At 42.1% G+C, this 142,875-nt stretch overlaps 10 protein-coding genes and 1 pseudogene across 15 annotated transcripts in view; 8 read left to right on the top strand and 3 right to left on the bottom strand.

Annotated features, from left to right (window-relative positions):
- Positions 1–7,091, top strand: part of LOC118401328 (charged multivesicular body protein 1a) — an 8,419-nt gene extending 1,328 nt beyond the window's left edge. The window contains exons 4-7 of the mRNA XM_035798738.2: positions 373–519; positions 701–829; positions 4,007–4,203; positions 4,451–7,091. Of these exons, the coding sequence (XP_035654631.1) occupies positions 373–519; positions 701–829; positions 4,007–4,203; positions 4,451–4,472 (495 nt within the window). The 3' untranslated portion in view covers positions 4,473–7,091. The remainder of the gene's footprint in view (positions 1–372; positions 520–700; positions 830–4,006; positions 4,204–4,450) is intronic.
- Positions 7,092–9,981: 2,890 nt separating this feature from the next.
- LOC118401327 (P3 protein-like) lies at positions 9,982–12,436 on the top strand. Its single transcript, XM_035798737.2, has one exon. It carries the CDS (start codon positions 10,537–10,539, stop codon positions 11,935–11,937), a length of 1,401 nt encoding a protein of 466 aa, XP_035654630.1. The 5' UTR covers positions 9,982–10,536; the 3' UTR covers positions 11,938–12,436.
- Positions 12,437–29,966: 17,530 nt separating this feature from the next.
- Positions 29,967–44,240, bottom strand: znf276 (zinc finger protein 276). Its single transcript, XM_035798736.2, has 11 exons — positions 43,633–44,240; positions 43,183–43,498; positions 43,020–43,066; positions 42,563–42,913; positions 42,321–42,402; positions 42,141–42,224; positions 41,826–41,942; positions 41,616–41,691; positions 41,399–41,516; positions 40,753–40,852; positions 29,967–30,690 (listed from the first exon to the last, which is right to left on the bottom strand). Exons 1-11 carry the CDS (start codon positions 43,901–43,903, stop codon positions 30,423–30,425), a joined length of 1,830 nt encoding a protein of 609 aa, XP_035654629.1. The 5' UTR covers positions 43,904–44,240; the 3' UTR covers positions 29,967–30,422.
- Positions 44,241–44,639: 399 nt separating this feature from the next.
- LOC118401324 (VPS9 domain-containing protein 1-like) lies at positions 44,640–78,225 on the top strand. 4 transcript variants are annotated; one of them, XM_035798734.2, is made up of 16 exons: positions 44,640–44,914; positions 45,319–45,391; positions 46,100–46,279; positions 46,362–46,506; positions 46,848–46,962; positions 49,157–49,219; positions 49,566–49,618; positions 50,146–50,233; positions 50,338–50,423; positions 50,531–50,997; positions 51,095–51,224; positions 52,521–52,726; positions 54,369–54,447; positions 68,373–68,477; positions 70,836–70,952; positions 74,531–78,225. In XM_035798734.2, exons 1-15 carry the CDS (start codon positions 44,777–44,779, stop codon positions 70,945–70,947), a joined length of 2,040 nt encoding a protein of 679 aa, XP_035654627.1. In that variant the 5' UTR covers positions 44,640–44,776; the 3' UTR covers positions 70,948–70,952; positions 74,531–78,225. The 4 variants fall into 4 exon arrangements, with proteins under 4 accessions (XP_035654627.1, XP_035654626.1, XP_035654625.1 ...); XM_035798733.2 differs by lacking the exon at positions 74,531–78,225 and adding an exon at positions 72,602–74,161; XM_035798732.2 differs by lacking the exon at positions 74,531–78,225 and adding an exon at positions 72,388–74,161.
- Positions 78,226–78,603: 378 nt separating this feature from the next.
- Positions 78,604–85,303, bottom strand: LOC118401323 (uncharacterized). The gene is made up of 6 exons (XM_035798730.2): positions 85,114–85,303; positions 84,109–84,216; positions 83,839–83,978; positions 83,513–83,609; positions 79,387–79,511; positions 78,604–79,162 (listed from the first exon to the last, which is right to left on the bottom strand). The coding sequence occupies exons 1-6, from the start codon at positions 85,196–85,198 to the stop codon at positions 78,965–78,967; spliced, it is 753 nt and encodes a 250-aa protein (XP_035654623.1). The 5' UTR covers positions 85,199–85,303; the 3' UTR covers positions 78,604–78,964.
- A 1,346-nt stretch (positions 85,304–86,649) lies between these two features.
- On the top strand, positions 86,650–90,255 carry spata2l (spermatogenesis associated 2-like). 2 transcript variants are annotated; one of them, XM_035798727.2, is made up of 3 exons: positions 86,650–86,972; positions 87,614–87,936; positions 88,574–90,255. In XM_035798727.2, exons 2-3 carry the CDS (start codon positions 87,619–87,621, stop codon positions 89,804–89,806), a joined length of 1,551 nt encoding a protein of 516 aa, XP_035654620.1. In that variant the 5' UTR covers positions 86,650–86,972; positions 87,614–87,618; the 3' UTR covers positions 89,807–90,255. The 2 variants fall into 2 exon arrangements, with proteins under 2 accessions (XP_035654620.1, XP_035654621.1); XM_035798728.1 differs by lacking the exon at positions 86,650–86,972 and adding an exon at positions 87,041–87,216.
- A 3,375-nt stretch (positions 90,256–93,630) lies between these two features.
- LOC118401319 (uncharacterized) lies at positions 93,631–101,684 on the top strand. Its single transcript, XM_035798723.2, has 7 exons — positions 93,631–94,016; positions 97,010–97,233; positions 97,451–97,549; positions 97,706–97,807; positions 99,797–99,910; positions 100,031–100,139; positions 100,255–101,684. The coding sequence occupies exons 1-7, from the start codon at positions 93,890–93,892 to the stop codon at positions 101,301–101,303; spliced, it is 1,824 nt and encodes a 607-aa protein (XP_035654616.1). The 5' UTR covers positions 93,631–93,889; the 3' UTR covers positions 101,304–101,684.
- A 3,453-nt stretch (positions 101,685–105,137) lies between these two features.
- On the top strand, positions 105,138–115,623 carry LOC118401321 (tyrosine aminotransferase-like). The gene is made up of 12 exons (XM_052475008.1): positions 105,138–105,291; positions 106,153–106,442; positions 106,555–106,659; positions 107,060–107,127; positions 107,285–107,443; positions 108,256–108,394; positions 108,511–108,563; positions 110,941–111,093; positions 111,253–111,381; positions 111,517–111,600; positions 113,242–113,340; positions 114,811–115,623. Exons 2-12 carry the CDS (start codon positions 106,166–106,168, stop codon positions 114,949–114,951), a joined length of 1,407 nt encoding a protein of 468 aa, XP_052330968.1. The 5' UTR covers positions 105,138–105,291; positions 106,153–106,165; the 3' UTR covers positions 114,952–115,623.
- A 4,072-nt stretch (positions 115,624–119,695) lies between these two features.
- On the top strand, positions 119,696–128,739 carry zgc:56622 (uncharacterized protein LOC326033 homolog). Of its 2 annotated transcripts, none has more exons than XM_035798725.2 (10): positions 119,696–119,923; positions 120,142–120,315; positions 121,182–121,298; positions 126,629–126,706; positions 126,860–126,976; positions 127,429–127,541; positions 127,693–127,780; positions 127,871–127,954; positions 128,235–128,326; positions 128,417–128,565. In XM_035798725.2, exons 1-9 carry the CDS (start codon positions 119,840–119,842, stop codon positions 128,319–128,321), a joined length of 942 nt encoding a protein of 313 aa, XP_035654618.1. In that variant the 5' UTR covers positions 119,696–119,839; the 3' UTR covers positions 128,322–128,326; positions 128,417–128,565. The 2 variants fall into 2 exon arrangements, with proteins under 2 accessions (XP_035654618.1, XP_035654617.1); XM_035798724.2 differs by having other exon boundaries at positions 119,708–119,923; positions 128,235–128,317; positions 128,417–128,739.
- A 2,087-nt stretch (positions 128,740–130,826) lies between these two features.
- On the bottom strand, positions 130,827–131,706 carry LOC118400771 (kelch-like protein 36; annotated as a pseudogene).
- Positions 131,707–136,483: 4,777 nt separating this feature from the next.
- On the top strand, positions 136,484–142,431 carry cotl1 (coactosin-like F-actin binding protein 1). The gene is made up of 4 exons (XM_035798722.2): positions 136,484–136,913; positions 137,370–137,452; positions 141,022–141,179; positions 141,357–142,431. The coding sequence occupies exons 1-4, from the start codon at positions 136,837–136,839 to the stop codon at positions 141,465–141,467; spliced, it is 429 nt and encodes a 142-aa protein (XP_035654615.1). The 5' UTR covers positions 136,484–136,836; the 3' UTR covers positions 141,468–142,431.
- The last annotated feature ends 444 nt before the right edge of the window (positions 142,432–142,875 follow it).

Genomic DNA, 142,875 nt, shown 5'->3' with positions numbered 1-142,875 from the left:
CATTAAATAGTTAATTTAACTGAATAATTATTAGTTACATGTTCAGTTGGACTGGTCGACTAAAGATGTGTGCAGCACATTAACCAGCAGGTGGCAGTGGAAGATCATGGTTGAGGCTCCACCAGTCCATTACTGTCCTAAGGATTTAAACAGAGGACCAGGGGCCATATGTATCAAACGTCTCAGAGCAGAGATTGCATATTTAGGATCAGTTTTGCCTTTTAGATCACTATGAATAAGATTACATGGACAGGGGGGGGCCTGATCCTAGATCAGTATTCCTACTGTAAGATGATTGTTACACATGCAGCCCCTGAACTTGTTTTCATAGGCAACTGAACAGACTTTTAGTGTGTATGTTTGTCTCACCAGGCTCTTCAGCAGAAGAATGTGGAAGTTGCCAGAGTATATGCAGAGAATGCCATCCGTAAGAAGAACGAGGGCCTTAATTGTCTGCGCATGGCATCCCGTGTTGATGCTGTTGCCTCCAAGGTCCAGACTGCTGTCACTATGAAAGCGGTAAGTCTATTCCCTCTGCCTAATCATATGTTAATATCATCCAATTGTGTGTCTCACATTAGTCATTGTCATCTTTTCTCTTGACCCCCAATCTCAGCCATCCTCGCTACTGGCTACTTTCATAGAGATGTACTCTCTGTCCTACCTTTGTGTGTAGCACTCTTGTGTTTTATATCCCTAGGTCACAAAGAATATGACGCAGGTCACCAAGGCACTGGACAAAGCGCTGGGTTCCATGGACCTGCAGAAGGTGTCTGCTGTTATGGACAAGTTTGAGACGCAGGTCCAGAACCTGGATGTTCACACCTCGGTGAGTGGCACAAGTTTATAAAAAATGTTCCTCATCAATACTAAACAAAAATATAAACGCAACATGCAACAATTTCAAAGATTTTACTAGTTACGGTTCATAGAAGGAAATGAGTAAATTGAAATAAATTAATCCGGCCCTAATCTATGGGTTTCACAAATAGACAGGGGCGCATTCATGGATGGGCCTGGGAGGGCATACGCCCACCCACTTGAGAGAATTAGTTCTTCCCCACAGAAGAGCTTTATTACAGACAGAACCCACAGGTGAAGAAGCCAGATGTGGAGGTCCTGGGCTGGTGTGGTTACACATGGTCTGCGGTTGTGTACTCCACACACAGAGACGCGTATAAAGCTCTCCCTCGCCCTCCATTTCGTAAATCCGACCACAACTCTATCCTCCTGATTCCTGCTTACAAGCACAAATTAAAGCAGGAAGCACCAGTGACTGTCTATAAAAAAGTGGTCAGATGATGCAGATGCTAAACTACCGGACTGTTTGCTATCATAGACTGGAACAGGTTCTGCGATTCTTCCGATGGCATTGAGGAGTACACCACATCAGTCACTGGCTTTATCAATAAGTGCATCGAGGATGTCATCCCCACAGTGACTGTACGTACATACCCCAACCAGAAGCCATGGATTACAGGCAACATTCGCACTGAGCTAAAGGAAAGAGCTGCCGCTTTCAAGGTGCGGGACTCTAACCCGGAAGTTTACAAGAAATCCTGCTATGCCCTGCGACGAACCATCAAACAGGCAAAGCGTCAATACAGGGCTAAGATTGAATCATACTACACCGGCTCTGATGCTCGTCTTATGTGGCAGGGCTTGCAAACTATTACAGACTACAAAGGGAAGCACAGCTGCGAGCTGCCCAGTGACACGAGCCTACCAGACGAGCTAAATAAGTTATATTCTCGCTTCGAGGCAAGCAACGCTGAGACAATCACGAGAGCATCAGCTGTTCCGGTTTGACTGTGTGATCACGCTCTCCATAGCCGACGTGAGGAAGACCTTTAAACAGGTCAACATACCCAAGGCTGCGGAGCCAGACGGATTACATGTTTCAAGCAGACCACCATAGTCCCTGTGCCCAAGAACACAAAGGCAACCTGCCTAAATGATACAGACCCGTAGCACTCACGGCCGTAGCCATGAAGTGCTTTGAAAGGTTGGTAATGGCTCACATCAACACCATTATCCCAGAAACCCTAGACCCACTCCAATTTGCATACAGACCAAACAGATCCACAGATGATGCAATCTCTATTGCACTCCACACTGCCCTTTCCCACCTGAACAAAAGGAACACTTATGTGAAAATGCTATTCATTGACTACAGCTCAACACCATAGTACAACTAAGCACCTCCCTCTGTTGTGTCGTTTGCACAACAGTGGTAGGCCTGATCACAAACAACGACGAGACAGCCTATCGGGAGGAGGTCAGAGACCTGGCTGTGTGGTGCCAGAATAACAACCTATCCCTCAACGTAGCCAAGGCTAAGGAGATGCTTGTGGACTACAGGAAAAGGAGGACCGAGCACGCCCCCATTCTCATCGACGGGGCTGTAGTGGAGCAGGTTGAGAGCTTCAAGTTGACGTGGACACCGAGGAACAACAAACTAGAATGATCGAAACACACCAAGACAGTCGTGAAGAGGGCACGACAAAGCCTATTCCCCCTTAGGAAACTAAAAAGATTTGGCATGGGTCCTGAGATCCTCAAAAGGTTCTACAGCTGCAACATCGAGAGCATTGCATCACTGCCTGGTACGGCAATTACTCGGCCTCTGACCGCAATGCACTACGGAGGGTAATGTGTACGGCCCAGTACATCACTGGGGCTAAGCTGCCTGCCATCCAGGACCTCTACACCAGGCGGTGTCAGAGGAAGGCCCTAAAAATTGTCAAAGATCCCAGCCACCGCCGTCATAGACTGTTCTCTCTACTATCGCATGGCAATCGGTACCGGAGTGCCAAATCTAGGACAAAAAGGCTTCTCAACACTTTTTACTCCCAAGCTATAAGACTCCTGAACAGGTAATCAAATGGCTACCGGGACTATTTGCATTGTGTGCCTCCCCCCAAACCCTCTTTTTTTTTTTTTAGGCTGCTGCTACTCTGTTTATCATGTATGCATAGTCACTTTAACTATACATTCATGTACATACTACCTCAATTAGGCCGACCAACCAGTGCCCCCACCCATTGGCTAACCGGGCTATCTGCATTGTGTACCACCCGCCACCCCCTCTTTTTACGCTATTGCTACTCTCTGATCATCATATATGCATAGTCACTTTAACCATATCTACATATCCATATCTACATGTACATACTACCTGAATCAGCCTAACTAACCGGTGTCTGTATGTAGCCTCGCTACTTTTATAGCCTCGCTGCTGTATATAGCCTGTCTTTTTACTGTTGTTTTATTTCTTTACTTACCTATTGTTCACCTAATACCTTTTTTGCGCTATTGGTTAGAGCCTGTAAGTATTTCAATGTTGTATTTGGCGAACGTGACAAATAAACGTTGATTTGATTTGAGGCCGGTTGGACGTACTGCCGAATTCTCTAAAACAACTTTGGAGGTGGCTTATGGTAGAGAAATGAACAACAGCTCTGGTGGACATTCCCGCAGTCAGCATGCCAACTGCACACTCCCTCAACTTGAGACATCTGTGGCATTATGTTGTGTGGCAAAACTGCACATTTTGGAGTGGCCTTTTATTGTCCCCAGCACAATGTGCGCGCCCCTGTGTAATGATCATGCTGTTTAATCAGTTTATTAATATGCCACACCTTTCAAGTGGATGGATTATCTTGGCAAAGGATAAATGCTCACTAACAGGGATGTACAAGATTTTGTGCATAAATCATTTAGAGAAAAAAAGCTTTTTGTGCGTATGAAACCAACACTTTACATGTTGCATTTACATTTTTGTTCAGTATACATAATGGTTGTACTCCTAATCAATTTAATTTATTGAAGTCATTCGTTTTCAAGCCTCTTGTTAACGTGTCCCCTTCTTCCCTAAGACCTCTAGCTCACTCGGCCTCCTCGACCATTTTCCTATTTCACTAAACCCTTTATCTCAACATGCATTACTGGACCCTTCTGGATAATTGCATTAATTGTGAAACAACATAAACCCACTCACCTATAGGTGATGGAGGACTCTATGAGCTCGGCCACCACACTGACCACGCCCCAGGACCAGGTGGATGACCTCATCGTCCAGATAGCAGAAGAGAGTGGTCTGGAGGTGATGGACCAGCTCAGCCAGCTGCCTGCAGGAGCCACCTCATTGGGAGAGAGCTCCTCACGCTCACAACAGGAGAAGGAGGACCAGCTGTCTCGCAGGTACCCTAACAATGCAGCATTCACTGGTTACTGTGGGACATTTGGCTTGTTTTCTAAATGAAGGAAATGTGTTGACAAACTATTCTCAAATTATTTGACTGTAAAGTAGTGTAGATTCTGGCTAGATGTGTTGGTGCTATGATAGCTCCCCTCTTTAATTGTGCATAGTGATATTCCAATGATCAACATGCACATAGACCAAAGATTTTCATATAAATCAACAATTACACTTTCATTTACATTGCAGGTTGGCTGCTTTGCGGAACTGAACATCTCTCAACTATTCGCGAGACAGGAGGCGGCTAGACAACCGCTTGGAAACAAACAGCTGGGAGCTGTGTGATTCTATCAAACTGTTCATACCGTGAGGACCTAATGAGCCTATTGATTTCCATCCTCACGTCTATTTATATACACACTCACACTGTGGTGCTGAAAATACCACCTGAGAAGGCATGGGTCTCTCTCTTCCTCTCTCTCTTCCCCCTCTGTCTCTGTCTGTCTGTCTTTTTCTGTTGCACATCTTTTTTTCCCCCACCTTTCATTTTCCTTTTCCCATATCAGTCTTTCTATTCTCACTCATTGTCTTATATTAATTAGGGATCCCTCAAATCAAAATAAAGTGTTATTTGTCACATCCTTCGTAAAACAACGGGTGTAGACCAACAGTGAAATTCTTAATTACGGGCCCTTCCCAACAATGCAGAGAGAAAAAATATCCCCCTTGGTTAGTTGTACTTGTGAATTTCAGTACATTGTCACATGACATATTTTTGGATTTATATTTGAATTGAGGGTTTTCCTGAGAACATGAAGAGTTTTGCAAAATGTCCAAATAGTATATTGGAAAAGGGTGTTTTAAAACACACATTTGTGTGATATATTGAAGCTTGGACCCCCAAAAGTTATTTATCTGGATTGTACCTATCAGATAAGATTAAATGAATATACATAGAATGAATAGAACGGACAAATCATTGACTTGAATGGATAATATTATTTAGTGCTCTGATGTTTCCCAGTTTGCACTCTGTTTAGCACTAAACCACAGTCATCTCTTGACACACTGTATTGACAACACTAACAAACAAAATTAAGACACTCTATTGTCTACTGCTTTCTCCTAACTCTTAAAAGAAATAATCATCTGACATATTGTCATTATTTCTATATAGAGGGAGGACAATTCTCAGTCATATTTTTTGTTTTCCTGATTATTTCTGTTAAAATATATTACTAATTCATGCCTATGTTATTTTACTTTGAATATGTGTGCCTTATTGGGATGCAGGAGTATGCATAGGTCTTCTTCTCAGTGCCTGGATGTATGTAGTTAGACATATAGTGATTGATCCTATGTAAGGTTTTAATATTGAGGTTTTGGGACTATAAAGTTCTATCTGCCAAAATAATATTCTGAGATAATTTGCTTTAAAATTCTGAACCCTCTTTGGTTTGAAGTGTGTTAGAATTGTTTTATCTTGTATTCTTTTGAATTTAAAAACATGAATTGTGGTATATAGAGTAGAGAACATTGAACCGAACAAGGCTATGTCAATAACATTTTGACAAGTGCAGATATAGAGCCTTATAGTCCTGAACTCTTGAATTATGTTGCCATATAACAAGGATGTCCCCTTTCTGTCCACATCACATACAAACCAGAGATTTGGCTTCTGTAGCTAAGACATTTTGGGAATACATTCCTTTCTTTTATTTTACATGGGAATAGTTATTAATACTCAAAGTTATGCAAGTTTAGCAGTATTTTGGTATATTTAGCCATCTGATATGAACATTTTGTTATTTCAACACTCAGGAAATGACAGCAGCATATGGCACCACAAGCAAACTGATAGACTTCTGGATTATCCTATGGTTGCAGCATTTGTAACCAGGAAACCATGTAACCATGAGTTCAACCATCAGACTGTGGGTGCTGTTTCAACACATCCTCAAATGCATGTTTTACTTTTTGCCAAAATAAGCTCACATACTGAAGAGTTCATGCTGTTAAAAAATGATCTGTGATGCTGTGAACATTTCTCTTTAGTGCTGCTTCACACAATTATTTTGCTTCCTTTTCTGTGGGGAGGGATGTCATTATTATTAGCCTTTCAGATTATATAACATACTTGCCGTCAGTAAAGATTGTTTATGTTATGCATTCATCTGATGTAAACAGGTCATGTAGGTAACTGTTGATGTCAGAGAGACAGACTTCTTATACTGTACATGCCTACTGTATAGCTTCAAAGTAAACCTCATTTCTCCCCATGGTCATACTGAAACAAGGGTCTAAATTGTCTACAATGGCTTCAGAAAGTATTCATACCCCATGACTTATTCCACACTTTTATGTTATAGCCTGAATCCACTCAGGAACATTCAATGTCGTCTTGGTAAGCAACTAAGGTGTATATTTGACCTTCTGTTTTAAGTTATTGTCCTGCTAAAAGGTGAATTTGTCTCCCAGTGTCTGTTGGAAAGCAGACTGAACCAGGTTTTCCTCTATGATTTTGCCTGTGCTTAGCTCTCCTGTTTCATTTTAGTCCTTGCCAATGACAAGCATACCCATAACATGATGCAGCCACCACCATGCTTGAAAATAGGAAGAGTGGTACTCTGTGATATGTTGGATTTGCCCCAAACATAACACTTTTTGTTCTGGACATAAAGTTAATTTCTTTGTCACATTTTTTTCCCCAGGTTTACATTACTGCCTTATAGCAAACCGGATGCATGTTTTGGAATATTTGTATTCTGTACAGGCTTCCTTCTTTTCACTTTACCAATTTGGTAAGTATTGTGGAGTAACTACAATGTTGTTGATCCATCTTCAGTTTTCTCCTATCACAGCCATTAAACTAACTGTTTTAAACAAGTCACATTGGCCTCATGGTGAAATCCCTGAGTGGTTTCCTTCCTCTCCGGCAACTGAGTTAGGAAGGATGCCTATCTTTGTAGTGATATACCATGTAAGGTGTAATTAATAACTTCACCATGCTCTAAGAGAAATTCGATATCTGCTTATTTTTTATATTGACCCATCCACCAATAGGTGCCCTTCTTTGTGAGGCATTTGAAAACCTTCCTGGTCTTTGAGGTTGAATCTGTTTGAAATTCATTGCTCGACTCGGGGACATTACCAATAATTTATATGTGTGGAGTACAGAGATGAGGTAGTCAATCAAAAATCACGTTAAACATTATTATTGCACACAGAGTGAGTCCCTGCAACTTCCTATGTGACTTGTTATGCACATTTTTACCCCTGAACTTATTTAGGCTTGCCATTGCAAAGGGTCTGAATACTTATTGACTCAAGACATTTCAGATTTTCATTTCTAATTCAATTGTAAACATTTCTAAAAGTATAGTTATATTTTTGACATGGGCTATTGTGTGTAGGTCAATGACAAATCTAAATTTAATCCATTTTAAATTCAGGCTGTGAAACAATAAAAACGTGGGAAAAAATAAAGGGTGGTGTTACTTTCTGAAGGCACTAGGCGTGTATGGAATCATAAGAGGCTTTTTTCCTGTGTCTTTTGTGAGGTATATTATCTGCCCTGTGGCTCTTAACTATCACTCTGCAAAATGTCTGGAGAGCTCTCCAGTTCAGCAGGTTGTTGGCTTAAATGCTTTCACAGAAGACCAGACCTCTCCCTTTTTTCTTGAAACCTCTGAGTCATGAGTCAAAGTAGGCCACATACTGCACAATAGATAACTGCACTCTTTTATCAATACTATGAAAGTAGCTACACTCACTATCTATGATCGATTAAATAGCTTTCTCGGAAAAAATGCTGACTGGACTCACTTAACCTATTAAAACGTCAGGTAAGACACTTCATGCTATGAATCCATTAATCTTATGTGATGTGCCCTTGCTGTTCAGAGAGCACAGGGGGTTCCCTTACATCATGCGAATGGTGGTATCAAATTTCACAATTGCATTTGTTGTGTATGAACGTCTTAGCAGCGACCTGCCTGGAACTGGATACCGTGCAATGTGTGTGTTCATGGTCACTCTGTTTTTGCTCAGTGATCAAATATGCAGCGGTCCAAAGATCAAGAGAATTTGATAGTGAAACATGTTCCTGTAGTGGCAAATCAAGCTTCCGTTGCAGCATGGTCTCATAGACTTGACAAGTTTCTCCATAGATAAAACCATAAAGGTTACAAAATCTCAAGTTGCCTACTACGTTTAACCTAGATTTCCTATAGCACACAGAGGATGTGTTATTCAAGAGCTTACCAGACATCAAATATCTGGTACTAGAACAGACTAGCTTGAACACCTTAAATCCACCCTTCTGCTCGACAAACATACCAGGTGCTCCCCCTCACACACTGCTGAACAAAAATATAAACGCAACATGTAAAGTTTTAGTGTCATGTTTTATGAGCTGAAATAAAAGATCCCAGAAATGTTCTGTATGCAGAGGAAGCTTATTTCTCTGAAATTTTGTGCACACATTCTTTTACATCACTGGTAGTGAGCATTTATCCTTTGCCAAGAAAATCCATCCACCTGACAGATTAAACAGCATGATCATTACACCGGTGCACCTTGTGCTGGGAACAATAAAAGGCCACTCTAAAATGTGCAGTTTTGTCACACAACACAGTGCCACAGATGTCTAACATTTTGAGGGAGTGTGCAATTGGCATACTGACTGCAGGAATGACAACCAGAGCTGTTGCCAGATAATTTATTGTTAATTTCTCAACCGTAACATTGTTTTAGAGAATTTGGCAGTACGTCCAACCGGCCTCATAACCGCAGACCACGTGTATGGCATTGTGTGGTTGAGCAGTTTGATGATGTCAACTTAGTGAACAGAGTGTCCCATGGTGTGCACCATGGTGGTGGAGTTATGGTATGAGCAGGCATAAACTACGGACAACGAACACAATTGCATTTGTTGATGGCAATTTGAATGCATAGAGATACTGTGACGAGATCCTGAGGCCCATTGTCATGCCATTCATCCGCCGCCATCATGATAATGCATGGCCCCATGTCGCAAGAATCTGTACACAATTCCCTGGAAGCTGAAAATGTCCCAGTTCTGGATTGCATACTCACCAGAGCATTGAGCATGTTTGGGATGCTCTGGATCGATACATACGACAGCGTGTGGTCACGCTAGATACTGACTGGTTTTCTGATCCACGCCCCTACTTTTTTTTTTAAAGGTATCTGAACAACAGATGCATATTAGTATTTTCAGTCATATAAAATCCATAGATTAGGGCCTAATCAATATATTTCAATTGACTGATTTCTTTATGTGAACTGTAACTCAGTAAAATATTTGACATTGTTGCATATTTTTGTTCAGTATAAGAAAACAAGCTCCCTTGCCCTGCTTGAATGCATTATTTATTGCATAAATCATGTGTGTGATGCCACCCTTACAAAAAAAGATTGCAGTAATGTTGAAGTCTAACTACAGTTACAGTGCAATTCCTTGGAATTGCTGAGTTATTCAGCAATTACTGCTTCCAAAATACCACAATTGGCTAGTTACTGGACTTTAACTGCAGTTTCAAAACTGCAATCTTTTTTTGTAAGGGCAAAATAACTAAATAAAGGAAAATATCTCCAGCCACAATGAACTGCAGTTTATATGTTTTGGACTATGTTTATCTTATTCCACCATTTTCCTTTAGTCAACATAACATGACCACAGCATTTTGCAGTGGGTCCTCCCCCATAAATAAACGGTGTATCCTCTATGATGATGAGAATGCAGCCCACGCATGGAAGAAAGAACACCCCCACAATTAGATTTTTCTCAAGTGACGTTGGTGCTTATTTTGGTAAGGGACCTAGAGAGTCAACGCAAAAAAAGAGAGTTAACGCTAGGGGCTTCTCTGATTGGATTAAAATAAGTCTTAGCGAGGGAGTGAAATAAGAGAAGAAATCAGGGGAAAACGGCGGTGGTGACAGTTGGCATAGAGACAATAAAAACCGGAATTCGAGGCGACGGTTCGCCGAGGCAGATATTTCTTCTTAGCACGAAAAAACGATTCGTGTATCGTCTGATATCGGTCAAATATGACAGCAATTTTTTTTATTGGAATTTAAGCAGCGTTCAAGTCGAATGGGGCGGGGTGATGTTTAAATTCCGGTAGAAAGAGAGCAAGAACACGGGTGAAGCTAAATGGGTACCAGAAGGAATGTAGACCCCGCTACATACGTAGCTGTTGTATCAGGGGATCTGAGAAGTTTTTATCGCGTTCTGTAAAAGGGAGGCGGTTTAAGACGGACTGGGGACGTCGCAGGCTGGGGAGCAGCGTGTATTTGCGGCGCACCTAACAATGAGGACGCTATTTGCATTCTGTTGTCTCTTCTTGATAACGAGAGGAACAGATCCGCCAACGGAGGGCAGGTCCCTGACAGACAACAACAACATGAACGTGACGGCCGACAGTAACAGAAGGTATATACAAATCGGGGACGGGACCTCCCAAGAATTTGAGTTTCCCGAAAACACTAAGGGCGTGATTGTAATCTCCAGTCAATACCGAAGCGCCGTAAGTACGAAGGGCCGCGAGAGCTGGAAGCAGACGGTCAATGTAAGCTCCTTGGATTCGGAGGTTCTTTCCATCCTGAATGTAAGTAACAGTCATGCGGGGCCCGTGAAGAGTTTCATTATCAGCATAAAGTCTGGGTTACCGGGTCGGGCACAACTGCTCATCCAGCTATTGGAGTTGGACCAGGATTCTTTCCCTGTTGTAATTGAAGAAAGGACAGACTACTGCATCAGGGTGGCGCCTGGCAGGGATGACCCAGCTGCCGGGCTCATACAGTCAGGCGTGCTGTCCCACTTTTCTGAGAACCCTGTCCTATTTGCCTTGCTGCCGCTCATCTTCATCAACAAGTGTGCCTTCGGGTGCAAGGTAGAGGTAGAGGTGCTGAGGGGTCTCCTGCGGAAGCCTGTGCCCCTCCTCTTGGGGGTTGCAGGGCAGTTCCTGGTCATGCCACTGTATGCCTATGGTCTGTCCAGGCTATGTTCCCTGCCAAAGGCCCTCTCCCTGGGCCTGGTCATCACATGCTCTGCCCCGGGCGGCGGCGGAGGCTACCTCTACAGCCTGCTACTGGGCGGGGACGTCACCCTGGCCATCTCCATGACCCTGGTGTCCACAGTTGTAGCTGCAGCAGCCATGCCCCTGTGCTCTGCCCTGTACGGCAGGCTACTGGGTGTCCACGCTGCCCTCCACGTGCCCTTTATCAAGATCCTGGGCACCCTTCTCTTCATTGCCATCCCCATCTCACTGGGCATGCTGGTGAAGCTACGTCTGCCCAAACTGACCCGCGTGCTGCTGGCACTGATCCGGCCCTTCAGCTTCGTGCTCATCGTGGGTGGCATCTTCATGGCCTACCAGATGGGGGCGTCTATCCTGGCCAACGTGAGACCTCAGATAGTGGTCGCGGGGGTGACCGTGCCCCTGTTTGGGCTGCTCCTAGGGTTTGGGATGGGGAAGCTGGCAGGGCTGGCAGTGCCACAGAGGAAGACGGTCAGTATTGAGGTGGGGGTGCAGAACAGTCTCTTGGCGCTGGCGGTTATGCAGCTGTCGTTCCGGCGGGCGGAGGCTGACTTTGCGTCCCAAGCGCCCTTCATAGTGGCGCTCAGCAGCACCTCTGAGATGCTCCTCATCGTCCTCGGTCACTTTGCCCATCGAAAGTTCTGTACCCCCACCACCCGGACTGAAACCTGATTGTAGACAAAGTTTCTGTTCTTAACCAAACCTGTGGAGGTCCCAGAGTGTTGGCTACAAATCACACACAACAATATGAAAACAATCATTGACATTGACACTGTGTACACAGGACAGCGAATGGACATTTTAAATAATGTATTTTTTCTTGAAACCAAAGGCCTTTTCCCGCTAACCCCCTTTTTTCTTCATTTTTTTTAATGAGATTGTACTGAAGAGTACCTCATGTAAATAGACCGAAAGAGAAATACCTATTAAAGAAAATATATTTTTCTATAAAACATTTTTTGTAATTGAAATTATTGATTTGTTTACAAGAGGTCTATGTGTCAAAGGAATGGGAATGGTTTTGAAAACAGATTGTTTGTCAGATGGAAAAGTATGGTGTTTGAAAACTACTGTTACTAATTTTGTTGTTCTGGATTCAAATATGGTTTTCTAAGAGTCCATGTACTTTATAAAGAGGAGACGTAAAGAAATAAAAGCATTCATAAAAGCAGTCTTGAGTTTGTCCAAGGAGGATCTTTATTTAAACAAGGAATCTTAACACTGAGACGTACTAAAGTAACAATTGTGCTGCAGCACAGCTGAGCAATATAGCCAGTACCTTTGTTTCTTAGGGTGTTTCCGTGACAATATTTGCCTGTGCATAATATTTGTGGACTGATTAACAGGTTTCTTTGTGTGTGCCAATGCGAGGACATTTGCATGTGTCTTTGCATTGTGTATTTGCATTTGTATTATAACAATCTCATAACACATCTATGTTTGCATGTTATGTTAATGTTTCTAAGCCTTTTTACTCCTGAAATGGAGGTTGTAGTTTTCAATATACATTTTTTTTTGTGTAGTACATAGGTCTTTGTGAGAGGGCATGTTATGACTGGAATGAACGTGATTTTTCGGCAGGTGAAATATGCTCATACAGTCATAATAGCTGCCTACAGTGATTTTGAAAAGTATTCAGACCCCTTGACTTTTCACCCATTTTGTTATGTTATGGCTTTATTTTAAAATGGATAAAACAATTTAAACTCAGCAATCTATACACAATACCCCATAATGACAAAGCAAAAACAGGTTTTTAGAAAATGTAGCTAATTTATTAAAAATCAAAAACAGAAATACCTTATTTACATAAGTGTTCAGACCCTTTGCTATGAGACTCAAAACTGAGCTCAGATACATCCTGTTTCCATTGATCATCCTTGAGATGTTTCTACAACTTGATTGGAGTCCAGCTGTGGTAAATTAAATTGATTGGATATGATTTGGAAAGGCACACACCTGTCTATATAAGGTCCCACAGTTGACAGTGTATGTCAGAGTAAAAACCAAGCCATGAGGTCGAAGGAATGGTCCATAGAGCTTCGAAACAGGATTGTGTTGAGGCACAGATCTGGGGAAGGGTACCAAAACATGTCTGCAACATTGAAGATCCCCAAGAACACAGTGGCCTCCATCATTCTTACATGGAAGAAGGTTGAAACCACTAAGACTCTTCCTAGAGCTGGCTGCCCAGCCAAACTTAGCAATTGGGGGAGAAGGGCCTTGGTCAGGGAGGTGACCAAGAACCTGATGGTCCCTCTGCACTCTGACAGACCTCCAGAGTTCCTCTGTGGAGATAGGATAACCTTCCAGAAGGACAGCCATCTCTGCAGCACTCCACCAATCAGGCCTTTATGGTAGTGTGACTAGACAGAAGCCACTCCTCAGTATTAGGCACATGACAGCCCACTTGGAGTTTGCCAAATAGGCACCTAAAGACTCTCAGATCATGAGAAACAAGATTCTCTGGTGTGATAAAACTCAGATTTAACTCTTTGACCTGAATGCTAAGCGTCATCTCTGGAGGAAACCTGGCACCATCCCTACGGTGAAGCATGGTGGTGGCAGCATCATGCTGTGGGGATGTTTTTCAGCGGCAGGGGCAGGGAGATTAGTCAAGATCGAGGGAAAGATGAATGGAGCAAAGTACAGAGAGGTCCTTGAAGAAAATCTGCTTCCAGAGCGCTCAGGACCTCAGACTGGGGTGAAGGTTCACCTTCCAACAGGACAATGACCCTAAGCACACAGCCAAGACAACACAGGAGTGGCTTCGGGACAAGTCTCTGAATGTCCTTGAGTGGCCCAGCCAGAGCCCTGACTTGAAGCCGATCGAACATATCTGGAGAGACCTGAAAATAGCTGTGCAGCCACACTTCCCATCCAACCTGACAGCGTTTGAGAGGATCTGCAGAGAAGAATGGGAGAAACTCTCCAAATACAGGGGTAGCAAGCTTGTAGCGTAATACCCAAGAAGACTCGAGGATGTAACCGCAGCCAAAGGTGGTTCAACAAAGTACTGAGTAAAGGACCTGAATACTTATGTAAATGTGATGAGTTTTTGAATTTTTTACAAAAATTCTCAAAACCAGTTTTTGTTTTGTCATTATGGGTTATTATGTGTCAAGTGATGGGGGATAAAACAATTGATTCCATTTTAGAATAAGGCTATAACGTAACAGAATTTGGAAAAAGTCAAGGCATCGGAATACTTTCCCGAATGCACTCTATGTATTCATTTTCTGGCAAAAGCAAAACTGACACCTTATGGGAGTGAACGTTTTGTAAAAGGCATTTTTGTAAGTGTTTATCCCTTTTACACCACTCAAGTATTTTAATTACTGTGTTTCTCTGCCTATTTGTAGTGGGAAACGGCATTGGAGCTTGGTTTTGGCACAAGACGTGGGAGCTCAGGAATGTAGCATGTATGCTGAAGTCTATGGGCTGAACTCTGTTGTTTGAAAGGGCTTGGTCAATATTCGCATACTTCAACTGCTGAGCGAAGTGGGGAGCCACTGTATTTTGTTTTCCTGTAAATTCAGCCCATGCATTCCACCTCGTATTCTGCTGCACAGAGACAGACGGAGACATAAGGCCTAAACTATTTCACAGATACACACTATATACTCTAATTTACCTGGTATGATATTTCTCTTCTTGGTGCTACAGAGCCAAGAGGTTACCATATGAGCTGTGTGGTTTGTAAAATCCTACGCAAACTAAGCAAAGTGCCCCTTTGTAAGTTGTACTTTGAGGAAATGCCTAAAGTGTCACTTCCATTAGAGAAATGGGTGAAGTACCTGCTGTGGGTGCAAGGACAGTGTCACGTCCACTTGAGCAACAGCTCAGATTGTTTCTCCCAGGTAACAGTGTCCACTGTACTTTACAGGTTGACAGGTGATTACATGACACTGTTCCAGCAGCTGCAGTATTTACACTTCCTATGCTGTGGTTTAGTGACACAATAGGGAAGAAAACACTTAACAATTCATGAGACAGATGGGATTACATTTTAATGAGTTGTTTTCACCTTCTATGAGCAGGTTTCTTGCCGCAGTGCCAGGGTGTCTAGGAAAACATGGGTGGAATTCCCAGAAAATCCTCAAAAATATTCTCATTCGTGTGTGCTTGTATCTCCAGTAGGCCTATTCACTGGAACGACAAACAAAGGAAGACTGTCTGAAGGGCATACAATTCTCTCATCTTATGTTCAAACTTTTGCATATGAGCCATTCTCACACAAAATAGAGACAGATACAATTATGAACCAGGGCTAGTCTCATCTGGTCCATCGACGGTATGGATGGATAGCTCATAGTCATAGCTGTACTGAAATTGCCTTCAAGTCGATGTTCTTGCTGCATTGGTGCTGTTTATTTATTTAACCTTTATTAAACTAGGCAAGTCAGTTAAGAACAAATTCTTATTTTCAATGACGGCCTAGGAACAGTGGGTTAACTGCCTGTTCAGGGGCAGAACGAGGAACAACTTAACAGAGGAACATTCTGTTCAGTGACTAAACAATGTGTCTGTTTAGAGTAATAAACTGTAGAACCTCACATTACTGCTGTCGCAGACATTTTCATCATCCCAGTGACAGTGTAGCTCTAATGGACTAGCTGGTGCCATTTACCTTCAACAGATCGATCAGCAAGAGAGACAGACTGAAATGTTAGCCTTGCCAACCCTGATAATACATTCATCTGTTTGTCCCATGTCCTGTCGGAGGAGATTGATATTTAGATGGTCATTAAAATTGCCTCTGTTCATTGTGTTAAGATGCATTTAATCAAAATAATTAGCTATTAGTTTGATTTCATAAAATACTTTTGGATGGATACATGTTGGATCGATGGGGTTGGAGGGAATTTATTTTCCTGTTAATACTGAATTTACTATTAATTATTAAACTTTATGTATTTCTTACTATATTTTTTTCTTTTGAGTGGCAGCATACAGGTTTTGTGAACTTATAATGGGGTGGCAGGGTAGCGTAGTGGTTAAAGCGTTGGACAAGTAACTGGAAGGTTGCAAGTTCAAACCCCTGAGCTGACAAGTTACAAATCTGTCGTTCTGCCCCTGAACAGGCAGTTAACCCACTGTTCCTAGGCCATCATTGAAAATAAGAATTTGTTCTTAACTGACTTGCCTGATTAAATAAAGGTATAAAAAAATAATGTGAAATGGAAATGTACCTGTAACATTATCCATTTTTCCCATTCTTTTCTGCAGATCCTCTCAAGCTCTGTCAGGTTGGATGTTGAGTGTCGCTGCACAGCTATTTTCAGGTCTCTCCAGAGATGTTTGATCGGCTTCAAGTCGGGGCTCTGGCTGGGCCAGTCAAGAACATTCAGAGACTTGTTCTGAAGCCACTCCTGCATTCTCTTGACTGTGTGTTTATGGTCGTTGTCCTGTTGGAAGGTGAACTTTCACCCCTGTCTGAGGTCCTGAGTGCTCTGGAGCAGGTTTTGATCAAGGCTCTTTCTGTACTTTGCACCCTTCATCTTTCCCTCAATCCTGACCAATTTCCCAGTCTCCGCCACTGAAAAACATCCCCACAGCATGATGCTGCCACCACCATGCTTCACCGTCCGTAGGGATGGTGCCTGATTTTCTCCAGACATGACGCTTGGCATTCAGGTCAAAGAGTTCAATGTTGGTTTCATCAGACCAGAGAATCTTGTTTTTCATGGTCTTAGAGTCCTTTAGGTGCCTTTTTGGCGAACTACAAGTGCGCTGTCAGTTGCCTTTTACTGAGGAGTGACTTCCGTTTGGCCACTCTACCATCAAGGCCTGATTTGGTGGAGTGCTGCAGAGATGGTTGTCCCTCTGGAAGGTTCTCCCATCTCCACAGAGGAACTCTGGAGCTCTGTCAGAGTGACCATCAGGTTCTTGGTCACCTCCCTGACCAAGGTCCTTCTCCCCCGATTTCTCAGTTAGGCCTGGCGGCCAGCTCTAGGAAGAGTCTTGGTAGTTCCAAGCTTCTTCCATTTAAGAATGATGTAGGGCACTGTGTTCTTGGGGACCTTTAATGCTGCAAAATTGTTTTTGGTACCCTTCCCCAGATCTGTGCCTCAACACAATCCTGTCTATGAGCTCTACGGACAATTCCTTCAACCTCAGGGCTGGGCTTTTGCTCTGACTTGCACTCTCAACTGTCAGACCTTATATAGACAAGTGTGTGCCTTTCCAAATAATTTCCAATCAATTGAATGTACTACAGGTGAATTCTAATCAAGTTGTAGAAATATCTCATGGATGATCAATGGAAACAGCATGCACCTGAGCTCAATTTCGAGTCACATAACAAAGGGTATAATATTATGTAAATAAGTTATTTTGTTTTTTATTGTTAATACATTAGCAAACATTTCTAAAAACCTGTTTTCACTTTGTCATCATGGGGTATTGTGTGTAGATTGTAATCAATTTTAGAATAAGGCTGTAACGTATCAAAATGTCTAAAAAGGGAAGAGGTCTGAATACTTTCTGAATAAAGTGTACATATATTATTATCTGCCATTCACCTCACATCAGTCTGTACATCCAACGATGTATTGTGTTGCAGCTGTGGTAACGGTGTTGGTGCGAGCTGGTTTTGACGAGACCATGCAGGAGGCTCTCCCTGGTTTGCTGTTCAGTGCTGGATGACATGCTCTCCTGTGAGTTTGAATGTCCCCTCTCATTGCAGCTCGAAACTGCTTTCAATAGACAGAGGCTGTGTTTTATCCAACTGCTAATATTCATTTCTGAACCTGTGTTTTTGTTATTTTTAGGTGTGCTGGATACTGGTGAAACAGCAGCGGAATGATGGTGAGGTGGAAAAGGCTGCTAATCAAACAGAATTATAAAACATACATAATAATAAGCTAACTCTCTCTCCTCTGCTCTCATCCTTCTAGACCTATCGGCTGCCTTCGATACTGTGAACCATCAGATCCTCCTCTCCACCCTCTCCGAGTTGGGCATCTCCGGCGCGGCCCACGCTTGGATTGCGTCCTACCTGACAGGTCGCTCCTACCAGGTGGCGTGGCGAGAATCTGTCTCCTCACCACGCGCTCTCACCACTGGTGTCCCCCAGGGCTCTGTTCTAGGCCCTCTCCTATTCTCGCTATACACCAAGTCACTTGGCTCTGTCATAACCTCACATGGTCTCTCCTATCATTGCTATGCAGACGACACACAATTAATCTTCTCCTTTCCTCCTTCTGATGACCAGGTGGTGAATCGCATCTCTGCATGTCTGGCAGACATATCAGTGTGGATGACGGATCACCACCTCAAGCTGAACCTCGGCAAGACGGAGCTGCTCTTCCTCCCGGGGAAGGACTGCCCGTTCCATGATCTCGCCATCACGGTTGACAACTCCATTGTGTCCTCCTCCCAGAGCGCTAAGAACCTTGGCGTGATCCTGGACAACACCCTGTCGTTCTCAACTAACATCAAGGCGGTGGCCCGTTCCTGTAGGTTCATGCTCTACAACATCCGCAGAGTACGACCCTGCCTCACACAGGAAGCGGCGCAGGTCCTAATCCAGGCACTTGTCATCTCCCGTCTGGATTACTGCAACTCGCTGTTGGCTGGGCTCCCTGCCTGTGCCATTAAACCCCTACAACTCATCCAGAACGCCGCAGCCCGTCTGGTGTTCAACCTTCCCAAGTTCTCTCACGTCACCCCGCTCCTCCGCTCTCTCCACTGGCTTCCAGTTGAAGCCCGCATCCGCTACAAGACCATGGTGCTTGCCTACGGAGCTGTGAGGGGAACGGCACCTCAGTACCTCCAGGCTCTGATCAGGCCCTACACCCAAACAAGGGCACTGCGTTCATCCACCTCTGGCCTGCTCGCCTCCCTACCACTGAGGAAGTACAGTTCCCGCTCAGCCCAGTCAAAACTGTTCGCTGCTCTGGCTCCCCAATGGTGGAACACAGTCCCTCACGACGCCAGGACAGCGGAGTCAATCACCACCTTCCGGAGACACCTGAAACCCCACCTCTTTAAGGAATACCTAGGATAGGATAAAGTAATCCTTCTCACCCCCCCCCCCTTAAAAGATTTAGATGCACTATTGTAAGGTGGCTGTTCCACTGGATGTCATAAGGTGAATGCACCAATTTGTAAGTCGCTCTGGATAAGAGCGTCTGCTAAATGACTTAAATGTAATGTAAATGTAATATTCACTCTTGTATGTATCTCTTTTTGTTGGAAAAGGGTACAGATGTTTGATGCTTCCTTGTGTGGTGTGTCCATCACCTGATGCACTGTTTCTTCTCCCACTCTGTCTCATACACTCACCTACAGACTGAAAGTTAAAATCACAGAATATGTTATCATTGACATCTCTCTTTAATATAGGGCCTCTTGTAAAACAGCCATCTATATCATCTATCTCATCTGTGTTCTCCTCAACCTATATTCTACATAGTATTTAATACCATTGCCATGCAAAGAGAGCGGGGCTTTGCTAAAAACCTGCATACTGTTGACCTCCTTGTTTCGTAATGTAAATGGCTGGTGCTCTGTTCTAAAGAAACATCTATATATACCTTAGTACATCTATAAATACATTACCATGTCTGGTTAATGTGAGCTGCTCTTCCAAATATGTATTTTGTCATGTAGTTGTTTGTGAGGTATTGGTGTGTATGGGTGTGACTGACCACATACATCTGAAGTGAATGATGATGTACCTGTGGGTGTGAGTTATGGCATTAGGGTGTTTTTACAGGACATTGTGAAATTACAGTAGGGTATGTTAAAACCGGTCTATAGAAAAACAAGTGTGACCTTATAATAGAGAGTTGTGATGTGACTGTATCTGTGGTGTGATATAACATCTATCCCTTTCTCTTTCTCTGTCCTAGTTGGCAGTGATATTCAAGGTAGAGGAGCTGCTTTCACAACTGCAGTAAGTACTGGAGACTCGTGAGGTTAACTGGAAGCATGTGCTCTCCTGTCTCTCCACCCTGCTCGTGTACAATCCAAACACCCAGCCAAGCCTCAAAGGTACACACACACACACACACACACACACACACACACACACACACACACACACACACACACACACACACACACACACACACACACACACACACACACACACACACACACACACACACACACACACACACACACACACACACAGACACATAGACACTTAGTCTTAGTGTTTTCCCCTCATACAGTGAATGGTTTAAGGCTAGTCCCCTCAGAGTTTAGTTAGTGGCTACTAGAATACCAATATGTTGGTCCCCTCTCTTAGACAAAGTTGACTTCTCTCCTGTCTTCCTGGATGTGTTTCGGCGGTGCCGGCAGTTACCATTGGAACAGTAAGAAGTCTGTGGTTTTCCTGCTGAAGTTCCTGTCGGACATAGTGTCCTTTGACCCCCGCAGTACCTGAAGGTCAGGTGACAGATACTCTGGCTCTGCTTTAACACTTTACTGCTGGACTGGGCCTTTAGTCAGACTGGTTCCCTTGCCAAGACCAGACTGGCTGACCTGAAGGTAGGGCCTAGAGAGTCACTGAACCAGTATGTGAGGCGTATATGGATCAGCTGAGACAACCCAGTTATTCCAATGTATCTAACTCTGACTGGTTGACATACCATACCACAAACCCTCTCATTCAGCAGCTCATTCATCTCCTCTCCTCCAGCTGTATGAACAGGGTCCCCCTCTCTCTGTCTGCAGGAGATTGGCCTTTATGAGGATGTCTCTAGGGCAGGAGCTCTTGTGCAGGTTTGAGCGCCCTCTGCTGGTTGTGTCTCTTCAATTAATGTTTTTCATGTGTTAATTATGTGTGTATCAGTCTTGTGTGTTTGTGTGCAATCTTCCTTCTCAGCCCCAGTGTCAGGCAGGTCAGGATGTGGACAAGGCAGTCTCTTTGTTTGAGAGCACAGGAAGGATATCTGCCACAGTCATCATGGAGGGCTGGTAGGTACCCTAAAAATATAGCATCAAAATGCTGCATAACTCTCACAAATCACCTATTGAGATCAATGTACCGATGACTTATACATGTCGTATTGTGTTCTGCACTGTGTCTTTTTGTAAGTGTCGCTACTCTTGCACTCTTTTCCTACTCCAGCATGTTCAGAAGGCCATATTTCCTGACTCGTTTTCTCCCTGCCCTCCTAACTCCACGTGTGGTAAGACTTATTCTCTCTTGGTTTAAAATGAATGGATTTTATTGAATGGTGTGTTCACATGCTCTGTCCAGGTATTGTATTCGTTGTCTCTGTCCAGTCAGCTGCATGTAAAGCCTGAAATAAGGATGAATTTCATAGATTCACTCAAAAAGTAAGTTCTGGTATTCACACTCACAGCCATACAACCACTGACTGACCACACAGTTTTCTGTTATCGCTTTGAGTCTGATACAGATGTTTTGTGTATGTTGATTCCAGTTGTTTGTTCAAATAGTTAAACAAAAACACACACACACACACACATACAAATCAAACCAGTCTTATTATCTCTGACTTGACAGAGTTGTCTGGCCAGGATCTTCCACACGCTGAGTATTGTGTTCTTAATGTGCTGAGGAACTGGTTGGCCAGACAATCATCAAGCTTCATGTAGATGAGTCGACTTCCCCTGAGCTGCACAATAAAGTCGGAAGGAATGCCAGGAACTGCCAACTGTCCTCCTGTCTCTGCATTTCTCCCTCTCTTCTACTTCTTCTTCTTCTTCTACTGTTTTTCTCCTCTTTTTCTGCTCTGTCTCAACTATTTAATTTCCTACTCTATTTGTCTGTCGTTCTAGTTATTTCTGATGCCACACTCACTGTTTCAGTCTCTCACACTGTCTGTCTGTCCTGTCTATGTTCAGGTGGAGAACATGATCCTCAGGAGATTCTGCCAGAGACTTTTGGACGCCTCCGGAATAAGAAATAATACAGAATTGTCACTACTTGATTTTCTTTCCAGTCCATCTGCACATAGTTGTGTATATTATGTTCTTCTTAGCCTCCACAAGTGTAACTGCAAGTCAGCTTAAAACTGCACTTCTCTCCTTTGAGCTTAATGTGCTCTGTGACCCAAGACCGAGCCCCTTGGTGTCCCAGTTTGTCAACATCCTGCTGGGTCACAGACAGCTGCTCACTGCCCTCCTGCACCGCATGTGGGACCTGCTCCACAACAAGGGGATCATGTGGGATCTGTCTCGCTCTCCATCTAATTTTCCCTCTCTCTTGCTCTCGCTCTCTCCATCTCACTTTCCCTCTCTCTCTCACTCTCTCCAACTCATTTTCCCTCTCTCTCTCGCTCTCCATCTTATTTTCCTGCTCTCTCTCTCTCTTTCTTACCCCCTCTACTTTTTCTTATAGCCTCTCATAGTCTTCTTTTGTCCTTCCCTATAGGGGGGTGTCATTAAATTGTGCACCTTCATGCCTCCCAGGCTGTGCCCACCCCTGCTGCCCGGCCCTGTGTCTGTTCCGGAGGCACTGGCCACTGCCTTGCCCTGCCCTGCCCAAAACCATAATGCTCTTCTGTGTTAGGTGGGTGAGACTGGAGAGGGACCCTCAGCATCTAGAATGACATGATACTAATTATACAGTATATTGTAAACCAAAAGGCACAGCTCAATAGGACAGTGCTATCATAATAGTATGTATTTATGTGGACTGCTTTGTTTTTGTTGGCCAGATTCTGCGTGGCTGCCAGTTTACTATGGGCTCTGTAGGATTGAGTCACAGTTTTAACCGCAGCAGTAGAATCATCCCTGCAGCCTCAATAAAAAGGTACCGGTATGCATGTTCTTTTCCCAGGGTCACTGAAATTATTCTTATCATCCAGCCACACTCTGAGATGCCCTTTATGCAAGCAGCAGGGGGGTGCTGTTTTAGCGGAATGTCACATACGCCTACAGTTGTACCTCTCTGCTTGACTGCACAGAGACATGTCCTGCCTAGCCCTGAATTGGTGTGTGTGCATGTGCGCGTGTGTATTTGCAGATGCTGTACCTCATTTCCAGACTAATGCCAGCTGTGAGGAGGTTGCCGATTGAAGCGAGTGGGGAATTTGAGCATGTGGAGTCAGACAGACAGGGTGAGCAGGAGAATCATGGGTTGTGGAAGAGTGTTACTGACACAAATACGACTGTGAGGAAATCTGACTTGGCGCTATGGAAACACGCCCCCCTTCCGTCTCCTAGTAAAACTCCCAGAATCCCAAGTGAGGCAACAGATTTAAACCTGCACAGTCTAGAACTTTGTCCCTCTCCTGGGGACCAAGGGAGCTGTGCAGTAGACATGAGGACAGTCTGCTCACACATTCCTAACGCCATCATGGACCAGCAGACAGGGTCAGTATTGGACTGATCTATAACCCATCCAATAGACATTGTTGAAGTCAGTTCAGTATCAGTATTGTTTTGAAATCAGAGTGAAGAGGACTCTGGACTGTGAGACCATCATCGAATATATCAACTAGTATCAGGTATGCCCATATAGGGGTTAAGAGAGGGAGGGAAGCATGGACTATAACAGAGCAGGATGATTAAGTTGGCTACAGTCTGAATACATGTGTGAATCCATAGTTCACTTCTCATCTGGACCAAACCTGTTAAAATCAAGACACTTATTTTTACAGAAATACTATGATGTGTTTCCCAGATGTGATTATTATTGTTATACTGCATCTCTTTGTGTATTAGAGGAAGGGCAGCTTCCAAGCTGGCCTGCTGCACTACCATCTCACAGCACACTTATTAACAGTAAATTGGTTCTATTCTTAGATTATTAGCTGTACTGCTATAGACATGGGTAGACAAACATCACAATATGTTGTATCATCCACCTCTGGCCTGCTCGCATCCACCTCTGGCCTGCTCGCCTCCCTACCACTGAGGAAGTACAGTTCCCGCTCAGCCCAGTCAAAACTGTTCGCTGCTCTGGCCCCCCAATGGTGGAACAAACTCCCTCACGACGCCAGGACAGCGCAGTCAATCACCACCTTCTGGAGACACCTGAAACCCCACCTCTTTAAGGAATACCTAGGATAGGATAAGTAATCCTTCTCACTCCCCCCTAAAAGATTTAGATGCACTATTGTAAAGTGGCTGTTCCACTGGATGTCATAAGGTAATGCACCAATTTGTAAGTCGCTCTGGATAAGAGCGTCTGCTAAATGACTTAAATGTAAATGTAAATGTATCATAAGAAATTGGAATATCTTCCCTCTTTTTATTTTTCATAGACTGTGCTCATGGCAGGGGCTGTCCCCTGAGCTGTAACTGTCCATCAGGAGAAGTGAATATAACGAAATCCCCGATCAGTCTTCACTGTCCACTGCTCCTCGTCTCTGCTAGTGTACAGTACATTATACTACCAGGAACACTTCTGATTGTTAATCTGAGGTGAAGTACACCTTAATCTGAGAGTTTTAATATATTATGCTGACTGAGTGTAATTTGTGTGTGTGTTGGACAGCATTCGTGGGGCTGTCTCTCCCCTGTGTTGGTGTCTCTGGTGTCGCCTTACTGACGGACAGCCCCTGCCTCAGCAGCTGCAGGTCCTGGCTGACTGTCACTTGTGGGCCTACAGATAAAACAGGATCATGCGTACATGCCTGTGTATATAGAACATATACTGATAATACTCCTATACAAACTAAATGTTTACTTTTATTTCAATGTTATTTTTGAGAGTGATGATTAAGTTCATGTGCAAGTTCAAAGAAGGGGTGTCATGCCCCGTTCCCTCTGCCCCGCCTCTGCTCCTGGAAGCCTGTCTGCACTGTGTATGGGAGGGCCAGGGGAGTGGCCAAGGCACTCTGGCAGAGCAGCACAGACAGGTGAGGACAATTCTTTTCCCTATCATAAAGTTTTTCAAACTCAACCTAGATGTTTGTTCAATAGTTTCACTAGCCATGTTTGTAATCTTTGACAGAGTGGAACACGTAACACAGCCAATTAAGAAAATCTAATTCACACCACCTAAAGGACAGAGGTCAACGTGCAAAGAAAACGAAACCCACACATACGTAGGTTTCTTGATATATGCAGTTAAGGCAAAATATATTGGCACCCTTGTACTTTGTTCAAATTATTCCTTATTTCTTCTAAAATAAGTTGAAATTGAAAAAAAAGTTTGGTCTTCACACCTTATTGGATTTTCAACATTGCAATAGGCAACCCAGAGCTAGCACTTGGTTGCACAGCTTTTATCCAAGATAACAGCCAACAAATGTTTCTAGTGGCCATCAATGAGCTTGCTGCACCTTTCTACTGGCACTTTGGCCCACTCACAGCAAACTGCTGAAGAGGGGTGGCCTCCACCAACTGCTGTTTTTCAGATTTTGCCATAGGTTATTGATGTGATTCAGATCTGGACTCTTCGCTCACCACTCCAGATCAGTCCAGTCCTCCTCCGAGAACCATTCCAGGGTGCGTTTTATGTATTTTTGGGGTAGTTGTCCTACACACAACCTTGACCAGAGACGCTTTTTGAACACTGGGTTGAACATTGCACTCCAAAACACCTTCATAATCTGCTGATTTGTATTTGTATTTATTATGGATCCCCATTAACTCTTCCTGGGGTCTGGCAAAATGAAGGCATTTATACAATTTTAAAAACATTTTTTTATTTTTTATAAAAAAAACATCAGGCCCATACTCCACTACCACATATCTACAATGCAAAATCCATGTGTGTATAGTGCATATGTTATCATGTGTTTGTATGCATTCTGTTCAATAAAGTGAATTTTCACCTGCTTTTTAAATCTGATTCTACTGCTTGCATCAGTTACCTGATGTGGAACAGAGTTCCGTGTAGTCATGGCTCTATGTAGTACTGTGCGCTTCCCATAGTCTGTTCTGGACTTGGGGATTGGATGGACTCTGTCATTCCTGTAGATTATCTTCTGTTTCCAGGCGGTGTCAAAGTTCATCTATAAAAGTGACTCCAGCAGAGATACAATAATTTCAAGATGTCTTGCACACTTTCAAGGCCCCCAGTTCCAGAGGCAGCAAAGAAACCCCACAGCATTATCGCACCTCCTCCATAATTGATTGTGGGGAGGGTGTTCTTCTCTTTGAATGCTTCATTTTTTAAATGTCAACTTATTTTAAAGAAATTGGGAGTTATTTTAAAAAAAAGTGAAAAGGTGTCCTTATATTTGGCTGCAACTGTAGGATTCTTGGAATATTCTTGGAATATTTTGGTAATTGTGACATATAAACACTGACTCTCACATGCTCAGCACTAACCTTTGGCTTCACACAAACAGTTTCTGATTCATCATTCAGGAGCAGAGACACTCAAATGATAAGGGAAACGACTCAGCAGTTTTCTATTAGAGACGTGATCATTGTCACGAGACTCCCTTTTAAGTAATTTATTGTGGAAACTGGCATGTAGGCTCACGTCTTCTTCTACTGCCATTTCTCCCCAGCTGCTGGTGTTTCTGCTGTTCGTCTGTGTGATCGACCTCCTCACAATTTTTCTCACACCCTAGGTACTTTTACACATTTTTGGCATATAGCAGATGCTCTTATACAGAGCAATTTGTCAGTGCATTCATTTTAAGATAACTAGATGGGACAACCAAATATCACAGTTATAGTAAGTACATTTTCCTCAAAGTCAGTGCTAGTAGTGTGGGTGGGAAAGGTGTGGGCACAGTGGGATTTAGTCAATGCCAGGAGATTTTCCTGGTTAGGTTACGTGGTCAGGGAACTCCTAGCCCTACATACTAAACAATGTAATAGTAATGTATTCAACAGACTAAAACTCCTTTTACATTAACAAAACACCACATAACTGTAATGTTTATCATACAACATTTTGTGTCTCTGATGCTATATTGGGTTTTTATATATAATGTTTAAAAAAATCAAGAACAAGGCCCATACCAGCCTGTAGCCATGGCAACAGAGGAATACACAAGACTGATGCCTCTCATTTTATAGATATATTTACTTGGTCAAACTGTCAGCGTTGTCCTCAGTGTCATCCATTTTCTTGTTTATATGCGAGTTCTGTATGTGTATTGTGTTTTGTTTCCCTTCCAGCCTGGTCCCCCATCTTAACTCTGAGATGTTGGAGAGGACATTGAAGGCCCCAGGGTTCCTGTGCTCTGCTACTCATCCTTTATCAAGCTCTTTATGGATGGCCAGACTTCTTTCCCTTTGACCGAGCACCCAACTGATGAGGTGAGCTTACTTTGATTCACAAAAAAGGCACAGATAATAATGTTTAATAATCATACATCTACACTATGGTTGACTGGTATGTGGTCAACAAACTACTGACAGTAGCATTTTTCTGAATCTGTGTTTTGGTCTCGCAGATGGACCCCTCCCAGATTCTGACCCGGGCCCAGTAGGTACTTCTGAAGACTCTCTGACATCCCTTAACCTCACTGTCTCAACATCAGCTGAACCAGGTAACACATTTGTGTGCACTGACCACCCAGAGCAAGGCTGATCTCAGTCTGTAGCCCAGAGAGTAGGACTGGGTTGAAATCAGCTGGATATGACATAATGATACATTTATTAGGATTTCACAAACATCAAACATTACACAAATACAGCCTATGATAACTTTCTGGGCTTCACCACATGTCAGACTGCTTTTTACCAATGGCTCTCAAAACACTGCAGATTGATATACCATTGTACTTTCTTTGACCCACATAATACCCTATTGAGTGACCCTCTCTCTCTCCCCCCTGTTCCTTAGCTGGAGGTCTTATGTGTTGACCTGGAAGCAGCTCTGATCTTTCAACTCAGCCCTTCCAGCCTCAGCCAAGAGTTGGACTTCCTCTGCGTTAGGAAAGTATTCAGACACCTTGACTTTTTTCATATTTTGTTACGTTAGCCTTATTCTAAAATGGATTAAATAGTTTTCCCCCTTCAATCTACACACAATACCCCACAATGACAAAGCAAAAAATATTTATCACGTTTGTTGAAGCACCTTTGGCAGCGAGTATCAAATCAAATCAAATCAAATGACCCTTTACTCAGTGATATCTCAAAGTTGTTGAAACAATGCACCTTTCCCTAGAAAGCAAAACCTAGCCTAGAGAGGAACCGGGCTACAGTCTCTTCTGGCTGTGCCGGGTAAGTCAGAACATGACCAAGATGTTCAAATGTTCATAAATGACCAGCATGGTCGAATAATAATAAGAGAACAGTTGAAACTGGAGCAGCAGCACAGTCAGGTGGACACAGCAAGGAGCTGTATTTGGGGCACGGTTTCAGGTCCTGGAGCAGGAGCATTGGACTGGGGACAGCAAGGAGTCCTCATGTCAGATCCTGGGACATCTTCTTGGGTAAGCTCTGTCTCCCATTCTTCTCTGCAGATCCTCTCAAGCTCTGTCGGGTTGGATGGGGAGCGTCACTGCACATCTAGTTCCAGGTCTCTACAGAGATGTTCGATCAGGTTCAAGTCCGGTCCTGGCTGTGTGCGTAGGGTCGTTGTCCTGTTGAAAGGTGAACCTTCATCCCAGTCTGAGGTCCTGAGCGCTCTGGAGCAGGTTTTCATCAAGGATCTCCGTACTTTGCTCCGTTCATCTTTCCCTCGATCCTGACTAGTCTCCCAGTTCAGCCGCTAAAAAACATGCTCACAGCATGAATCTGCCACCACCATGCTTCACCGTAGGGATGGTGCCAGGTTTCCTCCAGACTTGACATTCAGGTCAAAGAATTCAATCTTGGTTTCATCAGACCAGAAAATGTTGTTTCTCATAGTCTGAGAGTCTTTAGGTGCCTTTTGGCAAACTACAAGCGGGCTCTCAAGTGCCTTTTACTGAGGAGTGGCTTCCATCTGGCCACTCTACCATAAAGGCCTAATTGGTGGAGTTCTGCAGAGATGGTTGTCCTTTTGGAAGCTTCTCCAATCTACACAGAGGAACTCTGGAGCTCTGTCAGAGTGACCAGCAGGTTCTTGGTCACCTCACTGACCAAGGCCCTTCTCCCCAAATTGCTCAGTTTGGCTGGGCAACCAGCTCAAGGAAGAGTTTTGGTGGTTCCAAACTTCTTCCATTTACAAATGACGGAGGCCACTGTGTTCTTGGGGACCATCAATGCTGCAGAAATGTTTTGGTACCATTCCCCAGATCAGTCTCTCGACAAAATCCTGTCTCAGAGCACTACGGACAATTCCTTCAACCTAGTTGTAGAAATATCTCAAGTATGATTAATGGAAACAAGATGCACCCGAGCTCAATTTTGAGTCTCATAGCAAAGGGCCTGAATACCTATGTGTGTGTGTGTGTGTGTGTGTGTGTGTGTGTGTGTGTGTGTGTGTGTGTGTGTGTGTGTGTGTGTGTGTGTGTGTGTGTGTGTGTGTGTGTGTGAAATTCTTGGACCGGTGCAAGACGGACGAAAGCGAAAGCATTTGCCAAGAATGTTTTCATTAATCAAAAATGTTTGTATTATATATATATATATATATATACATTTTTAAAACCTTTTCACTTTGTCATTATGGGGTATTGTGTGTAGATTGAGGATTTGTATTTATTTAATACATTTTAGAATAAGGCTGTAAAGTAACAAAATGTGGAGAAGGGGTCTGAATACTTTCAGAATGGACTGTGTGTGTGTGAGAGAAATATATGGGGCTACAGGCACACCCGTGGACTGTTACTGAAGTTTGGCTTCCTTGAATCATGACAACTTGCCTTCCCTTCATGAACAATATATGTATGGGGGAGTTTGAAAACTTGGTCTTTGTCCTCCCATGAAGAATATACTTGGCTAGCTACATGATAATGTTGCCTTAAGGATATAATTATAGAGCAGAAAAACACTAAAATAAGTATCACACAGCTTACCTGGCTTTGAAAGAGGATCCGCTAGCTGTGCTCCTTTTAGACGTACAGTCATCAATACATAGTGCACGTATAACTTATTAACCTTATTCTCTACCTCAAGTTAATTAGTCACATTAGCCATGACCATTTTACACCAGACTCCCTGTAGACCAGGGGTCAACAACAGGCGGCTGGCGGGCCAAAAACATCCCGCAAGTGATTTCTTTGCCTTAGTTGTGGTCCATTTGCAGTTGTACAAAGTTATAATTATGTACTGGCTCTCTGACCATCCACTCAAACAGAAATCGTCCTGCAGCTGAATCTAGTTCCCTAGCCATGTTAGACTTTGTGGTTGTTATATCTCCTTGAGGGTCACAGGCCTAATCAAGTCGGTCAACTGGTGTAAGGGTTCAGTGCCCCAGTCTCTGTGATGGTCTCTATGTTGGTGATAGCAGGGTTGGAGGGGCTGTCGATGTTTCCTCCAGCAGCTGCTAGTGTGAGGGGATGCACCATGGACATGTGGACGTTGAGGTTGTGGGCCTTCTCAAAGCGCTTTCCACACAGTTTGCATGCAAATTCCAGATCAGCTTCTGCCTTGTGTTTAGTCATGTGGTACTTTAGCGATGCTCTCTGGCGGCACTGGAAACCACACACTTCGCACCTGAAAGTGAAGATAAAAAGGTTTAGTGAGGCCATAACCAAACAAGAAAATGCTCATCTAGAAGCCGCGCTCCTAGTGGTCGGGGACTTTAATGCAGGAAAACTTACATCTGTTTCACCTCATTTCTATCAGCATGTCACATGTGCAACCAGAGGAAATAAACTCTAGGCCACCTTTACTCCACACGCATACAAAGCTCTTCCTCACCCTCCATTTAGCAAATCTGACCATAATTCTATCCTCCTGATTACAAGCAAAAACCAAAGCAGGAAGTATTAGTGATGTGCATAATACAGAAGTGTTAAGATGACGCAAATGCTAAGCTACAGGACTGTTTTGCTAGCACAGACTGGAATATGTTCCAGGATTCAACCAATGGCATTGAGGAGTATACCACATCAGTCACCAGCTTCATCAACAAGTGCAATGATGACGTCGTCCCCACAGAAATTGTACGCACGTATCCCAACCAGAAGCCATGGATTACAGGCAACATCCTCACTGAGATAAAGGCTTGGTCTGCCGCTTTCAAGGAGTGGGACACTAATCTGGACACCTTTAAGAAATCCCGCTATGTCCTCCGATGAACCATCAAACAGGCAAAGTGTTAATACAGGACTAAAATTGAATCCTACTACACCGGCTCTGATACTCATCGGATGTGGCAGGGCTTGCAAACTATTACGGATTACAAATAGGTGTCCAAACTTTTGACTGGTACTATATATGATGTGGATATAGTACATGTTGGATTGTACATGTGGATAATATGTTGGATTATGAATAAGGTGACTGATTTTCATGCAGTGGACCATAAGTAAAAAAAAAAGTGTAGATGAGCTAATTCACTTCTATGCGCGCTTCAAAGCAAGCAACACTAAAGCATGCATGACAGCACCAGCTGTTCCGGGATGACTGTGTGATCACGCTCTCCGTAGCCGATTTGAGCAAGACCTTTAAAACAGGTGAACATTGTGGAATCATGGAATCATGTCGTAACCAAAAAAGTGTTAGACAATTCAAAATATATTTTATATTCTTCAAAGTAGCCACCCTATGCCTTGCGGACAGCTTTGCACACACTTGGCATTCTCTAAACCAGTTTCATGAGGTAGTCACCTAGAATGCTTGAAGGAGTAACCCACACAGTATGCTGAGCACTTGTTGGCTGCTTTTCCTTCACTCTGCAGTCCAACTCATCTCATTTGGGTAGAGGTCGCATTTGGGTAGAGGTCGGGTAATTGTGGAGGCCAGGTCATCTGATGCAGCACTCCATCAGTTTCCTTGGTCAAATAGCTCTTACTCAGACTGGAGGTGTGTTTTGGGTCATTATCAGGTTGAAAAACAAAAGATAGGGGGACTAAGCGCCAACCAGATGTGATATCACTGCAAAATGCTGTGGTAGCCATGCTGGTTAAGTGTGCCTTGAATTCTAAATAAATCACAGACTGTGTCATCAGCAAAGCACCCCCCACACCACCTCCTCCATGCTTCACGTTGGGAACCAGAGAACGGAGATCATCCGTTCACCAAGAATCTCAAATTTGGACTCATGTCCATTGTTTGTGTTTCTTGGTCCAAACAAGTCTCTTCTTCTGATTGGTGTCCTTTAATAGTGGTTTCTTTACAGCAATTTGACCATGAAGGCCTGATTCACTCAGTCTCTGAACAGTTGATGTGTCTGTTACTTTTATTTGGGCTGCAATCTGAGGTGCATGTAACTCTAATGAACTTATCCTCTGCAGCAGAGGTAACTCTGGGTCTTCCTTTGGTGTTAGAGCCAGTTTCATCATAGCGCTTGATGGTTTTTGCAACTGCACTTGAAGGAACTGTCAAAGTTCTTGAAATGTTCCGTATTGACTGACCTTCATGTCTTAAAGTAATGATGGACTGTAGTTTCTCGTTGCTTATTTGAGCTGTTCTTACCATAATATGGACTTGGTCTTTTACCAAATAGGGCTATCTTCTGTATACCCCCCCCCCCAAATACCTTGTCACAACACAATTGATCGACTCAAACTCGTTAAAAAGGAAAGAAATTCCACAAAATAACTTTTAACTAGGCACACCTGTTAATTGAAATGCATTCCAGGTGACTACTTCATGAAGCTGGGTGAGAGAATGCAAAGCTGTCAAGGCAAAGGGTGACTACTTCGAAGAGTAGTAAATATATTTTGATTTGTTTAACACTTTTTTGCTTACTACATGATTCCATGTGTTATTTCATAGTTTTGATGTCTTCTATTATTCTACAATGTAGAAAATAGTAAAAATATAGAAAAATCCTGGAATGAGTAGGTGTGTTCAAACATTTGACTGGTACTGTACGTGAGAATGCTGTTCATTGACTACAGCTCAGCGTTCAACACCATAGTGTCCTCAAAGCTCATCACTCAGCTAAGGACCCTGGGACTAAACACCTCCCTCTGCAACTGGATCCTAGACTTCCTGACGGGCCTCCCCCAGGTGGTAAGGGCAAGCAACAACACATCTGCCATGCTGATCGTCAACACGGGGGCTCCTCAGGGCTGCGTGCTCAGTCCCCTCCTGTACACTATGTTCACCCACGACTGCGTGGCCAAGCACGACTCCAACACCATCATTAAGTTTGCTGACGACACAATGGTGGCAGGCCTGATAATTGACAACGTTGCAACAGCCTATTGGAAGGTCAGAGACCTGGCAGTGTGGTGCCAGGACAACAACTTCTCCCTCAACGTGAGCAAGACAAAGGAGCTGTTTGTGGACTACAGTAAGAGGAGGGCCGAGCATGCCCCCATCATCAACAGGGCTGTAGTGGAGCAGGGCGATAGCTTCAAGTTCCTTGGTGTCCACATCACCAACAAACCATCATGGTCCAAACACACCAAGAGAGTAGTGAAGAGGGCACGACAAAAACTATTCCCCCTCAGGAGACTGAAAATATTTTGCATGGGTCCTCAGATCCTAAGAAAGTTATATAGCTGCACCATCGAGAGCATCCTGACTGGATGAATCACTGACTGGTATGGCAACTGCCCAACCGCAAGGCGCTATAGAGGATACTGCGTACGGCCCAATACATCACTGGGGCCAAGCTTCATGCCATCCAGGACCTCTATACCAGGCGGTGTCAGAGGAAGGCCCTAAAAATGGTCAGACTCCAGCCACCCAAGTTCTAGACTGTTTTCTCTGCTACCGCATAGCAAGTGGTACCCGGAGAGCCAAGTCTAAGTCCAAAAGGCTCCTTAACAGCGTCTAGCACCAAGCCATATGAATGCTGAACAGTTAATCAAATGGCTATCCGTACTATTTACATTGACCACCTTTTTTACGCTGCTGCTACTCGCTGTTTATTATCTATGCAGCTACTTCACCCCTACCTACATGTACATATGACGTCGATTACCCCAAATAATCCGTACTCCTGCACATTAACTTGGTACCGATACCTCCTGTATATAGCCTCGTAATTGTTATGGTGGGTTTAAAAAAAAAACTTTATTTAGCAAATATTTTCTTAGTCTGCATCGTTGGTTAAGGCTTGTAAGTAAGCGTTACATGCTAAGGTCGACCGATTTATGATTTTTCAACGCCGATACTGATTATTGGAGGACCAAAAATAGACGATACCGATTTCAAAATTGGCCAATTTTTATTTATTTATAAATTTGTAATAATTACAACAATACTGAAAACGTTTATTTGAACTTAATATAATACATAAATAAAATCAATTTAGTCTCAAATAAAGGAAACATGCTCAATTTGGTTTAAATAATGCAAAAACACCGTGTTGGAGAAGTAAGCAAAAGTGCAATATGTGCCATGTAACAAAAAGCTGACGTTTAAGTTCCTTGCTCAGAACATATGCAAGATGGTGGTTCAATATTCCCAGTTCTTTAATATTCCCAGTTAAGAAGTTTTAGGTTGTAGCTATTATAGGAATTATGACGCATCAACTATTTCTCTCTTATACCATTTGTATTTCATATACCTTTGACTATTGGATGTTCTAATAGGCACTTTAGTATTGCCAGCCTAATCTCAGGAGTTGATAGGCTTGAAGTCAGAAACAGCGCTGTGCTTCAAGCATTGCTACAAGCTGCTGGCAAACTCAGTAAAGTTTGAATTAATGCTTACAAGCCTGCTGCTGCCTACCACCGCTCAGTCAGACTGCTCTATCAAATATGAGCCTTGGGTCATTAATATGGTCAAATCCGGAAACTATAATTTCGAAAACAAAATGTTTATTATTTCAGTGAAATACCTAAGTCTAAATATTGTTGTTACATTGCACAACCTTCAATGTAATGTAAATTAGTTCGCTAAGAGCCAGGCGGAAAAAACTGTTGCATATACAGTGACTCTGCTTGCACTTGACACCATTTCCCTAGTTAATAATGCCTGCTAACATTAATTTATTTTAACTAAATATGCAGGTTTAAAAATATATACAGTTGAAGTCAGAAGTTTACATACACCTTAGCCAAATACATTTAAAAACTCAGTTTCACAATTCCTCACATTTAATCATAGTAAAAATTCCCTGTCTTAGGTCAGTTAGGATCACCACTTTATTTTAAGAATGTGAAATGTCAGAATTAATAGTAGAGAGAACGATTTCTTTCAGCTTTTATTTCTTTCATCTCATTCCCAGTGAGTCAGAAGTTGACATGCACTCAATTAGTATTTGGTAGCATTGCCTTTAAATTGTTTAACTTGGGTCAAACGTTTCTGGTAGCCTTCCACAAGCTTCCCACAATTAGTTGGGTGAATGTTGGCCCATTCCTCCTGACAGAGCTGGTGTAACGGAGTCAGGTTTGTCGGCCTCCTTGCTTGCACACGCTTTTTTAGTTCTGCCCACAAATTCGATATGGGATTGAGGTCGGGGCTTTGTGATGGCCACTCCAATTCCTTGACTTTGTTGTCCTTAAGCCATTTTGCCACAACTTTGGAAGTATGCTTGGGGTCATTGTCCATTTGGAAGACCCATTTGCGACCAAGCTTTAACTTCCTGACTGATGTCTTGAAATATTGCTTCAATATATCCACATAATTTTCCATCCTCATGATGCCATCTGAAGGTGAAGTGCACCAGTCCCTCATGCAGCAAAGCACCCCCACAACATGATGCTGCCACCCCGTGCTACACAGTTGGGTGGTATTCTTCGCTCTTGCAAGCCTCCCCCTTTTTCCTCCAAACATAACGATGGTCATGATGGCCAAACACTTATATTTTTCTTTCATCAGACCAGAGGACATTTCTCCCAAAGGTATGCTCTTTGTCCCCATGTGCAGTTGCAAACCGTAGTCTGGCTTTTTTATGGAGGTTTTGGAGCAGTGGCTTCTTCCTTGCTGAGCGGCCTTTCAGGTTATGATGATATAGAGGACTCGTTTTACTGTGGATATAGATACTTTTGTACCGGTTTCCTCCAGCATCTTCACAAGGTCCTTTGCTGTTCTGGAATTAATTTGTACTTTTCGCACCAAAGTATGTTCATCTATAGGAGACAGAACGAGTCTCCTTCCTGAGCGGTATGACGGCTGCGTGGTCCCATGGTGTTTATACTTGCGTACTATTGTTAGTACAGATGAACATGGTACCTTCAGGCATTTGGAAATTGCTGGAAAGGTCTACAATTTGTTTTCTGAAGTCTTGGCTGATTTCTTTTGATTTTCCCATGTCAAGCAGAAGCACTGAGTTTGAAGGTAGGCCTTGAAATACATCTACAGGTAAACCTCCAATTGACTCAAATTATGTCAATTAGCCTATCAGAATCTAAAGCCATGACATAATTTTCTGGAATTTTCCAAGCTGTTTAAAAGCATTCAACTTTGTATGTAAACTTCTGACACACTGGAATTGTGATACAGTGAATTAATCTGTCTGTAAACAATTGTTATGGTTAGGGACATTGTGCAAAGATGGTTCTTTTTTTCGGCAATGCGCTTTTTGTTAAATCACCCGTTTGGCTTAGTTGAAGTAGGCTGTAATTCGCTGATAAATTAACAGCCACCGCATTGATTATGTGCAACGCAAGACAACTTAGTTAACCTAGTAGACAAAGTGGAATCTCAATTCAATGGCTCAGACACAAGAGGCATGTGGCAGGGTCTACAGTCAATCACGGACTACAAGAAGAAACCCAGCCCAGTCACGGACCAGGATGTCTTGCTCCCAGGCAGACTAAATAACTTTTTTGCCCGCTTTGAGGACAATACAGTGCCACTGACACGGCCTGCAACGAAAACATGCGGTCTCTCCTTCACTGCAGCCGAGGTGAGTAAGACATTTAAACGTGTTAACCCTCGCAAGGCTGCAGGCCCAGACGGCATCCCCAGCCGTGCCCTCAGAGCATGCGCAGACCAGCTGGCCGGTGTGTTTACGGACATATTCAATCAAACCCTATACCAGTCTGCTGTTCCCACATGCTTCAAGAGGGCCACCATTGTTCCTGTTCCCAAGAAAGCTACGGTAACTGAGCTAAACGACTACCGCCCCGTAGCACTCACTTCCGTCATCATGAAGTGCTTTGAGAGACTAGTCAAGGACCATATCACCTCCACCCTACCTGACACCCTAGACCCACTCCAATTTGCTTACCGCCCAAATAGGTCCACAGACGATGCAATCTCAACCACACTGCACACTGCCCTAACCCACCTGGACAAGAGGAATACCTATGTGAGAATGCTGTTCATCGACTACAGCTCGGCATTCAACACCATAGTACCCTTCAAGCTCGAGACCTTGGGTCTCGACCCCGCCCTGTGCAACTGGGTACTGGACTTCCTGACGGGCCGCCCCCAGGTGGTGAGGGTAGGCAACAACATCTCCTCCCCGCTGATCCTCAACACTGGGGCCCCACAAGGGTGCGTTCTGAGCCCTCTCCTGTACTCCCTGTTCACCCACGACTGCGTGGCCACGCACGCCTCCAACTCAATCATCAAGTTTGCGGACGACACAACAGTGGTAGGCTTGATTACCAACAACGACGAGACGGCCTACAGGGAGGAGGTGAGAGCCCTCGGAGTGTGGTGTCAGGAAAATAACCTCACACTCAACGTCAACAAAACTAAGGAGATGATTGTGGACTTCAGGAAACAGCAGAGGGAACACCCCCCTATCCACATCGATGGAACAGTAGTGGAGAGGGTTGCACGTTTTAAGTTCCTCGGCATACACATCACAGACAAACTGAATTGGTCCACTCACACTGACAGCGTCGTGAAGAAGGCGCAGCAGCGCCTCTTCAACCTCAGGAGGCTGAAGAAATTCGGCTTGTCACCAAAAGCACTCAAACTTCTACAGATGCACAATCGAGAGCATCCTGGCGGGCTGTATCACCGCCTGGTACGGCAACTGCTCCGCCCTCAACCGTAAGGCTCTCCAGAGGGTAGTGAGGTCTGCACAACACATCACCGGGGGAAAACAACCTGCCCTCCAGGACACCTACACCACCCGATGTTACAGGAAGGCCATAAAGATCATCAAGGACATCAACCACCCGAACCACTGCCTGTTCACCCCGATATCATCCAGAAGGCGAGGTCAGTACAGGTGCATCAAAGCTGGGACCGAGAGACTGAAAAACAGCTTCTATCTCAAGGCCATCAGACTGTTAAACAGCCACCACTAACATTGAGTGGCTGCTGCCAACACACTGTCATTGACACTGACCCAACTCCCTTATATAATGTTACTTACCCTACATTATTCATCTCATATGCATACGTATATACTGTACTCTACATCATCGACTGCATCCTTATGTAATACATGTATCACTAGCCACTTTAACTATGCCACTTTGTCTACATAGTCATCTCATATGTATATACTGTACTCGATAACATCTACTGTATGCTGCTCTGTACCATCACTCATTCATATATCCTTATGTACATATTCTTTATCCCCTTACACTGTGTATAAGACAGTAGTTTTGGAATTGTTAGTTAGATTACTTGTTGGTTATCACTGCATTGTCGGAACTAGAAGCACAAGCATTTCGCTACACTCGCATTAACATCTGCTAACCATGTGTGTGACAAATAAAATTTGATTTGATTTGATTTAGTAATATCATCAACCATGTGTAGTTAACTAGTGAATGTGAAGATTGATTGATTGTTTTTTAAAAGACAGGTTTAATTCTAGCTATTAACTTACCATGGCTCCTTGCTGCACTCGCGTAACAGGTGGTCAGCCTGCCACGCAATTTCCTCGTGGATTGCAATGTAATCGGCCATAATCTGCATCCAAAAATGCTGATTACCGATTTATGAAAACTTTCAAATCGGCCCTAATTAAAATCAGCCATGCCGATTAATCGGTCGACCTCTACTACCTACACCTGCAGTATTTGGCGCATGTGACAAATAACATTTAATTTGAGGGTGTCACAAATCAAGAGTACCACGCGCTCTCCCAAAATCTTGGATGGAGAGTAAAACCCAGAAATTCAGACAAACAAAGAGGTAATGGATTGCATTCAAATATGTCACAAAGCTTACTTCATATTCAATGTTTTAAATGTTTTACTGCATCAGAGATTTCGGCACAGAGGTATATATGTCCTTATTAAGTCCCAATTCCTCCTTCCATTAATTCTTATTAACCCAAATCATACCACATTCAGTGCATTCGTAAAGAATTCTGACCCCTTGACTTTCCACATTTTGTTACGCTAGCCTTATTCTAAAATGTATTAAATTGTTTTTTTATTTCATCAATCTACACACAATACCCCATACTGACAAAGCAAAAACAGTTTTTTAAATTCATTTTTAAAATGTGCACATTTATAAAAAAACAAACAACAAATGTCACATTTACATGAGTATTCAGACCCTTTACTCAGTACTTTGTTATAGCACCTTTGGCAGTGATTTACAGTCTCGAGTCTTCTTGGGTATGACGCTACAAGCTTGGCACACCTGTAATTGGAGTTTCTCCCTTTCAGATCCTCTCAAGCTCTGTCAGGTTAGATGGAGAGCATTGCTGCACAGCCATTTTCAATCGTGTTCACTTCTGCGTTGTCTTGGCTGTGTGCTTAGGGTTGTTGTCCTGTAGGTGAACCGTCGCCCCAGTCGGAGGTCCTGATCCCTCTGGAGCAGGTTTTTAATCAAGGATCTCTGTACTTCGCTCCGTTCATCTTTCCCTCCATCCTGACTAGTCTCAAAGTCCCTGCCGCTGAAAAACATCCCCACAGCATGATGCAGTCACCACCATGCTTCACCGTAGGGATGGTGCCAGGTTTCCTCCAGATGTGACGCTTGGCATTCAGGCCAAAGAATTCAATCTTGGTTTCATCAGACCAGAGAATCTTGTTACTCATGGTCAGAGTCCTAAGTGGGCGGTTACTGAGGGGTGGCTTCTGTTTGGCCATTCTATCATAAAGCCCTGATTGGTGGAGTGCTGCAGAGATGGTTGTCCTTCTGGAAGGTTTTCCCATCTCCACAGAGGAACTCTGGAGCTCTGTCAGAGTGACCATCGGGTTCTTGGTCACCTCCCTGATCAAGGCCCTTCTCCCCCGATTGCTCAGTTTGGCCAGCTCTAGGAGTCTTGGTGGTTCCAAACTTCTTCCATTTAAGAATGATGGAGGCCACTGTGTTCTTGGACTTTCAATGCTGCAGAAATGTAGTACCCTTCCCCATATTTTTGCCTAGACACAATCCTGTCTCGAGCTCTATGGATAATTCCTTAGACCTCATTCCTTGATTTTTGCTTTGACATGCACTGTGCGACCTTATATAGACAGGTGTGTGCCTTTCCAAATCATGTCCAATCAATTGAATGTACCACAGGTGGACTCCAATCTAGTTGTAGAAACATTTCAAGGATGATCAATTGAAACAGGATGCACCTGAGCTCAATTTCGAGTCTCATAGCAAAGGGTCTGAGGCTGTAACGTAACAAAATGTGGAAAAAGGAAGGGGTCTAAAGACTTTCCGAATGCACTGTAATCAAAGACTTGGCTACAGTCTGACAGACTCATCAGTTCTTGAACCCCTCGCAACACATAAACCAGCAGAACCTTGCCTCCTGATATGAGCTTTATGTCCCTCTGTACTTACTGTAGTGGCTTGACCCCTGAGTGGCGCATCTGGTGTACAGACAGGTGCTTCCTCTGCTTGAAGGTCTGACCACACTGGTCACAGATGTAGTTCCTCACCTCTGGAAAAGGGTCAAACTTAAAGGTCCAATGCAGCCGTTTTTATCTCAATATCAAAATTATTTCTGGGTAGCAATTAAATAGCTTACTGTGATTGTTTGAACTAACATTGTCGCAAAGACCAATTTCTCAAGCAATAATTTTGCTTGGACTGTTTGGGAGTGGTCTGAGTGGGGAGGGGAAAACCAAAAACGATCTTACTGTCAGAGAGGTTTGAAACTCTATTAAATAATTCACTGGCTTGTGATGTCACTAGGCAGGCAAAAACTCCATCCCACCAAAACAGGCGGTCTTTTCAAACAGCTCTTACGCTAAAAGGGCATCATAATTTTGCTAAATGTCTTAAATGTAAAAATGTAAATGTAATAATTTTCACAATTTCACAGTATTATTATATAAATATAAAACAGGAAAATCACATTTGACTGCACTGGGCCTTTAATACAAGCACACAAACATCTCATGTGTGCGCTCAAATGGCACCCTAATCCCTATATTGTACTATATGTTTGATCATGGCACAAAGAAATTAGCCAGTCCAAACCTACCTGTGTGGATTAGTTTCACGTGTCGCTGCAGGTAGCGATCAATCATGAAGACCTTGTTGCAGCCAGGGTGAGGGCAGGGTCGCTCACGGATCTCTTCATGGTGCTCCTTAATGTGTTTCTGTACCCCAGATAAAAACAGCCCACAGAAAACACTTATGTATAAATAGAAATGTTCATAAGAGGATAAGCAGTGCCGTAAGGATGACTTGTATCTGACCTTCATGCCGTCTGCTCCTCGGTACACAGCTGAGCAGCCTTGGTATGGACATTTGTAGATATTGGGCAGCTCCTCTCTGAAAACAAAAAACAAACATGGATATTTCACATGTATTACTCTCCACTACCAGCTACACTCCAATTCAAGATTTTAACATCTGTTCTACTACAAAGATCTGGTGCTTTGGCCCTCGGACAGCTTCTACCGTACCTTTCTGACTTGATTGGCTTCTTCCAGCCAGGCTTGGGTCCTGGCTTCTTTCTAACTTTAGGCTCTTTGGGAGTTGTTGCTTCTTTTCTTCTGGTTCTCTTCTTCGGGGAGGCAACTCTGCAAGCCATGGGAAAGGGGAGAAAACACTCATGCATTTGCTGCCCTTTTTTCCGCTACCAATTTTTCTCTGATAAGTGCTCTTATGTCCACTTATGTGTTACTATGTTATTACTGTGTGTATCAATAAGAATTGTTCCATGTACATTATTTTAATTTGATATGCAAAATAGCTAGAACCCACATCAATCCACTCACTTCTTTTCTGGGTATGGTTCAAATAATTCATCAGAGGATCCACTTTTCCTTTTATCTTCCAACTCATCCTCACTGGACATGTTCCTAAGGTTTCACATGAACACACACAGCCTATAGTTTAACCAATCTGAACTTCCCAGAACTGTTAAACTTGAACCATGTGTGTCATTGTTGACTCACCGGTCATATAGCTCAATGTCACCTGTCCTGTCCATGAGTGGGGCAGGTGCAGGGCAGGGTGTCTCCTTAGCAAAGAGAAATTCTAGGAACAAGAGGGTCAAACAAATGAATTTGGACTGGCACCAGACCTTAAGATGGTAACCACCTACAAAGAGTCACATTTCAATGCAGTCAAGACTATACTTAAATACGGTGTGTTCCCGTTTCTCAGCGTAACTTTGAGGCACCAAAAGCTGTCTCACCATCTGCACTGGTGGTAGTAGCATCAGTGTTGATGGAACTCTGAGTCTGTGGGGTAGCACCTTGACTGGCCAGGGGCATGGTGGTGTTGACAGGGTTTCGGTTCCCTCTGGGCTGCTCCTCAGCTTCCAGTAGAGGATCGCACCCAGTGTGTCCAGGATTTGCTCTGGTCTGTGTGTCCATCATGTAACTATGTCCAGCCACACACTCCCAGACAGCCCTTACTGAGCCCCAGCACTGCCCCTCCAGCACTTCTTTCAGGTCAGGGCAGGAGCGGCAGTCTCCTGCATGGTGGTGGGCCCAGGACACCAGGCTGTGGAGACACTTGGGATCGGAGGGGATGGTCGGGATGGCTGGTTGTCAGGTTGGAGGAAAGAGAAATGGGACATTTAGTAAGGGGTTATCTCTGCGTATCAAAATCTGGTAATCATCTTGTCCTGATGGAATGTATCTACTTACACAACAAGCTGGGACGCACTGTTGATTGAGAGCACTCTGAACTTTTCCTGAAACCAAAATCAACATCATGTTTTGGTTTCACTGCTCATTACTGACCCTCCTATAGGTTTACAATCGCCACTCTCTACCCTGTGACATTACAGTTGCTCACATTTGTCCTCACCTGTCTCTGGTGGGCGCATTCACAGATGGCAAGAGGTTTACCCTCTGCAGAAACGTGAGCAGGATAGTGTGGCACTTGTAGAATTTTGTGTGGCAGTTCTTGCAGATGAATTGTGAGAGACGTGGGTCACGGTTCAGTGGCACTCCCACTAGGCGCTGAAAGTCTGTGTAGAAAAGCAGGGGCGACTGGGCTGGCTCTGTCTGGTCAGGGACCCCCTCCAGCTCTCCTGGCCACTTGTCAAAGGCATGCCGCAACCTCCGAGGTGAGAACTTTCCATGACAGAGTCGACAGAATGCAGTGCTGAGTCTGCCCATACCTGTAGGAAGAGTCAGAGGTTGCATTTGATAAAGTGTAAGAGCTGATCCTTTACCTTGTGGAAATAAAAACACACGACAACCATCATTGACCTCAATCTAGACTGATCTGTCAAGAATTTTGCAGGGGACTCACCTAATTTCTTTGATCTATTCTCTGGATGCTCCTCCCCTTCTATCTCCACAACTGACACGGTTGTGCTCAATTGTAATCTTGCAGATCTGTCACTTGGACCAACATCCTCGAAACCTCCATCACATGCAACTGATGGTAGAGTTGTTTTCACAGCATTCTTTTGTCTTTCTTGTCGCCCAGCAGGTTTCTTGACCCCAGCCACTGACTGAGTATGGCTTCTCTGTCCTGCTACCACATCGGTTAGCCGCGCTCGTCTCCCTCGCTTCTTCATTACACAGAGTCCTTAAGAAAAGTCCTGTCAATATAACGTGGCAGTAGCTTTCAAAGTTCCTTGAGTCTTACATGGGGAGCGCTGTTATCAGTATAGCTGTTTAAAACCCAAAGTTGATTTGAAACCTGCAGCTGCGACTTCCAATGAGGAGAACACGATTCGCCTCAAATTCTAGCAGTCATTTGTAGTTTTAACATTTGGTTGGTTGGTGGTTTAGTAAAATATACATAGTCGATTTAACAGTAACACAATATCGTAAAGGACGAACAGGAAGCGGTTTCTATTGAAACACGAAACCCGGAAGTAGTAAAAAATAATAATAATAACGCAGATAGAACAATAAGACAGATATTTCACCAGATTTATAAATGTGAAGCATCCGGTTGGCGTTTCCACTCACTACCAAATATGGTAACAAGAGGAAGGCCACTGGCCGGCAGTGGGAGAAGATGAACGAGATGGATTTTGACCGACATTCTGCAAATGTTCTCATCAATGGAACATTTGATCTCACTACAGTTTTATGTTACCAACACTAAAATTGGTTACGAACAGAGTGGACAATTCTTTGTAGACTTTACCCCTTTTAATAAAACATCGCTATGTTTAGGAGTGCAAAGGGCAAGTTAAGTTCTTGCACACGCGCACTTCACAGAGTAGGCGTTCCCTATCAATAGTAGAAAACGTTCCAGAACACAGCAATAGGCTCTTTCTCGCTCATGCTCGGCTCTGACCCCTCCCTGCTTGTTCTTCCCACTAAGACTATTTGTTTCCCATTGGATCTGACAGGCTGTGTTCTATTTTGGATTAGTTATTTTTTTTAAATCTGTAGCGCCATCTTGCGGCTGTTGAAATATATACTTCCGTTCGTTCATGCAAAGTTTACATCCGGAACGATTGGTCACAACAATAACAACCATGGCAGCAGCTGGCGCTGACATGAAGCCCCTTCAGCATGCCATGAAAATAGCTAAAGTGGCTATACAATTGGACGCAGGGAACCGACATAAGGTATTCTAATGTCAAGTTTACGAAAAAAGATTGAGTCAGAGTGCAGTATAACTTCACTATGCTGCAAATCCTGCCTCCAATATATATATATATATATTTACTGCAATATGTTTTGTGTGACTGCAGTTACAGTATAATTGCAGTTCGACTGCAGTTATGCGTCCAAAATACCACAGTCAACAGCAGTTTCAAAACTGCGATCTTTTTTTGTAAGGTTTGATTTAGAATTACAGTGGTGAACGAGTTTTATAGCCACGAGATATGCTTCGTTGATGACGTAAACAATGCAGCATCACTTGTTATAGTAGCTAGTTGGCATAATGTGCTATTATCTCTGTTGTAATACTGTTATGTTTCTACAGTAGCCTACTTGTAAGTTTACAGCTTTCTTTTTTTTTCTCTAGGAAGCCTACTGTGAATACTTGAGGAGTATCAACTTCATCACCCACTCACTTTTGGAGGATGCTGTATCTAGGCGTAAGATGAGGACAATATGCCATTATGCAAAACTAAATACATCTCATTTCATTCAAGAGGTGCTCTGTAGATAAGAGCTGTTATGGTGCTTTCAGGATGGGACTGTAACTACATCTTTATGCCTGGCAGTCACTGAGCATAAAGACATCTAAGCTCAATCAAGATACTATGACGTTTGTCATCTCTTTCTCCACTCCACTCAAAGCTGCCAAGGCAGGTCTATAAGTCATTTTAGAACAGTATTTCCCAACCCTGGTCCTTGAGTACCTCCAACAGTAAGCAGTTTCATTGTAGCCCTTGACAAACACACCTCATTCAACTCATTGAGGGCTTGATGATTAGTTTAATCAGCTGTGCTTGTCCAGGGTTACAATAAACATGTCTACTGTTGGGGGTACTCGAGGACAAAGTTTGGGAAACACTGTTTTAGAAGGTAGAAAATAAACAATTGAACAAGTCCAGGAGTAAGTAGTTGACTGTGTTTGTTTGTAGACAATCACAGGATTACCTCACACATTGATTAATTTAATCCCTCCTGAAATAATCAACAACACTAAAGGATGACTGTATCAACCTCGATGATGTAGATACTGAGATTTAATCAGTTCTTCGCATCGATTGTTTTAATTTAGTTGTAGTGGGAAGTGGTTACCAGTTGTAAAATGTTGCTTTTCTCTTCTGCTATTTTGATTTTCTTTACTCATCCAGAGGGAGAGATAGTAGAGGTGGAAAAGATGTTGAGGCTGGCTGAGCAGTGTTTGGAGAGAGCCAAGTCCTCCTTCATAGGAAGGAAAGATGAACCTGCAACCCCTATCTCCTACACGACACCTATCAACTTGGCAGCACTCAGCCTGACCACAGCCTTAGCAGTAAGCCCTGGAAAGATTGGTAAATATATTTAGCCCCAAATTTTGCAACGTTTTCAAATGACTTTTTCCCGAAACGTGTCAACCTCCTGTCCCTCCTCCAGTTTCGCCACAACCACAAGAGCCGGTTATTTACTCGGGGCCTGGACAGCGCAAAGTTCTCTCTGAGGGTGGAGGGGAGGTCATCACCTTCCTGTCCCCAGAAATCTTCCAGAGTTTGCAGATAGTGGAGTCGCAGGATACCAGGAAGTGAGTTGTTGTCAGAGAAACTGGGGACTAAACAATCAAGAGACAAAAAGGAGAGTTCTAGAAATAGCCACTCTGTGAAATAGAAGGACGCTCTCTGGTTACAGTATTCATGAGATGCCTACATCAGAAGTCACTCTTATCAATGAATGGTTGTCACCGTAGAACTTGTTAAATTGTTGAAGAGGTTAATGATTAATACAGAGTTGATTTAATACAGAGTATTCAAATAGTGCAGAACTGAAATTCACATTGTAAGCCACCGCAATCATAGACTTGATATATTTTATACCTTTGGTAACATGTGACTAAACATTTTTGTATGTTTTTGTGTGTTATTAAAGGGAACTTACACCCATAGAGGAGGCCTCGCGGTTGAACCAGAAGTTGAAAGAAAATTATGAAGCTCGTCTGGCCCGACTCCCCCCTGCACAGGCCCGTACACAGAAGACTTCCCTGGTCAGTCTTTGTTTGTGTGTTATTGACTTATACCAAAGAGACACCACATTTAGTTTAACCAAACTTTACATTGCATCCATGCTTTTAGAATATCCCCAAAGTTGGATAAATTGAGGGATCTTGTAAATTAGCTGGCTGCTATTTTATTATTATTATTTTTTTGTGAGATTCACACAGCTGTTATATCCACTACAAATGAGTTTGACACACACACACACACACACACATGAGTACCATCTGATGTTGGTATGAGGCAGAGTTGAATCTAACAAGAACTCAGCACATGTTTCTTCTACATTAATTTTGTCCATCAGTTCTGGGACGCTGCTATGGTGGGTATTTAGAGCTGTATACTTGCATAAAACTGTTTCGAATAAAGTAGACTGATAACATGGAAATAAGAAATTATTCATGCTTGACGCAAGTTTACTCATTGATTTATCTATTTCATATTTAATTTTTAAATATAATACTCTGGGTTTTGCATTGAAGCACAATCGCATGCATGCACGAGACAAGTGGCATGTGAATCCATACAAGGTTCACGCCCCTTCAAGGTGATTAGGGAATCGATTCGTTTGGACTTTATTTGGCGCGCCACACGTTCTTTTTGGATTCGAGTTTTAGATGAGGACTCAACAGGATTAGAGACTCACTCTAAGGTTAGAGATTGAGGCGAAATACAAACTCCAGCTGGCAGTTTTTTTTCTTCCTCTTCATGATCGCGTTGTCGTGTCCTTCAAGGAATACTAGTTTGACTTTTCCACGCGTTTTAGTCGCTTAGAACAAAAAAAATCACACGATTTAGATGCAAAGAATGTTTCGGCGACATAACGGCCACATGGATCTGCGGGCTCAGTGGGAAAAACTGAAGGAATTTGTGAAGGTACTTTTTATGTCCGTGTAGTTTCATTGTTTCAATTACGTTTTACAACTGGGAACTCGGAAATCTCAGATTTTAGTGCGTTCAAGAGTACTCTTTTCGAGGTTCTCAGTTATCGTGAAAGCACCAGTGCACCGACTACTACACATGTACTCACAGGGTGACTAGAAAGCGTTTCACTGTAAGGTCTACTACACCTGTTGTATTCGGCGCACGTGACAAACTTTGATTTGATTTAGTAGTAGGATGTTCCCAATGAGAGTTTTATTTATATATATACTTTTGTATATATATATATATATATATATATATATACACAAAAGTATGTGGACAACCCTTCAAATGAGTGGATTCGGCTATTTCAGCCACACATAAAATCGAACACAGCCATGCAATCTCATTCGACAAACATTGACAGTAGAATGGCCTTACTGAAGATCGCAGTGATTTTTCAACGTGGCACCATCATAGGATGGTCTTGGGCTTTTGACCATTTATTTGTATTCCTTGTGTCTAACTCCTTGTTAGAAAAGGTTTGGTCCAGTTATATATTTATGAGGTATTATACATTGAGTGTACAAAACATGAAGAAAACCTGCTCTTTCCATGACTTAGCTTTCACCTGGATTCACCTGGTCAGTATATGAACCCTTATTGATGTCACTTGTTAAATCTCATTCAATCAGTGTAGCTGAAGGGGAGGAGACAGGTTAAATAAGGATTTCCTTAAGCCTTGAGACAATTGAGACATGGATTTTGTATGTGTGCCATTGAGGTTGAATGGGCAAGACTAAATATTTAAGTCCCTTTGAACAGGGTATGGTAGTAGGTGCCAGGGGCACCGGTATGTGTGTCAAGAACTGCAACGCTGCTGGGTTTTTCACACTCAACAGTATCTCGTGTGTATCAAAAATGGTCCACCACCCAAAGGACATCCAGCCAACATGACACAACGCGGTGGGTCAATCATTTCTTGTGCTTTTTGAGGTGGAACGACCCAGTAGAAGTGACCTCTCCAGGAGCTTACTCAAGTGCAATCACTGACAACCCTTAACCAATGAAGTTGTTGTTCAGACCCCGATGAGACATATATGCAATCGGCCAACAGTCAGCCTACCTCAGGCAATTACTGGTTGTAGCGTTGAGGTGATAACATTTTATGTTTACCTTTTCAACTAGAATTCTTCCTCCTGGGAAATATCACTTGTCTGATCTCTCTCACAATGTAATTAGGACATTTCTGACATGTATGTAACATCTCAAGAAGTAGTCTGGATATGTAAAATATTAATCCATTTTCTTTCAACGCAGACACTCTCTCTTCAGAGGCAGATGATGGAGAACCTAATCATTGCCAAGGCCAGGCAAGATGCTGTATCCTTCTGCTAATGTGGACTTTCGGGGTCAGTTTGATATTATATAAGTCTAGGAGTCGATTGGTTAAGAATGTCCACTTGATTAAGTTACACGAGGATCCAAATTATGGCATCATGGCTGAATGAGCCTTCCCTGTGATCCTTGGTAAACACATTCCAGACACCCCATGTTATGTCTCCTGTAACTGAGTCATAAGAGGACCCTAAAGTTACATCTATTATAGTGACTGACCTGTTAGTGTTTTGAGAGAATTTATGCTATTGGTTATCCATGGGGATAGGCATGTAGTTTTGGGGTGAGCTGCTGTTTTATGTTTGGGAAGGGTTCCTTAATACGTGTGAAGCTACAAAGGAAGATGGAGGAGAGGAGACTGCGGCTGCAGGAGGAGGCCAACAGGTGAGCATTTGTCACCCCTGACAGTAGAACTTGGTACACATCACAGTTCAAGACTGTTGTATGGCTTTACAGTCTAACCGCATAAGTAATGTCTGTAGTATAAGTGCTGCTACTTTGTAGGAATTGGAATAAGAACAGAAACCTGACACTTGTGTATTTGCAGTTAAGTTTAGAATACTTCAGAACCATCTCCCCTCATTAACCACTCAATCCACCCTTAATTTAAGTCTTCTGATATGTAGTGTGAAAGTAATTGAAATGGTGCTTGGAGCTGAGCTCCAGTTGCATCCATGTATCTGAGTAAGGGCTACTGATTGGCACAGGGGTCTAAGGCACTGGATCTGAGTGCTTGAGGCGTCACTACAGACACCCTGGTTCGATTCCAGGCTGTATCACAAGCGGCCGTGATTGGGAGTCCCATAGGGCCCAGCGTTGGCCGGTGTCGGCCGTCATTATGAATAAGAATCTGTTCTTAACTGACTTGCCCAGTTAAATAAAAAAAATCAACGTGTCTATGCTGTATGCAGGAGATTTGCCGCATCTGGAACAATTACTGCAGAAGAACAGGAGCAACGTGTTTTGTACACAAATGTTTTGGAATATGAACAAGATCATGTGAGTTCAAAGTGCAGTGACAACTTGACAAGTCATTGTATCGATAAGTGAACTTTAGTGTTTCCTGTCGAGTTGTCCTCATCCTGTGTATGTTTGACTTATAGGACTGGCCCAAGCTATGGAAAGCCAACATTAAGAAAAATCCTGATGATCCCACATTGGTGTCCGGCCTTGTTTCATGTCTTCTCAGGTACTAAACACGAGGCCGCACAAGGCAGTCCTAGTTCTATAATTCTCTATACATAATGTTGCTTAATTTCTTTTTGAATAGAGGAGTAATTTTTGTGTGCATCCTAGCTCTCCAGACCACCCTGTGATGATGTTACTGAAAAGGCTCCAGTACAGAGTTTACAACAGGCTCTACCCAATCGTGAGTAAGAGTCTCCCTACAAGTCCTGCCCTGCCCATGAAACCCTCCCACAGCGCCCAGAGCCTGTTGATGTCAGACTCTCATCAGAACGTGTCAAAATCCGAAGTGGGCCACAGTATGTCCTCCGATGCCTCTCTCAATATCTCCTTCTCCCATGACCATATTGCTAACGAGGAGGATAGTGATGGGCCCCATACACTGGACAGGGAGAATTCGTTTGAGGATCTGGAGCAGTTTCTGACACAGCTGGACTGGGCTCCATCACATGGGGACCCTGACGTGACCTTTGAACAGTCACAGTTGGATCAGGAGGAGCCTCTCGTTCAAGACTTGGAGATGCGTGATCTCAAAGAACACCTCAAGGCTATTGTGAAGGACATCCATATTGCCATTGGTTAGTATGACTGTTAAAATGTACTATGTAGTAGACGTCATGTTTTGCAGTGTTTTCTAATTGTTGAGGGAAATGTATGAAAATAACTGTGTTGCAGATCAACTGCTGTCGCTATGCCTTCTCTCCTTTGAGTGTCTGAACACAGCCAGTTCTAAGGACCTGTGTGTGGCCAGCATAGAAGAAGCCTTCTTCACTCCCCTCTGGAGCTCTTTGTTGGCTCTCTTCAGGTAATCTTCTCTTCTCTTTTTTTTTTTTGCAGCTATGATCACTTGCCCATATTTTGTGGCAAAAACTAGTGTTTGGGGTTTTGAAATAATTTCACTATTCGAATAGTATCATACATTTCGTTAGGATATTCAAATTATATGGTGTTTTTTTTTATACATCTATATGTCTTAACCTAAGGACTGCTGGCACTCTGCTTAAGCTGCGGAGGGGGCAGTGTGTGTGAGAGGGAGAGCAGACAAAGGGAGAGGCGCCAAGGCAACTCGGTGACAGCCAAGACTAGCTAACTTGTAGCAGCCACAATGTTATTTATCATCCCATATAACAGTGCATGTCTTGACTAGAGTAGCCTAGAGAAGTTAACCATATATAGTTAACTAGGCTAATTGAGGCCATATGCCACTTTCTCCCCAACTCCACTCAGATAAAACAACCGCTTACCTGTTGGTTACTCAGCGGTAGCCTACTCCTTCTCATTTTGCTATATTTTCATTCTGTGATTTTATTGCATCTTGCATTGCGTTAGTGAACTATCACTCCACTTGCTACACTTTAAGCCTGCTGAATTTAATTAGCTAACATAAACAACAAGATACACATGTGAAGGTTACCAGTTGGCCAGCGGTCTTTTTTATGGGGTGCACGTCATAAAACCTACATTGAAAAGTTTGTTTTATTAAATTAATAATTTTAAATGTCATGGTATATCCTATATGTAACAATGTCACATGGATTTGTTATATACGTTGAGAAAAAGCATTTTCAGTGTTAAAATAGGGCTATAAAAATAACACAAGAATTTGAATACTAACGTCGGTTCGGATATGGTCCTTCTGTAGCTCAGTTGGTAGAGCATGGCGCTTGTAACGCCAGGGTAGTGGGTTCGATCCCCGGGACCACCCATACGTAGAATGTATGCACACATGACTGTAAGTCGCTTTGGATAAAAGCGTCTGCTAAATGGCATATATTATTATATTCGAATAACCAACCGTGCACATCCCTAGTAAAAGCTTCTTGTTTGCAAAAGGAGTTGGATGTCAGGCAGTGGTCAATAGATGGCGTCAGTATGCTACAACTAGAAACGGTTCCCTCTTCTCCTATTAGCCTGCTGCATGGTTGATTATGCGTATCAGTGTAGTGAGATGATTAACAGACCTGTGATTCAACCGTTCCTTGACGTATTCAATCTGTCCATTTAGAAAGGCAGTTCAGTGTGAAGCTGGTGTCAGTCATGTCACACTACTTGTTGATTTGGCATTGTTACCTCTTATTTCTTTGTGTCCTGGACTATGAAGGAAGGTCCACAGAGAGAGGGAACTGTCCTTTGAGTCCAGTATGAGGCTGTATCGGGATGCCTCACCTGGTGATGTTGGTGTCCCATCGAAACTGTACCCCCAGGACCCTGTCATGCTGCATGGTTCCTACCCCTACGACTCGGCAGTGCAAGAGCTTCGCTTGCTGTGCAGAGATTGCTGTCCCCAGAGAAAGCTGGAGTGCATTGGTGAGTGAGACCCTCAAGACCCTCACTGGACAATGATAGTGTGGGAAGTGTTCTTTACATTGCTCATACCGCAGAAGCATTTAATTGGGGGGAAAACCCATGTTTCTTTGCTACAATAACATCCCATACACAATGTTCTTTTATTTCAGACAGACTGGAATCTGTTTTGACTTGTTTGTGTGATGTTATTGATGATTTCCTTATGCCTACAGTTGGAAGCTTAGCCAAATACATTTAAACTCAGTTTATTCACAATTCCTGACATTTAACCCTTGTAAAAAGTTTTGTCAGAAGTTTACATACTAATTGAGTGTATTTGGTAGCATTGCCTTTAAATTGTTTAGCTTGGGTGAAATGTTTCTGGTAGCTTCCCACAATAAGTTGGGTGAATTTTGGCCCATTCCTCCTGACAGAGCTGGCGCAACTGAGTCAGGTTTTAAGGCCTCCTTGCTCGCACACTTTCAGTTCTGCCCACAAATTTTCTATGGGATTGAGATCAGGGATTTGTGATGGTCACTCCAATACCTTGACTTTGTTGTCCTTAAGCCATTTTGCCACAACTTTGGAAGTATGCTTGGGGTCATTGTCCATTTGGAAGACCCATTTGCGACCAACTTTAACTTCCTGACTGATGTCTTGAGATGTTGCTTCAATATATCCACATAATTTTCCATCCTCATGATGCCATCTATTTTGTGAAGTGCACCTGTCCCTCCTGCAGAAAAGCACCCCCACAACATGATGGTGCCACTCCCGTGCTTCACAGTTGGGATGGTGTTCTTTGGCTTGCAAGCATCCCCCTTTTTCCTCCAAACATAACAATGGTCATTATGGCCAAACCGTTGTATTTTTTTCTTCTTCAGACCAGAGGACATTTCTCCAAAAAGTCCGATCTTTGTCCCCATGTGCATTTGCAAACCGTAGTCTGGCTTTTTTATGGAGGTTTTGGAGCAGTGGCTTCTTCCTTGCTGAGTGGCCTTTCAGGTTATGATGATATAGGACTCGTTTTACTGTGGATATAGATACTTATAGGTCCTTTGCTGTTATTCTGGGATTGATTTGCACTTTTCTCACCAAAGTTCGTTCATCTCTAGGAGACAGAACGCGTCTCCTTCCTGAGCGGTATGACGGCTGCGTGGTCCCATGGTGTTTATGCTTGCATATTATTGTTTGTATAGATGAACGTGGTACCTTCAGGCATTTGGAAATTGCTCCCAAGGATGAACCAGACTTGTAGAGGTCTACAATTTTTTTTTTCTGAGGTCTTGGCTGATTTCTTTTGATTTTCCCATGATGTCAAGCAAGGAGGCACGGAGTTTGAACGTAGGCCTTGAAATACATCCACAGGTACACCTCCAATTGACTCAAATGATGTCAATTAGCCTAACAGAAGCTTCTCAAGCCATGACATTTTCTGGAGTGAAATAAGTTAAATAATCTGTCTAAACAATTGTTGGACAAATTACTTGTCATGCACAAAGTAGATGTCATAACCGACTTGCCAAAACTATTTTTCGTTATCAAGAAATGTGTGGAGTGGTTGAAAAACGAGTTTTAATGACTCCAACCTAAGTGTATGTGAACTTCCGACTTCAACTGTATGTGTTAGTCACCTTTTGTTTTGCGTCCTGTTCTGTTGCAGTTCGAACGTTGCGTCTGATCTGTGCTTGTGCTGAGGACTACTCCTGCCTTCATGAGGCAGAATCCAAAACTGCAACCATGTGAGTGTAATACTACAACATTGCTTTTATGGATATGAAAATGCTCACATGCTGGACCATGCTCGTTTCCCCTCAAATCTCTCACACACAGTGCAAACAGTGTTATTTACAGTGCCTTCAGAAAGGATTCACACCTGGACTTTTTCCACCTTTTGTTTCCATCTGAATTCAAAATGGACTAATTTGAGATTTTTTTTGTCACTGGCCTACACACAATAAACATCCCATAATGTCAAAGTAGAGATGTTTTTACAAATTAACATATATTTTTTTAAATAACTACATCACTTTACACCACACATATTCTACCACAAAACCTGGGAGGTTTTCCAATGCCTCACAAAGGGCACCTATTGGTTAAAAAAAAAAAAAAAAGGAAGGGAGACATTGAATGTCCCTTTGAGCATGGTGTTATTAATTACACTTTGGATGGTGTATCAATACACCCAGGCACTACAAAGATACAGGTATCCTTCCTAACTCATTTGCTGGAGAGGAAGGAAGCCGCTCAGTGATTTCACCATAGGCCAAAGGTGACTTTAAAACAGTTAGTTTAACGGCTGTGATAGGAGAACTGAGGATGGATCAACAACATTGTAGTTACTCCACAATACTAACCTAATTGACAGTGAAAAGAAGGAAGCCTGTAGAGAATACAAATATTCCAAAACATGCATCCCTTTTGCTATAAGGCATTAAAGTAAAACTGCAACAAAATGTGGCAATGTTTGGGGCAAAAACATTTACATTTACATTTAAGTCATTTAGCAGACGCACTTATCCAGAGCGACTTACAAATTGGTGCATTCACCTTATGACATCCAAAAACACATTACTGAGTACCACTCTCTATATTTTCAAGCACAGTGATGACTGGATCGTGTTATGTCCTTAACACTTGTAAGTGTTAAGGACTAGGGAGTTTTTCAGGATTAAAAAAAAACTGAATGGAGCTAAGCAAAATCCTGGAGGAAAACCTGGTTGTCTGCTTTCCACCAGAAACTGGGAGACAAATTCCCTTTTCAGCAGGACAATAACCTAAAACACAACATCAAATCTATGCTGTAGTTGCTTATCAAGATGACATTGAATGTTCTTGAGTGGCCTAGTTACAGTTTTGACTTAAATATACTTAACTCTATGGCAAGACCTGAAAATGGTTGTCTAGCAATGATCAACAACCAATTTGACTGAGCTTGAGGGATGTTGAAAAGAATAATGGGCCAATGTTGCATAATCCATATGTGGAAAGCTCTTAGAGACTTGCCCAGAAAGACTCATAGTTGTAATCTCTGCCCAAGGTGCTTCAACAAAGTATTGACTCGCAGGCTGACGACAAAATACATTTAGGAATCTATATTATTCAATTATTGCACCCACACTGCTCGCGCATGCCTGCCAACGAGCATCTGCGTTGCCAAGGGCTATAATAGAAGTCAGTTTTATTTCTGACGCAGATCGAGCTGCAAGTCCTGCCTCTCCCATCTCCTCATTGGTTTATAGAAGCAGGTACCCATGTGCCATCTCCTCATTGGTTATACCCACATGGGTGACTGAAAGAGACAATAGGTCTGTGGCGGCAACGCGGAACCCAAACCGGCTGTGTGCATTTACATTACATTTAAGTCATTTAGCAAACGTTCTTATCCAGAGCGACTTACAAATTGGTGCATTCACCTTATGACATCCAGTGGAACAGCCACTTTACAATAGTGCATCTAAATCTTTTAGGGGGGGGGGGGTGAGAAGGATTACTTATCCTATCCTAGGTATTCCTTAAAGAGGTGGGGTTTCAGGTGTCTCCGGAAGGTGGTGATTGACTCCGCTGTCCTGTGCAATCGTGCATAAATGTATTTTGTCCCCCTCACACCAAACGCGACACGTGGGTTAAAATATCAAAACAAAATCTGAAACAATTATATTAATTTGAGAAACGGGTCAAAAAGCATTAAACGTTTGTCAATTTAGCTAGTTAGCTTGTACTTGCTAGCAAATTTGTCCTATTTATCTAGCTTGCTGTTGATAGCTAATTTGTCCTGGGATATAAACATTGTTGTTATTTTTACCTGAAATGCACAAGGTCCTCCGCCAATTAATCCACACATAAAACGGTCAACTGAATCGTTTCTAGTGAACTCTCTTCCTTCCAGGCCTTTTCATCTCTTGACTTTATATTGCGACTATAAGTAGCTAGCAACGGCAAGCTAGCTAAAAAAGACAAATTAGCTAGCAAGTGCAAGCTAGTTAGCTAAAATGCCATAAATATTTCATGCTTTTCGACCTGTCCCCAAATTAATATAATTGGTTCAGAGTTTTTGATATTTTAACCTGCTTGTCGTGATCACGTTTGGTGTGGGGGGACCAAATTAATTTATGCACGATGGAACACGCGCTCAACCGGTTTGGGTTCTGTGTTAGTGGTGTGAATACTTATGTAAATTAGATTTCTGCATTTAATTTTCAATAAATGTTAACTTATCCAGAAACATGTTTTCACTGTCATTATGGTTATTGTGTGTGGGGGATATATATTTTAGAAGTTGACCGATTTTATGATTTCTCGATACCGATTATTGGAGGACCAAAAAAAGCCGATACCGATTAGTCGGCAGATTTCTTTTTTTAAACTTTTTTGTTTGTAATAATGACAATTGCAACAATACTGAATGGACACTTATTTTAACTTAATATAATACATCAATAAAATCAATTTAGCCTCAAGTAAATAATGAAACATGTTCAATTTGGTTTAAATAATGCAAAAACAAAGTATTGGAGAAGAAAGTAAAAGTGCAATATGTGCTATGTAAGAAAGAACGTTTCAGTTCCTTGCTCAGAACATGAGAACATATGGTGGTTCCTTTTACCTGGGAATATTGAATACTCATGTTAAGAAGTTTTGTGTTGTAGTTATTATAGGACTATTTCTTTCTCTATGATTTGTATTTCATATACCTTTTGCCTATTGGCTGTTCTTATAGGCACTTTAGTATTGCCAGTCAAACAGTATAGCTTCCGTCCCTCTCCTCGCTCCTACCTGGGCTCAAACCAGGAACACATCGACAACAGCCACCCTCGAAGCAGCGTTACCCATGCAGAGCAACGGGAACAACTACTCCAAGTCTCAGAGCGAGTGACGTTTGAAACGCTATTAGCGCGCACCCCGCTAACTAGCTAGCCATTTCACATCGGTTACACCAGCCTAATCTCGGGAGTTGATAGGCTTAAAGTCATAAACAGCGCAATGCTTGAAGCATTGCGAAGAGCTGCTGACATACACACAAGTGCTGTTTGAATGAATGCTTACGAGCCTGCTGGTGCCTACCATTGTTCAGTCAGACTGCTCTATCAAATGCTAGACTTAATTAAAACATAATAACACACAGAAATACGAGCCTTTGGTCATTAAAATGGTTGAATCCGGAAACTATCATTTCGAAAACAAAACGTTTATTTTTTTCAGTGAAATACGGAACCGTTCCATATTTTATCTAGTGGATGGCATCCCAAAGTCTAAATATTGCTGTTACATTGTACAACCTTCAATGTTATGTCATAATTATGTAAAATTCTGGCAAAACAATTACGGCCTTTTGTTAGGAATAAATGGACTTCACACAGTTCGCAATGAGCTAGGCGGCCCAAATTGCTGAAAATACCCTGACTGCTTGCACGGAACGCAAGAGAAGTAACACAATTGCCCTAGTTATTAGAAATTCATGTTAGCAGGCAATACTAACTAAATATGCAGGTTTAAAAATATATACTTGTGTATTGACTTTAAAGGAAGGCATTGTTTATGGCTAGGTACATTGGGGCAACGACAGTGCTTTTTTTTTGCAAATACGCTTGTTAAATCATCACCCGTTTGTCGAATTAGGCTGTGATTCAATGATAAATTAACAGGCACCGCATCGATTATATGCAAAGCAGGACACTAATTAACTACACATGGTTGATATTACTAGTGATTATGTTAAGATTGTGGTTTTTTTTAATAAGATAAGTTTAATGCTAGCTAGCAACTTACCTTGGCTTCTTGCTGCCCTTGCGTAACCGGTAGTCAGCCTGCCATGCAGGCTCCTCGTGAAGTGCAATGCAAGGCAGGTGGTTAGTGTTGGACAAGTGACCAGAAGGTTGCAAAAACGAATTCCCAAGCTGAGAAGGTAAAAATCTGTCGTTCTGCCCCTGAACAAGGCAATTAACCCACCGTTCCTAGGCCGTCATTGAAAATAAGAATGTGTTTTTAACTGACTTGCCTAAAAATACTGATTGTTATGAATAATTAGGGATTTCAAGTTATCAGCCATTCCGATTAATCGGTCGACCTTAAATATATTTAATACATTTTGAATTCAGGCTGTAACAACAACAACAACAACATGTGGAATAAGTCAAGGGGTATGAATACTTTCGGAAGGCACTGTTTATTAAAAAAAAAAAGAAATCTGACCTATTCTGCTTCTGTGCTTTTATACAGACTTACTGTACAGATATTTTGGGGGGAGTATCCAAATATATAATTTAGGACCTCCTGCCTCGGTCAGTGGTCGCCTTGTCAGACTTCATCAGAGATCACTAAGGCCAGACACAGCAGGGGTCTGGCCAAGGTTCACTGCCCCCTGCAGAGTGCCCCATCCTGGCCGACCCTCAATGTGGGTCGCCTTGTCTGGAACATACTCAGGCAGGGCCCAGCCAGCCTAGGAGCTGTGGATAGGAAAGTGGCTCTACTGGGCAGCAGAGAGAGCTATAGGTCAGAGACCATGTAATGGGTATGCAGAGTGTCGACGTTAAGTCATTTGAGGTTGGGGGAGTAATATAGTGAGAAAGTTTACTGGGTTGTTTGCTTGATTAAGTAGTCTACTACTAGAAGATAATTTAATGAGGCTTGCTAGTGTAGGCAGGAAACTGATGGGGTAGATCAAACATTTAAGAGCCAGTCCACACGCTACCTAAATGACACCCACTAAATGTCTGTCTGCGTAAAATTGTAATTGGACTAAAGCCCTATTTGCACGGGACCAGTATTACTAGAGAATGTTGGTTATGTAATTATTATCCCAGCATGTCTGTTTTTTCCAGTGGATGAGTCAGACGGGTTTTGTTTTAGCAAACTGCCCTGTAATATGTTTTTCACAATTGACCATTATGACGGAAGCCTGGAGGCTCCTCTGTGCGTGATGATATTTCAAATGTCTAGGGATAGACTAATGTTGGCCTGATGGCCTTGAGTTCGACGGAAGTCTAAATGATAATCCATATCAATAAGATCTGTAACCTATGCAGAGATTTAATTACCTGATGGATTTGGCAATTTATCAATTAAGTATGGCACTGGGGAAGTTGATATATGACAAAACAAATCATTCATCTGTAGGCTACAATCATAGCACTTTGTTTTAAACATCAATTTGTTCCTATGTTCTTACCCAAACTGGGATGCAGCACCTGTTAAACCCTGTAATATCCCTCAAAACAGGGATGACAATTTGCACGGGGTAAGTGGTATCAGAGGACCTTGGCGTTTGCTGAAAAACAGTTGTTTTTTAGGGATGTGATAACCTTCCTTCCAAGTCAGATTCGGACAGGACCAAAATTACAGATATGGTGAATTTGTGCTCGTGCACATAATTGCATGACCTTTGCACCCCCAGGAAAACGTATCCCATCCAAATAGGGCTTAACAGTGAAATGCTAACTTACGGGCTCTTCCCAACAATGAAGAGAAATAATACAAGGAATAAATACACAATGCTGTAAAGTACTTAGCTGTAAAGTATACACGGGGTACCAGTACTGAGTCGATGTGCAGAGGTACGAGGTAATTGCAAGCATTTCGCCACACCTGCAATAACATTTGCTAAACACATGTATGTGAACAGTTAGATTTGAGTTAGCTATGTCACTTTATACCTACCTATATGTACTAGGCATTAGATAATTAACAATAGCAGCAGCTTATGTGATGAGTCCGGAGTTAGCCCGGGTAGCTATCGATGAACTATTAAGCAGTCTCATGGCTTGAGGGTAGAAGCTGTTCAGGGTCCTGTTTGTTCCAGACATGGTGCATTGGTACCGCGCGGTAGCAGAGAGAACAGTCTATGACTTGGGTGGCACCAGTCTTTGACTCCAGCCACCCATAGGCCCATTGCATGAACTTATCAGGCACCTCTAAAACTAAAACTGTTTGAGGATGTGGGCTCCACAACCAACCAAACAAATCGTTCTCTCTTATTATGTTTGTTTGGAGCATTGAGGGCATAGCTCATGTAGTGCTGGCACAATTACTGTGTAACCGACAGTTATGGGTGAAGACCGTCATGAAAAAAACATTGCCATAACCATTTTAAAAACGTTTTATTTTGGGAACAAACCGCTACCTGAAGACTGGATGGCCGGGAATTCTTGCGGTTGTCTGTTTCTGCAGTAACGTGAACTCTTATCAACGTGCTGAAACAAGCAAGGTGTTGTAGCAAAGGAGTCTTCGGTTGCCTAGTCAATGCCCCCCCCAGAAGGCAGCAGCATACGTAGAAATAGAATAAATGGGATGGCATCCCCATTCAAGACAATTATGGCATAATGTATGGACTGGTGGCCATTGCAAGTGTTCCCATAGGTGCAAAGCATGAAGTAAAAGTAGGAAGTGTACCCATCAATATGTGTTTGAGCCACATCAGTTAAAGTAGCAACAAGCTTGCCCCACATCTGAGGATCTGTCTTTTTCAGCCATCTTTTTTTCAGCCATCTCTGTTTTGAGGGGTGCAAAATCCACTTGTCACTAGGGCTGTTGCGGTGAAGTCATGAAGGCAGTCAAATTCCACGTGACTGTTGAGTTATGGTAATCAGGCTTCTCCAAGCTCTGATGCTGCTGATGGTCATTGGTAGCCTCCCAAACTTGCTATTGTCCTTCTAATCACTGTGACATCAATGCAAATGTATTCAAAAATCTAATTGAACACTTCATGAGAGCCCATGTGCTCATGTTGCTCAAAATGTCTAGAGGCTATGCAATTGCGAGAGAGAACCGGAGTAATGGCCTCTATTAAAAATAGGTTTCCATCAGTTTTCTATAGGCTAGGCTTGCTATATTTATTTCTCAACCTTGCTAATATTAAGCACATTGCTTCTCTTTAAAACAGGAGTATAGCCTACCTGGCTGACATGAAAATAAACCATGGGGAAAGGTGTCCTCCACTCGCTATTTAAGTGCATAGATGACGTGTATTTTTTTCCCCTTTGCCCCTGTTTCGATACAGTGCATAATGGTCCTTTGTCAATCAAAACAAATTGGGTGACAATATTAGGCTATCACTTGTGAATGATGCCCAGCATAAGAAACGATGGCTCTTTTTTTTAATTTTTATTTTTTTTAATCAGTCGCACACCTCATGTAGCCTAACCCATGGGCCTGTATCTTTTATCTTACAGCCTACTACCATGTGCGCATTGCTGTGCTTATAATGTGAATAAATAGTTTATCATTTTAAGCTAAATGTTCTTATGTTGTGGCAGCCACATTGTGTAAAGAGTTTGAGGCTAGTGGTTGTATTCATTTGGGATCCATCGCATCCCACAACTGTCCCAGACTATGTTTGGAATATTTATTTCTCGCATAGTACAAAGGTCGACCTTTTCTATGGGGGATAGTAGATTGACATAGGCTAGTACTTTTGCTGTACGTTAGGCCTACTCACATTGTTGGGAGACAAAGTAAATGTGGACATTTCTTCCGATATCTTCAATTTGCACCTCGGAATTGGATAAGGACACGCGGAGTAGCGTCCCAAATGTCTCTCTTCACTTGTAGCCTGTGAGAAAGACCTGATCACGTGATGGGGAGCCAGGGAGAAGGTGCATTACGGCCCCACAAAGGGGATGCCACCATAAAATTGCTTGTCAAATTGTGTGTTGAGTTGCTGAAGTGGTATGTACAGCCGGTGCAAAAAAAAAATAAGCAGAGCTTATGCCTTTCAAAATAGTTATTTTCAATTCCTCATTAGTTGCATCATGCAGCCTTACAATGTATTAAAAATCCAAACATACAGCCCAACGTTTGTAGAACCACTGAAGTTACATGAACTCTAAATTAAACGTATAGGAATACCTTTTTCTTTGTTAGCCGCTCAACACAGTGTGCACTCACTGAAATAGTTTGGAGGAAATGTCCTTTCTATTTTATTCAGCTTTGTTCAATTGTATTCTTCATACTATAAAATTATGCCATGGAATTCTAAGCAAATATTGTCTGCTGAATGAACTAGTGTAGCCCACAGCCATTTGGCATAACCAGATCAGGACAACTGTGAATGCTTTTCTGTTCTTCTGAAATAGACTACATTTTCTTCATATCATGTTTCTTTAGACCTGTGTAAAATAATGTATTTATTAGACTTTTTAAAATGTAGGTTTCCAAAGGTCTGCGTCAGTGGCTTGTAGGAAGCCAGGAGATGCTAAATGCGTTTGTTAATTAACGGTCAATTACCGTGAGACGGACACTTGTTTGCTTGACAGTCACCGGCTGATTTTAAATTTTGTGACCGCTAGAACCCTACTTGTCACTTAAATCATGCTGGATTGATTGCTTTCGTTGTACTCCTGTGACTTTTTCATAGTCTTGCTTGTGCCTGTCGCTTTTTCACGTTAATGTTACGACTGTGGAAATGTTAGTAATGACCTGTCAAACCCCCGATAATTGTGGGCTCAATGGAATACATTATCTTTAGCGTTCTGCACCGTCTCGACAGTTACATCACAAAAACATAAGAAATAACTATTTTGATGGGTGTAAATTTGTGTAATTTAAAAAGTTATTTAATACAGTTGAATTTTTTACAAATTAGATGCACTAAAATGAATAACTTCTGAAAATGAACACTGATTAGTGATATTATGTCTGATCTCGCGAACAATGTAAAGTTTGTGTAATGTAGAGCCAAGCGTGTTTATTTTAAACCGAGGCTATCCTGCTATTGATACACTTGTTGAATTATGCAATGGAACATAACAGTAATTGAGGCAGTCTGGATGACACAGGTGAGTGCCACCCCTTTGTTAAGCTATTCATATACACTGAGTAAACACAACTTTTAACACCTGCTCTTTCCATGACTGACTAGGTAAATGCTACGATCCCTTGTTGATGTCACTTGTTAAATCCGATTCAATTAGTGTAGATGAAGAGATGTTTTAACTTCTTGCGTCGAGCCATCCCGGATCCGGTAATGTGACTACAGCCTCAAGCTCATTACCATAACGCAACGTTAACTATTAATGAAAATCGCAAATGAAATGAAATTAATCTATTTGCTCTCAAGCTTAGCCCTTTGTTAACAACACTGTCATCTCAGATTTTCAAAATATGCTTCTCAACCATTGCAAAACAAGCATTTGTGTAACAGTATTGATTGCTAGCGTAGCATTTAGCGTAGCATTTAGCGTTAGCATTCAGCAGGCAACATTTTCACAAAAAACAGAAAAGGATTCAAATAAAATCATTTCCCTTTGAAGAACTTCAGATGTTTTCTATGAGGAGACTCTCAGTTAGATAGCAAATGTTCCGTTTTTACAAAAAATATTTGTGTTGACAAATCGGTCCGTTTTCTTCATTCTTCATCACGTTTGGGTAAGAAAAAAAACGAAAATTGTCATTAAAACGCAAACTTTTTTCCAAATTAACTACATAATATCGACAAACATGGCAAATCGATGTTTAGAATCAATCCTATCTATCGACGATAAAATCCTTCGTGGCAGTTGACCTTCTCTTCTGAAGAAATGGAACGCGCATGGACCTACAGATTACGCAATAATTTCGACACAGGACACCGGGTGGGACAGCAGGTAAATGTAGTCTCTTATGGTCAATCTTCCAATGATATGCCTACAAACACGTCACAATGCTGCAGACACCTTGGAGAAACGACACAAAGGGCAGGCTCATTCCTGGCGCATTGACAGCCATATAAGGAGACATTGGAACACAGCGCCTTCAGAATCTGGGGCATTTCCTGTATGAAACTTCATCTTGGTTTCGCCTGTAGCATTAGTTCTGGGGCACTCACAGATATTATCTTTGCAGTTTTGGAAACGTCAGAGTTTTGTCTTTCCAAGGCTGTCAATTCCATGCATAGTCGAGCATCTTTTTGTGACAAAATATTGTGCTTAAAACGGGCACGTCTTTTTATCCAATAATGACAGCGCCCCCATAGGTTGAAGAGGTTAAATAAGGATTTTTAAGCCTTTAGACAACTGAGACATGGATTGTGTATGTATGCCATTCAGAGGGTGAATGGGCAAGACAAAATATTTAAGTGCCTTTGAACGGGATATGATCGTAGGTGCCAAGTGCACCGGTTTGTGTCAAGAACTGCAAAGCTGCTGGGTTTTTCACTCTAAAACAGTGTCCTGTGTGTATCAAGAATGATCCACCACCCAAAGGACATCCAGCCAATTTGACACAACTGTGGGAAGCATTGGAGTCAACATGGGCCTAGCATCCCTGTGGAGTGCCTTGTAGTCCATGCCCTGACGAATTGAGACTGTTCTGAGGACAAAAGGGGGTACGACTCAATATTAGGAAGGTGTTCCTAATGTTTTGTACACTTGTTGTATGAGTGCATTCTAAGAAAACAAGAGAAATTTGGCAAATTGAATACCTGAATTCCCGCATCCCAGAACTGTTTTTGTCCGTGCCAGTAAAATGTTTTACATACTATAATTCAGTAAATATCTAATGGATTTTAACAAATGTAAAAGTTAAATATTTTAATCCATTGTCCAAATTGCGTTTATTAGAATACTTTTTCAAACATTTTAATCATTTTGATGACCATTGCTAGTTAAAGGCCTAGTGCTGCCGAGTACTGCATCATATTGCATAAAAGCTGATGAAACTTCTACTGTAAAAGTGTAAACATTTGATCAGTGTTGCACTAAATCACCAAAAGTGGACACTCCTTCAAATGAGTGGATTCTGCTATTTCAGCCACACCCGTTGCTGACGTGTATAAAATCGAGCACACAGAGAAACATTTGCTTTACTGAGTGCTCAGTGACTTTCAAAGTGGCAACTGTCAACTCTTTTCACCTGTCAAATGTGAACTTCTAGGAGCAACAACGGTTTAGCCGCAAATTGTTACACAAGCTCACAGAATGGGACCGACGAGTGCTGAAGCATGAAGTGCATAAGAATTGTCTGTCCTCAGTTGCAACATTCACTACAGAGTTCCAAACTGCCTCTGGAAGCAACGTCAGCACAGGAACTGTTCGTCAGGAGATTCATGAAATTAGTTTCCATGGCCGAGCAACCGCACACAAGCCTAAGATCACCATGCGCAATGCCAAGTGTCTGCTGGAGTGGTGTAAAGCTCGCCACCATTGGATTCTGGAGCAGTGGAAGAGCGTTTACTGGATTGCTGAATCACGCTTCACCATCTGGCAATCCAATGGACGAATCTTGGTTTGGCGGATGCCAGGAGAACGCTACCTGCCCGGATGCATAGTGCCAACTGTAAAGTTTGGAGGAGGAGTAATGGTCTGTGGCTTTTTTTCGTAGTTTGGGATAGGCCCCTTAGTTCCAGTGAAGGGTAATCAAAATGCTACAGCATACAATAACATTCTGTAGCTGACTCTGTGCTTCCAACTTTATGGCAACAGTTTGGGGAAAGCCCTTTCCTGTTTCAGCATGACAATGTCCACGTGCACAAGCCAGGTCCATACAGAAATGGTTTGTTGAGATTGATGTGGAAGAACTTGACTGGCCTGCACAGAGCCCTGACCTCCACCCCATCGTACACCTTTAGGATAAATTGGAACACCGACTGTGAGCCAGGCCTAATCGCTCAACATCTGTGTCCAACCTCACTAATGCTCTTGAGGCTGAATGGAAGCAAGTCCCTGCAGCAGTTCCAACATCTAGTGGAAAGGCTTTCCAGAAGAGTGGAGGCTGTTATAGCAGTGAAGGGGGGGACCAACTCCATTTTACTGCCCATGATTTTGCAATGAGATGTTCGACGAGCAGGTGTCCACATACTTTTGATCGTGTAGTGTATTTCCTGATAGTTGCTGGTTGAAATCTACACAGGACCTTTTAACACCAGGTTTGCATCGGCGGGAGATTTGGCTTTCCATGGTGACCTTATCTTGTGGTAAGTTGGTTAACAGAGTTCCAAACCTCTCAGACAATAATGGTTAGTTTTCAGTTTTCTCCTTGCCACTCAGACCACTCCCAAACAGTCCTAGGAACATTCTTGTTTGGGAAATTTTTTGCTAACAGCAATTTAATCTTTTTTTAAATATGGAAATCTATTACAGTAAGGTAAAGTTACCCAGAAATTATTTTGATATTGATGATAATAAAGGTTGTATTGGGACTTTAACATGATTTGAATTAACATTCTACATTACCATGGAAATTCTTCCATCACAAGACCAGGTAGTCATTGTGAGTTTACCAGCCAAATTGCCAGGGTTAGGGGTTCGAAACCCCTTCTATTCATTTTATTTCTATGGCAGCACATGCAGTCAGGAGAGGGGAAAATGTGAGTTACAATAAATATAATAATTTTTTAAATTTTTGTTGCTTTTTGAATGGTTATTAGGGAGACTGGTCATTTGGCTGACCAATTATGGACACTGCCCTAAACGCATGCTCTATATTTGTCTCCTTGTGTTGGAGTGTGCAGAGCAGTCACTTTGGATGTGGTTTGCTGGATACCACTTCTTAGCTCTGGCGGATGTAGCTTATTTCTGGGAGCACCATTATATAGTGGCTGCTGGTTATGCAATGGAATATGAGTTCAGAAACTTCCCTTTTCGGTCTTACACTAGATACGATTTGCATTTAGGTCTGGTCAATATATTTTAGTGTGTGTGATTTGTTTTTGGACATGGCAATGGCGTACAGCCATTTCTATTATTGCTTCATCAGTGTGTTTCACTTTAAGAGTTTACCCATAGTATTTAAAGAAAGGCTTCTTCTATTCCGAGGAGTCTGTTTGATAACTGCAGAAGAAATGTTAATGCATTAAATGTGATCATTATTCTCACAAATTGTGTTCTTGTGTTCACAAGAAAGTATGAATGAATATGTATGTGTGTTTGACTTTGCACATTAACCCACTATCTGTTTTCCCTGTCACCAAGCTAAGCATATCTGCTTTTAGTTTTAATGCACTGTATTGCTCTAACATAATTCAAAATACATTTCATGTTCTGGTGCTGTTTAGGCAATTTAAAGTGTTGTTTTGGGTGCTTATTTGTGGAGGAATGCAACTCGGTTTTCTGGGTGATTAGTGATGTTTTATTTGTTTCCCATGACTGTATTTGTATTTTAGTGGCAAAATGTAACTTTTGGGGCAACCTGACCAAATAGAAATGTGAGTATAGATCTATTATACTTGAAAGTAAGTCTAAGAAGCGGTATATTGATTCTATGTACAAGATTTCTATGCTTCCCGTTAAGTTTTGTTTTTGTATCTTTTACTTTCAGTTTTGTATGGCAGCTGAAACAACTATTTTTGGTTATGGAAAATGTATTTCACAGCGTTAAGATTGTACAGTGACACTCTACTTCACTTTGTCTTTTTTAAATATCCCCTTTTCCCCTTCAACTTGTTCAATCAGAACTTTCAGATCAACAACCCTGTAATGGCTTTTCAATTATGTCAACATCGTCTATGACTGGTTGCATTATGATGCTCCAAGTTTGACCCTGAATTTAATATTTATGTTAACCCTGGAATTTATAGACTAATTTCAAGTTTATAGTAATGTTTGTATTGACAGGTAATGAGGGTGTGATTTGTGTTGTGATTGAGTGTAAACACTTTATTATAGCACAACTATTTAAAAAATATTTGATTTGGTGTTTAACTAATTTCTTGCCTTTCTGTTAAACTAACCCTCCTTCTCTGTTTCTTTGTCAGTGGGGCAGATGACTTGTTGCCCATCCTCTCCTATGTGGCTCTGCACTGTGAGCTGCCTCAGTTGGTGTCAGAGTGTGCTGCCCTGGAGGAGTTCATTCATGAAGGGTAGGTCTCCAACTCACACAGACTTAAATCCCAGCTCACCTCACAGAAAACACGTCCCCTAATTCCATTCCACCTGCGACATGCTACTTTCCCCTTCTGGAGACAGTCTCCCCCTCTGGCTCCGTCTCAGAGTTTCCATGCGCGTCAGCTCAGACCACACCCGAGAGTCTATTTATCTCAATACAAACAGCCTTTAACAGGCTGGTTAGATTGGCAGTAATGAAGATGTGGGGATATTCTCGTTTGGTTTTCCTTCTCTACAAAAAGACAAATTAAAAGCTTACTTGATGTTCATGCAGCTCAGTGGTTTGGAAGCAGAAGAGTAAAGGCAAGGTGGGGCTCACTGGGGACCAAGGCCCTACAGAGGTGGGCCCTACATGTAGGAATTCTTGCTGTGATTTGCAAAATGACTAGTCAAAAAAGTAAAGAAGGGGTGATGCTATTTACATGCTTATTATTGATAAAAAAAGCATCAAGCCCCTCCCTACCCCCATCATAGAAGCATAGTGATAGACATCTTTCCATCGCTCTTTCTCTCTGTCACACACACACACAAGCAAGCCCTGGCTTGAGTTGCTCTCATGTCTTAGTCTCATTAGCTTAAGGTCACCCAGAGTTGACGAGGCTCCGGCCTTGCACCGCTCCCTTAAGGAAAACTTCCACCCTGCTTACTGTCTTGCCTTGTCACCCTCCACGTCTGTTCTTCCCTCCCCCTTTTATATCCAAATGGGCCAGGATTTTTTTTTTTAATAAAATGAAAATTAAACTCTTGCTTCACTGGACCATTTCCTATTGTTTCGTCACAGTATGGTTGGATATGAGAAGGGAAGTTGATGCTTGAAACAATCTTTATGATAATGAAAATGTAGTGTTTTTTTTGTGTGTTTTGGACTAAATAAAATGAATAAAATATGAGGTTGGTATTCATCACTTAATCTGCTGTGACGATTACCAAGATGTGGTTAGGCAGATTTGTATTTTTATTGATTTCTGTAAATTGTACAACAGTGGTCACCAACTGATCTTCTAGGAATTCCTACTTGATCAACAAACATTTGATTCAAAGCCCTGATCGCCGGGTAGACAGGGTTCACATTCTGAAGGGACATACTGCCTACATGGTGGACCAGGACAGCTGTGACTAAATCAAGTGTGCCTACTGTGCTGGCCAATTGGAAAGCTGAAATCACTGTTCCCGTCTTGCCAGTGTACCACGACCTACAGCAAAATGTTATACTAGCCTACATGAGATTTCATGACGTTTAAAACCATGTCCAGAAACTCGAAGAATACAGCAAAGAGCATAGCTCAGGAAGTAGGGGTTTTGAGGTTTGTTTTTGGGGGGACTAAAGTAGTGTGCTGGTTCTCTGGTCATTGGAACAATATTAATTTGTGCATGAGGCAGAAATAATGCGAAGCGACTAGAGTTTCATCATTAGGTGGAAGCACTCTCTCTGGTCAGGGATGTATTTATTCCACCAATACTGTTCCAAAAGTTTAATTTGTCCAATAGTAAATCTTGAACTTTTTGCAACTTTTTGGCGGAATGAATACTCCAAAGTCTCACTGGAGGAAAGGAGAGCGCAGGGACAGTGAGAGGCGCACCCTCTGCTGCTTTCTCCCTCTGCTGACACTGACCATCAGATGCAGGTACCACCAGTCCAGTAAAATAAAAAAGCAAATTATTTCAATTTATGCTCTGCCTCACAAGTAATACAACCACTGCTCTATTTTGTTATCAAAGCTAGTGTTTATTTTTTATTATTTAAAAAATATATATATGTATGTGTGTGTATATAAAATGTGTGTATGTATATATAAAATATATGTGTGTGTGTGTATATATAAAATATGTGTGTATGTATGTATATGTATGTATGTGTGTGTGTGTGTGTGTGTGTGTGTGTATAAAATGTGTGTGTATAAAATGTGTGAAAGTATATGTGCATATAAAATGTGTGTGTATAAAATGTGTGTAAAGTATATGTGCATATAAAATGTGTGTGTATAAAATGTGTGTAAAGTATATGTGCATATAAAATGTATAAAATGTGTGTAAAGTATATGTGCATATAAAATGTGTGTGTGTAAAATGTGTGTAAAGTATATGTGCATATAAAATATGTGTGTATGTGTGTGTGGTCAAAGAACTATATTGGCAGGCCAAGCATGGTATGTTTTAGGCTTAGGTTAATGTTGCATAACTTTACAGATGTAAGCCTATGTTAAAAAAATATATATTCTGAGCAGTAGATCTCTGCCTGCTTTTTGACTGCGATAGTGATCTTGGCTCGGAAAAGGTTGGTGACCACTGTTGTACAACGATGGTGCAGAGTTCTAACTGTTCTTCTGTCTAAGGTATCTGATTGGAGAGGAGGGCTACTGCTTGACCTCCATGCAAAGTGCTCTGCAATATGTGGAGTCATTGCACACAGGAGGGTTTCAGCTACACAACACTAAATTCACCTGATACAGGTAATGTACATCCAACATGGTTAAACATTTCACTGAGTGCAAATGAGGTCTTTCTCAAATACATCCCGTTTAGAGGCAACTCTTCAATCTTAATTAGTTTAATTTAAATAATTTGTCTTACCTGTAACAATTATAAAATGAAGTGAAATGTTAAGTGCACAGTGCTATGATACCATTGTGAAAGTGCCCAAACTAGAAGTTATTGAACTGATTGGGGTTGGAGGGTTCGCAGTTGGATGAATCAAATAATGTGGGCCCTTGAGCAATGTTTCCAGAGCGGGAGAATTTACACAGGGATTAACTATATGTGACATCATCAAACAGTCCCACCTAAACTCCCTGTGACATAATTAATCCATGCTAACTAAACATTTGATTTAAAAGTGTGCTCTGTCTGAGAGCTGTCAAGTTATGCAGGGCTGTTCAGTTATGAGGCCTCTTCTGTTCCACATTTCAGCTGGAATAACAGATTCGGTTTAAACGTCAGTCCGACCACCTCCCGATTCATGCATCCAAAATTGGAACAGTCCATCGTTGCCGTGGATTGTCATGATTTGCGGTTTCTCTGTTTCCTTTGTCATTGAGTGGCAAATCAATGTTTTACTGAATTTAATCTTATTTTATTGGAATTTGGGTATTTGCATTCTTAGTTCATCTCCTATTGATCTGAAATGATTCTGTATAACCACACACATGGGTTCGGTACTACACTTCAACATAACATGGTGGTGCAGGCTAGTGCTGCAGTCCGATTCTCTACCCTTCTCTCAAGTGTGCACTCGTTCAACCCTCATGGATATCACAAGGATTGTAAAAGGGAAAGGGAAACTGTAAAAGGGAAACTGCCTAACTCATGCTTATGCTAATCCAATGTTTTTAACTCCATGAGGGGGTGTGAACAAGTGTACACTTTGGTTAGAGGAGTAAAGGATCGGAATGCAACCTAGGAGCAAGTGAATAGCCTCTTTTCTACACCAAAGAACATTGAAGTTCTTTGATTGGAAAAGCGTCCTTTAAATGCTGTAGCAGGACACATTGTAGCTCTCACTAGTCTATAGCAGGTGTACTGAAATAATATAATATATAAATAATATTATTTTACACAAACTTCCTAGGTGGCAGAGGTCTGGATGGATATTGTAATTTACCTTGCAATCCATTTGACCCCAAACTGTTCACTCCTCATGTTGGCAGAGAGAGAAATGTGCAGTTTTAAAGCTAATTTCCTGCAATTCTACACATCTGTTTGTTCATATGATACCAGGAGTTGAATCCCAACTGAATCCCCCCCCCACCCAAAAAATATATATTTTTAAGTCTGGACGTATTGAACCCGTTCTGGGTCCGGATCCGGCCTGCAGATTACCTTTTAGTATGGCTGGTGTACAGGGTGTTGCGTACCAATGAATTGAGCGCTTGTTGTTTGCGATTTCAGGCTGCTGCTTTGAAATGGAAACCAGTATTCCCTGTGTTGCAGTGCTCTGAAGTGGCAGTGCCTGTTAGCTGCAGACTGGACTACGGTTCAACTTAATTCAGTGTTCTGAGCAAGAAATGACTTTGGCTGTCAAATTAATTTTCTTATTTAAGTTATGCAACAATGGTTCTGATGGGCTGGACCTAGTTTCCAAGTTCTGTTTCTTTTCACCCAGGTGATTTGACAAAGCCTGACTGTTACCTGGACAAGCTGCAATGTGGAATTTCTTTGCTTATGACTGCCATTGAGGGGCATTTAGGTCAAGTGCTTGAAGCTTTGTCATCCGTCAACCTGAAGTCTGCAAAATATTTTAATGCTATTGTCCAATATTGCTCAGTTTTATTGCTTTCGTTTAGGAACTGACCCTGTCATTTTATTAAATGAATGTCTGAAAGATGACTATGTACTACCATAGAGCAACATGTCTGTCGTTTGAAACTCAAAAAAAAAAGCATGAATTGATAAATTATTGTGGAGCTGCTTACAGAATATTAATAGAATAATTTATTTTAGATGTCAGGATTCCAGTTCAATTTTAATGCTTGCATTCAGGTTATGTTTTAAGGTAATGCACACATGTTGCTAAATAACTAGTTTGGTGTGAGTGATTTGAAACTATGCTAAGTATTGCATTTCGTGAGAATATGTGTTCATGCAAGAATTTGTAGGGACAATGCCTCTGAAAAATTGCATGCAAAATTGATATGGGCCCCCCAAAAAAACAATTTGGGACCATGATTAAAACTAATTTAGTGTCAAATTAGTTTTGAATTTATCCAAATATATTTAAGTGTTTTGTGCATTTGGGTGGATGGAGTTCTAGGGGGGATTCTCACAGGTTTATGGTTAATCGCTCTTCTGGCAATATTTTTTAAATTCAATTCTGACTTCACTTCTGAAAGTCTCATCAGTTAAACTAATTCACTGTAATAGCGTGGACGCCAGCATGCACTTGCAGATAAGATATTAATTGTTTTGCTACTGTGGTTAAACATTTTAACAACAATGTTTTATACTTACAGAATATATCATGAATTGGTGTCAGTACAGTATTAGGTTGAGGTTTAAAGTGGGATAGGGATGGATTTAAGGGAGAGTTTTAGTGTTTGGTCAACTCTCAGCATGTCCTCTAGTCACTCAAAGCACTGCCTCATCTTCAATGGTTGCGTTCCAGGCTGACTGCATTGCACAACGCCAAGATGGGTTTTTAATATATTCGCGAACCACATCGTATGATATTGCAATCTGATGCCAAACTGCACATTTTGACGAAGCGCGCAACTATTTGTTGATGTAATGCAACGCCTTTGACATAGTCGGCCTGTCTCTCACAGCTATATGAAAATGCAGAGCACAGACAACTCTTAATACCTGGTTTATTGACTAAATGTATCATTTTTATTCATACTGTTTTATGCTGTTGTTTTCTATTTAATAATTTTTATTTGGTCTGTTAAAGAAATGAATGGGTCCAAAAGATGTAAAAATGTTTTTGACATCATAAAATAATTGTACCACCTGTCAGCATTGTCTTTTGAAACCATCTGTGAAAATTGTAACACCAAAAATGTGCTAATATGTACTGTGTATATTTATGTGAGAAGTATATAAATAATAATATAATGGGCATAATGGGATGTAAGGAATGCTGTTGTATTTCACACAGTATGTGAACCACTACATTGACTCAACTAATTATGACCTGTGTTTGTTGTTTTTTGCTCTTGAAGCCTCATGAACATGTATGTTGGTTAGACTCAGATTCAATAGGTTATTTTATTGGAGAACCCCCATAGACATTCATCTGTGTGGAGGGTCTTAGTCTGGGTGGTTATGAATGTGTGTGTGTGTGTGTGTGTGTGTGTATATATATATATAATGTGTGTGTTGTCCTGGAGGTTTATAACAATAAAGAAGTTGAGGAAAAGTGTCCCTCTGAGAATTTGTTAATTACCATTCAAACTCTCTTCTGCTGAAGATATGCCCACTCCAAAAATGTGAAAACATTCAGCCAACTCCTTATATAGCCCTGCTGCATGCCCCTCCCCGCTGCACTCATTTGACTGACACTAGAATCTAATGCATTGTTTTGCTGTTTCTTTAGGATGAAGATTTGTTTAGAACAGACATAGAGAGCGGTTGGGGCAGTGTTGACCTGATGGGTCTGTGTGCTGGAGGCCTGGCAGGGAGGAGGGGAGATAGACACTGACGGTCATATGGCTGGATTGTTCAGAGTGCTTCCGGACCAGAGGAGAAAACATGCCAATGCGAATCAGGAGGAGTCCAGACAACCGCAGAGGACTAACTTTAATGCATAACTCGCACTCATTGTGTGTCCCCTTAAATCCCTTCAAGTCCACTTACCTTGTCACACACATGCAAGCTGAAATCTCATTCAGAGCTCGGATCCTATCAGGACCCATTATGCCGTAACAGACTACTCAGTCCCAGCCTCCTTGGCATGATACACTGCCCCATTCCCAGACAGATCCTCACAACTCCTCTTCCACCTCCCCTCATAACAGCCTATTACACGTACACACTCCGTGTGGTGCTGACATCCATTATACACAGTCTATAAAGCAAGAACACCCGAGTGGGCTCCCAAATGGCACAATCAAGGGTCTGGAATCATACCGGACCCTGGTTTGATTCCAGGCTGTATCACAACTGGCTGTGATTGGGAGTCCCATTTACATTACATTTTACATTTAAGTCATTTAGCAGACGCTCTTATCCAGAGCAACTTACAAATTGGTGCATTCACCTTATGACATCCAGTGGAACAGCCACTTTACAATAGTGCATCTAAATCTTTTAAGGGGGGGGATTACTTTATCCTATCCTAGGTATTCCTTAAAGAGGTGGGGTTTCAGGTGTCTCCGGAAGGTGGTGACTGACTCCGCTGTCCTGGCGTAGGGCAGGCCACAATTGGCCCAGTGTCGTCTGGGTTTGGCTGGGGTAGGTCGTCATTGTAAAAAAAACTATTTGTTCTGTAACTGACTTGCCTAGTTTAAAAAATTAAAAAATAAAAAATTTAAAAACCTCTTTCCATGACATGGACTGATCAGGTAAAATCTACAGTACACAGTTTTGTTGTAACCCTTGACAAACATACCTCATTCAACTCATTGAGGGCTTGATGATTAGTTGAAGTTGAATCAGGTGTGCTTCTCCAGGGTTAGGATTCAAATGTGTAATGTTAGTGTTACTGGAGGACCAGGGTATTGAAACACTGGTGTAAGGTACAGGAGGAGCTAGAGGTGAAGCAGAGGAATGTCTGTACCTCGGGTGGCCAGACCTGGGTTCAAATACTATTTCAATTTCTTTTCAATAGATTTCTAAACAAGTATTCAGAACCTTTATTTGAAGAAAAAAAAACAAGTAGTTGAATATTGGAATGTATTTGTAAATACAATAAAAAAAATTGACTTGCGCCTACATGTTGACTGCAAACATCAACTGATCAAAGGTCATGAAATTGTGACTGCAGGTTTATGCAGTTAATCTATGAGCAGCTATCGCCTGCATGGTTGACTATTGTCAGCTTATCATTTGGGTGTTTTTGTTTGACCCACAACAAATGTGACCAACGACATGAAAGAAACAGGAACCAACTCTTGTATACAGTGGATATGTACAAATTAATGTGATTTAATGTGATATTTGAGTCCCCCTCTCTCACCAATTGATTGTACAATGTACAAACATATTTTCAGGTTGTGAGTGCTTGATATGGAGGTTGGAGACATGTTTATTTCGACGACGTTTATAAAAGATGTTCTTTATAATGTCAACACTGCCATGTTGCACTGAACTTTGCTGTTGGAAAACCACATCGGTGTCTGACTTTCGGTTGTCACTGATGCACCTCCCCCTACTACTTAACTCCTCAACCTTTGTCAACAGTCGGTTGCTTTAGCCTTACCACTCAAACAAGCCCACTGACTCAAATACACTCCCATGCATTAAACCCAGGTATTTACTTTGATATACAATTTGGTTGACTACTTGGTTTTTACAAATAACCATTCAAAAACTCAAATAAAAGTACTTGTTTTTTGCTATGTATTTGAAAATACTCAGATAAAATATATTTAATAAACAAGTATTAATATACACATGCACTGTATTTGAACCCAGGTCTACTGGTGGCCTGTTATATCAGCCTATAACCCTGTGTGGGGTACTGGCTCTAGAGTGTGATCTATACCAGAGGATGCAGCAATAGGAAGCCCTAGGTTGAGATAGTTGGGCTGAACTTGACAACAGCTGTTAGGTGGGTTCATCCTCACCAAAGGACCATGCCAGGTGGCCTGGAAAGTATGAATGACAGCTACCCAGTGCATTTGTCACCCCATTGCCTGCTGAAATCTACTGTTCATGTCAACATTGGGAACTAATCATCTGATAAGATGTGTGTGTGAGGCCATGCTCTGACGATGCTGCCGTGAGATCAAACTGTCCTCTCCATCTCTCCCTGACCTCAGAGCTGGCCACAAAGTTGATTCAAGTCTGTGGAGTGTGTAAGCCTCCAGAAAGGTCTCCAAAAACACCAAATAACAATATTATTTGAATAGATACAGCATTAAACAGACAAATCCCTCTGCTCTCTCATCACACCACTCTTGAGTTGTTTCCCTGTCTGTCATATGTGGACCAGACCACACACACACCCACCCACATTATTGTAACTAAGGTTCATTGTAACAAAGAAACACTAATACTTGCAGGTGCATAAGTGATGAGTACATGTTCAAAATGTTATTTTCAGAGTTTCCTAGAATGTATCAAGTGAATCTGTTGCCTGCCAGTCTGTCTCTCAGCCTGACTGTATGTTGTGGTTTCTTTTGGCCTGTGAATGTGAATGTTTTTTTTTTAAATTGACAACTTAAGCTTTGGTAAGCACTTGCTACACTCACACGGAAAGGGGAGCATGATACTGCCAAGGTCTCATATGTTTTTCCGTCTGTTTTAATCCCTTAACTGATTCACATGTTTTAAAGGGGGATCGTCAGTCCAATGTTTTATGAAAACCAGAAAATAAATTTGATGCCCACTTCTTAACTGTTCTACCTTGCTTGATACCATGACTTCAGTCTGTTCTCAGTGATCTGTTGTGTCTTCAGGTATAAGTCCAGCCCAAGCAATAATCTTAAACTTAACTAGTAATTCATCATTTGCATTTCAGTTGTTTACAGTACATATTGAATTACTTTAATTATATATAAAGACAGCTGTATTTGTCTGCTCTGGTTCCTTTTATTTAATGCAGAACTACACCATTGTCTACAATAGCTTCAGTGCCTCTTAGTGAAATGTCAAATGAGGTCAGGTGACATACAACCTGCATAGTGCTCTTTGAGGCGGGAGGCCCTGTGTGACCCACTGAAGGCTTAAAATACTCATGTTACATGGCTCTAATTTTGTAATACATTAAAATAAATCCCTTCTCACCCTACTTCCTCTTTTAGAAGCTGATTCATGATATCTGCCTTAAGAACTTGTAAGTCCACCACCGTCCCTCCTATCCCTACGAAAGACAGTTCTCTTTTCCTATTAGAATAAGAAATGGTATCATACAGGAGGGTATATCAGCATTAGTGTGTGTAAACAGTGCTTGACTTGGGCAGAAGCTCACTGGAGCTGAGTACCGTCACCTCAGGTGTTCTACTGCTTGAGCTCCTGTACCTCTATAGAATACTAGCTCAAAGGTATTGTGGAGTTCCTAAATATAAACAGTACTGGCACCAAGTCAAGCACTGTGTGTTAATGTGTTTGTGTGTAATGGAGAGAGAATGACCGGCGGATTCTCACCCGCTACTCATTAAAAGTTGGCCTAATTGAGCTGTCAGCCGACACAGTCAAAACAAAACCACGGACAACAACCTCTGACTCAACTCGGTTAGTTAGTTGCCTCGACACAATTCAGTTTTTTTTAATTAGCATGACAAATATACATTATTGTTGCTAAAACATGCATGCCATTAACAGAACAGTAGACAAAGACACCAATGCACTCTGTGATATTGCTTTACCTCCGGGGGACCTCCCACCTCCTTCATTGTTTAGTTAAGGATGTGCCATCCCAGATAATTGGACCCAGATAAAATGGGAGGGCGTCTGAACAGGACAGAGAGTCACGCTATGGGACACAAATATTCCAAGACCCTGTACTGCCATCTTTTACTGCCTCACATTTTATTTGTCACATGCTTTGTAAACAACAGGTGTAGACTAACAGTGAAATGCTTACATCTTAGAGTCATTCTGCACTTTCCCAACAGAGTGCATCTAGATAATCTACACTTGTAAGCGCTTGCACAGTTCCATTGGAGCATTATGTTCTTGTTATTAGTGTATGAACACTGGAACAATGAAGGACTGTGCAGAAGCTGGTATGAAGTCGCATAAAGATTGACATTGTCCTTACAGATATATAATTTGACATGCAAAGAAAACAACCACATGAATTGACTATAGAATAAAATGGATGTGGAATGACTCGAGCACTATGGTATTGATAATCTGCAGGGACTTATGGCAGAGAGGGGCAGCGTTGAAGGTTACCCTCTAGAATGACGGTTTTTAAGTCTGCCGGGCAGTTGACAGGGAACACGGTGTGGGTGGTGTTCTTTCTCTCCACCAATGTGGCCACAGCCTCACCAAGGTCCAGGTGGTTCAGGTAACCAGGAGCCACACGCTCTGGAGGGGCCACACCTGTGTTGATCTTTACCTAAAAGAGCAAGAGAATGGAAGCCAGTTGGCATTGATTAATGATAGTCAATTTATGGTATATGAAACCGCAAACAATGCAAGGGAATGTTGTATTCACGATTGCAATGTTGCAGACAACTTTTATCAACAATTGCTATTTGGGCAGACAGACAAGTACTGCAACTGATACCCCAGCTAACTAACCAAGCAATGGGAGTTTCATGTTATGGATCTTGGCCAAACCTGGTTGAGTTTGCAGGGTACTTCTGGGTACTCCTCTCGTAATACCTGACAAAATGCCAGGGTGCTGGCAGCGCCAACAGTCAGGAACCCTGTACCTGGCATCAACAGCTTCTCCCCAGCACCACCTGCGGCACAGCACACATCACTGCCAAATAACACTCAAGTCATATTCAGCAAGTGCAAAGAGAAAAATCATGTTATATCAAGTGGGGAAGAAGGTTGTTCCTCAAAACAAGGTGTTGCCCATCTCTCACTCAAACTTGGCAAAAGGTCCAATCACTTTCACATAATGCTCAGAAGGACATATACTACTGTACTGGCTGCAGGGCCGGCTCTAGCCTTTTGGGAGCCCTAAGCGAGATTTTGTTGAGGGCCCCCTACCGCGAGGCAAAATATTTTAGTGCCCTCCCCCTTTTGACCGTGGAAAGTTTAAGTACATTTCCTGCAATTCTACACATTTTGCGATGGGGAGTACATAAGATTTTATGCGTTTAAAGGCCCAGTGCAGTAAAAAACATGATTTTGCTGTGTTATGTTTTCAGTGCATTTGGAAAATATTCAGACACCTCACCTTTTTCCACATTTTGTTACGTTATTGCCTTGTTCTAAAATTGATCAAATAAAACATGTTCCTCAGCAATCCACACACAATACTCCATAATGGCAAAGTGAAAACAGGTTCTGAATACACACCTTATTTACATACGTTTTTGCACCCTTTGAAAATTAGCTTGGATGCATCCGGTTTCCATTGATCATCATTAAATGTTACTACAACTTGGAGTCCACCTGTGATACATTCAATTGATTGGACATGATTTGAAAAGGCACACACCTGTCTATATAAAGGTCTGACTGTTGTCATTGCATGTTAAAGCAAAAACCAAGCCATGAGGTGGAAGGAATTGTCCGTAGAGCTCCGAGACAGGATTGTGTCGAGGCACAGAACTGGGGAAGGGTACCAAAAAATGTCTGCCGCATTTGAAGGTCAACAAGAACACAGTGGCCTCCATCATTCTTAAATGGTTGAAGTTTGGAACCACCAAGACTCTTCCTAGAGCGGGCCGCCCGGACAAACTGAGCAATCAGGGGTGAAGGGCCTTGGTCAGTGTGGTGACCAAGAACCCTTTGGTCACTCTGACAGAGCTCCAGAGTTCCTCTGTGGAGAACCTTCCAGAAGGACAACCATCTCTGCAGCACTCCACCAATCAGGCATTTATGGTAGAGTGGCAAGACGGAAGCAACTTCAGTAAAAAGGCACATGACAGCCCACTTGGTATTTGCCAAAAGGCACCTAAATGACTCTGACCATGAGAAACCAGATTCTCTGGTCTGATGAAACCAATATAGAACTCTTTGGCCTGAATGCCAAGCGTCAGGTCTGGAGGAAACCTGGCACCATCCCTACGGTGAAGCATGGTGGTGGCAGCATCATGCTGTGGGGCTGTTTTTCAGCGGCAGGGACTGGGAGACTAGTCAGGATCGAGTGAAAGATGAACAGAGAAAAGTACAGAGAGATACTTGATGAAAACCTGCTCCAGAGCGCTCAGGACATCAGACTGGGACGAAGGTTCACCTTCCAACATGACAACGCAGGAGTGGCTTCGGGACAAGTCTCTGAATGTCCTTGAGAGGCCCGGCCAGAGCCCGGACTTTAACCAGATCAAACATCTCTGGAGAGATCTGAAATTAGCTGTGCAGCGACACTCCCCATCCAACCTGACAGAGCTTGAGAATATCTGCAGAGAAGAATGGGAGAAACTCCCCAAATACAGGTGTGCCAAGATTATAGCGTCATCTCCAAGACTCAAGGCTGTAATCCCTGCTAAAGGTGCTTCAACAAAGTACTGAGTAAAGTGGTCTGAATACTTATGTAAATATAATATTTCCGTTTATACCGTTTAAAACATTTGCAAACATATTGCTATATCATTATGGGTATTTTGTGTAGATTGATGAGGGATAAAAACCATTTAATCTATTTTAGAATAAGGCTATGACAAAATGTGGCTAAAGCCAAGGGGTCTGAACACTATATATACACACAAACGTATGTTGACAACTTAAAATTAGTTGATTCAACTATTTTAGCCACACTCATTGCTGACAAGTGTATACAATTGAGCATGCCGCCATATAATCTCCATAGACAAACATTGACAGTAGAGTGGACTTACTGAAGAGCTCAGTGACTTTCAAAGTGGCACCGTCATAGGATGCCACCTTTCTAACAAGTCAGTTCGTCAAATTTCTACCCAGCTAGAGCTGCCCCGGTCAACTAAGTGCTGCTATTGTGAAGTGGAAACATCTAGGAGAAACAGAGGCTCAGCCACGAAGTGGTAGGCCAGACAAGTTTACAGAATGGGACCACCAAGTGCTGAAGTGCGTAGTGCATAAAAATCCTGTCCTAGGTTGCAACAGTCACTACCGATTTCTAAACTTCCGCAGGAAGCAACATCAGCACAATAAGTGGTTGTCAGGGGCTACATAAAATGGGTTTCTATGGCCGAGCAGCCACACGCAAGCCTAAGATCACCATGCACAATGCCAAGCATCAGTTGGTGTGGAGTAAAGGTCGCCGCCATTGGACTCTGGCGCAGTGGAAACACATTCTCTGGAGTACTGAATCACGCTTCATCATCTGGCAGTCTGACAGACAAATCTGGGTTTGGCAGATGCCAGAAGAATGCTACCTGCCTAGTTTGGTGGAGGAGGATTAATGGTCTGGAACTGTTTTTCATGGTTTGGGCTAGGCCCCCTAGTTCCAATGAAGGGAAATATTAACGCTACAGCATACAATGACATTTTAGACGATTCTGTGCTTCCAACTTTGTGGCAACCGTTTGGGGAAGGCCCTTTCCTGTTTCAGCATGACAATGCCACCATGCATAAAGAGAGGCCCATACAAAAATAGTTTGTCGAGATCGAAATGTAAAAGAACTTGACAGGCCTGTACAGAGCCCTGACCGCAACCCGATCGAACACCTTTGGGATCAATTGGAACACCGACTGCGAGCCAGGCCTAATCGCCCGACCTCACTAATGCTTGAGGCTGAATGGGAGCAAGTCCCTACAGCAATGCTAATGCCCATAATGCCCAGCAATGCTCCATGTTAATGCCCATAATTTTAGAATGAGATGTTTGACGAGCAAATGTCCACATACACTACATGACCAAAAGTATTTATACATTAGGAGGTTGGAATAATACTGTGACATTGTGAACATGATGATAATGCCTTTTTAGTGAAAGAGCTGTTTGAAAAGACTGCTTGTTTTGGTGGGATGGAGTTTTGGCCTTCCATGGTGACATCACCATGCAGTGAATTAGTTTTGACCAATAAGAAAGAGAGTTCCAAACCTCTCTGCCAATAACAGCTAATTTTCAGTTTTCCCTTCCCCACTTAGACCACTCCCAGACAGTCCTAGCAAAATTATTTATTGAGAAATTGCTCTTTGCTAAGAAGCTGTGTTTATTTTTTACCATTTTAATTTAAAATCAATCACAGTAAGGTACTTAATTGTTACCAGAAATGATTTGATACTGAGATAAAAACAACTGAATGGGACTGCTAAAGCACATTTTACACAATTATATATATTTTTGCCATGGGGCAGAGAGAAAGCGTTGCAACTTTATGACTAATTTTATTCAATTCTACTCATTTTGCAATGGGGCAGAGAGATTGTCTGCCGTTTTAAAGCTAATTTCCTACAACACATTTTGCCATGACTTATGCCATGTTAATATGATATCTGAGTGAGAATGACGGAACAAATCAATGGGGGCCCCCCGGAGGTCAGGGCCCCTGGGTAAGTGCCCTGGGTGCCCAGTCGGTATTTGGCCATAATTACTACATGTTTAGATAGTCTAACCAGCTATCTAAAAATTGTAAGCTGACATGGCTAATTGAGTGACTGTCAGTAACTGACATAAAGAAAAACTACTGATGCACAACCACATTTCAAAATTGCACCTGGTGCATTCTACTAGTCTTACTCTCACCAATACATTGAGACACCGACTGAGTTCCCCAGGGGACATAAGCGACCGCTTATGTCACTTGTGCCTGGAACCGGCACTGACTGGCTGGGATGTTGGGAGGGGCACAGGTGGGAGACTCACCTGTGATAAAGGTGTAGGTGCAGTTGGGGTCATCTCTCACCAGTGGAAAGAAGACCTTCCATGATACAAAGGTGCTGAACAGCAATGTCTCAATCACCTATGGGTGGATGAGAAGAATGAGTAAAATAATAGATTAATACGGAGAAGAAAGGAGGGAGAGAGGTGGCGAATTCAATACGAGAGGAAAATCGACAGAGATGTGGAACTGACAGCAAAGAGAGGAAGACTGGAGTGAGGCTTAAAAACAAGTCATGGCAGCTTAAAAGATAATGGTGATGATATCAACTCTGGATCATGGATTAGTCTGAGTTGTGTTGAGGACTCACCCAGTGTAGTTCTTTCAGAGTCTGGCTATGGGGAGGTCCACCCTGCCACCAGCTGAAACCCAGAGATGACACAATGTCTGTCACCTTGCCAACAGACTTCAGAAGGGTCTGCTTGACCACCTCTGCCCCTTCCTCTGAACCTAAGAAAAAGAGTAACAGAGTTTAAGAGGTATTTCCATACACTACCTTTTGGGGATATGGGATACCTTTAACAATACTCTCACTTGTAAAATGTGTCGATGTAAAATTGTTTCTGACAAGAAGTATTACCAACATTCCCCACTAGAGTGGTGAGGTGGTCTTTGGTGGAGGGAGAAACAAACCCCCTGAGTTTATCCAACCTGCTGTTGTCTCTGGAGATAACCGCCACCTTGAAACCTTAAAACGAGTATAGTACACAGTCACAATCAGGACATGTCATTATCAAATGTGACTGACACATGGCAAACAAAAGGGCAATTTTACTGCAGTAGATGGTTCTGCTTACATTTTAACTCGGTTTCATATAACATTGTAAAACATGTCATGTTACTATACTATAAACAATTAAATTGTCACTTGAGGAGACTGTGTGGTTAGACAAATTCATGATTGACATTATGATACCCTCTAACAAAAAGTACATCCAAAAGGGCAATACCAATCAATTAACTCAGCGTCGTGACATTTTGATCCAAACCATACATTTATTATCTATTGCTTCCCGACGAACCTGTGTCTAGACTAAGCCTTTTTACCAGCACTATTGACGAGAAAAAACAAACAATATATTAACATTATTCTTGAGGTTAACTGCTAGTTGGATTTCAATTCCTAAGACCTCAAGATGACGTCAAGTTTTCGGATATTCTTAAGAGAATCACACCTTGAATTATGTGCGTAAAGGAGATGCCAGTTGTTTTACGGGCAAATGCACTCATGACAACCACATTGACACCGCCATAATCCTTATTTTCCGCGCAGTCTCAATTACTAAATGTTTATTTCATATATTACCCAACAATATACCTTGAGAAACGCACAAATCAACTAACTTCCCAGCAGAGCCATGCTGATCCAGCAGACAACGACCATACATGCGTAAAATGTCACGTGGCATACAATTTAACAGACCTCTTCATATATAGCCTATCCTACATATTTTGCACGCAGGACCTTTTAGATTAATTTCACCACTTAATCCGGCCCATTGATCGTGGGCAGAGGCATTGTCTTGGCGCAGGTGTATCGGTCCCCAGACTCCAAATGCTCCCTAACTCAATGAGGACATCTTACCTTTGTCAAGGAGTGCTTTAACTATTCCAGAGCCCACTGTTCCTGCTCCACCGAGAGCTAACACAACTCTGTCAGCGTTTGACATGTTGGATAGGTCCACAGGACTGAACAAATGAACAGTTTTAATGAGACTGACAGTCTGAGTCTATGGAGAGCATTTTGTACCGCCCGGGACCTTTAAACAAATCATAGCGGCCACAGTTACGCTCTTCTACCAGTGTCACTGAAGCCACGCCCGTATCAGGTGAAAGAACAACCCACAAAACCTAACTGATTTGGTCTCTCTCTCTCAGAACAACAATGACTACATTTACATGCAAACAGTATTGCGGATAGTAGGTCATATCCCGCTTAGGGTCTTATTCGGGATAAACTGTTTACATGCACCTTTGATATCCCGTTCAGGATTGTCTCTGTATCCTTGAATAAACATAATATTCCTAAATTAAGTTCATATTAGTTAAATTGAATAGTAACTGAAATCTGGACACTGGCTGGAGGCCTACGACCTCTCACGTGTAGCGTAATATAATATTAAATCCAGCAGAGGTATGAATGTCTTGCTGTAAAATGATACAATGTGGTCCTTCTGTAGCACAGTTGGTAGAGCATGGCGCTTGTAACGCCAGGGTAGTGGGTTCGATTCCCGGGACCACCCATACGTAGAATGTATGCACACATGACTGTAAGTCGCTTTGGATAAAAGCGTCTGCTAAATGGCATATTATATTATACATATATTAACAGGAGTGGAGAAATATGATTTATTTCTTTCAGCATCTCTTGAGAAAATGTGAAGGAGCATGTAATGTGTTATATTTGACACTGTCATGGAAGCAGACAGTATTTCAACCACATAACATATGCGCCCAAGATGAACTTAAATCTTATCAGAAACGTACTTCGTCGTTTTCTCAGCTTTTCTTTCCCTTAATTAAAACCGGTCAAATTGATGACATTGGACATTTTGCACAGGACCAATCTTTACACTGTTTGAGTTATTGCGTTTCCCCCCTCCCTAAACGAAACAGACAACTTTAAAGGTGTTAACTAGATTCATGCATTCATTCTATCGATGTAAGACATTAAGAAGGTAAGAACTACTTTATTTAGTCTTCCAGCGTAACAAGATATGACAGAAGAGAAGATATATTTAACTATGGGTGACAAACAAATGGCCTACCAAATGTCAAAAATTAGAAGCAGAAACGTGTCTAAAGAAGTATCCAGTATGCTATACGGTCCCGTAAGAGTATCAGCAAAATAGATTATTATGGTGGATCGAACTGCGCAGGTAGCCTACTTTTTGAAGTGATTTGTTTGAAAATCAGATGAAAACATCATGACATAACACCATAGACTGCACAACACCCCATGATATACCCAACTAAGCCTGCACAGACCGTGAAAAACAACAGTAAACAGTATGCATGTAAACGTGGTTAGTGAATAAATAATGACATCGATAGAATATCGCGCACTCTGGTGGAGAAAAACATAGATTTCGGATGAGCTCAAAGCAGCCTGTTGAATTCGTAGATGTATATTCATAGTCACAGACTCCTCACTCTCTTGCTGTATTTTGAATATTTATATTGCTGTATATTAAGACAAAATTACGCAATTGAATGGTTTGGTAATTTGTGAAGTATAAAAATGTACTTATTTTGTCAAACCATACGCCGGGCTGGCGGCCGAGCTAAATCGAAGGCCCTCACACTTTTAGGGTGACACGTGACGGGGTTTATTTTTCGGAACTCAGGGTTGGGTTCAAATCACGCTCGTCAATTTTTACAGCAGTGTTCCTTGCATTTGTGATGGTTTAAGGAAAGGTCCCACCATATATATATAAAGTGTTGGTGAGTTGTTTTTGTTTTTTTAGCAACTGGGTTTCATACGTTTTCAGTATTTAGCTAGTAAGCAAGTTAGCTATATTACTTAGCTTATAGCTAGCTGGCTGGCTAGCTAACGTAGTTGCCAAAACGCACCAGCAAGTGGACGATGGAGTCGTGTGGTTGAATTTCATAGCTAAAATTATTTCTTTAAACATAGTGTCAGCAAAATTGTACGGGTGGGCTGGTGTCATTGACCGAGCCCAGCAAGGTGCGCAAAAGCTAGCTAGATAAATAGCTAGATAACTAGCTTTTTTTTAACACACTATTGTGTGTTTTGACGTTAACGCTACTGCTGACTTGTAACGCAATTAAAAGTTGTAACATTTGGTCTAATATTTATAACACGCTGTCTACTTTTCAGCTAGAAAGCTAGCTAACTAATCAAGTCTTATCAGGTCACTTTCGCTTTCATTTTAGGGAGGGCGACATTTTCATCCCTAATGTAATGACTGAATGTTATGGGACCATTCTTCTGGGATGTAAATGTGTGATAAACAGACGTCATTTCTAAAAACAATACCTAGGTCAAATGATTCCAGTTGCAGTAGAGTTCAGTCAAGGGGTTTCATTGATTATTTTGTCTTTGTTGGGTTTTTTCTATGTAGCTGAGATGACTGTCCCTGGGAAGAAAGCCAGGTATCTGGTGGAACTGTACCGGGTCAGTTTGGAGCACCGGATTGAGCAGGGTGACTGGAACCTAGTATGCAGAGATGAGGAACTGATTAAGAAGGTAGAGGGACTGCTGATGGGGGACTGTGCCCAGGACACACATTCCTTGGGACTGGACCCCCTCAGTGTAATGAAGGACTCGCTTCAGACAGCACAAGGAGTTGGATTGAAGGGGCTGGCTAGAGCCTTTGAAGTGCTGGAACTGGCATCCCTCAACCTGTACTTGTGTCCCTGGAGAAAGGAATACAGAGTGGTAAAGGTATGCTAATTTGGGGAATATACTGGTAACTGCGAAAATGAAGGAAATGCCAACAGTGTGTTGATGGGGCATTGAGCCTCCATGAGCTGCCAGAACAGCTTCAATGCATCTTGGCATAGATTCTACAAGTGTTTGAAACTATACTGGAGGGATGCGACACCATTCTTCCATGAGAAATTCCATAATTTGGTGTTTTGTTGACTCCAGGCAGTGCTTCAAGCTGTGTTAAATTGGGTTGAGATCTGGTGACTGAGACACACACACATCCCTTTTAAACTCCATATGCTCCTTTGAGACTTTCTAAGTCGGAGTTATTTTCTAGCATGCTAGCCAAATTAATGGGCAACTGGTCATTCTTATACATGACCCTAAGCATGATGGGATGTTTTAATTGCTTAATTAACTCAGGAACCACACCTGTGGAAGCACCTGCTTTCAATATACTTTGTATCCCTCATTTAGTCAAGTGTTTCCTTCATTTAGGCAATTACCTGTATATTGGTAGAGTGCTCATCAGCAATTTATAATCTTATCATGAATGCTGTTTTGGCTTCAATTGTGTGACTGCCTTTGTCCAGAAATATAATTTGTTCGGTTCCTACATTTTAATAACAATACAACCTTCCTCCTTTTATAGATGTTCTCAGGCATGTTCACACATTACATCAAGCCGGCGCTGTCCATGCAGCAGGTGGCCGATCTGTTTGGGTTGCTTGGGTACCAGGCTTCTGAGGCCAGACTATGTGAAGAGCTTAGGCTGTGTTCCCCAGCCCTCCCAGTGGACACCCTTCTCCGCCTGTCCTGTGCTTTCTTCACTGCACGTTGTGAGTGTCGCTTACTGCTGTCTGCCATAGTACCCCAGGGCAGAAGGGTGGAGTGGGAGCTCAACCTGGTGCAGGAGAGGCAGAAAGGTCACAGCCTGCAGATAGCATTGGACAACAGCAAGAGAAGGTTGGAGACTATACCACAGGAAGGGGATTTTCTTGAGTCATCTACTATAGAGGCAGACTTGGATTTGTACACAGATGATGAGTTTAATGGGCATAAAGAAGTTGGGTTAGTCAGAGATCCTCTCTGTTCACCAAGAAGGGTGTACACGAGAGGGCTTTCTCCTCAAAGAGAGAATATCTGCGTCTCCTCACTGAACTGCCAGTTGATTAAGACACCATCATTAGCACCAACCAGAAACACCCCAACTCACAAGCAAAGGGAAAGTCCAAATAAAGAGTTGGCCATGTGCGGGTCAGATAAAGGGGATTCACAATTGCTGTCTGCAAAAGCATCAGGGAATACCCACCCTGTGTCACCAGGGGGCAGTCAGTTCTGCATCGAGTGCTACCCTAGCCCTTGCATCCATCATTGCAAGAATTGCAATACCTTACACTGCCCCATATTGGAGAGGTGCAAAGACAAGGGTCATGAAGTAAAACATATTGATGGTGATGAAGTCCTACAGGAGCAGAGAGAGAGCAGTGGATTATCACAACTGCTAGGAAGTCCTGGAGAGGGAGGTGTGCCACTCTATGAGGATAAGAGAGAGTTCTGCCCTCCACTTGATGTTTTTGAAGCAGGAAGCCTTACCCCTCAGCCCATTCCTTTTCATGACTGTTGCAACACTGCCAATCCAGACCCTGAGGTTACCTGCCTCACCTGCAAGGTATTCCACACTAGAGCCTGTAAAATGTTGGAGATGTGCCAGAGAAAGCACAAGATGCTCATGTTGGATGTCTGCTCAAGTGGGTTGGGGTGCACAAGGCCCCCTTGCAAACTATGCAGGTACTGCAGTGTTGTGTATTGTAAAGACTGTTGGTATAGAACACCACTTCAATGTGTTTGTGGCTATCCTTTTGATGAATCCTCTGAAGTTTGAATTTAGGAACCATTTTAAAGGTACTTGATGGAATTGGGAAAAGCACTGATTAAAAATAAAAAAAATGCCTATAAATATAATGATGGCAATCACTTACACGTTGCCTTAAATTCACAATATTCTTAATTTGTAATACGATTGTATAAATTAGCTTTATCCCACCCAGGGATTAAAAGTGAAATGCCAAGCTCTTCTATATTTTTCTACTTTAGTCAACTCCGTAGGACCTTAAATTGCCCTGAAAGTTTTTCATGATAATTCATCCAGTCTCATTGACTGTTGGGATCTGAAGCCTTATACTTATGTTAAAGTCTAATGCCAGTGATACATGTTGCAGCTCAAGAGTTAAGATAATATTGCTAAATGTGGGTTGAGGTTAAGTTGCTTGTTTTCATTATTTGTTCTGTTGTCAAAGTTATTTGAATAAAAATGGGATTTAAATTGGAAAAGATGTCTCGTGCATTTTAGATGTTGTGGTACATAATTGGCCCAGCGCTGTTTTCCCTGCGGTCAGCTATCGGAGCCCTATACTACAAATCAGGTTTGAGTAGTGAGGTAACTTTGGTCAACTGCGAGTTCAACTCGCGATAACTGATCACGTCTCACCTTTTAGCCTGGTAAATTTCTATGGCAACAAATCCTTCATAACTAACCTGAAGGGTATATTACGTACGGGGTTTGAGGAGTCAAGGTAACTTTGGTCAACTCTGAATTAAACTCGATAACCAGTCATACGAAAGTGGCTCACCTTTTAGCCAGGTAGTTATATGGCAATGAATCCTTCAGAACTGACCTGCTCCGGGGCAGGCTAACTCCACTTCTCCTGAATGAAGTGTCTGAGCGGTGAGTTGAGGACCAACTAAATAAGATTCCCTCCCTCTCACAAATATTGCGTCATCATCCCTTTCATTTGAGGGAAACCACTGATTACTATTTTATTAATCAAATGCTTTTTTTGTAAAAGTAATTAAAATACCTATAACATTACATTTAGTAAAGACAGGATGAATTTGAAACTTCATGCACAGTAAAACTTGTATGACTTCATACAATTATTTAAAGGTGCCTGTGCACACCAATGACAGCATAAAATACAGAACTTCTAATGGCCTATTTCACACCACAGCCTGCTAAGATGTGATCGCCCAAGGATGGATGTTTTAGTATTGTCTCAATGAGTACGATGTGCGACATGCACACGCCGGATGAGCAATATCCACTGTTGTAATACGGATGAAGCCTGAGCTGTAATGTGAAGATAGCTAGCTTTAGAAAACCTAAAGTCGTAGTATACCACTCGGGTGACAGTTCACAGTTGAGTCAATATTTTAGCTCTAATGTTTGTGGACATTTGAAACAACTTGCAAGATAATTCAATATTCATTCAGACTACAAATCTGGCTTCATAAATACATTTATTAATAAAGAATCAGTAAGAAAGGTTTCTTCATGGTCTGTTGTATATTATGTCCAAGAAGTTGTCTTAGTGCTCAATCAGGGTGACAAGGTTAGTTTGAAACTGCTGCCCATTTCACGTTGAAGGTTTTACTGTCCATGCGGTCAATGTACCGGACTCTATCCAAGTGATCCATCTCAAGCTGTAGGATGCGTGCGGGCCACCCGCTCACTTGCCAGGTCACAGGCTCTGCCTTCTCATTCAGGCATTTGAAACAAAAATGAAAACCTTATTAATAAAAGCAGTCACACACACATGCATAATTAATTTAATGTTGACCTGCCATGGGTCCAGTGATTGAAGTCAGAGCAGGTTTGGGTAGATTAAATCTGGGCAAGTTTATTTCAATTTGTCAATTTAGCTGCTCTGTGGAAGTAGCTATACATTAGAACGGCGATATGTGAATTCTTCTATAGTAGCTGTTATACCGTGGCTAGTAGAAAGGGTCGGAACCAATTTTCAACGAATTTACTTTCTTCGTTCTCGATTCGAAAGAAAAGTGTATCTTATAAATGTCCGTGTTCAAAAAAACGGAATATTCAAAACGTGGATTTTACTATCGAGTGAGAAATGCCTCTTTGTTCAGGTTGCACTGTCATCTACATAAAACAACTTGTTCCTGCAAAGAATGTTGGGAAATGCAAGATGTTTGACAGCTAAAATGGCAAAGATTTTACTATCTTTCTGAATATTCTCTGGTTTTTGGAGAAGCAACTGAACACAGTTTAAGATACTTTCTTCGTTCTCGATTCGGAAGAAAAATGTATTGTCAAGAACAGGTTAACAGTGAGCCCATCCAGGACCCGCAGCTGGTGGTTGATGAAGATCCGCAGAGGCACAGTGGTGAGACTGTGGACTTCAAGTGCAGCAGGCAAGCTGTGATCTAACATGCGCTCTGGGAACTCCAGAGCTAAGATACTAGTGACAGAGCTAGTGACACTACAACTTAAGACGCACACATTTGAACTTCCGCAACACCTTCACAACCTGAGATGCACACATTCGAACTTCTGCATCACCTTCACCTTGGTGCGGATCACCTCCTGAGCCTCCGGACCCTGTGCGGTCCCAGGGTCCACCACTGCAGCCTGGACTCGAAGCACCAGGTCACCCACCTGGCAGACATGGGGGTATGACTATGAAGGACTTGGCGGGGGCTGTATCTTCCGCTTCATATACTGTAGGTATGAACAAACCTTGACGCTTGTCGAGACCGAGAAGGGGCCACAGATTAGACGGGGACTACCCAGCCAATGGAGACAGTGAAATGGGGCCATGGGGCTTTTGAAACACACATTCTTTAGGCCCTGACTGCTGCCAGTCATGGCAGCAGTCAGTCAGCTAACTTACAGCCCACCTACAAGAGACAAGCAAAGAACTGTCAAGAAGTAATTCAACAAAATATGGTCAACAACATAGTGGTGAAAGAGAAAGGTTGATATGTACATGAAAGATGGCCTGCTTACCAAATCAGTATTTCTGGCCCGGGTATGAGCAAAATCCTTTCACATTATCACATAACTGAGAAGCTAGCTAGCAAGCAAATAGCTACAGCAACTAGCTAAATTAGCGCACTAGACTAGATGACATTGAACCAACACTAAAGTCTGACTAACACGAGTATCTATGCCATGCAAGTGCTACACGTTTTCATAACATAATTACGTTTCCCTTAAATGTACATATTACTATATTGATTGTAGTATGGACAGTGATGCCATTGTTATACTGTAGTTAACTTTTTAAAATGAAAATACACACAAGCATGTCATCCCCACTACAGTTTAACCAGATAATCACTTCCGAGTCAACTATTTGGTCAGGTCTTCACCATAGTCTATGTGACGGTGGAAACGGGAATTATTTGAAAGGGGTTGAGATTGCTTAAAGGGGTTGCTACATACATTTTTGGATTTGTAAATATCCATAGATTTTTTAAAATTATAATTTATAACTTATCACATGAGCTTAGTTTAACTGCCATACCCCATCATAACCCAAAATATAAGCTTGTTTTACTCCCAATGTTTGTAAACAAAGTATATGTATGTATAGCCTCAAAACATGGTTAAAACTATGATTCTTGATATCAGGGATGGTCAGTTCTGTCTATGAATTTGAGAGTGATTCAATTTCTTTAGCCCCATCCCTCAGGTTTTTGCCAAAACAGTGGTGAGTTCACTTTATTGTTTCAACTACTGATTGGCCCTTTAAATGGTTGATAATCAGGAATAGTTTGTGCTGTATATACCTCTAGCGATTATGTTTTATACATAGTTTGGTCAGACGGTTCCCAGTTGACGAATAGTGCTACCCTAACCACAAACCTTACCTAACCGTAACCATTTTACATATCAACTTCAATAGGGCAAGGACGTCCCAAGGATCCCGGATAGCACGGACCAGGTCGTGACAGTCTTAACCCGGAAATATTTTGGATACGTTTTCGCTAACGAGCGAATTCTGAACTTGTCCGTACATATTCATCGAGGACCAATGACAGTCTTTGTGTTTCTGAAATTAAACCAGAAGCCCCCCCCCAAAAAGAAGTAGATTGACTAAAATTACACGAATCTAATCAGGCACCTGATTCCGCTGCTGGGGACGTTTTGCAGCAGTTCAAATAGATGGAGGGAAGAAGCCTTGAGAATCATTTCAATCCGTCTGAGATTAAATGTTTGGAGATCATCCCAACGCTGCCAATGTGGATCATTGAATATGCCTGGGCTCACAGAATGATGGACACATTGGATGGTAAGCAACAACAACAAAATCAATTTGTTCAAATCCGTGTTTGGGTGATTATGCAACAACGGGCACTTCCATGTCCTCGGTCAATTTTGGGGATTTTATTTAAAAAAATAAAACAAATCCAAATATTTCTATGTTAAATTCACACTGGAATCACCCCATACCCTTCAAACACCTCTCTATCAAGTAATTTAGCTACGTTTCAGATGCATTTTATACCTCAATTTCACTATTTTGCCCTTGGCCCTGACCCAGACTTAAGCTTCTACTATGTTTTTCTATGAGAACATTAATAATTACACATTATATAATGTTATGTACTACAGAAAGAGTCAATTAAATAAAATCTATATCTATATTTATTGTGAGTATGCCCTTTATATTGTTTTCTACACAAAATATACCTGTCCTTTGGGAGTGGTGTCATTTCCACCACTGAGGACAAATTCCTCATTAATGAAGTTTTTTCAAGCGAATGTTAATTTAGTTACAATGGAAACGCATTGTGACACTGAAGCACATGGCTGCAGTGGACAGTTGTTCCAGATGTGATGTCCAGAAGATGAAGAAAAATCGAGGGAAATATTGCTTGTGCAATTAATATTTTAGTTGTCAGTCATTTCCCAACAGGCTATAATTTCTTTAATTTGTGGTAGAACTTTTGATTTAAAAAAATATATATTTTATGTATTTAAGGTAAACAATATGCTAGCTGTAATACTAATCAAAGCATGCTGAGCTGTCTGCCGATTTTCTCCAGAAACTGTAGAAATGTAATTTCCATCCCATTTCCAAATTACAGAAAGTGGTGAAAACGCCCCAAACCATTATCTTATTCATTTTTACTTTATTTTTTAAATATATATATTTTTAACTTTAGGCTTATTTAATCATGTTTTAAATTAATTGAATCTAGAAACTGCTCCAAGGTGTGCACATATTGGAAACTAAGTAGTATTTGTCTTTATTTTTAGAAGATGCCACATAAAACAGCACAGAGGTCACAGACATAGAAACAAAATAAAAACCGATCCTATACGATACCAGGAACATCTGCAAAAAGACAGGGAGAGATACTGAAAGAAACGAGATGAAAATGTAACCAACGGAATAGAAGACTTAAAGAGAACAGTTGCAAAGGAGACCTACCTATCAGGCAACACATCACCTCAGTCACCAGATGACTTGCAGCCAGAACATGAGACCTACCTATCAGGCAACACATCACCTCAGTCACCAGATGACTTGCAGCCAGAACATGAGGCTAACATACCTGCCCCTGATGCACACCCTGATACCCATTCCTCATCGTCTGCAACATGAATGAGAAATGTAATACTTGCTGGAAGGAAAAAGGTTGGAAGAGGTCGCACAAAAGCATACAGAGATCTTAGAATGACAAATGTCAAAATTGATAATGCTTTACGGAATGCTGAGAAATATATAATTTCTCTGCAAAACCCACGCCAACCTCCAGTTCATGGCGGACAAACTACAGTATCACAAAGTGATCAGCTGCAGCAACATTGAGAACGTTTTTGAGTCTTTGTGCTGTGAGAACCTGAAGAAAGAGCTCATGTATAGAGAGAGTGCTCCCTTCGCCAAGCAAAAGAGCTTGAAACATCTGACTTTGATGCTGGTGAGCAGACATGGTGGTTTGAGTGGAAAAACAAAGCTGAAGAGAGAGAAGAAAAACAGAGGGAAACATGGAGAAGTTCACTGTACATTTGACAGTAATAGAGAAGGTATGTGGCACACTGCACATTCTATTGGAGGACTTCTCCAAAGGATTGAAAGAGAAGTTGGGGAAACACCTGTATAACATTCAACACCAATACTCAAATGAGAGAATTAAGAGAATCTGGGGAAAGAGGAGATCATTGTGCATATTGACTTTGCAGAGAACTACCTGTGTAAATACACCAGTGAAATCCAGGCAGTTAACTTTGGTGATTCTCACAAGCAGGTGACCCTCCACACCTGTGTTGGATATACCACAAATGATACAGTTTCACTTTGCTCACTGAGCTCTTCTATGCGGCATGACCCCTCTGCTGTCTGGGCCCATCTCTCAAAAACACTGGCCTACTTCCTTGAGCTCTGCCCATTGACTACTGCTGTACACTTTGTGAGTGATGGGCCTTCAACCCAGTATAGGTCTGAAATGTTTAACAATAGTTGTTCAAAATGTTTGCAATAAAATATTGTTTTCATACGTTTTTTTTTTAACATAGTAATTTCCATCACAACCCATATTTTGAGGTAAATGCGTATATTATGTATAATTTACATACATTTATTTGTTTTAGATATGGAAATCATATGTTTATCATAATCTCACAAAAAGGTTGGGTGGAAATATCTTATTTTTCATGATAAATAAATGTTTTCAGCTGTCGCCAAGGCAAGTTTATACATTCAGGCGTCGTGTTGAATGATTAATATTAGGAAAACCTTAATCACTTTAAATAATATTCAATACAAGTTCATGTACAAATGTATAAGAAATATGTTATAAATCAATTGTATGATATTTCATTTTCAACTAAAATGTATGTTTAATGACGTGATGGAAATGACATTTGTGTATGGCTGTTTGGGGAAAATGACAAAAATATAAATTCCTGAATAGTAGATCGCAGACATTGTCAGATATAGTTTCTAGACAAATCAAAGACAAGTAAAATACTGGTAAAATGGTGTTTGAACCAGTTTTAATTTTGCACAGTCAAAAGTGCCGAAGTTGCATAATCACCCGTTTATAAACAGAATATATTATTTTAAATAGTTGACACTAATTAAATTATATTATTAGACCTATATGGGCTAATATAGGACATGCAAAACATAATTAAGTTAAATTTAGTCAATAAGATGGTAAAAAGGGAATTGAAACATGGTATTAATAACCCCAAGCTGATAAATTGACATGATAGGTGACATTCCTTTAAAAGTTTAACCTATTTGTTATATCCCTGTTTGTGTGTGTTCTCTAGCTCTGGACCCCAGCAGATGGCCAGAGGATGACCTACAATCTGTCACCCTAGATGAGCCATGGAGGTTACGGGTGGCAGCAGCCCAGGCGTATTCTATAATGAAGACAAGAGACATCAAGAGCTTTGAGAGGGTGATGGAGTTCATGGATGTCACTTATACACTGCTGCCACGACTGGTGCCCCCTATCAAACACATGAAAATCATGTTTGGCCTCAAGACCAAGGTATGTAGAGGTTTCACATAAGGTAGAGAACAGTTACAGGAAAGGGGTGGGAAATCGCAATATGTGGATGCATAGAGAGGTTTCCAAGGCCATGTATGCCTACTAATAAGTTGGGCTGACTTGTTCAGGTACAGTTATTTTAACTATGCTGTGTTTGTTGATTTGAGTTTTGGTGGAACAAAATGAGCAGCTGTGTTTGATTTGTATTCTGGTACAGATAATTATGTGGAAGCTTCGGGAAGACCAAGGTATTGTCAACACTGTTTTGAAGATCATTAAGTTTTTTCCAAGTAGACTACCTCAGTACCATGAATGTGTAAGTAAATGCATTATAACTGCCTAATTTGATTACTTTGGATGACACTGTTGACTAAACTGAATCAGTTGTATATCAAGAGTATCAGCATCTCTGACCGACCCAGTGAGTATTGGGTTGCTGAGCTAAATGTCGCCTTTCTTTGTTCCTCTTCAGAGCCGACAAGAGATGCACCTAATGAGGAAGAACCACCAGGACTTTAAGGCTTTGGCCCAGACTCTTGCAATGGACATGTCCATGCGCAACTCTTATATCAAGGTTAGCTAAACCCCCATCGTCTGTTTAACACCCCCTTTCTATTCCCCTCTTTGTCTCACACAATTCAGTGTTAAATTCGTCAACAAAAATAGTGACAAATAATCATCAAACCCCTATTTTTCAGTGGCAATTGACGAGACTATAACTGACTAAATACACCCAGAAAAGAACTAGAACAAAGCAAATGTTTTATTTTAGTGTAGACGAGTTGAAATTCTCTTTGACTAAAATCTGACTACTAAGGGGACAGAATAAGAGTTTTTGGCGAGATTGAGAGCTTTTCAGTGGTAAGCACAATTTTAATATTAGCAGCACAGATTGCACAGTTCTGTTAATCAGTGGGAAGGACACAACAGTATGTTTTTATCCCTGTTGACTATAGAAACGTTTTTGAATTTGTAGTCTTGCTCAACCCTTGCACTTTCCCCACTGAATTTCATAGCCGGGTTATGTAGCCAACATCCTATCGAAGTCTTTCCTCAGAGAAAACGGTTTGATTCTAGCCATTACCATTCAAAAGATATGACTCATAATACCGGTGTTACATTTGATTTTTCTTTCTATTGTGCATTGGCGCCAAATTTTACATTCATAAAGCATAGCGCAACCATTCTACAACTAGGCTGCTTACAGACCAGACAGTTAAATATTTGTTTAGGCTACACCTTCTTCAGTCATGTTACCTCATTGCCTAGCTATATACAATGCATTTGGAAAGTGTTCAGACCCCTTGACTAGTACCACATTTTGTTAGACTTATTCTAAAATTGATTCAATATATTTTTTTCATCATCTATCTAAACACAATACCCCATAATGACAAAGTGAAAATGGATACCTTATTTACATAACTTTTCAGACCCTTTGCTATGAGACTCAAAATTGAGCTCAGGTGCATCCTGTTTACATTGATCATCCTTGAGATGTTTCTACAACTAGATTGGAGTCCACCTGTGGTAAATTTAAATTGATCGAACATGATTTGGAAAGTCACACACCTGTCTATATAAGGTCCCACAGTTGACAGTGCATGTCAGAGCAAAAAATGAAAATGATGTTGAAGGAATTGTTCATAGAGCTCTGAGAGAGGATTGTGTCGAGCCATGGATCTGGGGAAGGGTACCAAAAAATATCTCCATTCTACTTTTGGACATCAATGTGGCCGCGGCATCTGTGGAATGTTTATGAGAGACGAGTTACGGCGGTGCAACCCATAATACTTTTGAGGTGATTGAGCTACTCTCTTTGTCTCTCTCTGCGATTGGGTGTCTTTCTTTTGTATATAATGTACAATATCTATGTCGGATGAATTAGGAATTTACATGGCCAGATAATTCTTATACAGTGTATGTTTGTCATTTCTGCTGTTGGGAAGAGAATAGGATGGTATGCAGAAAAATATGTTGGTAAGACAAGGCTATTTATGTTTGTGCACATGGAAGACAGTCATTTGTGTTTACTTTACTGATGTGATGTGACTAAAATAAAAGTTTAGTTTACTAAAATGGCCCACTGTTTTTGTCATTTTGACAATAACTAGACAAAATCATTATTCAAGTGACTAAGACTTAATAATATTATATAAAATGACTAAGACTAGACAAAATCTAAAAGAGTGCCAGAATGAACACTGGCATGATTACATAGGTGTAATTGACATCTTTATGCCTTGTGACCTTCAACTATGTGAACTGTGACCTTCAACTATTCCTGGATTCAGTGGTTCCTAAAGAAGACGTACAATGCTGAATACGTAATAGGCCAGTCTGAGATGATAGTGCCATTATAAAGTCTGGGTAGTAGTTCCTTTGCTGTACAGTAGGGGATGCTATATACCCAGCCTCTTGCTACACTCAGCCTTTAGTTGCTTGTGATGGAACTCCAAAACAATGGAGATGGTTTGATGGAGCAATGCCTGTCGCCTCCACTAGGGTTGAGGTATTGTGTGTAGGATGGAGTATATGTATTGATCTGCAGGTTCTCTTTCAGGATTTGATGGAGGACCAATATGGAGAATGCTATGCCCAGAAACTGGAGGACAGGTTGCTGCATTACCTTCAGGTACTGGAGTCGACGCTGCAGAGCGATACCTATTTTGACCAGGTGTGTGTACATACAATAATTATTGAGATTGTTTGAGGATTCAATCAAATAGAGAATGTATGTTCTCATGCTATTACATAACTGTCAATGTCCTTGTTATCCATGTGAATGTGCCTATAGCTGTTGAAGCAGGAGGGTCCAATGGCATACGAAGAGGAGTTACTATTGCCGTTAATTACCTGTGACTCCACCTCCCTTGCTGCGTCCTTGAAGAGGCTATTCCACTCTGGTCAACAAACTCAGCATATTAACAATGACATACAGATGTAAACACAGTACAGTATGTAAGACCACCAGGAACCTATAGTACTGTAGATAAATATGTTGTCTTTCTATTCCTTCAGACAAGTCTTCTTCAAGATGCCATCCCAGCCACGGAGCCCATAAGGTATCAGCACAGGAGAGGGGAATAGGCCGGGAGCTGGAGGGTCCTGTGACCTCGAAAGTTGTGCTAAGGTTGCCCAAGGAGAGAACACACAAAGACGGGCAGTCACAGCTTGACAGGACAAGTCTCTACGCATTCCAGGGTATCTGTCAAGATAACCGAGAGGAGAGATCCAACTCATTGGGGTTGGGTCCACACCATGCTTGTGCAGCTGAGCAAAGTTTAGAGCCACAGGCCCTTACCGTGGAGCTGGGGGTGGATCTGTCCAAAGACAGTCCACTCCTCCTGGAGGAGGAAGTCTCTGATGGGGAGGAGGGGAGCCGAGGCAGGACGGAGGTGGAGGACAGGCAGAACAATGAGGTGCCTGAGGCCTCCCCACTGCAGCTGTGCTCTAAACACCAGAAATGGGTGAGGAGCATTCTGCAGGAGTGCTCTGAAGAACTGCTGTGTGAAAAGAGTGATACCCCAGTGCACTGTCAGGGGTCCTCTTTCACCTCATCACAAGACTTGACCCCATCCCTCCTCACCCTTTGTCAACCCCAACATCTAACTCTGGCCACACAGAGCCCTTCCCCTCCTCAAACAGTGGCTGTATCACAACCTACGGACCTCGATGACAGAGCCCATTCTGAACAGGCTGGAGAACCAGCAGACAGCCCAGAGGCCAGTAGAACACATAAGGTCAAGCTGAGACTGTCTATGGAGAGTCAGGCTCTTCTGCTTATATCAAAGTTTCTACAGCCATTTGTGCGGCTCCGAAAACTGACCCAGCAGGAGTGTAGCATGGCTGCAGAGCTAAGAGGGACCAAGACCACTGAGGAGGAAGACCGTGATGATGGTGAAGAGGATGATGAAGAACAAGTGGAAAAAACTCCAGTGTATTCTTATGATTTAAACACGCTCTATTCTAGTTTTGAGTCAAGCTCTGATGAAGGTCCCGAAACACAAGATTCAGATCCTGACTATGTTCCTGGATATGGAAAGAGGATGTACAACCAAAGTGTGTGATGGAGGAAGAAGCATGATCCCGGGGTTGACAATGAGGTATGGGATTAGATTAAGGTATCAGGGTGGTGTCCACCATTTGCCGCGGTGAAATGTATAGCTGAGGTTAAACAAACTGCTACATAATTATTCAGCATCAGAATTCTGGTTAAATTTCAGTAAAACAGTATTCAATATGCCCAGTTCAACCAGGTGTAATGTTGGTATAATAACCTTTTACATACCATAATACACAGCACCAGTTTCTTACTGACCTAGGTTCTTGGTCTGTGACAATACCAGTATCTCTATTTTTTTCCATGGCAAAAATGAAAATATGTGGCACACCAAACTCTGTAAAATATTGTGTGCTATAGCTTGGACAATAAACATGACTGGATGACATGGGGATTTTTTTATTTCCAACATTAGGGTTATTTTTTTCCTAAAAAAGTTACATTCTTTTTGTGGATTGTTTCCTAGCCACGATATTATACTGGTATCGTCCCCAATATTTCATGCTGTGTCATGTTGATTCAGAGGGGTCTGTTTGATGGTGTGACATGGATTAAATATTACTCAGATATTCTGAGTGGACTGCTACTGTCCATAACATGCAACTAAAATCCGTTGACCAGTCATTGTGCACCTCCTTTTGTTGACAAATCAATGATGATGACGTCATTGGGAATTGCGTACATCACTGAACAAATGGAAAAGCTGTGAATCATTCCTGATTGTGTCATAGGCAGCTCATCTTGTGAAGTGAGGGTTCAGGGTCATCATGCTGTCAGTGTAAGCCACCTATGCATTTGTGCTTACACACTACCATTGTTAGTTAATCCATATATTAGTTAGTCCACGGCAATTTTGGGGTAGGTCAAGTGACACAGATTCAGGGTATGTGGGCTAATGAGAAGACAGATGTTAGATGACTCTGCAACATATTCATAGGAAGGGAAGCTAGTAGAGGGCTTCCATAGAGAGAGAAGATGCCAGGGATTCTCCTTTACCCAGAAGAGGGTCATTGGGCCAAAAGCCTACAAATAGGGTCATACATATTATTAACACCTCATCATTAAGAGACATGTGAATCATGATGTAGCAGTCTGTGTTTACTTCAGTTTTAAAATCATGTGTGGGAAATGGATTGGTGAGCAGCAAGGTGTTGAGGTAAATTACGGTTGTTGTGAAGTGAGTAGGTACTTGACTCATACAATTACGAGTCACTTTTAGGTAGGTGAGCTTGAGGTCCGTGACATGTTTTATTTATTAAGAATGTATATGTGGATAGGTACATGGTCAACAGAGGGACATGGAGTGACAGGGTCTTTAACTGACTCAACCCCATCATGCCTGCTGGCGGATAGGGCACAGGGTCCTTAGCCAGATGATAAGGGGATGGTGGGGTACAAAGTTCCAGGGGATTTTTGTGTGTGTTGGACCACTGCATAAGGTTTTATTAGGATGTGTATTTATTTATCTACATTCTTCTGTAAATTTTTCAGGACACAGTGGCTCTACCAATATTGCATAATGAGTTGTTCAGTCTCTGTTAACTGAGTTACCCATCATGAGAGTAAACAACCCCAGAGTGAATCAGAAGTTATGCTGTTGGCTACCTGTTACATTACTGTGTTAAATAAACTTTTTGTGTGAAATTACATGTATAAATGAAAGCTATATTTTACATACATGAAGCAATTGCGCTGTATCATATGCTACTTATCTGTATTTTACTCTATATACCTATTTAGCTTTTATGTATTACTGTGCACATACTGTACCTTATGCTGTGGGTATTTGGGACATTTGCCAGAAATCCCTATCATAATTACTCTCAGCAACTGGGTTGCAAAATCACCCAATGCATGGAGCACTAAACACTGCTGCACTATCAAAACAAGTTCTGGAAGGACTATTATTATGCAAAGTTGAGATGTTCCATAGATTGGGGTCTACTTACACTACATGACAAAAAAATATGTGGACACCTGCTTGTCAAACATCTTATTCCAAAATCATAGGCATTAATACGGAGTTGGTCCCCCCTTTGCTGTTATAACAGCCTCCACTCTTCTGGGAAGGCTTTCCACTAGATGTTGGAACATTGCTGTGGGGACTTGCTTCCATTCAGCCACACGCGCATTTGTGAAGTTGGGCACTGATGCGTTCCAATTCATCCCAAAGATGTTCGATGGGGTTGAGGTCAGGGCTCTGCAGGTCAGTCAAGTTCTTCCACACCGATCTCGAACAAACCATTTCTGTATGGACCTCGCTTTGTGCACAGGGACATTGTCATGCATTGTCATTCCCCAAACTGTTTCCACAAAGTTGGAAGCACAGAATCGTCTAGAATGTAATTCTATGCTGGAGGGTTAAGATTTTCCTTCACTGGAACTAAGGGGTCTAGCCTGAACTATGAAAAACAGCCCCAGACCATTTTTCATCATCCACCAAACTTTACAGTTGCCACTATGCATTGGTAGAGTTCTCCTGGAATCCTCCAAACCCAGATTCGTCCATCGGACTGCCAGATGATGAAGCATGATTCATCACTCCAGAGAACGCATTTCCACTGCTCCAGAGAACAATGGTGGAGAGCTTTACACCACTCCAGCTGACGATTGGCTGGAAACTTGGCCATGGAAACTAATTTCATGAAGCTCCTGACGAACAGTTCTTGAGCTGACATTGCTTCCAGAGGCAGTTTGGAACTCGGTTGCAACTGAGGACAGATGATTGTTATGCGCTTCAGCCCTTGGCGGTCCCGTTCTATGAGCTTGTGTGGCCTACCATTTCGCGGCTGAGCCGTTGTTGCTCCTAGACTTTTCCGCTTCACAATAACAGCACTTAAAGTTGACCGGGGCAGCTCTGGCATGGCAGAAATTTGACGAACTGACTTGCATCCTATGACGGTGCCATGTTGAAAGTCACTGAGCTTTTCAGTAAGGCCATTCTACTGCCAATGTTTCTCTATGGGGATTGCATGGCTGTGTGCTCGATTGTATACACCTGTTAGCACTAGGTGTGGCTGAAATTGCCAAATCCACTCATTTGAAGGGGTGTCCACATACTTTTGTATATATAGTGTACCTCCACTTTTTATGTTTTTCTTGCTTTTAATGAGGAAGAAGCAGGCTCACCCTAAACTACGCTCAAGCTGATTGAGCCTCAAAAAGTTTCTTGGAGACCCTATGGACCTTTGATAAAGGATGAAATCAATTACTTTTATAAATATAAACAGATTTATGCTTCATTAGAATTTTAAAAAGCTTTTCTCCAATCATGAAAGGTAGGAAAATCAGAGGCCATCTATCCATGACTTGGTCAATGATGTTGTATAGGCTATAGGTTTCACAGGAGGTTGGTGGCACCTTAGTTGGGGAGGACGAGTTCATGGTAATTGCTGGAGCAGAATACGTGGAATGGTATCAAAAACATCAAACACACAGTTTTCATGTATTTGATGCCATTCCGTTGACTCGGTTTCAGCCATTATTATGAGCCGTCCTCCCCTCAGCAGCCTCCACTGAAAGGCATACATATTGATTTGACTTGAGGCGACCGGATGTGCCTTTGGGATTTTGCAAACATAAATGGGAAACCAATAACATGTTATGGCCGGACATTTCCACACATTTTTCACTCATACTTTTTGTGCGGGGCGTTGAATGTGAGCGTCTCTCTCCTGTGCGCATTCCGCACAAGGACATCTGGGGTCCCATGGGTCTCCTCTCGTGATTGTGGTATCTGTATTTTGGAAAGAGTTCATGCCGTTTAACCCAAACCTTGCAGTGTTTTACATTTTTGGGAATGATGTAACGGGGGTGTATGGCACAACCCTCAGTCTCCACCAATGAAAAAATGGGCAGGGCTCAACAGCAACCCTTTTCGGGGGGCTTGCTATAAAGCCGGCTTATAACGGACTTATCAGTCAGTCTTTGTTCATATTCAGTATTTTACCTGAATTCCTTCATTTGCAGTGTGAAATTCTTTTGAGATTGTAAAGGTATTTGAAAGACTATTGTTATTTAAATGTATGACAACGCATTTAACTACCTCTAGCAAGTAGCCTAAGTGTCCAATTTAATTTTGAGGCAATTTGAAATAAGCTATGCCTGGTAAATGTATTATGGCTTTTAATTTGAGGTATAGATCACATGTTTATTATTACGCATGCACAAACAAATATGACCTTATTCCAAAGAGATGCCTATTATAGGTAGTTTTATAATATTTGTTGTTTCTGTCTTATTTTCAATTGTCTTGTTTGTATATTTTTTCAGGCTGTATCAGAACAGACTTGTTTAGATGACATTTTATTAGGTTAGATTTGAGTTGATTAGGATAGATTTGATGTATTGTTTTTGTATAATATACATAGTTTTCATTGCTAATGGACTATATATTGCATTTATACTGCTATTTATACGGCGTTGTGATAGCCATTAATAAGATCATATCAATAACTTGAGGTGTCCCAGTCTGATCAGTATATTTTGATCTTCATTACTCAGATGTTCAACTAACTGCGCACAAAGTTGAATTAGTTCAGAACAGCCCGTGCAGCGCTTTTGATCTCAAACTGGATTATATAAACATCGCACCTGTTGTGTTTTCATGGGTAATTTAACACCTGGGCTAGCCTACTTCTCTGCACTGATTTTTTTTTTTTATCCAACAAGTTTATTTTCAGTCTTCCGATTGATTATTAGGCTAGTCATTTGTATATTAACGAATAATCCTAATTTATATTATTTGTATGATATTTTACAACAATTTATAATGCAGGAATTATTCATGAAAATCTATTTGTTTGTCCTATCTTTTTTCCCCTCGCCTTTTTTCTTCCTATCTCTCCCATCTTCAGCTGCAGTTGCAACATGGAGAACCAGTCCTATGAGGTGAAAATGAATGGGAGTGGAATTAATGAGAAGAATGCTCTCATTGGTGTCAACGGAAAAACTCTTAATGGAAACGGTAACCATCATAAGGCTGTGAAAGGCATTGTTTGTCTGGCCAAGCAGAAGAGCTGCAGGCAGCGATGGAACATCCGGCCCTCAGAGATGTCAATCAACACCTTGAATCCCATCCGTGCCATTGTGGATGGGATGAAGCTCACACCCAACCCTGAGAAACCCATGATTGCTCTGTCCATTGGTGAGATGCTACACCACTATCTCATTTGCATATGCTCAGTGTGTTCACTTGTGAAGTGCAGTTGTTCAGAATTATGTTTCTTATGTACTCCTTTGTCCTGTCATTCCATCAGGGGACCCTACTGTGTTTGGGAACCTGCCTACTGATGACAAAGTTCTCCAGGCCATGAAGGATGCCATTGACTCAAACAAATACAACGGCTATGCTCCATCTGTTGGTAAGACTCATGCAAGCACTTTCTCACCACAGCACCAACATTTCAAAAAGCTTGTCAAGTGCAGAAAAACTAGGGATGAACTGATTTTTTGGTATTTTATTTAGATAGAAATTGGGAGGATATGAGATAAGACACAGCTATAGGCAAGTTGGGCAGCTTGCAAGGGGATGAGAAGTTGGAGGCTAAAGTAATTTCAGTCAGGGAAGTTGAGAGAGCTACGTAAAATAGGGCCAATTAACTGTCTGCAGATGAACTGAAAGTGTTCCACTCTATGATTAATGATGATTGTAGCTCTAAGGACGGAGGCAGGCGAAATCTCCCTTTCTCCCAGCAGACTGCCGAGTACAGTATACAGTACTACAGTACAAAATATAAGATGTTGTCTTCTACTCATCAACAGGTTATCAGAAGAGCAGAGAGGTGGTGGCAAACTTCTACAGTTGCCCCGAGGCCCCCTTGGAGGCAGAGGTGTGTTTTACCTCTCATCGTTTACCTGCTTTAACTCGTTCAAACTCTCTTTTTTGCTTCATCATATATTCACCTGTCTCTCTACTGTAATTATTTTTTCTCCAAAACTAGAGGACATAAACAAATCTCTTGTAATCTTCTTCTCTCTTCCATGCAGGATGTGCTTCTAACCAGTGGCTGCAGTCAGGCTATAGATCTGGCCATCACAGTGCTGTGTAACCCTGGAGACAACATCCTAGTCCCCTGCCCTGGATTCTCCCTCTACAAGACTCTGGCTGTGTCTCTGGGCATCCAGGTCAAACTGTACACACTGCTGGTGAGTGTTGGACACGGGGGGAGGAGCAAAATAGAGGGAAAATAAATCAAAGAGAAAAACTGGATGTTAGCAAGAGAGAGAGCGAAGAAGGGGTAAAATGGCACTTATAAATCATTTTGGATGGCTTTCTTTCCTCTAGGCTTACACACACACACACACACACACACACACACACACACACACACACACACACACACACACACACACACACACACACACACACACACACACACACACACACACACACACACACACACACAAATACAGATAAATACTTGTAGCTACATAACATTTTAGTGAATTACATCCATAAAAAAACATGAGGTAACTCAGGCACACAGTGGAATGTCGTGACTCTTGAGGTGTATATGACAACTGCACACAGTGTTAAGAGCTGCTATTGATTCACCTATACAATCCACTTATACATTTTTAGAACTCTTACAGAGCTTCCTCCTAATGTCAGGACAGCTGAGTTCCTGCCCCTCTTCTGAAAACCTACATTTTCACAGAGTATCCTGACTAAATTCTGATATTTTTTCCACTAATTGGTCTTCTGACCATTCACATCAGAACTTTTCACATCAGATATTTTTCAGAGCTAATCTGATTTCAAAAGACGAATTAGCGGAAAAAAGTTCAGGATTGGACTGCCTGTGTAAATGCAGCCTATGAGATCAAAGATCAGTTAAAAGAGTTAGGACGGTGCAGAATCTGCAGATTTGTCTCTTTTCCAGCGTCTGTGTAGTGCATGTACATTGCATGCCTTATGTCTGCTCTCTGACTCGTGGTGACTTTGTCTGTCCTTGCAGCCAGAGAAGTCTTGGGAGATCGATCTCCAACACATGGAAAGCCTGATAGATGACAGGACAACCTGCCTGATTGTCAACAATCCCTCCAACCCTTGTGGCTCCGTCTACAGTAAAGAGCATCTACAGAACATCCTTTCTGGTGAGCCCCCCGGCCACAGTGTTCCCTCTCACTATAACACAATACAAGCATTTGGTTCCTATAATGAATCCACTTCTAATTGTAATATATTTAAATGTGTCTATTCTCTTGTCTAGTTGCCTCCAAACATTGCGTCCCAATCCTGGCTGATGAGATCTATGGTGACATGGTGAGTTCAGAAGCACTCTCAGAGACAAACACAACAGAGACAGACACTCCAACAGACTAATACAGGAACTGGCATTGAGTCTATTGCATAATAGGAGACTAAGGAGAGGAATCTAAATTGGATTGTCTTCTGGCATGGAGGAGGATTGGTCTATGGAGGTGTGCAATACAGTAATAGACTGGTCATGCGTCCAGGAGTGGGCTGCTGTTTCTGGGGTATAGCCTACATCCTGGCCACTAGGCCCCATGTAATACATAATACCAGCGAGGCACAAATGAATGAAATGAAATGATAATAAATGAATGATATACTGTATACTCATTGATTCTTGAAAAAACATAACTTATAAATGCCTCATCAGCTAAGCTCAACTGTCGTAGCCCATCGGAACCCAAAATATAAGCTTGTTTACTCCAATGTTTGTAAACATTGTAAATGCATCAATAGCTCTGTCTATGAATTTAAAGGAGCAATATGAAGACATGTTCTGGTTGCTAAAATTATATGGGGGGAGGGGTGATTGGGAACGCTATGGGGGGTGATTGGGGTCGCTGAGTGCATAAATCACATGGGCTCAGAATTCAACAATATCTCGATCAGTACAAAAAACTATACAATAATATGTTGTATTGTCACATACAGAGGATATGTGCAGTGAATTCTTTTTTAATTTTTTTTTACAGTCAGCCATAGTAGTACAGAGCCCCTGGAGAAAATTAGGGTTAAGCGTCTTGCTCAAGGGCAAATCTACAGATTTTTCACAATGTTGGCTCAAAACAAGGCCCTTTCAGTTACTAGCCCAACACTCTAACCACTAGAACAGAAGTACTCAGAATGACTGTGCACTTTTCGCCGCATGTGTTTGCGATTAATGTAGATGTGAGGGTAATATAGTGCGAGAGCGGGGGAGAAGAAGTGGGTGGGGGTGGGAGGGCCCCTTTTTTAACGACAAGGTGCCTGTTTAGGGGCTGTGTGGAGTGGTGCCTGTTTAGTTAGGGGCTGCGTGGAGGGGGGCCTGAGTAGGGGCTGTGTGGAGGGATGCCTGTTTAGGGGCTGTGTGGAGGGGTGCCTGTTTAGGGGCTGTGTGGAGGGGTGACTGTTTAGGGGCTGTGTGGAGGGGTGCCTGTTTAGGGGCTGCGTGGAGGCATTATGTGTCTGGGCAGCATCAATTCCATCTCATGGTTAGAGGGGAATGTTTGGCAAGCGCCAGGCTCTCTCCTTATGGGCCCCTATGGGCTCCTCTCTGTGAAAAAAACAACTCTGTTTGTAAATTAGATTTGAGGCGAGGTTTGGTATGTTATTTTTCTGAACTGTCAGTCATTGTGCTCTGACCAATAGAACGCGGGGCGGATCTCCCACCCGTCATCAAGGCCTCAGCTCTAATGAAAGCCAGCTTGCTACGGTTACCATACCACCACTTTTTTTCTCTGCTCTCTCTCTCCTTTTCTCCTTCCATCTCGTTGTCTTTTTGTCTTAGACGAGCAGTGCATAACAATACATTGCATTACATAAAGTTATGAAATCCCTCACAAACTTTGTTATGGTCAAATTAGTTTAAGCATTTTTAACTATTGATACACATTTTTTGTCATGTTTATGTCTTTTATGGTGTTGTTTGTATTGATTGATTAAGTTGAAGTGCTTAATTTTTCAATGGATGAAGAAAGACCATATTTGCACTGTACTGTAGTCAGAGTTCGGTACAACTGGAGTTATCTAACTTCTTAAAAAAATTGTAATTGGATTACAGTTACATACTTAAAAACAGCTGAATACATTTTGATTTACTTGATCTAAAATCACTATGTGGGCTGCAAGTGTTTGCCTCAAACACTGAAATGGCAGATGTTTTAACATCATTGAAAGCTGTGCTGATTCACACAGCTCAGAAGTCTTCTTCAGGTAGGAATGGAAGCTCTGTTCTAATATATTTGAAATCTCCAAAACTTCCACATTTGCTCTCCTTGGTTGCTTTCCACAGAAACTTATTTTAACCAAAAAAGTCAGATCCCCACTTTCACTGGGAACTGAAACATCAGCTCCACCCTGTTCACTACCCAAGCACTTAGATGGAATATAATCATATTTCTCTTGCATCTGTCGCATCTGTCTATTGCCATCTTTTATCGTACCAGACAGTTACCTTAAGGGAGGGTCAGACATTTAAATGACCGTTTTCCTTTTTTACTGCCCACATTCTGCTTGGTGTATTTTTCAAGTAATTTGCCCAACCCTGAGTGTCATGCTCTGTATTATGAATAGAATCAATATATTAAAACATTTCCCCTTTAATCTAAACTAACCCTGATTATTTTCACATTGTCTTCTACAGTATGTTTTGTATTGATGCGAGTGTGTACTGTATCTCCATGATCAGGTGTTTCCGGGTTGCACATACCAATCTATGGCGTCCCTCAGCAGTGATGTGCCCATCCTAGCGTGTGGTGGTCTGGCCAAGCGATGGCTAGTCCCTGGCTGGAGGCTAGGTTGGATCCTCATCCACGACAAGAATCAAATCTTCGGAAAAGAGGTAAGTCCTTCAGCCTCTCACTACTCGCATACTGAATGTGAAGTCCAGTTTATCTATACACATACGCTACACCAGTACATGTAAGGTAAGATTCATCTGTGTCCTCTGGGGTTTGGAATCACTTCTAATGTACCTAATCTGTCTCTCTTCTGCCTTCAGATTCGTCAGGGTCTGGTTAAGCTTAGCCAGAGGATTCTGGGTGCCTGCACCATTGTCCAGGGTGCGATAGAGAGCATCCTGAACGACACGCCCCAGGAGTTTTACCACAGAACCATCAGTTTCCTCGAGGTGAGTCCCTCTCTCTTGAACCTTCCCCAATTACTTTATATGCAGATGGTAGTAGTCTAACATTTTGATTTATCTGGATATCTGTCTGATTGTCTGACTGACTGTCTATTGACTAGTTTCCTGCTTCTTTCTCAGTCAAACTCCGAGATCTGTTTCTCTGAACTGTCCACTGTTCCTGGGCTGACCCCCGTGATGCCATCAGGAGCCATGTACCTCATGGTGAGTCTTATGTGTCCAGAGTGGTAGGTGGGGAGATAACAGAACAGGATCCCCATAAGGAAAATAACGTATTTTCCAGATGTTGTCGTCAGGTGCATTTTAGGTGCTAAATGACAGGTAAAAATATTTTTTTTCGAGATGTTGAAAACACGTCTTTTCCAGACATTGAAAATACATATTTTCCGATGTTAAAATCAGGTGCATTTTATGTGCTGAATAAAAGGCAAAAACATGGCTTTTCTGGACGTTGAAAACACAGTTGAAGTCAGAAGTTTACATACACCTTAGCCTAATACATTTAAACTTAGTTTTTAACAATTCCTGACATTTAATCCTAGTAAAAATTCTCTGTTTTAGGTCAGTTAGGATCACTACTTTATTTTAAGAATGTGAAATGTCAGAATATTAGTAGTGACAATTATTTATTTCAGCTTTTATTTCTTTCATCACACTCCCAGTGGGTCAGAAGTTTACATACACTCAATTAGTATTTGGTAGCATTGCCTTTAAATTGTTTAACTTGGGTAAAATGTTTCGGGAAGCCTTCCACAAGCTTCCCACAATAAGTTGAATGAATCTTGGCCCATTCCTCCTGACAGAGCTGTTGTCACTGAGTCAGGTTTGTAGGCCTCCTTGCTCGCACACGCTTTTTCAGTTCTATAGGATTGAGTTCAAGGCTTTGATGGCCACTCCAATACCTTGACTTTGTTGTCCTTAAGCCATTTTCCCACAACTTTGGAAGTATGCTTGGTGTCATTGTCCATTTGGAAGACCCATTTGCGACCAAGCTTTAACTTCCTGACTGATGTCTTGAGATGTTGCTTCAATATATCCACATAATTTTCCAACCTCATGATGCCATCTATTTTGTGAAGTGCACCAGTCTCTCTTGCAACAAAGCACCCCCACAACATGATGCTGCCACCTCCGTGCTTCACATTTGGGATGATATTCTTCGGCTTGAAAGCCTCCCCCTTTTTTCTCCGAACATAACGATGGTCCTTATGGCCAAACAGTTCTATTTTTGTTTCGTCAGACCAGAGGACATTTCTCCAAAAAGTCCTATCTTTGTCCCCATGTGCATTTGCAAACCGTAGTCTGGCTTTTTTTATGGCGGTTTTGGAGCAGTAGCTTCTTCCTTACTGACCGAATTTACAGGAAAGAGGAAACAATTGAAGATTGCAACAGAATATTTTATTCTAGCGCCCTCCTGTCACATGCACTTATGATACCTTTTTCAAACCTTTAAAACAGGAAGCAATGATGTTCAAACTAATCCAACCTATAGAACAAACCAAAAGACCACTTCAACTACAATAACATTCTCAGTAACGGTTACTTATTTTTCTTCTTGCTATGACTGTGATCTACCTTAGTTGAATGCACTGACTGTAAGTCCCTCTGGATAAGAGCATCTGCTAAATGACCAAAATGTAAATGTAAAAACAAACACTTGCAAAGCATGCTGGTTATTATTCTAATGTTCGGGCCAAATCAAAGCTGGTCTGGACCAGACCAAATCTTAACAAATTATAGGTTGTCTGGGGACGTTGAAATCAAGGCGGCCGGACAGGACCAAAAAAGGCGTTGCTGTCGTTAAATGCTTAGTAGGTTACTTAATGTGTGTCTTGGTATTTCTAGGTGGGAATTGAGATGGAACACTTCCCAGAGTTCCAGAACGATGTGCAGTTCACTGAGCGTCTGGTAACTGAGCAGTCCGTCTTCTGCCTGCCCGCTACGGTAAAACGCCAGACACACACATCTATCTATCTATCTATCTATCTATCTATCTATCTATCTATCTATCTGTCTGTCTGTCTGTCTGTCTGTCTGTCTGTCTGTCTGTCTGTCTGTCTGTCTGTCTGTCTGTCTGTCTGTCTGTCTGTCTGTCTGTCTGTCTGTCTGTCTGTCTGTCTGTCTATCTATCTATCTATCTATCTGTCTGTCTGTCTGTCTGTCTGTCTGTCTGTCTGTCTGTCTGTCTGTCTGTCTGTCTGTCTGTCTGTCTGTCTGTCTGTCTGTCTGTCTGTCTGTCTGTCTGTCTGTCTGTCTGTCTGTCTGTCTGTCTGTCTGTCTGTCTGTCTGTCTGTCTGTCTGTCTGTCTGTCTGTCTGTCTGTCTGTCTGTCTCTGTCTGTCTGTCTGTCTGTCTGTCTCTGTCTGTCTGTCTGTCTGTCTGTCTGTCTGTCTGTGTCTGTCTGTCTGTCTGTCTGTCTGTCTGTCTGTCTGTCTGTCTGTCTGTCTGTCTGTCTGTCTGTCTGTCTGTCTCTGTCTGTCTGTCTGTCTGTCTGTCTCTGTCTGTCTGTCTGTCTGTCTGTCTGTCTGTCTGTCTGTCTGTCTGTCTGTCTGTCTGTCTGTCTGTCTGTCTGTCTGTCTGTCTGTCTGTCTGTCTGTCTGTCTGTCTGTCTGTCTGTCTGTCTGTCTGTCTGTCTGTCTGTCTGTCTGTCTGTCTGTCTGTCTGTCTGTCTGTCTGTCTGTCTGTCTGGCTGGCTGGCTGGCTGGCTGGCTGGCTGGCTGGCTGGCTGGCTGGCTGGCTGGCTGGCTGGCTGACAACGTCAAGAAAATTATGCATGCCTATCGATGTGAGTGGAAGCCATGATTTGTTATAAATCTGAACAGTCAGAAAGCTAGCAACAACGCGACAAAAAAGATTGCAGATTTGAAACTGCAGTAAAAGTGCAGTAACTGCAGTCGATTGTGGTATTTTAAACGCAGTAATTCCAGAATAACTGCACTGTGGTATTTTAAACGCAGTAATTCCATAATAACTGCACTGTGGTATTTTAAACGCAGTAATTCCAGAATAACTGCACTGTGGTATTTTGGACGCAGTATTTGAAACATACTGCAATTATACTGCACTCTAACTGCAATCTGTTTTTGTAAGGAAATTACAAGAAGCTACCATGTAGGGAATCGTAGGTGGCTCGTTTCAGCTCGTTTGATCTTGTTCTTGATACCATGTCTTGTTTTAAGGTGGTTTGACTGATTCACTAGCTAGCTAACCAATAACTGTAATGATGTATTTGAGAGACAACAAGAGCTCATTGTGCAAATATATTGATGTTTTCAATATACATTTGGAGACTAAATATAGTTTACATGTTGTTATCTATCTATCCATCCATCTAATGGACTCATCCATCCTCTCTGTCTACCACGGGAAGAGAAATGACCTTGTTTTGTTGTTTACAATTCTCTTTTCCCTGCAGGCATTTGAGTACCCAAATTACTTCCGGATTGTGGTGACCGTACCAGAGGAGATGATGGTGGAGGCGTGTACACGGATTCGGGAGTTCTGCCAGCGCCACTACAGAATCTGCAGCCAAGACATCAACGAACTAGACCAATAATGAGAGACACAGCCTGAGAGAGGGGGAGACCAAAGAGTATGGGCACAGAATGTGACAAAAGTCAATGTGAAAAAAAGAGAATGGGAAAAGGGTGAGAGGAAAATAAAATACATTAGGGAAGAGGAGGAGAGAGAAGATGGGTTAAAATATCGTGTTGCACCGCAGGAACAAAGGTTTTTGCAATGTCATTGGTAGTGGTCCATCTTTGGTACCACAACTTATGAGCAGACCTGATATTTATATTTTGTATGGCCATCTTATGTTAACCTTACTTTGTCTAACTATTTGAATTCTTAATGTTATTCTATATGTTGGGTTGACCAGAACACCATTGGGCGTATAGAACCAGGGACCGGGGGTCCTCCCCATTCCTCAAACCATGATGGGGTTCATGGTTGGGTTGATCCCACCATTGAAACAGATGGAACTGAAGCACCAGCATGGATAAGATGATCTACAGTGCTTTCCATAGTCAGCGTTACATACTCTTTCTTGCATGTGTTAGAATTATGATGACACTCAGTATACATTCTGATATATTGCATGCTTAACCAACACTTTTCCTATGTATATAATCTATTTGTTATGTTGATGTAATATTGAATGTTTTTTTGTTTTTTTCACGTTCATATAAAAAGTTATTTAAACCAAATTAAAGCTATGAAATACTTATTTGTTTGTTGTATTGGCGATTTTAGCATGTAAAAATGTTGGTGAGGCAAAAAAAAAAAAAAAAAAAAGTGGGATACAGTCCCAACACATTACCACTGCTACACCTGGCTAACAGCAGAGTCCCAACACATTACCACTGCTACACCTGGCTAACAGCAGAGTCCCAACACATTACCACTGCTACACCTGGCTAACAGCAGAGTCCCAACACATTACCACTGCTACACCTGGCTAACAGCAGAGTCCCAACACATTACCACTGCTACACCTGGCTAACAGCAGAGTCCCAACACATTACCACTGCTACACCTGGCTAACAGCAGAGTCCCAACACATTACCACTGCTACACCTGGCTAACAGCAGAGTCCCAACACATTACCACTGCTACACCTGGCTAACAGCAGAGTCCCAACACATTACCACTGCTACACCTGGCTAACAGCAGAGTCCCAACACATTACCACTGCTACACCTGGCTAACAGCAGAGTCCCAACACATTACCACTGCTACACCTGGCTAACAGCAGAGTCCCAACACATTACCACTGCTACACCTGGCTAACAGCAGAGTCCCAACACATTACCACTGCTACACCTGGCTAACAGCAGAGTCCCAACACATTACCACTGCTACACCTGGCTAACAGCAGAGTCCCAACACATTACCACTGCTACACCTGGCTAACAGCAGAGTCCCAACACATTACCACTGCTACACCTGGCTAACAGCAGAGTCCCAACACATTACCACTGCTACACCTGGCTAACAGCAGAGTCCCAACACATTACCACTGCTACACCTGGCTAACAGCAGAGTCCCAACACATTACCACTGCTACACCTGGCTAACAGCAGAGTCCCAACACATTACCACTGCTACACCTGGCTAACAGCAGAGTCCCAACACATTACCACTGCTACACCTGGCTAACAGCAGAGTCCCAACACATTACCACTGCTACACCTGGCTAACAGCAGAGTCCCAACACATTACCACTGCTACACCTGGCTAACAGCAGAGTCCCAACACATTACCACTGCTACACCTGGCTAACAGCAGAGTCCCAACACATTACCACTGCTACACCTGGCTAACAGCAGAGTCCCAACACATTACCACTGCTACACCTGGCTAACAGCAGAGTCCCAACACATTACCACTGCTACACCTGGCTAACAGCAGAGTCCCAACACATTACCACTGCTACACCTGGCTAACAGCAGAGTCCCAACACATTACCACTGCTACACCTGGCTAACAGCAGAGTCCCAACACATTACCACTGCTACACCTGGCTAACAGCAGAGTCCCAACACATTACCACTGCTACACCTGGCTAACAGCAGAGTCCCAACACATTACCACTGCTACACCTGGCTAACAGCAGAGTCCCAACACATTACCACTGCTACACCTGGCTAACAGCAGAGTCCCGACACATTACCACTGCTACACCTGGCTAACAGCAGAGCCTTGTCTGTCAGTGAAACAGTTCATTCAGTCTCATTTATTGTCTTTTAAAAAACCATAGCTGATATGGCTGACTTGCTTAAACAAATGTGGTTTCTACTGACAATTGAGATGTACAAACTATGGCATATGGGGACAACAAACGGATAAGAGGCCATCCGTAATTTCGATTAAGACATTAATGAGGGAGCTAGAACGAACGTAATCAATATAACTATTTGTTCAGAACTTTTGAAATGTACAGCAACATAATTCAGAACATGGTCCGTTCTTACAGTATTCTCCCCATACACCAAGTCAGAACCATACAATAAATAAAGGGGGCATATAAGCAGACACTGCAAGCTCTTACAATATTCTATGATTACATTTCCCCAAAACAGGTTATAGGCTACATGTGCACCAACAAGTCAGAACAGTAGTTGAAAGTAAGAGGTGAAAATAGACCAAATTATTAGGGTGAGGCACATGGGCTACTAACAGCTTACTACACAACATACACTTAGTATTACTTTCTTAGCTACAGTATACATATCTCCCTGGCATATTACATTTTTGCAGCAACATACAAGACATTTTTTGACTCCCCTTTTTGTGCTGTGCTCACTTGAATAGGAAGGTGGCGCAGCGGTCCTTTGTGGGCATATTTTATCATCAAACGTTATCATCAAAGTCTGGCATTCTCTGGATTTATGATGCTTTCAAGAAAAAAAAGGTTGATTCATGATGACGTCAGTGATCTTCAGGTCGTAGCTCTAGAAAGAGGCACGAGTTCCCAATTTACAATTCCGAGTTGGATGAAAGTTCAAAACGTAGCTCGTTTTTACTGAATTCCCAGTTGTCTTGAACTCACTAAAGTCAGATTGTGCAGTTCCGAGTTAACAGTTGTTTTGAGCGAGGCACAAATCATGCTTCATTGACAGCATGGCTAATATTGAATGTTTATCATTTTAAACTAGGAAAAGAGACCCTTAGACTTGGGACCACACAGTCACTCCACTGAATAGCAGGCTAATGATTGCTTTGCAATGCTTGTAGTTAGCCACATATATTCCTTCCAAACCACTCATTGTTGAATTTGAGATTTCCAACTTATTGTGTAATGTTTATGTCCATAGCCGATGAGCACTGATACGTTTTATCTATAATTTCTCTTCATTATTTATCATCGTATCAGTCCAATCAAAGCTACTGTAGACAATGTGATTTGACGTCATTTTATCTGTCGCCAATGACCTTCTGCCTTCTTGGATGGACACGTCTAATGTAACTCTATGGCAGCACCCAAGAGGCTTGAATCTTTGAGCTCTACCCTTAGAATTGGCAGTGACATAGTGTGCCCATGAGTGACAGAACAATGAGCCAATCACGGTGCAACGCTTCGTATTTTCTTCTGGCTTGCCCCACCACCTCAGAAAGCACTGAGCTAGGCTGAAACACCTGCATTTTGGAGCACCCTTACTCAAGAAAACAAAAAAAGAAACCATATGTGTATGCGGCTTTATTAACTAAATGATATGCAGTACCAGTCAAAAGATTGGACACACCTACTCATTCAAGGGTTTTTCTTTATTTGTACTATTTTCTACATTGTAGAATAATAGTTAAGACATCAAAACTATGAAATAACACATATGGAATCATGTAGTAACCAAAAAAGTGTTAAAAATATATATATATATATATTTTATATTTGATATTCTTCAAAGTAGTCACCCTTTGCCCTTTGCCTTGATGACAGCTTTGCATTCTCTCAACCAGCTTCACCTGGAATGCTTTTCCATCAGGTGTAAATCTTCTGCTAAACAATCTCAATATAATTAAAATATATATTTATTATTAAATACAGTATTGAACAATATTATTCAGTCTTGAACTGTTGTCATTTCTAATTCAAGTATAATGTTTTGTAAATGCTTTATGTTACTATTTTCAGTACACTTTTATTGATTTTCACCCAGAACTTTCTCATACTAAAATGTTATTCCCTAGGGCCTAGACGCACCTTGAGTGACCTTCAGTTTCAAATCCCTATGAAGGCTCTTTTGGTTTTAAAGAAAGAAAACAAACGTCCTCAGAAATAATGAATACAATGGAATACTTTTACTCATACTACACACAGATACATTTATCAGTCTAACTCCACACAATGGTATGGTTCAATGGTATGCTTCTACAGCTCATTTGTAAAAAAAAAAAAAAAAAAACTGTTTTGATGACTGACTGTAGCATGAAATCATTCATTGCTGACACTATAGCACGTCCTACTGTTGGATGTGTGTATTGCAGTTTGGGACGTTGCTGAGCAGATTCAACAAGGACACATTATTTGGCCTGCATCCAGGACTTGCATGTCTGAATGTATTTGCATTGCATCACCATACACTTCAAGTTTAAAATGTACACTTTGGTACAATATCACATATATCTCACAGTGCATAGGTCACACCTTTCCTACCACATATTGTGTGCACATGAGTATTTCCTGTCTGAAGAAAGTGACCTTTACAACATTCTCCTTCCTCCCCTGAGTCTTTACAACAGCCCTCAGTTACTGAGTGTACACATAAATACACAATTGTGGTGAAGTACTTCTTACATAGTTCAATGATTAACTAGAAAGATAAGAAAGGACGCAAGAGAGAGAGAGAGAGAGAGAGGTAGAAATAGAAAGAGAAGGGTATGCGGGTAACAAAGTAGTTGGTAAAGAGGAAGGATAAGTCACAAGTCCCTGTCACAAGGACATGGAGGTGAGCACCAGTGTTGTTCGGACAGTAGAGCTGAATGATGGCACACGCATGCCCCTGCTGGGTCTGGGAACATGGAAGGTACTCTCTCTCTCTTTCTTGCTCTCTCTTTCTTTCTCTCTCTCTCTCCCACTCCCACTCCCTACCTCAACCACACATTGAAGGTTATCTCAAAATCTCAGTATATATAGTGTCTATGTATTATTCTGTAAGTATGAAAGGTGTATGTTATTACAGTGGTGATTGTTGTTATTACACAGTGGGTTAAATGGTCATTACGGTGTCTTTGTGTTGTTCAGTCAAGCAGTTCAGCAGCAGTGTGTCAAAGTGCGGTGGAAGCTGCCATAGCTGCTGGTTACCGTCACATAGACACAGCCTACAGCTACCGCAATGAGGTCGAGATCAGCAAGGCCCTCCGCTCCAAGATGCAGCAAGGCATCATCCAACGACAAGACATGTACGTCGTCAGTAAGGTGGGTGCTGCGGCTGAGTGTTTATGTGGGCTGGCTGTCACTGTTCCAGCTTGCCCTTTGATCTTTTGGTTCAATACAAAGTTCAAATACATATAATCTGATATGAATTTTGCCTGTAGAGTAGAGATCTTCTCGGGTCCAAAAAGTGGACCCGGAGCCGAATGTATACGAGGACAATCAGACCAGGACCCGAATAGACCCGATCATAAAATAAATGGGGATCTCAGACCCAAACCCATATGGACCTGACAACAACCAACCTAGACCAGAACCGATTGAACCCTAGTGACAAGAAAATTATGTTTATCAGCCAAGTTGCTCTTCTGGTTAATGAATAGGTATTTATATGCTGGCTAGGCCTTCTATAAGTCAATATATTCACCTTATTAGCGTAAAATTAATATGCTATATGCTGTGCAGAGCCATGGTCGGGTCCATTCGGGTCCACTCGGGTCTATCAGCTGTAGTTACATAGACCTGAGAATCGGTGACAATCAAACAGGACCTGACCCAGACCTGAGGGAAAAGTATACATTTTGAACCCAGACCTGCTCGGGTCACGGGGCTGGTCTCTGGTATTTGGGTTTGGGTGGACACGTGAAGACCTCTACTGTAGAGTATTTGTTGATATATCCACTAGTTTTATTGGTCAATGTCTATTACGTAACACAAAAAAGTTAAGTCATATTGACTAAGTGATTTTTCAGAAAACCTCCCCAAAACAAGCTGGACCTCAGTTGACATATGTACTGACTTGGAAGCAGAACTGGTTTCTATCTACGGGCTCTTCTCTGTATTCATGGTTGATTTGCTATATCATTGTGTTGTGTTGCTGAATAGACCTGTGACCATTTCTTTGTGTGTAGTTGTGGAATACACACCATGCGACCCATGACATCCCATTGTGTCTAAACAAGTCCCTGAGTGACCTGCAGCTGGACTATCTGGACCTGTATCTGATGCACTTCCCTGTAGGACTGAAGGTGGGCTTAAAGTTCACACTGACACTGGCACAAATAGTCACATGAATGATACAGGGACTAATGGACTCTTCTGATACAGTTCTTGACATTTCAACAACAAATCTCGGTTTACTTTCACATACAGAGCATTTGGAAAGTATTCAGATCCCTTCCCTTTTTCCACATTTTGTTATGTTGCAGCCTTATTCTAAAATTGATAAAAATATATTTTCCCCCTCATCAATCGAAACACAATACCCCATACTCACAAAGCGAAAACAGGTTATTTTTTATTTTTTGCAAATGTATTAAAAATAAAAAACAGAAAAAACATTATTTACATAAGTATTCAGACCCTTTGATATGAGACTTGAAATTGAGCTCAGCTGCATCCTGTTTCCATTGACCATTCTTAACCATTCTTAAGATGTTTCTACAACTTCATTGGCGTCCAACTGTGGTAAATTCAATTGATTGGACATGATTTGGAAAGGCACACACCTGTCTATATAAGATCCCACAGTTGACAGTGCATGTCAGAGCAAAAACCAAACCATGAGGTCGAAGGGATTGTCCATAGAGCTCTGAGAAAGGATTGTGTTGAGGCACAGATCTGAGGAAGGGTACCAAAACATTTCTGCAGCATTGAAGGTCCTCAAGAACACAGTGGCCTCCATCATTCTTAAATGGAAGAAGTTTTGAACCAAACTGAGCAATCAGGGTGACAGCGAGGTGACCAAGAACCTGTTCACTCTGAAAGAGCTCCATAGTTCCTCTGTGGAGATGGGAGAACCTTCCATGAGGAAAACCATCTCTGCAGCACTCCACAAATGAAGTCTTTATGGTAGAGTGGTCAGATGGAAGCCACTCCTCAGTAAAAGTCACATGACAGCCAGCTTGGAGTTTGCCAAAAGGCACCTAAAGGACTCTCAGACAATGAGAAAAAGGATTCTCTGGTCTGATGAAACTAATATTGAACTCTTTGGCCTGAATGCCAAGCGTCACATCTGGAGGAAACATGGCACCACCCCTACAGTGAAGCATGGTTGTGGCAGCATCAAGCTGTGGGGATGTTTTTCAGCGGCAGGGACTGGAAGACTTGTCAGGATCGAGGGAAAGATGAACGGAGCAAAATACAGAGAGATCCTTGATGAAAACCTGCTCCAGGGCACTCAGGACCTCAGACTGGTGTAGATTCACATTCCAACAGGACAACAACTCTAAGCACACAGCCAAGTAAACGCAGGAGTGGCTTCAGGACAAGTCTCTGAATGTCCTTGAGTGGCCCAGCCAGAGCCCGGACTTGAACCCAATCGAACATCCCTGGAGAGACCTGAAAATAGCAGTGCAGTGATGCTCCCCATCCAACCTGACAGAGCTTGAAAGGATCTGCAGAGAAGAATAGGAGAAACTCCCCAAATACAGGCGTACCAACCTTGTAGCGTCAAACCCAAAAAGACTCAAGGCTGTAATCTCTGCCAAAGGTGCTTCAACAAAGTACTGAGTAAAGGTTCTGATTACTTATATAAATGTGAAATTTCAGTTTTTTTTGTTTTATACATTTGCTAAAATTTCTAAAAACCTGTTTTTGCTTTGTCATTATGGGGTATTGTGTTTTTTATTGTATTTATTTCACCTTTATTTAACCAGGTAGGCAAGTTGAGAACAAGTTCTCATTTACAATTGCGACCTGGCCAAGATAAAGCAAAGCAGTTCGACAGATACAACGACACAGAGTTACACATGGAGTAAAAACAAACATACAGTCAATAATACAGTATAAACAAGTCTATATACGATGTGAGCAAATGAGGTGAGAAGGGAGATAAAGGCAAAAAAGGCCCTGGTGGCAAAGTAAATACAATATAGCAAGTAAAACACTGGAATGGTAGTTTTGCAATGGAAGAATGTGCGAAGTAGAAATAAAAAAATGGGGTGCAAAGGAGCAAAATAAATAAATAAATTAAATACAGTTGGGAAAGAGGTAGTTGTTTGGGCTAAATTATAGGTGGGCTATGTACAGGTGCAGTAAGATGCTCTGACAGTTGGTGCTTAAAGCTAGTGAGGGAGATAAGTGTTTCCAGTTTCAGAGATTTTTGTAGCTCGTTCCAGTCATTGGCAGCAGAGAACTGGAAGGAGAGGCGGCCAAAGAAAGAATTGGTTTTGGGGGTGACTAGAGAGATATACCTGCTGGAGCGTGTGCTACAGGTGGGAGATGCTGTGGTGACCAGCGAGCTGAGATAAGGGGGGACTTTACCTAGCAGGGTCTTGTAGATGACATGGAGCCAGTGGGTTTGGCGACGAGTATGAAGCGAGGGCCAGCCAACGAGAGCGTACAGGTCGCAATGGTGGGTAGTATATGGGGCTTTGGTGACAAAACGGATTGCACTGTGATAGACTGCATCCAATTTGTTGAGTAGGGTATTGGAGGCTATTTTGTAAATGACATCGCCAAAGTCGAGGATTGGTAGGATGGTCAGTTTTACAAGGGTATGTTTGGCAGCATGAGTGAAGGATGCTTTGTTGCGAAATAGGAAGCCAATTCTAGATTTAACTTTGGATTGGAGATGTTTGATATGGGTCTGGAAGGAGAGTTTCCAGTCTAACCAGACACCTAAGTATTTGTAGTTGTCCACGTATTCTAAGTCAGAGCCGTCCAGAGTAGTGATGTTGGACAGGCGGGTAGGTGCAGGTAGCGATCGGTTGAAGAGCATGCATTTAGTTTTACTTGTATTTAAGAGCAATTGGAGGCCACGGAAGGAGAGTTGTATGGCATTGAAGCTTGCCTGGAGGGTTGCTAACACAGTGTGCAAAGAAGGGCCGGAAGTATTCAGAATGGTGTCGTCTGCGTAGAGGTGGATCAGAGACTCACCAGCAGCAAGAGCGACCTCATTGATGTATACAGAGAAGAGAGTCGGTCCAAGAATTGAACCCTGTGGCACCCCCATAGAGACTGCCAGAGGTCCGGACAGCAGACCCTCCGATTTGACACACTGAACTCTATCAGAGAAGTAGTTGGTGAACCAGGCGAGGCAATCATTTGAGAAACCAAGGCTGTCGAGTCTGCAGATGAGGATGTGGTGATTGACAGAGTCGAAAGCCTTGGCCAGATCAATGAATACGGCTGCACAGTAATGTTTCTTATCGATGGCTGGTTTTGATACCGTTTAGGACCTTGAGCGTGGCTGAGGTGCACCCATGACCAGCTCTGAAACCAGATTGCATAGCAGAGAGGGTATGGTGAGATTCGAAATGGTCTGTAATCTGTTTGTTGACTTGGCTTTCGAAGACCTTAGAAAGGCATGGTAGGATAGATATAGGTCTGTAGCAGTTTGGGTCAAGAGTTTCCCCTCCTTTGAAGAGGGGGATGACCGCAGCTGCTTTCCAATCTTTGGGAATCTCAGACGACATGAAAGAGAGGTTGAACAGGCTAGTAATAGGGGTGGCAACAATTTTGGCAGATAATTTTAGAAAGAAAGGGTCCAGATTGTCTAGCCCGGCTGATTTGTAGGGGTCCAGATTTTTCAGCTCTTTCAGAACATCAGCTGAATGGATTTGGGAGAAGGAGAAATGGGGAAGGCTTGGGCGAGTTGCTGTTGGGGGTGCAGTGCTGTTGACCGGGGTAGGAGTAGCCAGGTGGAAAGCATGGCCAGCCGTAGAAAAATGCTTATTGAAATTCTCAATTATGGTGGATTTATCAGTGGTGACAGTGTTTCCTATCTTCAGTGCAGTGGGCAGCTGGGAGGAGGTGTTCTTATTCTCCATGGACTTTACAGTGTCCCAGAACTTTTTGAGTTAGTGTTGCAGGAAGCAAATTTCTGCTTGAAAAAGCTAGCCTTGGCTTTTCTAACTGCCTGTGTATAACGGTTTCTAGCTTCCCTGAACAGCTGCATATCACGGGGGCTGTTCGATGCTAATGCAGAACGCCATAGGATGTTTTTGTGTTGGTTAAGGGCAGTCAGGTCTGGGGAGAACCAAGGGCTATATCTGTTCCTGGTTCTAAATTTCTTGAACGGGGCATGTTTATTTAAGATGGTTAGGAAGGCATTTAAAAAAAATATCCAGGCATTCTCTACTGACGGGATGAGATCAATATCCTTCCAAGATACCCCGGCCAGGTCGATTAGAAAGACCTGCTCGCTGAAGTGTTTCAGGGAGCGTTTTACCGCTGACCCATTATGGATGCAGGCAATGAGGCAGTGATCGCTGAGATCTTGGTTGAAGACAGCAGAGGTGTATTTAGAGGGGAAGTTGGTTAGGATGATATCTATGAGAGTGCCCGTGTTTAAGGCTTTGGGGGGGTACCTGGTAGGTTCATTGATAATTTGTGTGAGATTGAGGGCATCAAGTTTAGATTGTAGGATGGCTGGGGTGTTAAGCATGTTCCAGTTTAGGTCGCCTAGCAGCACGAGCTCTGAAGATAGATGGGGGGCAATCAGTACACATATGGTGTCCAGAGCACAGCTGGGGGCAGAGGGTGGTCTATAGCAGGCGGCAACGGTGAGAGACTTGTTTTTAGAGAGGTGGATTTTTAAAAGTAGAAGTTCAAATTGTTTGGGTACAGACCTGGATAGTAAGGACAGAACTCTGCAGGCTATCTTTGCAGTAGATTGCAACACCGCCCCCTTTGGCAGTTCTATCTTGTCTGAAAATGTTGTAGTTTGGAATTAAAATTTCTGAATTTTTGGTGGTCTTCCTAAGCCAGGATTCAGACACAGCTAGAACATCCAGGTTGGCAGAGTGTGCTAAAAGCAGTGAATAGAACAAACTTAGGGAGGAGGCTTCTAATGTTAACATGCATGAAACCAAGGCTATTACGGTTACAGAAGTCATCAAAAGAGAGCGCCTGGGGAATAGGAGTGGAGCTAGGCACTGCAGGGCCTGGATTCACCTCTACATCGGCAGAGGAACATAGGAGGAGAAGAATAAGGGTGCGGCTAAAAGCAATAAGAATTGGTCGTCTAGAACGTCTGGAACAGAGAGTAAAAGGAGGTTTCTGGGGGCGATAAAATAGCATCAAGGTATAATGTACAGACAAAGGTATGGTAGGATGTGAATACAGTGGAGGTAAACCTAGGTATTGAGTGATGAAGAGAGAGATATTGTCTCTAGAAACATCATTGAAACCAGGAGATGTCATTGCATGTGTGGGTGGTGGAACTAATAAGTTGGATAAGGTATAGTGAGCAGGACTAGAGGCTCTACAGTGAAATAAGCAGATAAGTAGATTGATGAGGGGGAAAAAACAATTGAATCCATTTTAGAATAAGGCCGTAACGTAACAAAATGTGGAGAAAGTCAAGGGGTCTGAATACTTTCCGAATGCACTGTATCTTTTTCATTCCTTCCAGAAAGTGGATGATGAGCTCTTCCCTATGAGAGATGGAGAAATGCTCACCACTGACATTGACTATCTGGACGTGTGGAAGGTTAAAACACTATCATCTCCTCTTCATCAACATCATTATACTGTCTCCTAACAACAAAATTATTTGTATTTTTTCGTGGTCTATTTTTGGTATCTTGATGGTTCATATGGTGTATAACTGTGCCTGTGGTGTAATGTCTGCTATGTGATGTAGGGGATGGAGGCCTTGCAGGCCTCAGGGAAAGTGAAGAGCATTGGCGTTTCCAACTTCAACGTCCTCCAGCTGGAGAGACTGCTCTCTGTGGCCAAGGTTCCCCCTGCAGTCAACCAGGTTCTTCAAGGCTTTACACTGCAACTTTAGCTATTTCAAATACACTATTATGAAACCCTGAGTACCTCACAAACCACAGGAGGCTACTGAGGGGAGGACAGCTCATAATAATGGCTGGAATGGAGTTCATGGAATGTGTTTGATGAATTCGATACCATTCCATTCATTTCATTCCAGCCAGCACTATGAGCCCGTACTCCCCAATTAATGTGCCACCAACCTCCTGTGTCACAAAGCTATTTCACCACCTTTAACCAGCTCAACCAGTGCAATACACAGTTAACTGTGTTTATGCATGGACACTACATGTGCAAACGGGTGTGTTTACCATTCTGAAAGAGTGTGTGGGTGTCGCTACTGGGTCAGAGGGTAGTAGACAAGAATGGATAACAGCCGAAAGAGCGTTCTTACAACTCTGTAATCTCATTATCTCTCTCCCTCCGCTCCTGCAGGTGGAGCTGCATCCCTACCTGGTCCAGTCTGACCTGGTGGATTTCTGCAAGTCTCGCAACATCACCCTCACTGCCTACAGCCCCTTAGGTTCCCCTGGAAGACCCAAAGAATTGTGAGTCCTCCTGACAATAACATGTAGACATTAGCGACTGGACTATGATCCTGCACTATATTGCTCTGTTCTGCACTATTGACCCCATGGTTGGCCGAGTAAACATCCCTCCGTATGTTCCAAAAGTTGACTGTGTCAATACTTCCTACAGTCACTGTGGAGACACTGATCCTGAGAAGCTGCTGGAAGACCCTGTGGTAGGAGACGTGGCTAAGAAGCACCGACGGAGCCCTGCTCAGGTTAGACTAGATAGTTCAGTAGAAACACACATCTAGTGTGTGTGTGTGCATCTGGGCTCTGCATCTAAGGACTATGTGTGTGTGTTTCAGGTACTGCTGAGGTACCATGTGCAGCAGGGTATTGCAGTGATCCCCAAAAGTGTGAAACCCAATCACATTCTGGAAAACACTAAGGTGAACTCTCTCTCTGACCCAATATAGATTATATTTTCTCATTTGTACTACATGTAGCTCTTGCTCAATCATACCATGAGTTCATATCAAGTTCAGTTTGAGCAATATGACTTTGACTGATATAGTATTCAGTCTTAGGGCTAGTTTGATCAATGTCAGATCAATGTCTTGGTTTACACATTTAGTTATTAACTGAACTTTCACATACATTACTCACTAACATAAATCAAATGTGTCAATGGTACAATAAACACTCAAAAAGAAAGTGTGTTGCCTGCAGATCTTTGACTTCTCTCTGACTGAAGAGGACATGTCGGCACTGAGAGGACTGAATAGAGGCTGGAAGAGCTGCATCATCGACTCGTAAGACAGGTTCAACGCTTCCTTAATCAAATACTTAATACATCAATAATACCATGTAGAGAACAACTGCTCCTACCCTGACATGTTTCTGTTCTTCAGCTTGAAGTCTCATCCATACTACCCCTTTGAATGAGAGTCCCTGGGGATCAGAGACAAGGGACAGAGAAGTCACTTGGGAGAATAAGATAACTGTTTCTCAACCTGAGAACAAGGCCAGATTACTATCCACCTCCTCAACATTGGCCTGCAAATGGTCTTCAATCAGTGTTTATTGTTTACCTATAATGTGAAATTGTGAGGATAAATAGAAATGTGGCGCTGAAGGTATGGATGGATGCTATTGCTTTTTTGTTGACATGATTTGAATAAATATACAGTATGCCCTCTGTGCCAACACTGTGGCCTCTCTGCCTGATTCTGAAGGGATGCCATATTTTTTCTTATCATCATAACTCAAACAAAACGTTTAGTTTAAAACACATATACTGACCCAAAATATAAACACAAAGTGGCAGCAGGTAGCCTAGTGGCTCGAATCCCCGAGCTAACAAGGTAAAAATCTGTTGTTCTGCCCCTGAACAAGGCAATTAACCCACTAGGCCGTCATGGAAAATAAGAATTTGTTCTTAACTGACTTGCCTAGTTAAATAAAGGTAAAATAAATTTTTAAAAGTGTTGGTGTTGGTTATCCTTCCTCGACCAACATCATTTTTATAGAATTTGGCAGTACATCCAACTGGCCTCACAACTGCAGACCACGTGTAACTACACCAGCCCAGGACCCCCACATCCAGCTTCTTCACCTGCGGGAGCGTCTGAGGAGGGGGAAGGGGGGTGCTGAGGAGTATTTTTGCCTGTCATAAAGCCCTTTTGTGGGGAAAAACTCATTCTGATTAGCTGGGCCTGGCTCCCCAGTGGGTGGACCTGGCTCCCAAGTGGGTGGGCCTATGCCCTCCCAGGCTCACCCATGGCTGTGCCCCTGCCAATCATTTGAAATCCATAGATTAGGGCCTAATGAATTTATTTCAATTTACTTAACTCAGTAAAATCCTTGAAATTGTTACATGTGCATTTACATTTTTGTTCAGTATAGATTATGCTTCAATTGTAATACGAAGCACATCAAAGTAAAACTTTTTCACATAGTCCCCAATGTTAAGCATGTTGGAAGTCGTCACAAATTAGCTGAAACAGAACTAGTCCCTTTGTGAGGTTTTGTGCTTTTAGAGATGATGTGATATGATATAGGTAGTTATGTCATCCACTGTGTTCCATTGGCAGCTACACAGCTCTTTTCCCCTGCCTGTAATGTTTTTGGAAAGGTCTGGGTCCCGCACCCACTGGCATTTTCAGGGTCAAACCCCTGTGTGACCTGTGAGAAAACCATGCTCTCCCAGCTGTAGCCCCCCAGCACGTAGATTGTCTCGTTCATCTCCCCTCCTCTCCCCTGTAACTATTCCCCAGCACGTTGCTGTAAATGAGAATGTGTTCTCAGTCAACTTACCTGGTAAAATAAGGGTAAAATATATATTTTGTTAAAGATCTTACCCCCACAGACCGCCTCACTGTTAGGCTAGAGGAGGGGGGCTATACAGATCCATTGTTCACTCTGGGGGTCAAAGTCCTCCACCACCAGGATGTCAAAGCACTCAATGCTCTCCTCGTGGTCATTCTGCCCCCGATTACATAGATGAGGTGGTGAAGTGACGTCATGCAGTGCCACCCCCGTGCAGATGACATGGCCTGGCGCTCCACCCAGACGTCTCCTCCTCTGGGGTCATAGCTCAAAAATGACTCGCCGGTACGGCCCAATCTGGTAGATATGGCCGCCTGAGATGTAGACCAATCCTTTATGAGATGTGCCTGCATTGTCATAGGTGAATCTGCAGAGAAATGGAGTAGAGAGGGACAAGTGAGAGAAAGGACTTTGATGTGAGTTGTGCCAGCCTGCCAGGCAAAGAGGCACAATAGTTATAGTATGTGTATTGGGAACCGTGACAACAGTTCCCCTTAGGCAGAGTGTTGTTCTCCTTACTCTGTTGTCTTGCTGCTTAACAGGGGGAAGTAATGTCAGAGACAGGAGTACAGGTGACGCTTTGGGAGACCATTGAGGAGTAGTGTGACTGTGAATCAGGGTGAGTTGAATTCTCCCCTGGGCAGTCCTGCTACATATGTACAGCAGTCGTCTGTAGGGGTGTAAATCTCCACTGACAACAGAGCCCGTTATTATTACGCCCTCCAACAGCAATCAAATCAAATCAAATCAAATGTATTTATATAGCCCTTCGTACATCAGCTGATATCTCAAAGTGCTGTACAGAAACCCAGCCTAAAACCCCAAACAGCAAGAAATGCAGGTGTAGAAGCACAATCAAACACTCCCCAATGGCTCCCAGGTAGAAATCCACACATCACTGGTTCATTGGGGCACTCTAGAGAAGAGATTAAACATAATTGGAGTCATTTTGGAAATGTTAGGTTGGGTTGCAGTGTAAGAGCAGAGCTTTACCTTGATCAACTGGTTGTCTCTGGGTTTGTAGCAGTACAGCAGGTTCCTGGCAGCATCACCTCCATTAACTTGTGATGAGTTGCATGATGAAATCCCCCAGTACAGTGACATGGTGGTGGCTCCTCTGGGCTGGGATCTGGATCTCCACCATCCACCCACTAGAGTCTAAATCTAGCCAGCGAACATCTGCAATCAGCTCCTCCCCCATGCTCTGACACCTCCCCACCCACAAGTAGGAACTGCTCCTCCCCGCCCTTGTGTGGTAGTCCAGAGCCTCCTCCACCAGCACCTCACAGCTGGCCTCCAGGGGCAGCAGAGCCCATACAGCAGGGAGGACGCGGATGTGGGAGAGGAACTGGCAGGCATGTTCAGGGCGGTCAGACATCACTTAGGAAGCCTGGGGTGAAGGAGAGGGTGGCGAAGCGTTCCAGGATGAAGTGGTCGATGTAGGCATCTAGTCTCTCCAGGCTGTAGAGCAGAGCCAGCTCCTGCAGTTACAGGTACTTGTCCTCACTCACCTCTTTCTCCAGGTACTGGCAGCAGAAGTCCACTGCCCTCTACACCTGCAGCAGGTGGTCCGTCTCCAGAACACGGTCAATGTTTCCTCCGTCCAGCAGCAGCTCCCCACTGTAGAGGAAGTCCACCACAGCCTAAAGGAGGCCCCCACCAGCTCCACCTCTGCCTGTCGCTCCTCCCTCATTCGCAGGGTGAATATAGCCTGGAAGGAAGGGCTTGAGACGGCCAGTAGAGCGCAGTGGGCTGGGATACGCTGCTCATCAGCCACCAGCACCACGAATCACAGCTGGCCGTGCTGACGCTGCTCATTCAGACCCTGCAGGAGGAAGTCTGCTTGCTCCGCCCAACAGTAGACCTGAGACATATAGCAACAGATAATATGACATTAAAAGTGATAGATGAAGTAAGTTAGTCAGGTAAGACAAAACTAATACTGTAGCTAGATAGGTCACATCATGCTACTAACTTTGGATGACTCACTTATCCGTTGAGGCCGTGAAGCACGGCTTTGTCTTCCATCATCCATTGTGTGCTCTTAATCCAACACAATCTAAAGGACAGTGACATTTGTATGATAGAATTCAGAGAAATCATAAGTGGGCTATTAGCTCATGGTTCTCAGTTCCATTACATTACACATAAGTCACTGGACAAAGGCGTCTTCTGTACGGGTAAGTATTATTACGAGCCCCGACGCTCAGTCTGAACATTAACACGCATCACTTCCGGTACGGTTTTGGAAGCATAAGGATAACCTTTCATATCAGCGAGAGAGAGAAAAAAAAACTAAAGATTAAATTGGAAGAAGGCCGCCAGAAACATGTTGTCACTGAAAAATACTGTCGGCTGCAAAACAGGTTAAAACAGTGTACAGTAAGTGTATATTTTTGCATTTTAAAAAAAAATTATTTGGATGGGATACGAAAGTAAAGGGATTTATGTTTCTAGAACCATATCGCAATTGAGAATCAATTCATGTTTAGATGGAGCATTTGGCTGTTTTGGCTGCCAGAGTAAGTCTACCTCTGAAAATAACAGAAGGTCCATGGACCTTAAGGAGTAACCATAGGCTCCTTAAGAGTACATCTTGGGCTAGTGAGCTACATCATTTCAGTGGTGAAAGTACTTAAGTAAAAAAACTTTAAAGTACCACTAAGTAGTTTTGGGGGGTATCTGGGGCCAGTTGCATAAAACATCTTAAGTGTTTACCTTAAGGAATGAATGTCCCCAGAGAATTGTGTTTAAGGCCGTTACATAGAGCCTATCAAATGTTTCCTTAGGTAAGGTCATACTTAAGATGTTTTATGGTAGTTTGAAGGCATGTATGGCAGAAAGAGTATATAGTTACCATGGAGACGGCCTGATTCACTGACTAAACTTCTCATCAAAGAGATTGCTTTTATTTTGGGAGATAGCAAAATAGAACTCATACAATCACGACAGATAATCAAATTGCTTCAGAAGATAATAATCCACATTTATTGGACTTACTTTTTTCTGAAACTTGTTTATTTTACTGTCTAGTTAAATTAAGCTAGTTTACAGAGTAGCTATAGCTAACTAGCCAGATGGCTTTGTAGCCATAGATTGTGCACCTTCCGTTGTTTAGCTAAGTAGCTAGCTGGTTGATGTGTTCCTTTTGTAGCTAACCAGAGCAGATGAAAGCAACATTCATCTCCATAAATGCTGTTTACATTGATATCCATACTGAATGAAGCAGTTAAGGGACCTCATTGGCACCCTTAACGTTTTCACTTCATTTAAGGGGGAAATTCACCTTCAAATGTTTTGTGCAACTGACTTAAAGTTAAGGAAACTAAGGGGAAAGATAAGGGGGAAAATAACTTAAGATGTTTTATGCAACCTGGCCCTGTACTTTACTATTTATATGTTTGACAACTTTTACTTTACTACATTCCTAAAGGAAATCATGTACTTTTGATTCCATACATTTTCCCTGAGATGGGTTCAATTTTGAATGCCTATCAAGACAGGAAATTCGTCCAATTCACACACTTACCAAGTGAACAATCCTGATCATCCCTACTGCCTTGTTTCTGTCCGACTCACTAAACACAAATGTATCGTTTGTTAATTGTCTGAGTGTTGGAGTGTGCTCTTGGTGATCTGTAAATTTAAAAATAAAATTATGCTGTCTGGTTTGCCTAATATAAGCAATTTTAAATTATTTATAGTTTTTCTTTTGATACTTAAGTATATTTTTGCAATTACTTTTATTTTTGATACTTATGTATGTTTCAAACCAAATACTTGTCGACTTAATTAAGTAGTATTTTGCTGGCTAACTTTCACTTTTACTTAAATAATTTTCAATTAAGGTATCTTTACTTTTACTCAAGTATGATGTTTGGGTACTTTTTCCACCACTGCATAACTTGGACTAGAGCTGAACTGAAAATTTGACAATGACATCATGCCACAATGTATCACCTCACTTTGACCTCTCAGGGGGCACTGGAAGATTATATTGGCTTCTTGTTACACTGTAGCAGCTATTCAACAGTAACTTTGAGATCTAGCAACGATCTACATGAGACGCTTTTATGTTCAACAGCGATATTGATCGTGTGAGAATAAAACCACAGATTTTGAATTTACCACAGCATTTTTTTGTAATATTTTTTTATTTCTTTAACCTTTTTTTAACTAGGCAAGTCAGTTCAGAACAAATTCTTATTTACAATGACGACCTACCAAAAGGCAAAAGGCCTCCTGTGGGGGCCGGGGCTGTGATTAAAAAGCAACACAACATTGCAGCAGCACACGGTAGCAGCACAAAACATGGTACAAACATTATTGGGCACTGACAACAGCACAAAGGCAAGAAGGTAGAAACAACAATACATCACGTGAAGCAGCCACAACTGTCAGTAAGAGTGTCCATGATTGAGTCTTTGAATGATAAAACTGTCTAGTTTGAGTGTTTGTTGCAGCTCGTTCCAGTCACTAGCTTCAACAAACTGAAAAGAGGAGCGACCCAGGAATGTGTGTGCTTTGGGGACCTTTAACAGAATGTGACTGGCAGAATGGGTGTTGTATGTGGAGGATGAGGGCTGCAATAGTTATTTTAGATAGGGGGGAATGAGGCCTAAGAGGGCTTTATAAATAAGCATCAACCAGTGGATATTACGATGGGTATACAGAGATGTCCAGTTTACAGAGACGTATAGAGTGCAGTGATGTGTCCTATAAGGAGCATTAGTGGCAAATCTGACGGCCGAATGGTAAAGAACATCAAGCCGCTCGAGAGCACCCTTACCTGCCGATCTATAAATTATAAATCTAAAAATCTCTGTAATCTAGCATGTGTAGAATGGTCATCTGAATCAGGGTTAGTTTGGCAGCTGGGGAGAGAGAGGGGCGATTACGATAGAGGAAACCAAGTCTAGATTTATCCTTATGTCACGCCCTGACCATAGAGAACCTTTTATTCTCTATGTTGGTTAGGTCGGGGTGTGACTAGGGTGGGTAATCTAGGTTGTTTTATTTCTATGTTGGCCTGGTATGGTTCTCAATCAAAGGCAGCTGTTTATCGTTGTCTCTGATTGGGGATCATATTTAGGCAGCCATTTCCCCACTGTGTTTTGTGGGATCTTGTTAATGTGTAGTTGCCTGTGAGCATGCCATAGCGGCATGTATCGGTTGTGCTTTATTGTTTTGTGCGTTTCACATCAATATGTGGAACCCATATCATGCTGCGCTTTGGTCCGAATGTTCTTACGACGATTGTGACACCTTAGCCTGCAGCTTTGATATGTGCTGAGAGAAGGGCAGTGTACCTCGCCATACACCCAAATACTTGTATGAGGTGGTTACCTCAAGCTCTACACCCTCAGAGGTAGTAAGTATACCGATGGGGAGAGGGGCATTATTTTTACCAAACCACATGACCTTTGTTTTGTAGGTGTTGAGAACAAGGTTAAGGGCAGAGAAAGCTTGATGGAGACTAAAAAAGCTTTGTTGTAGAGCGTTTAACACAAAATCCAGGGAGGGGCCAGTTGAGTATAAGACTGTATCATCTGCATATAAATGGATGAGAGAGCTTCCTACTGTCTGAGCTATGTTGTTGATGGGGATCAAGCCTTGGGGTGCTCCCTTGGTGGCAGGCGGTGGCTGAGACAGCAGATGTTCTGACTTTATACACTGCACTCTTTGAGAGAAGTAGTTAGCAAACCAAGTCAAAGACCCCTCAGACACCAATACTCCTTAGCCGACCCACAAGAATGGAATCATCTACCGTATCAAAATCTTTGGCCGAGTCAATAAAAATAGCAGCACAACATTGCTTAGAATCCAGGGCAATGGTGACATAATTTATGACATTTAAGGTTGCAGTGGCACATCCATAACCTGAACGGAAACCAGATTGCATACCAGAGAGAATACACATACACTATACACATAAAGGAAGACAGTCAATTGATTATTGACATGTTTTTATAGCACTTTTGATAAACAGGGCAAAAAGCATAATCAATTGGTATATCATGCTTGATCAAAAGCATTTTGAAAATGTATTATTTTGTTGTTCAGCAGCAGTCATGATCTCATCCAGGAAGTAGCCGTGGACTGTATGTGAATCCAACCAATCATATGGCGAGTGCATGAGCCCACTTAGGATGCATTCAGAAACTGCTGAAATAGATCTAAAAGGTTAGTGTGAGCATTGCACTGCTAAAGGTATCTCCATGCAGTCATATCCCTCAGTGTAGAAACTTTTAGTTTGCATGTTTTTATTCTAGATATGTCGGGCTCATCAATTCATGGGGGATGTGGTCATGCATGTACAGCCATTGGAAAATGACTAACACACACACACAATCTCTCTATTTATTTTATTTATCCTTCTCTCTCGCTTGGTCCCCTCATATAGCTTGAAATAAATGACCTAAATCTCTGTGTTTTCTAGCTATACTTTCCATGGTTTATTATTTTCTATGAATGTTTAATTGTCTCTCGGCTATAATCACACTGTGGTTATTGGTTGGGAAACTGTTTGCTGCGGGCTATTGTTCTCCAGCATCGATCACATTGACAGACCACAAGGTGGCACGATAGCGCAGTAAAACGGCAACAATAGAAAAAGGGTGGATTTAATTTAACCGAATACCTCAGTTAACCATTGGGAGGTGAATACTGCGTCTGGGGACTTCACCGCACTAGTACGGCAACCTGATTTACAAACATCACCAACGCCCATAAACTGGCTATAGGAAATGAATCAAGTCGTGGAAAGAGTCTCTTTCTCAGATAATTGAAAAAAGATACACCCTGCTCAGCGCGCTCCTCGTGTAATAGCACAGACTCGACTGCTCAATAGGGGCTGGTGATTTCAGACTAGAGGTGTCTCTATTGTATAACTCTCGTTCTGCTCCTTTTTGATTTTTCTTTTCGCCTCGCTTTTTCACTTCGACTACCGGTAGCATATCTGTTCTGCGTTCTCATTTCTACTGTCCATTTGCGTCCATCCAAAATGGCAACACGAATCGATAAAGAGGCTTGCAGGGAAGCTTATAACCTCGTCAGAGACGATAACACAGAGATAAACTGGTGAGTGAGGTGAATTTGTTGGGCATAGGCAATTGTGGGAATCTGATATTTTACAGAGCATCCTAAAAATATATTTATAAAATCAATAACAATGGATGAATAATCAAACTGCGCACTTCTCATTCATTCATCCAGTGTTTCATTTATTTAGCCTATCCAAGAAAATATAGTGGTAATGACACGTATATGTTGACACACAACCTGACAAGTCTGCCCCTCATTTGACACCGGTTTTTGAATGAATAGCCTACGCAGCCTGGTCTCGACTAAATAGATACATTGTAATCCCATCCGATAGATGTCGGATGATGGACGTGGAAATGCATTAGTGGAGTAGACGGTCATGGATTATTACCGATTTTATTGACAGACAGGGTCTGAATACTCCATTTGAGATGACTGTAAGGTTAGTGCATTTTAATTCATTCGTTTACTGTGCCTTTTATGTTCTTTTAGGGCCGCGTTTAAATATGAGGGTCATATGATTGTGCCGGCGGGCCAGGGGACTGATTATGAAGAATTCAAGAGTCAGTGCACAGGTAAGGCCGGGATTTCATTCATTTTTGCGTTTATGCGGTTATTTCAAATTGGCGGCAATGGTCCTGCGTAATGGCAACAGCGCTGTAATAATCTATAGACCACACACATCTTTACGATTTGTTGCCATGTCAGTCAGTAGGGCTCATTGAGTTGTTGGAAACTTATATTATCTGAAATTGTGTTGCTTGTAAAGAAGTAGACCTTCAGCGTTTGAAGGAACTTCCGATTTGTGACGCTCTGTAGCCTACCAGAGCAATACTTTTATAAAACTCTGTCTATTGGCCGTCAGTAGGCTACTTAATCCAGAAGTACTGCGACCCAGTGACCATTTTAATAGCCTGTCTCGTGACTTCATAAGGAAGTAGGCCTTTCTGGGTTCTTAAAAAGTGGGAAATATAAAGCCTTATAATATTAGTAACATTGAAAGTGTGTCCACTGTTTCTTGTGCTCAGCGCAGGGTCTTTATCCCACTATGTAGGACATAATATAAATGTGCCCACCCCTAGTGAGCCAATCATGCTGTCACCACCCTATCAGCACCCTTTCCTGACACTCTCTCACCACCCTAATTAGATATGGAGTGTAGGGCGTGGTGGGTAAATACTCCAGCGCTGGTGCGCCTGTATGGCTGTAGGCTGCTCCGGTTTATTTATGTTTCAGGGCATGCATTCCAATGATGTAATTCTGATTTATTGCGATCTAGGCCCATTACCGATATATTTCCCTTTTTAAATAGGAGAACTCATGTATTGCTATACTAACTACCCAAATAGTACCTCTGGCTGTCCCATACTACCATTGTCTCTCCCTACTTTGAACCTTGTCTTTGCCCTGTGAATATTGTTGCCCTAATCCTACTGTATAAGAAGTTTCATACATTCTGATGAGTCTGCTTTAACAGAAACTGTGAAAGTCTCATCCTGTATTTGAGGGCCATAGACTGTTGCAGTAAAAAATAGTGGATACTTATATGGGAAGGCTCAGTAATTGCATCTGTTGTTTAGATAGACATAGTGTGCTAAAATAAACATCTGTATTTCTTATCAATTAAAGGGCTAAACTAAAGCATTATATTTGTCTTTTTGCTACATCATCATAGTTTCAGTAGTGCAGCAGTTTTCTGGGCACTTGTGTCAGCACAACTAGAATGAATGGCTTGGAGAGGGAAGAGATATTAGTATGACAAACCAGAAAGTTTTCAACAGGGGAGGTCAGGCTTGATACTCAGGAGTTAGCAGAATTAGTGTTTTCTTTCAACAGTGGAATATGCTTATTCATTACTTGTCTGCCACAATGTGACAAATATAGAAATAAGCACACATAATCTGACATTTTTAAAGATTTTAAGTACTAGAAACATCCAATTTGTGGTTTGTTATACAGAGAAACAGTATAAACCTGTGTATGGTCTGGTGGAGATCATGGCTAAGTCATGTGACATGTAGGGGACATGCAGGGTAGGTGTTGAAACTAACAATGGCCTTTGTAACCATAACCATACTGATAACAGTTTGAACACTGATTATTGTTCATGCACAACAAAAGCCTTTAGATGTATGCTGCTTATGAAGCTCTGCCAGGAAAATCTCTATCAGCAAGGCACAGGTAAACACAGATATCACGCTGAGATGGTACCGATCAGTACAGAGTAGAGGTCGAATGATTATGATTTTTCTACGCCGATACCGATTATTGACGGACCAAAAAGCTGATACCGATTAATAGGCCGATTTTGTTTTTATATATATATATATATTTCTTTTAATTAAAAAAATAATGTAATAATGAAAATTACAACAATACTGAATGAACACTTATTTTAACTTAATGTAATACATCAATAAAATCAATTTAGCTTAAAATAAATAGTGAAACATGTTCAATTTGGTTTAAATAATGCAAAAAGCAAAGTGTCGGAGAAGAAAGTAAAAGTGCAATATGTGCCACTTTTAAGTTCCTTGCTCAGAACATGAGAACATATGGTGGTTCCTTTTTAACATGAGTCTTCAATATTCTCAGGTAAGAAGTTTTAGGTTGTAGTTATTATTAGGAATTATAGGACTATTTCCCTCTATACCATTTGTATTCCATTAACCTTTGACTATTGGATGTTCTTAGAGGCACTTTAGTATTGCCAGTGTAACAGTATAGCTTCCGTCCCTCTCCTCGCTCCTTCCTGGGCTTGAACCAGAAACACAACGACAACAGCCACCCTCGAAGCAGCGTTACCCATGCAGAGCAAGGGAAACAACCACACGCGCAGAGCGAGTGACGTTTGAAACGCTATTAGCGCGCGCTAACTAGCCAGCCATTTCACTTCGGTTACACCAGCCTCATCTCGGGAGTTGATAGGCTTGAAGTCATAAACAGCGCAATGCTTGACGCACAATGAAGAGCTGCTGGCAAAATGCACTAAAGTGCTGTTTGAATGAATGTTTACGCACCTGCTTCTGCCTACCACTGCTCAGTCAGATTATACTCAATGCAGGCTAGATAATATCTAGTAATATCATCAACCATGTGTAGTTAACTAGTGATTATGATTGATTGTTTTTTATAAGAAATTTTAATGCTAGCTAGCAACTTACTTTGGCTTACTGCATTCCCGTAACAGGCAGTCTCCTTGTGGAGTGCAACAAGAGGCAGGTCGTTATTGCGTTGGACTTGTTAACTGTAAGGTTGCAAGATTGGATCCCCCGAGCTGACAAGGTGAAAATCTGTCGTTCTGCTCCTGAAGGAGGCAGTTAACCTACCGTTCCTAGGCCGTCATTGAAAATAAGAATGTGTTCTTAACTGACTTGCCTAGTTAAATAAAGATTAAATAAAGGTGTTAAAATTTTTTTTTAAAAATATTAAAATAAATCGGTGTCCAAAAATACTGATTTCCGATTGTCGGCCATTCCGATTAATTGGTCAACCTCTAGTACAGAGGGAACCAATGGGGCATTATTAATGGTAAGGAATAGCTAGGGCCCAGACCAGAGCAGAATCATGCCATAAATGTGTTATTACCTTTACTATAATCTATTTAGGGAACTGATTTGGCACATATTTGGTGTGTTGGACTATACAGAAAAAACATCTCTATTCCAAGACAATGCAGCTGGTGATGTAGGGCTAACATGTGATGTGTTTGTGTGAGTGAGACAGAGCGTGAAAGAGTGAACCCAGAATCACTGCCTCCCCAGTCTCCTCGGTATTGCTCACAACTCCAGCCCCTTTTTATTTAGTCTGTTGACCTGAATACCTTCTCCTGTCTCTTGTACTCACCGATTTATCACACTTTTGGATTTGGTGCATGGCCACAGTAGTGTCACCATAACAAGCCATTCATACTTCTTACAGCAGCATAGAAACACTCTCACAAAGCTCAATCAACTCACAGTACACAGGAATCAGGCCTTGCCAACATGGACATGGAGACAAATCCATTTCTCTAACAACTATACTGTAATTACCAGTCATGAGGCAGCTGGGAATGGAAATGGTGTCCTCAGCCTCTCTGCATGTTTCTGCTTGTCTGATGGTCAGTCTAATTTCTGACTCTCTGACTCTCTCTCTCTATCAGATGATGTGCGTCTCTTTGGCTTTGTGCGGATCACGACGGGTGACGCCATGAGCAAGCGTGCCAAGTTCACCCTCATCACCTGGATAGGGGAAAACGTGAGCGGCCTGCAGCGTGCCAAGATCAGCACTGACAAGACATTGGTGAAAGACATTGTCCAGGTTAGGGACTCTGTTCTCACACATACTCACATGATTCCTTTACAAATATCAAATATTAATGTTCTGTTAAAATACAGTACATTAAATGGCAAATAAAGTATAAAAAATTACCTTCGTTTGTCTATCTTTTTTTCAACACCTTTTCTCTTAAATTCCTCCTCTGTTTGTCTCCTGCAGAACTTTGCCAAGGAGTTCATGATCAGTGATCCTCGTGAGCTGGAGGAGGACTACATTCGCACCGAGCTGAAGAAGGCGGGTGGGGCCAACTATGACGCCCAGGGAGAGTAGAGGAGAGTCCACCAGGGCGGGGCAGGGGAGCGGCTGCTACCTTTTGGGGGAGGGAGGGGTATTCATGCCTGGATGAGGGAGAGAGGGGGATATACACACACACACACACACACACACACACACACACACACACACACACACACACACACACACACACACACACACACACACACACACACTGGTACACACATTAACACACAGCAACACACACACACTCACAAAAAAGCATGTTGAGACACACTCAGACATATATATGGCGATAATCCTATCCTCAGCCCTCTCACCTGTACGGTCATGGATGATTATCTACTGTACTGTGCATCATCTCACTATCATCTCAGCTGCAGAGCAACGTTACGAACTCTCTCAATCTGGGGGGCTGTGTTTGTGTTACAACTGGAAAAGACACATTACTGTACTGTTTGTCAGAACAAGGGCAAGGGCCTCTATCTGATTTGACTTGTCATCATTGTGCTTTTACTGTATTCTTCTGTGGTTGTAGTCCAAACATGCATCCTTGGCAATAGAGGTCTTTCCTGCCCAGCTTTTCTCATCTCCCAATCCACCCCCAAGATATACCCCACTGTGTTAACTGCCTTAATCTCCCATGGAGAGAGGGGCATCATGGGAGGTGTGTGTGTTTGTGGACACTTCACTGTGATTGGCTATCCTCCACTCATGGGGGTGAGACTATGATTTGCCTATGGCCCACAAACCAATGGGACAGGGCTGTAAGCACTTTCAGTTAGCCCAACCCAGGAGCAGCCATTTCTCTAGTGTAGCCTCTCTTTTTATTTGGATTAAACTCCAAAAAGGAATGTTTTTTTTTTAAAGATTACTTTTATTTTCTATAACCTATGATTTATTATTGAGAGCAAATTTATCTATGAGATTTGAGGAGACTTTTAAAAACTGAACTTGGGCACATGATCAATCATTTCAGAATAAAAAAATGTTTTTTCAAGCTCGCTGGTCTCTTTGTTTGTGTCTAAAGCTCTCATTTACATGGACAGGAGGGCTCTTTGGGTGATGTGAGAATAAGGTAAATTAGTTTTGAGGTGGTGGTGAGACTCAGGGAGGGCAGTGATGTAATGGAAGCTCTTGGCATTGTGCTAAAGTAGTCCAGAGTACACATAGTAACTGGGCTCGTTTGAGTGGTAAAGTGAAAGCAACCGACCAGACAAATTTGAGGAGTGAAGTCGGGGGAGGTGCATCTGCTACAGCTGAAAGTCAGACACTGATGTGGTTTTCCAACAGCAAGGCTCAGTGCAACATGGCAGTGTTGCCATTGTTTATAAAAGTTGTTCTTTATAATATTGAAATATACATGTCTTCAACCCCCATATCACACACTGTAAATAATGTTGTACAATTAATTGGCGAGAGAGCCTTAAATATCACATTCATT

The sequence above is a fragment of the Oncorhynchus keta genome, chromosome 22 (assembly GCF_023373465.1).
Source record: "Oncorhynchus keta strain PuntledgeMale-10-30-2019 chromosome 22, Oket_V2, whole genome shotgun sequence".
Lineage (NCBI taxonomy): Eukaryota > Metazoa > Chordata > Actinopteri > Salmoniformes > Salmonidae > Oncorhynchus > Oncorhynchus keta.
This window is presented reverse-complemented; position numbering and strand designations above follow the sequence as displayed.

What these genes read in the sequence shown, in the direction of transcription:
- znf276 (XM_035798736.2), bottom strand. Translation starts at nt 43,903, where the DNA reads ATGAAGAAGCGAGGGAGACGAGCGCGGCTAACCGATGTGGTAGCAGGA. An exon ending in GAATAGATCAAAGAAATTAG is followed by an intron (nt 43,499 to 43,632) that starts GTGAGTCCCCTG and finishes CTCTTCCTACAG; the next exon opens with GTATGGGCAGACTCAGCACT. An exon ending in AAGCCAATCAAGTCAGAAAG is followed by an intron (nt 41,692 to 41,825) that starts GTACGGTAGAAG and finishes TTTTGTTTTCAG; the next exon opens with AGAGGAGCTGCCCAATATCT.
- LOC118401321 (XM_052475008.1), top strand. Translation starts at nt 106,166, where the DNA reads ATGGAGAACCAGTCCTATGAGGTGAAAATGAATGGGAGTGGAATTAAT. An exon ending in ATGAGATCTATGGTGACATG is followed by an intron (nt 108,564 to 110,940) that starts GTGAGTTCAGAA and finishes CTCCATGATCAG; the next exon opens with GTGTTTCCGGGTTGCACATA. An exon ending in GAACCATCAGTTTCCTCGAG is followed by an intron (nt 111,382 to 111,516) that starts GTGAGTCCCTCT and finishes CTTCTTTCTCAG; the next exon opens with TCAAACTCCGAGATCTGTTT.
- LOC118401319 (XM_035798723.2), top strand. Translation starts at nt 93,890, where the DNA reads ATGGAGGGAAGAAGCCTTGAGAATCATTTCAATCCGTCTGAGATTAAA. An exon ending in TGCGCAACTCTTATATCAAG is followed by an intron (nt 97,808 to 99,796) that starts GTTAGCTAAACC and finishes GTTCTCTTTCAG; the next exon opens with GATTTGATGGAGGACCAATA. An exon ending in GCGATACCTATTTTGACCAG is followed by an intron (nt 99,911 to 100,030) that starts GTGTGTGTACAT and finishes ATGTGCCTATAG; the next exon opens with CTGTTGAAGCAGGAGGGTCC.
- cotl1 (XM_035798722.2), top strand. Translation starts at nt 136,837, where the DNA reads ATGGCAACACGAATCGATAAAGAGGCTTGCAGGGAAGCTTATAACCTC. An exon ending in ATTCAAGAGTCAGTGCACAG is followed by an intron (nt 137,453 to 141,021) that starts GTAAGGCCGGGA and finishes TCTCTCTATCAG; the next exon opens with ATGATGTGCGTCTCTTTGGC. An exon ending in TGGTGAAAGACATTGTCCAG is followed by an intron (nt 141,180 to 141,356) that starts GTTAGGGACTCT and finishes TGTCTCCTGCAG; the next exon opens with AACTTTGCCAAGGAGTTCAT.
- LOC118401327 (XM_035798737.2), top strand. Translation starts at nt 10,537, where the DNA reads ATGAGGACGCTATTTGCATTCTGTTGTCTCTTCTTGATAACGAGAGGA.
- zgc:56622 (XM_035798724.2), top strand. Translation starts at nt 119,840, where the DNA reads ATGGAGGTGAGCACCAGTGTTGTTCGGACAGTAGAGCTGAATGATGGC. An exon ending in TGGGTCTGGGAACATGGAAG is followed by an intron (nt 119,924 to 120,141) that starts GTACTCTCTCTC and finishes TGTGTTGTTCAG; the next exon opens with TCAAGCAGTTCAGCAGCAGT. An exon ending in TTCCCCCTGCAGTCAACCAG is followed by an intron (nt 126,977 to 127,428) that starts GTTCTTCAAGGC and finishes CCGCTCCTGCAG; the next exon opens with GTGGAGCTGCATCCCTACCT.
- spata2l (XM_035798727.2), top strand. Translation starts at nt 87,619, where the DNA reads ATGACTGTCCCTGGGAAGAAAGCCAGGTATCTGGTGGAACTGTACCGG. An exon ending in AGGAATACAGAGTGGTAAAG is followed by an intron (nt 87,937 to 88,573) that starts GTATGCTAATTT and finishes CTCCTTTTATAG; the next exon opens with ATGTTCTCAGGCATGTTCAC.
- LOC118401324 (XM_035798734.2), top strand. Translation starts at nt 44,777, where the DNA reads ATGCAAAGTTTACATCCGGAACGATTGGTCACAACAATAACAACCATG. An exon ending in AGTAAGCCCTGGAAAGATTG is followed by an intron (nt 46,280 to 46,361) that starts GTAAATATATTT and finishes TCCCTCCTCCAG; the next exon opens with TTTCGCCACAACCACAAGAG. An exon ending in CTGCAGGAGGAGGCCAACAG is followed by an intron (nt 49,619 to 50,145) that starts GTGAGCATTTGT and finishes TGCTGTATGCAG; the next exon opens with GAGATTTGCCGCATCTGGAA.
- LOC118401323 (XM_035798730.2), bottom strand. Translation starts at nt 85,198, where the DNA reads ATGTCAAACGCTGACAGAGTTGTGTTAGCTCTCGGTGGAGCAGGAACA. An exon ending in CACTCTAGTGGGGAATGTTG is followed by an intron (nt 83,979 to 84,108) that starts GTAATACTTCTT and finishes TCTTTTTCTTAG; the next exon opens with GTTCAGAGGAAGGGGCAGAG. An exon ending in CACCTACACCTTTATCACAG is followed by an intron (nt 79,512 to 83,512) that starts GTGAGTCTCCCA and finishes GCTGTGCCGCAG; the next exon opens with GTGGTGCTGGGGAGAAGCTG.